General features: G+C 40.8%; 19 protein-coding genes across 19 annotated transcripts; 8 read left to right on the top strand and 11 right to left on the bottom strand.

Annotated features, from left to right (window-relative positions):
* Positions 1–13,240: 13,240 nt before the first annotated feature.
* Positions 13,241–14,881, top strand: PCOAH_00011330 (KIR protein; the record flags this gene model as incomplete). The annotated part of the gene is made up of 3 exons (XM_020057942.1): positions 13,241–13,258; positions 13,434–14,192; positions 14,600–14,881. 3 exons carry the CDS (start codon positions 13,241–13,243, stop codon positions 14,879–14,881), a joined length of 1,059 nt encoding a protein of 352 aa, XP_019913381.1.
* Positions 14,882–16,719: 1,838 nt separating this feature from the next.
* On the bottom strand, positions 16,720–19,865 carry PCOAH_00011320 (Uncharacterized protein; the record flags this gene model as incomplete). The annotated part of the gene is made up of 3 exons (XM_020057941.1): positions 16,720–18,433; positions 18,607–18,693; positions 19,837–19,865. The coding sequence occupies 3 exons, from the start codon at positions 19,863–19,865 to the stop codon at positions 16,720–16,722; spliced, it is 1,830 nt and encodes a 609-aa protein (XP_019913416.1).
* A 446-nt stretch (positions 19,866–20,311) lies between these two features.
* PCOAH_00011310 (Uncharacterized protein) lies at positions 20,312–21,813 on the bottom strand (the record flags this gene model as incomplete). The annotated part of the gene is made up of 2 exons (XM_020057940.1): positions 20,312–20,383; positions 20,497–21,813. 2 exons carry the CDS (start codon positions 21,811–21,813, stop codon positions 20,312–20,314), a joined length of 1,389 nt encoding a protein of 462 aa, XP_019913452.1.
* A 576-nt stretch (positions 21,814–22,389) lies between these two features.
* On the top strand, positions 22,390–23,693 carry PCOAH_00011300 (PK8_1820w PK8_1820w Protein kinase c inhibitor-like protein; the record flags this gene model as incomplete). Its single annotated transcript, XM_020057939.1, has 6 exons — positions 22,390–22,450; positions 22,618–22,723; positions 22,897–22,991; positions 23,142–23,194; positions 23,289–23,423; positions 23,556–23,693. The coding sequence occupies 6 exons, from the start codon at positions 22,390–22,392 to the stop codon at positions 23,691–23,693; spliced, it is 588 nt and encodes a 195-aa protein (XP_019913487.1).
* A 1,033-nt stretch (positions 23,694–24,726) lies between these two features.
* On the bottom strand, positions 24,727–28,866 carry PCOAH_00011290 (Uncharacterized protein; the record flags this gene model as incomplete). The annotated part of the gene is made up of 4 exons (XM_020057938.1): positions 24,727–25,311; positions 25,405–25,580; positions 26,087–26,407; positions 27,339–28,866. The coding sequence occupies 4 exons, from the start codon at positions 28,864–28,866 to the stop codon at positions 24,727–24,729; spliced, it is 2,610 nt and encodes an 869-aa protein (XP_019913568.1).
* A 2,077-nt stretch (positions 28,867–30,943) lies between these two features.
* PCOAH_00011280 (Uncharacterized protein) lies at positions 30,944–34,100 on the bottom strand (the record flags this gene model as incomplete). Its single annotated transcript, XM_020057937.1, has 2 exons — positions 30,944–33,855; positions 33,968–34,100. The coding sequence occupies 2 exons, from the start codon at positions 34,098–34,100 to the stop codon at positions 30,944–30,946; spliced, it is 3,045 nt and encodes a 1,014-aa protein (XP_019913357.1).
* Positions 34,101–35,549: 1,449 nt separating this feature from the next.
* Positions 35,550–43,102, bottom strand: PCOAH_00011270 (Uncharacterized protein; the record flags this gene model as incomplete). Its single annotated transcript, XM_020057936.1, has 31 exons — positions 35,550–35,662; positions 35,781–35,882; positions 35,980–36,042; positions 36,182–36,253; positions 36,367–36,441; positions 36,593–36,658; positions 36,838–36,882; positions 37,025–37,081; positions 37,175–37,210; positions 37,329–37,358; positions 37,485–37,517; positions 37,624–37,662; positions 37,756–37,830; positions 38,011–38,229; positions 38,348–38,725; positions 38,865–39,239; positions 39,377–39,758; positions 39,875–40,068; positions 40,202–40,324; positions 40,490–40,570; positions 40,715–40,837; positions 40,973–41,053; positions 41,217–41,282; positions 41,371–41,445; positions 41,602–41,661; positions 41,799–41,987; positions 42,105–42,131; positions 42,327–42,359; positions 42,534–42,647; positions 42,835–42,924; positions 43,042–43,102. 31 exons carry the CDS (start codon positions 43,100–43,102, stop codon positions 35,550–35,552), a joined length of 3,477 nt encoding a protein of 1,158 aa, XP_019913449.1.
* A 4,339-nt stretch (positions 43,103–47,441) lies between these two features.
* On the bottom strand, positions 47,442–47,741 carry PCOAH_00011260 (High mobility group protein (HMG protein); the record flags this gene model as incomplete). Its single annotated transcript, XM_020057935.1, has 1 exon — positions 47,442–47,741. One exon carries the CDS (start codon positions 47,739–47,741, stop codon positions 47,442–47,444), a length of 300 nt encoding a protein of 99 aa, XP_019913526.1.
* A 2,815-nt stretch (positions 47,742–50,556) lies between these two features.
* Positions 50,557–52,128, top strand: PCOAH_00011250 (Uncharacterized protein; the record flags this gene model as incomplete). Its single annotated transcript, XM_020057934.1, has 2 exons — positions 50,557–50,568; positions 50,986–52,128. The coding sequence occupies 2 exons, from the start codon at positions 50,557–50,559 to the stop codon at positions 52,126–52,128; spliced, it is 1,155 nt and encodes a 384-aa protein (XP_019913447.1).
* Positions 52,129–54,337: 2,209 nt separating this feature from the next.
* On the top strand, positions 54,338–56,034 carry PCOAH_00011240 (Uncharacterized protein; the record flags this gene model as incomplete). The annotated part of the gene is made up of 2 exons (XM_020057933.1): positions 54,338–55,846; positions 55,957–56,034. 2 exons carry the CDS (start codon positions 54,338–54,340, stop codon positions 56,032–56,034), a joined length of 1,587 nt encoding a protein of 528 aa, XP_019913412.1.
* A 2,895-nt stretch (positions 56,035–58,929) lies between these two features.
* Positions 58,930–60,353, top strand: PCOAH_00011230 (14-3-3 family protein; the record flags this gene model as incomplete). The annotated part of the gene is made up of 4 exons (XM_020057932.1): positions 58,930–59,014; positions 59,308–59,393; positions 59,586–60,174; positions 60,325–60,353. 4 exons carry the CDS (start codon positions 58,930–58,932, stop codon positions 60,351–60,353), a joined length of 789 nt encoding a protein of 262 aa, XP_019913377.1.
* Positions 60,354–62,356: 2,003 nt separating this feature from the next.
* Positions 62,357–64,781, top strand: PCOAH_00011220 (Uncharacterized protein; the record flags this gene model as incomplete). The annotated part of the gene is made up of 4 exons (XM_020057931.1): positions 62,357–63,179; positions 63,506–64,351; positions 64,488–64,624; positions 64,728–64,781. 4 exons carry the CDS (start codon positions 62,357–62,359, stop codon positions 64,779–64,781), a joined length of 1,860 nt encoding a protein of 619 aa, XP_019913630.1.
* A 773-nt stretch (positions 64,782–65,554) lies between these two features.
* On the bottom strand, positions 65,555–66,237 carry PCOAH_00011210 (Uncharacterized protein; the record flags this gene model as incomplete). The annotated part of the gene is made up of 2 exons (XM_020057930.1): positions 65,555–66,133; positions 66,235–66,237. 2 exons carry the CDS (start codon positions 66,235–66,237, stop codon positions 65,555–65,557), a joined length of 582 nt encoding a protein of 193 aa, XP_019913597.1.
* A 5,777-nt stretch (positions 66,238–72,014) lies between these two features.
* PCOAH_00011200 (Uncharacterized protein) lies at positions 72,015–72,956 on the top strand (the record flags this gene model as incomplete). The annotated part of the gene is made up of 2 exons (XM_020057929.1): positions 72,015–72,137; positions 72,336–72,956. 2 exons carry the CDS (start codon positions 72,111–72,113, stop codon positions 72,954–72,956), a joined length of 648 nt encoding a protein of 215 aa, XP_019913563.1.
* Positions 72,957–75,625: 2,669 nt separating this feature from the next.
* Positions 75,626–78,304, bottom strand: PCOAH_00011190 (Uncharacterized protein; the record flags this gene model as incomplete). The annotated part of the gene is made up of 11 exons (XM_020057928.1): positions 75,626–75,802; positions 75,961–76,002; positions 76,178–76,354; positions 76,610–76,661; positions 76,794–76,904; positions 77,130–77,208; positions 77,366–77,433; positions 77,525–77,579; positions 77,758–77,787; positions 77,966–78,010; positions 78,238–78,304. 11 exons carry the CDS (start codon positions 78,302–78,304, stop codon positions 75,626–75,628), a joined length of 903 nt encoding a protein of 300 aa, XP_019913541.1.
* A 1,547-nt stretch (positions 78,305–79,851) lies between these two features.
* Positions 79,852–83,972, bottom strand: PCOAH_00011180 (SNF2-family protein; the record flags this gene model as incomplete). Its single annotated transcript, XM_020057927.1, has 5 exons — positions 79,852–79,881; positions 80,414–80,488; positions 80,684–80,751; positions 80,884–80,935; positions 81,072–83,972. 5 exons carry the CDS (start codon positions 83,970–83,972, stop codon positions 79,852–79,854), a joined length of 3,126 nt encoding a protein of 1,041 aa, XP_019913579.1.
* Positions 83,973–86,635: 2,663 nt separating this feature from the next.
* PCOAH_00011170 (Uncharacterized protein) lies at positions 86,636–87,848 on the bottom strand (the record flags this gene model as incomplete). The annotated part of the gene is made up of 2 exons (XM_020057926.1): positions 86,636–87,655; positions 87,786–87,848. 2 exons carry the CDS (start codon positions 87,846–87,848, stop codon positions 86,636–86,638), a joined length of 1,083 nt encoding a protein of 360 aa, XP_019913502.1.
* A 2,627-nt stretch (positions 87,849–90,475) lies between these two features.
* PCOAH_00011160 (Uncharacterized protein) lies at positions 90,476–91,888 on the top strand (the record flags this gene model as incomplete). The annotated part of the gene is made up of 2 exons (XM_020057925.1): positions 90,476–90,565; positions 90,734–91,888. 2 exons carry the CDS (start codon positions 90,476–90,478, stop codon positions 91,886–91,888), a joined length of 1,245 nt encoding a protein of 414 aa, XP_019913539.1.
* Positions 91,889–111,711: 19,823 nt separating this feature from the next.
* PCOAH_00011150 (U3 small nucleolar ribonucleoprotein) lies at positions 111,712–112,758 on the bottom strand (the record flags this gene model as incomplete). The annotated part of the gene is made up of 1 exon (XM_020057924.1): positions 111,712–112,758. The coding sequence occupies one exon, from the start codon at positions 112,756–112,758 to the stop codon at positions 111,712–111,714; it is 1,047 nt and encodes a 348-aa protein (XP_019913430.1).
* Between the last annotated feature and the right edge of the window lie 3,554 nt (positions 112,759–116,312).

Here is a 116,312-nt window from a genome sequence, read left to right as displayed (position 1 = left end):
GAAATCCTACACGTACACCCATAAAATGCGAAATGCCACACACCCCACTTATTTATTCACCTTTTTTTTTTTTTTCTTTCTTTCCTTTCTTCTTTTCTTCTTTTCTTCTTTCCTTCTTTCCTTCACTCCTTAGACCCCTTCCTTTTTTCCTTCCTTTTTTCCTTCTTTTCTTTCTTTTTCTTTATTTTTGTTCTTTTGTTCTTACCTTCCAAAGGAGATAACTTATGACAGATGTACCAATGAAGACAGGGATGAAAGGAAGGTATGGGGTAAGGAGGTTGGAAGGGTTGACGCCTTTCTTGTTACTAAGTGCGACTGGAAAAGGAAGGGGGGTGGCTTCGGCACTCTTCCCTGAGCCGCTTCTTCCTGTTGTTACAGAGGGGGATGATCGCGCTGCTTTGTTTCCACCTTGTTGTGCTGGTCCTTGAGGTTTGCCTGGTGGAGGTGGTCCTTGAGGCTTGTGGCCACCACTTGCTTGTAGTTGTCCATCCGCCTGTTGTTGAGGTGGTGGAGGAGGGGGAGGTTGTTGTCCTGGACGAAGACCCGGACTAGGTCCACCACCACCTGCACTACCATCTTGACTATCATGAGAACTAGTTGCACCTGAAAATTAAGGTATGTAAGATTGTTACAATGTAATTAAAAAATTACTATATGCCGAAAACATTTATTTCTCCCCTTCCCTAAGGACGATAATGTTCCTTTCCTTCAGGAAGTTCCTTTCCTTCCTTTAGGAATGAATGATGTTCCTTCCCTATGGAAAGTTGTTGCCTTTTCTTCCATTCTTTCCTCCAGAAGGAATCCTTTTCCTCCCTTCCCCCTGGGAAGTTGTTTCTTTCCCTTTCCTTCCTTTAGGAAAGATTGTTCACTTTCCCTGGAGAAGTTGTTCCATTCCTTTCCTTCCTCTGGGAAATATGTTCCTTTCTTTTCCTTCCTCCTTAGGAAGGTTGTTCTTTCCTCTCTTCAAGGAAGGAATTGTTGTTCCCATTCCTTTCTTTCCTTCTTTAGGGAATGTTGTTCCCTTCCTTTCCTCCCTTTCCCTTAGGAAGGTAATGTTCCTTCCCTTGGGGGGAAGGTATTCTTCGTTACCTCCTCCTTCTGAAGGAATATTGTTCCTTTCCTTCCTTGGGAAGTGTTGTTCTTTTCCCCCTTAGGAGGGTTACTTCCTCCTTTCTCCTCAGTAGAGTGCCTTCCTTCCTTACTCTATGGAAGGTGATCTTCCTTTCCTTTCCCTTAGGAAGGTAATGTTCCCATTCCTTCCCTTCCCTTTCACGAAAGTCATTTCCTTTCCCTAAAGTGTTCACTTTCCATAAAGTGTCTACTTTCCCTAAAGTGATCACCTTTCCCCTAAAGTGTTTACTCTTACTTCCTCCTATTTATGCCCTAAGGTTCTTACCTGATGGTGTTTGGGTGTCTGTTCCTGTTCTTGGAGTTTGGGAATCTGCATGTGTAGGGGTAAGACCTGGACCTGAAATAACAGTAGGGGTAGATTTAATAACAGTGGTCGTCGCAGCATTGTCTGTTACAGTCCAAATACCTTTGCCGTATTTTTCATCATCATCGAAGCCTTTATCTGTAGAATTCATTGTGTCGTCACCATAAGGGAGTAGAACACCATTAATATAGACACCCTTACTTGTATCAATAATGTTACTCTTACCTGTTGATAGTGTACTTGGGTTACGTGGTGCTGGTGCAGGATGGTCCGTCTTGACTAATTTCCGTAATTCTTTTGATCGACCTGTTTTTAACAGATCTACAATTCTTGCATTAGGACAATTTCCCTGTTGTTGCTGTTCTTCTTTTTCCTTCTCTCCTGATTGACACCCCATCCACTGCATTAATTGTTCAACCCCATAAATACCATCCTCCTTACTCTTCGCTTTCTCTAACCATTCATGTACTTGTGTCCCAAATAAATCGTTCCCAAACTTTATATCCTCCTCTTTGACCCAGTCACATTCAATTCCGTTTTTCCCACTTGGAAATTTGTTTCCCTTTCCTTCCATAGCTCCAGAGATTATGCTCATAACTTGATCCATATTACACTTCTCTTTAAGAATTTCCAATATAATTGTATGTCCTATTATACACTTTAGGTACTGCTCCCAATCATCTTCCTTCTTTTTCTCTTTTTCGTTTTTCCACTTATTTGTCTTTTTGTCCCATCTTTCCATCCAGTATATTATTTTTACTATATTCTTGCATATATCTTTCATTTGCCTTGGCCAGTTTGGATTTTTATGTTTTATGCTGCCACATATGTGCGCAATATTCGTCGGTTTTCCGTCCCCCATTTTCATATATTCTCCCAGTTCGCCTAACAATTCTCCTACTTTTCCCTTTATTTCATCCTAAGAATAAAAGAAAGAATAGACCTACACATTTATTCTTGCTCTTAATCGTGTATTTTCCTTTAATTGATTCATTCCTTTTTTCATTATTTATTCTTTTTTTATAATTCTTTTCTTCTTTTCTTTCTTTTAATTTTTTTCTTCATGCACCCTTTCCAGGGTGCACCTGAAGGGTTGCCCCTTGTCCCGTTCCTTCCTCTTGTCCTGTTGTCCCCCCTATCCGGTTGCCCCGTGTACGGTTTGCCCCCTTTTCCGGTTCCTTCCCCCCTTGTCCGATTGGATCCCTTGCCAGGTTGGCCCCTTTGTCTGGTTCCCCCCCCTTGTCGGGTTTCTTCTCCCCTTGTCCGCTTCAACCGAAATTTCTGGTTCTTCCCCTTGTCTGATACCACAACCCTTGTCCAGTCTACCCCTTATTCGCCTCCTTCTTGTCCGGTTGGACACCTTGCCGCTAGAACCCCTTGACCGGATCACCCCTTTGTCAACTTCATCCAATTACAGGTTGGCCTGTCTGCAAGGTGTTGGTCCTCACAGGCAGGAGCCTCTTTTAATTTATCAGAGGTTTGTTTCTCTGCGACGACTTTTTCCCTCAAACTAAACACAAACTTTATTTCTTAAAACACCAGGCCATATTGTTGTTCCTAAAACCGAAATCCCAATTCCTATACCCATACACCCTAAATCCTAAACCTTGAACCTTGAAACCTAAAGCCTGAAACCTAAACCCTAGACCCTGAACCCTAAAAACTGAACCCTAAACCCTGAAACCAAAAGCCTAAACCCTAAAGCCTAAACCCTAAAACGTAAACCCTAAATCCTAAACAATAAACCCTAAACCATTAACCCTAAATCCTAAAACCTAAATCTTAAATCATAAATCCTAAACCGTGAAATCTAAACCGTGAATCCTGAACCCTGAACACTGAACCCTGACCCTAAAACCTGAACCATAAACCCTAGACCCTGAACCCTAAAAACTGAACCCTAAACCCTGAAACCTAAACACTGAACCCTAAACCCTGAAACCTAAACCCCGAACACTGAAACCCTGAAACCTAAACCCTGAACACTGAAACCCTAAACCCGAAATCCGAATACCTATACCCTAAAACCTGAACCCTCCTCGCTCTTTTTTTTTTTCATTCCTTTCTTTTAATTGATTCTTCTCTTTTTTTGTTTCAACTTTTTTATTTTTAAAATTATATTATTAGTATATATGGGTGCGTTCTTGGTCATAATTCTTTTTTCTTCTCCTTTGAATATATAGTCATATGTGTTCGGCGTTATTCTTTTTTTTTTTTTTTTGCCTTTTCTTTCCTTTCTTTTAGAAAAATATCATAATACTGGACATCAGATTTGCCTTCCTTACCTTGTCTAATGGCACACCCTTTGTCCACTCTTCCTTCTTTTTTCCCCATGTAGCTCTTAATTCTTCCCTTTTCTTTTCACTTTCTGCTTTTTGTTCAGGTGATTGGGTGGAGGAGAAGCATGGATCAGGTGCTGGTGCGGCGGCGGGAGGTGGTGGTTTCTTTGGGGAGGAGGATGAACTTAGGTGTGATTCTACCGTGTTTTTTACTTCGTCCAATTGGCCATTAGCTCTATTTTCAATGTCCTTCAATTTATTTACTAACTGTTTCCCTTTTGTGGGTTCTTCCCTAGATTTACCAGTGCGACCCACACCATCAGGTACGTTCACTTTATACTTCCTATATTTTTCTGTGCACCAATTACTATTGTGTATTCCTTTCATTCTTCCCTTTTCTGCTTCACACTTCATTTTTTCAATAATTATGTTCAAAATATCATTGTTATCCCTATAAAGATTACTAGTTTCTCCATATTTACAGAGATCATTGGCATCTTTACCATTCCAGTTAGTCTCTAACTGCTCCATAGCCTCATAGGCATATTTAATTAATTCCTCACTAACACAAAGACCTTTTACATAGGTCAGCCATATAGTCAGGAGATCACATTTTCCTACACACGGTTTCTTTTTTCCTTCTACTAACTGTGTACTCTGTTCCTCACATTTATACTTATGTTCATTTGCAATTATTAAATTCCTTACTAGGACTTCGCAAAACTCTCTCTCCTGTTGGTTCCAGATTTTACCTGTCATTACATTTTCTTCACATACATCCTTCATCCCTGCCCACTTATCATAAACACCATTCTTATCAGCATCACTTGGAACATTTGAAAACTGCGTGAACAGTTCATCCCAATTTTCTATAAAGGAATGTGAAACAAATATGCATAAGCGAATACGAGAAAGCAATGAATACATATATACTTATTCCTTTATAAATATTCCATTCCCTGGGTTCAAATATATATTTGTGAATATAATTATAGACACTTTGAAACAATAGGAGTGAGCAGAGAAGAAAAAGTTAACATACCTTGCTCCGCATCATCCAATCCACTGATTGAGCAAGTATTTGGGTTTACTTGTAGGGTGGTGAGGGATTTTTGTTTTTGTATGGTTTCCTTTATTTTTTGTTCGAGTACACTCCCTAAATCCCTCTTAATATCCTCCTCCTTCATTAATTCTTTACTGCTCACACTGTCTATTATATTGTCTGCATCTTCCTGCGATACAGTTTTTCCTTCTTTCATTATTTCCCGTATTTCCTTTACTCCTGTTTCACTAGACACTCCTGGTGCATTACTCTTACTTCCTGCTCCTTCACTTGTCGCATCCTGGGTACAAAATTTCCCCTGTGTCTCTATTGCTTTGTAATTCCGCACTTTCTTATCACTCTTCCATCCTCCTTTGTTTATCCATTCTTTTATTGTTGCACCAATTAATTGACCCCCCACTTTTACTTCTTCTAGATTTAGGTTATAACATATGTCCTCCGTCATTCTTAAATTCTTTTCCTTCACCTTCTCCTTTACTACGCGTGATACATGTGGAAGTACCCTTCCAAAACGGCAGTGTTCCCCATATAATTCTACTAATACAAGGGTCCCAACTAAACACCTTAGATATGTCGTTATTTCATCTTCACCTTCGACCTTATCCCTTACTCCTAATTTTTGTGTTAATCCATTAGTATATAACATCACTTTGATCATAGCTTTGCATAATTCTTTTTCTGGTTCCTTCCATGGTTCTATTTTTTCCCCGTTTTTATCCATTCCGTCCTTGCATAAATGTCTTATTTCGTCTTCCTCACCCTTAAGGGTACTCATAAGATTTTCAAACATTGTTCCTAGGTCAGTCCATATTCCTCCCTACAGTTTGATAAAAAAATAATGTGCATGGACATATATATTGGACTCTTACTTCTCATTTTTTATTGTTTTCCCATGTATTATATGAATTCTTTTCTGTATTATATATTATTTTTCATATATAATCATTCTACAACTCCCTAATTGTATATAATATATTATTACCCCAAAATTGTCCAACCCTGCCGTTCCCCTTGCCATTACCCATTGTGTTATTAATTTGGATAGAAAACCGAACTGTTCTGCGGTCATTATACTATTACTGTTTGAATGATGTACTGTGAATATAGCATTATTCGCCTGTTTTTGTGGTGGACATGGTTTTTGTGGTTTCGGTCCTCTATTATTTATTAGTTTCATAACGTACCCCTTACTTTTCACAATATTAAGAATATATCCTAACAGCGGCATTCCCCTTATTTTCATGAGCTCCAAATTTTTGAACTCACATTCTTTACACTCCACTCCTGGATTTAATGCGCCGAGACTCTTCATTGTATTAAATGCATTCTCTATAACATGCTGTGCTGCACAATGTACATCCCAATACTCATGTAACCACATATTGAGAACAGCACAGCGCACATAATCCTTCATTAGCTCATCAGCAGTTCCTTTTCCACATTTAGTCTTGCTCATTGATTTTATTTTCCATAAACTCCTTAAAATGAAAGCACACTCCTTTTTCTCTTCAGGAGTCATCCCTATTGCTCCTTCTTCATTCATTCCTTCGCACTCTATTCCATCAGTGTCCACATCATTCTCCTTACTCATTTCCCCCAGCATTTCTCTAACCCAGCGCACTATATTCCCACCTAATGTTGTCTGTAAGTTAGAGTAATATATTTAGATATGTTCTTTGTACATATTATATATTTATTATTAATAGAGAAAAGTAATATACTTCGGGACACTGGCATGTTTGTATTTCATATACACTCTATATTATATTGTTATACCTCCCTAACGCGCTTGTTAGTACCTATACTTTCATTTTCCTGTAACCACCTTTCCTTCAATTCATCAAATTCACTCTTCGGGGAAGCCATTTTTCGTCCTTTTACCACATTATTCAACAATGGAAAATCAAAATCGTTTCATTACGGATTGAAAATAGCATTCTACTAAGTTCTATGTGTATAACACATTTTCCCCACCTATAATATTATTCTTCCACTGACACTTCTGAAAATACAGAATTCATCATTCTTCATTTTTCACTTTCGCTTCTTTTTCCTTATTTTTTTCCTTCTTTCAATTCTTCCGTCCTTTCAATCTCTTACTATAATCGTCCAAATTTCACATTCGTCGTCCTTTTTCCCCTTTTATGGTTTTCTATATTCCCAGTTTTTCTTCTCCCTTTTTTCTTTGAAATTTTTACTTCTTTTCTTTTCTTTTTTTTTTTTTTTTTTTTTTTCCTTTTTTCTTCTTATTCCATTCATTATTCTCCTATTTCTTTTATTCTTTATTATTTCTTTCTTTTTTTTTAACAATTTTATTCTTTCCTTAACTTCTTTCCTCACTTCTTTCAAGGAAAAGAAAAACAGAAATATTAGTAAAGGAATTCCCGCATGCAACATTCCCCTTCCTTTCTTTATACATTGCATTCGTCTAAAAGAAGGAAGGAACCTTTCCTCTGTTCCCTTATGTACTGCATTCTTTCTGAGAAAAGTAAGGGAGATCTTCTTTATACATCTCTCATTTTTTAAAAAAAAGGAGAAAGAAAAAAAAAGTAAACGACCTACCCTCCTATACATTCTACCTATGCAACCTTTTTTATATTTCCATAAAGGAATAGGGAGATGAAGGAAGAGGAATTATCCACCTTTTTTTTTTCTGTTTTTTTTTATATTTGTCTTTCTCTTAATTTTTTTTTTTTCTAAATTTCCCTTCTTTTTCTTTCAAGAAGAAACAACCTTCTTCCTCTTCCCTTCCTTTCCTCACATACGGTACATTCTTTTATTAAAAAAAAAAGAAAAGCAACTTATTACCATTCTATTGTTCTTTCCTTCGTACTCTTCTAAGAAGGAAAAAAATAAAAATCGACTACCATTCTATTCTTCCTTTCTACCTTCCTTTCCTTCGTTGCTTTCTTCCTTAGTTCCTCTCTTTCTTCTTTCCCTTAAGAAATTATTTGTTCATTAGAAAAGAAAAGAACAAGAAACTTATTATCACTCTAACTCTCTCCACTCTATCCTCCTGGGATCTCTTTCCATTTTTAAGAAGAAGAAATGGAATCCTATCTGAACATTCTTTTCTTTCTTCCTTTTTTTTTTTTGCTTTTACTTTTTTTTCTTTTCAGCAGGGAAATTTCATTGTACATTTCTTAAAAATGTGTTTTAATTGTTACTTAGGAAGGGGTTACTAAATGTTTCAGCGTGAACTTTTAAATTCATATTCCATTGTTGTGTTCGGATGAAGGGAAAAAGTATGTACACATCCTTTATAATAATAATATTTTTCCCCTTAGGAGGAACTTACAATTCCTTCTTTCCTTCCTTCACCCCCTTCTTCCCTTCCATCCTTAGACTCTCCTTCTTTCTTTCCTTAGACCTTTCCTTCTAACCCTAAATGCGAAATCCAACATCCATCCCTCTCCTTCCTTCCTCCTAAGACCCCTTCCTTTCCTTTCCTTATTCCTCATTCGTCCTTCGCTCTTTCCTTCTTTCCTTCTTATTCCTTCTTTCCTTCCTTATTCCTTCTTTCCTTCTTATTCCTTCTTTCCTTCTTATTCCTTCTTATTCCTTCCTATTCCTTCTTATTCCTTCATTCCTTCCTTTCATTCATTCCTGCTCTTTCCTTCCCTTTCCTCTCCTTTCCTTAAAAGTGTAATTTCCTTTTCTTCTCCCCTCCTCACTCTAAAATGAAAAATTCCTCTTCCTTCCTCCTAAAATGAAAATCCTTCTTCTTCCCTTCTCACCCTAAAGTGAAAATTCATTTTCTTCCCCTATTTCCTTTCTCCTTAGTCTACCTTCCTTCCACCTACCACCATCCTAACAACCTTCCTTCCACCCTACTGCCTAACAATTTTCCTTCCATCTACCACCCATAACAACCCACCTACCACTTAACAACCCACCTACCACTTAACAACCCACCTACCACTTAACAACCCACCTACCACCCCTAACAACCTTCTTTCCACCCACCTAACAATCCACCTACCACAACCTTCCTTCCACCCTACCACCTAACAACACCTTCCTTCCATCAACCACACCTAACACAACCTTCCTTCCACCAACCACCCTAACAACCTTTCTTCCACCAACCACCCTAACAACCTTTCTTCCACCACCCCTAACACATCCTTCCTTCCACCACCCCTAACACATCCTTCCTTCCACCACCCCTAACACATCCTTCCTTCCACCACCCCTAACACATCCTTCCTTCCACCACCCCTAATACCACCTTCCTTCCACCCCTAACAAGCTGCCATCCTTCCATTCTACCACCCACAACAACATTTTATCCCCCCTGCACGGGCTAAATAGCAGGCCATATTGATGTTCCTATACCATAAAACAGCTAAATCACCAAGCCATATTGTTCTTCTTACACCCTGAAACAGCTAAGCACCAGGCCACATTATGGTTCTTATATTCTCAAACCTTAACCTTAAGTGTGAAACTTTACACCATAAGAGCAAAACCCTGCACATCCTAAATGCGAAATCCTATACACACTCCTAAAATGCGAAATCCTGTACCTTACGTGTGAAATTCTACAGCCCCCCTAAAATGCGAAATTCCATACCTCCCTCCACTGATTCATTCACCTTTATTCTTTTTTTCTTCTTCTCCTTTTTCTTTTTTTTCCTTCTTTTTTTCTTTTTTTCCTCCTTATGTCAATTTTATTCGTGCATCATTAATTTCCTCATGGGGGCGCGCACTATGACCCCGCGGAAGGAGGGAATAAGGACAAATTTTACGAATGTGTATTCCAACGAGTATGAGATGGACTTTTTCTTTTTTTTTTTTTTTAAGGAGCGCGCAGTGTGTACCAACGGAAAAAGTGAAAGGAAGAAGAAAAACAAAAAAGGGGAAAAAAATAATAAAAGCCAAGGAGGCAAAAATAACGAGAGCAAAAAATAGGCAAAGAGGTGGGCCAACCTCCGTGAACCTTTCGCGTACTTCCGCGCGAAAATTTTGGAGCACTTTTTCAAATGGTCCATAATTGGATCTCAGAAAGGGGGGGGGGGAAAAATGACTATGTTCAGGTTAAAAAAAATTATTAAGGTAAGAAAAGTTATGAAGGTAAAAATTTGTAACATATTTAATGAATATATTGGATCCTTAATAAAAAAGTTTACCAACCAATCAAAATGAAGTAAAAAATTTTTTTTTTCTGCACTTATATTGATTACACAAAAACTTTAACACTTTAGTGCAATGAAATGAAAAAAGTAAAAATAAGAAAAAATTTAAGTTAAAAGAAGACAGAAAGCCTATTTTGCTTTTTTCCTTACACTGTATATGAACTTCGTGCGGTGTTATTTATTATTCCTTCCTTCCGAAGGGTACTTCAGTGCTACATACTACCGTAACGTATATTCTGATGGTGATCTATATTTCTTTGGTGATGACCTGGTGTATTATTATTTCTTCCCTTTCTGGGAGATGGTACACCATAATCTGTTGCTGAATCATCTCCTGTTGTGGAGTCACCTCCTATTGTTGAGGTGTCTTCTGTGAGTGTATCGATGTCACGCCCGGCAGTTCTTCTTCTTCTGCTCCTTCTATTGTTTCTATCACTGTTGTTGCTTAATCCAAGAGTGTTTTTTATCAAAGAGGAAAATGGAGAATACTAAAAGGGAAGGAAAATAAGGAAGAAGGGTTAAAAGAAGAAAGGGTTTAAAAGGTAAGGTTTCATTGGAACATAAATTACGTATATAAATGTATATATAATGCACAATTTATTCTGTATTTATTCTTTCATAAGGATAGTGTATATATTAGTTATATTGTCTAAATAATTTCAATTTTAACTATACTTTATATAGGAGGAAAGGAAAAGCCGTCGCTGCCAATGTTCCGAGTATGGATGAGATAGAAGAGGTGGTGGTAGCAGAACGAACGGCTTGACTTACGGCTTCGTCTAATTTGGAAGCTGCTGCTTGTGTGTCACGCTGGTTTTTTTTTTCTAGTTCCTGTATCTGGCTGGTACATTCACTAAGTTGGTCTTCCTTATCTCGTGATTCACATTCTTCCTTTAGTCGCTCCGCTACATCACAGTATACTTGGTACTTTGCTTTGAATTCTTCACAATATGGAACATTGTCACCACTTCCTCCTGCTTTACAACCTGGCCTTACAATCTTACATGCGTCAATAACTTTTTGGCGGTAATCTTTCCACTTTTGTCCACAGTGGGCCGTACCCCCTAATAAATCCCCTTCTATGTAATTATAGTTGTAATAATATTCGAATATGGTTTTCCTTTTGCCGAAAATATCATGGCCAATACTACTAGTGCAAATAATTTTACATCCCTCACCTCCACCTTCACTTCCCATATTTGCGCAAAGCATAGTCATGAAAGGCGTGAATTCTGTGTCCCCCTTGGTACTCTTTACTTCCTCCCATACTGTATCACCAATCCAAAAATAGAGAAAATTATAACGTTCATTATGAGGATCATCTGTTGTTTTCATTCCTGATGCGACATACAGGGCATCTTCAATTTTCTTCTTAAAATTCGGTTTACTATTGAAAACATTAAGACTACCGTCTATATTTCTAGTGCAAGCATTTTCATTCTTCCCTGCGCCTACTTTGAATTTGTCGTAAAACTGGGTCTTCGAAGGTAATGTGCTCAAATCTAATTCCTATAAATATAATTTAAAGAAATATGTGCATCTACGTATTCCTATTATATGACGTATAGAATATTGTATGTGCACATATTTTTCAAATGGCCCTCTTTGAATAAGGAATTAGTCGTATTACTTTTGTCATGGTTTATATACACTTCTTTGTATGTATATTCTAATTTTAAAAAGTTGTGTTGTTCATACAGTTATGAGTAGGCAGAGGATGAAAAAGGTTATCTGTTTGTTCTATGATGATTATGAATATGAAACATGAATTTGGAACTTTTATTTTTCTCAGAGTATATATTGTTTAATTTTTAAAAGCAACAATAACACATAACTTACATGTGCATGTATATATCAAGATCATTATATATGTGCACATGCATATAATTTAAGGCATAAGAAAATGTATGGGAGGGAATATATACTGGAATAGAAGAATGGAATAGAAGGAACAGAAAGAAAAGGAGAAACTCCTGAGTTTTCTTCCACTCCCATTTTATCTATTTTAAAACAATTTTAATCCTCCATAAAACTTCCCCTCTCCTTCTAACAACCTCCTTTGAACTTTTTCAAACCATTTCAAACCTCTTTAACTTAAACAAAGGGAAAAAAAAAGGGGGATACATTATTATATGAAAAGATGTAATATATATGTCAAAAGAAATGTGAAAAAAACTCAAATAACATGGTGTACACACCCGTTCCACATTGGTGTATTATTTATAATATGCGCACATCAAGGGGAGAAAAAAAGAAAAAGAAGAAAATTACTAATAATAAGTAATCATGAATGAAGAAGGAGAGTATATCGAGCATTATACTGTTGTAAGGGTGCGTACACACAAAATTTCACTTTTTAACAAAATATGTGCATACATATATCTTTGCATTACACTCTTTTCTCTATTTGTATTGTGAATGCACGTATTGTGAATACATGTATTGTGAGTATACACATATCTCTTTTTACTGAAGGTGGATAAATGAATATATGCACATGTGGGGAAGAGAAATAAAATATATATATAGGAAATGTACTGTACATATGTGAACAACTTTTGACAATCTCTCTAGTAACAATTGAGCATAAATGAATAACACAAGTTGAAATTTTTTACCCCGAAAAGAAGAATATTACACTCCTGTATGAACGTAATAAATAAGTAAAATGAATAATAATGGTACCATGTTCATCGAATAATGTACTACTTCGAAGAACTATGAACAATAACACACCATACAAATAGAGTACAACACAATAGAGTAGTACAGTGAATACATAAATAAAGGAACGTTGTGTGTAAAAAAAAAAAAACAGGTGTATGTTTCATCCTCCCTCGTTCTCTCCTCTTCCTTTCCTTCCTCTTTTTTTCTTCTCTTTTTTTTTGACTTCTTTTTTGCCCCTACTTCTTTGTTATTCTGTTAATTTCAACATATATAGTTGTTTATATGTGTATGTGCATTATTCAAACACATATATATGTATATGTCCATATATAAATATATATATATGTATAGTTATATATATATGCATTTATACATATATACATATGTAATGATTTCGACGTATACGTATGTGTAGTGTGCCATACTACTACTACTTTTGGAAGAAAATAGAAGTGTAATATGTGTACGTATGGTTTTTCACACACACAGAATAAAAAGTGCAAAATTTTCAATATTAATCAACATTCACATATAATCATCAATATTCATAATTACTGTTGAACAAGTACAACCTTTGTATTTCCCCCTCCTTTTTGAATGTACTAATAGTTTCAGAATAAGTTTATTATACACACATATAGAAGCATATATATTAACCATGGCAAGACCAGCATGGGTTAGTCCTTTCTTCCCTTCCTTTCTTTCAATATAAATAATTACCCATTTAACATACACATAATATATATGCATAACATAGAATGAATTAAGGGAAGTGGAAATGCATAGGGGAATATATGTAAGCATATTATACCTTCCTTGAACTGCATTTATAGGTTCCTTTTCCAGGGAAGGTACCTTCTGAGTTCGATTTCTATGATAAATTCGAAGAAAGTGATCAGAACTCTATAGATACTTGTGGGCAATATATGGAGCAAACTAAGGGTACATTTGAAAAATATAGCATAGATCATGGTAAAATTATGAAAGCTGTGAACTATGTGTGCTCAATGTACAAAGGACGTAAGGATCCATCCAAAAGTGAACCTTATCATTTCCTATATTACTGGATAGGGCAAAAATTATCTAAGATTAATAGGAGTGATTTCCTTTTCAACGTTACTACAAATACTATTTGCGATTCCATATGTACTACTTATGGGACATATGGATGCATAGATATATGCGACACTGTTAACAGGGACCTCTTCCAAGATATGAAAATAATATTTGATTATTGGTATGACCATAATTCTATGCGAACACTGCTAGAGAATAGTGAGTCCGTGGATGTTGATAAATGTCAGAATTACATACGTTCCGTCAATTATGCTACCAGTACTGTGGAAACACACTGTATGACCCAAGGAACGTCAAATGAGTACTGTACCAAATTTTTTAATGTAAATAAGGATGACATTCATAAGAAACTAATAGAATTGCAACTTACGTTAACAGCTGCAAAGCAAAGAATAACATCCGAAGCAGAATTAGCATCCTTTAAAGCAAAAGCACACTTAAGTGAAGCCGTACGTAAAGCCACCACCACCACCGCCCTTTCTTCTATCTTTGGCACATTAGCAACGACGGTTTTTCCTTTCTTTTTATATAAGGTATTAAATACAATTACCACTACAATTAAAAGTGAAATAATATAAGTAATACTATTTAACCCTTCCTTTCCTCCTTAGACCCATCCCTTTCCTTCCTTCCTCTTTAGACCCCGCTTTCCTCCTCCTTAGACAATCCGTTCCTTCCTTAGGCCCTTTCCTTCCACCAACCACCCATAACAACCTTTCCTTCGACCAACTACACCTAACAACCTTTCCTTCGACCAACTACACCTAACAACCTTTACTTCGACCAACTACACCTAACAACCTTCCTTCCACCTACCACCCCTAAGACCCCTTCTTTCCTTAGAATTTAAACCCTAGACGCTTTCCTCCTTAGACCCTTCCTTTTTTTAACCCCCTAAACCTTTTTAAACCCTTTCCCTATAATCCTTCTTCTCTTTCAGTATAAACCATGGTCTTCTTGGTTTGGTAACCATTCTTCTGGAAATGGAAGGAGCGGAAGAAATAAAAGGTCCACAAGGAATGAATTTGATGTGTTCACAGAAGACAGCTCAACATATGATTCAGCAACTGAATCAATAGTGGGTGATTTAGCAGCCGAAAGTTCCACCGTACGTTCTTCTTCTGCATACACTACGCCGTCTACAAGACAGTCTACCAAAGAAGGGGAAAGAAGAAATAATAATGCGGGGAGTCGCGGGATGGTAGGTTATCAAAACATGTAAAACATTGTAATGTAAGATGGAATGTAATGTTTCCCTCCCCTGAAGGGAAGGGAAGCATAAATGACCGAAGCGCATAAATTTATACAGTGTACAGGAACAGAATGACTTTTCACTTTTTTTCACCTTTTTTTTCCTTATTTTATTTTATTTTATTTTATTTTTTCCTTCTCTTTTTTTTTTTTTTCCACCTTTTGTCAATTTTTCTCGCGCATCCTCAATTTCCTCATGGGGGGCACGCACATATGACCCCCCGGGAAGGAGGGAGTAAGAACAAAATTTATGAGGATGTGTTTTCCAACGCGTATGAGATGGACTTTTTCTTTTTTTTTTTTTTTTTAAAGGAAGCATGCAATGTATGGCAATGGGTAAAGTATGGAAAAAAAAAAAGGAAAGAAAAAAAAACACTACGGATTTAAAAAAAAAAAAGGAATGGCAAAAGCTTCTCCCCTGTGCAGAGAACATAATGGTGAAATGACAAAATAGGCGCCTTATGAGGGACATAAATCAGTAAGCCCTGCATAAGAACGAAATCGGTATCACGAAGGGGGGAGAAAAGCCACGTGACTGTGGGAAGCTGTGCAAAAGGCAGCCAGATCACAAACATCAGGCATGTTTAATTAGGATTTTACCCATAACACATTTACGGAAATGGAAAAAAAAAAAAAAAAAAAAAAACAACAGTACGTTACACTACTAAAAGCAAAGCAACTGTTGAATTATCGTAAACGTCGTTGAATGCACATGTAGTCATCACCATCGATTGCGCAGACGCAAGAGTAGCGAAGCATTACTCTTACAACTGGCAAGAAATCAGGGTTTTAATTCGGCTCATCAATCTATGTACTGTGAATGCAAGCTGGGGGAAATTCACGTCTGGTTGAAGCGAGGCCAAATCCCTCTCCACAGGTGAGCTCGCGGATGTGAATTGTAAAAAGGTTTTCGTGTAACAATCAGTTTACACGAATTGTCGGCATGTGTGTGATCTGTGTATTTTTTTCTCTTTTTTTTGTCCTGTTCAGGTGATTTTTTCATTTTTTATGACCTGTTCAGGTGATTTTTTTTTTTTTTTTTTTCTCTCCTTCACGGCAAAATAGCTAGCTGAGGCAAAGCAGCGATCTACTAATTCAGGACGTACGTTGCACACGGTTCATTCCCACCGGTTGCCACTGTCATTGGCGCGAAGAGGTTGTGTGATGTTAAGAATGCTCCCCCTTATTTATGATTGGCGAATGCTCCCTCATTGCGGAAATGACTGTCCGTGAAAAGCTATTCATGTGGGTGTCACCTCCAGTTCGATATACATTTGGGGGTTGGTCTTGCAATCCGCTGTTTCTCAGACTCATGGACTTTTTTACACTTAAAAACTGCATAAGTATGATAAATGAATTTTTTTCTTTTTCGTGTAAGCTGTTCACTTGGTCAGCTGCAGGGGGAGGGTAACCGAGCGGGTAGCTATTTCCCACATAACTGTCATTCATGCAGTTGGTACATTATGGAGAGGGGTGGATTTTCTGGCACGGGATTTTGACAAGAGGTGTCTATCATTCTCACGTAAGTGTTTTTTCTTCCATTGCAAGGATCCATGGGGAGGTAAATATGATCACCAAATATATGTGTAGCATTTATAGAAGGAAGGTCGGTATTCGCCAGTGCAGGTAGGGTGCCGTTACGTCTTATGTCGTGCGTGGGTAACAACTGCAAGGACTCCTTCCTCCTTAATCCATTCAATATGATTGGACAAGTATTTCTTCTATTCACAGTTTGTCGTCCCATGTGTGTACATATGATTTCCATTCTGGCTCTGCCGCGTGGGATCTACCAGGTGGAGGTTCTATCCGTTAAGTGTTAAGTGGTTTTAAGATGGCTCCTCTACCCCTTCTGCTCCTTCGGCTGGGGGGCTTCCCAGAGGTACAGTTCGCGGATCTCTCTTTGCTTACCCCCTGGTCTTCAATTATCGTTTTTTTTTTCTGTGCCCTTATTCTTGTGCTGCGCTGTTTCCCCCTGACGACGCCACTGCTTGCGCGTTTACGCCTGCTGGGGTTGACCTCTCTCTGTATATTGTTTCCACACATGGGGGGGTTTTCCTTTGACAGGGGCAACAACCTCGTCCCACCTACTGCAATGTCGGTTCTACGCATCCCCGTAGTGCCCCTTGTACCATGTTTCCTTACGGTTCCTTCTTCCCTTTGGAACTGTCCACTTTGGGGAAAAACATTTGCAGGTGCATTCCTTCCATTTAGAAGAGCTCCCCTATGAGAACGCGTGGCAAGGTATTGTCCAGGTAGGTGTAATGGTCTCACCTGATTGGGTGGGCCCCTTCCGTTGCGTGGATCCACTTCGTAGTAACCATTTGCAACCCTATCCCCTTGGCGATTCAGACTGGTAGGCACCAATATAACGTTCTTCTGTGTGGCAGCTCCCCTGTGACAAGCTCCACCAGCTCCACCAGGATGCTGAACGAGGACCATCGCATCGTTGTTGTTCCCCCAGTTGTACCTTGCATGTAAGTGGGACGCACTACTTCGTAAGTCTTGTTGGGGAAAGGTCTTCCCATTGGTAGGAATGACCGGACGGTTATAAAAGACCACCTGATTTTGTCTCATCATCTGAGAAGGTCTATCTATGCCTGTATCATGGGTGCTACTTTTTTCCGTACCATGACTGGTGAGGTTGTTTCCGTTGCCCCCAATTCTTCGTGTTGCATTATCCTCGGTTTCCCATTCCCAAGGTCTATAGAAGAGGCAATTCTTCTCATGGTAAGTGGAGTTAAACTCGATCCACGTGTTGTTTGTGCCTCTGCAATGTACTACCCTCAGTCGACTCATGCACCTCTTCTTCATGCTACAAACGAAGTTCCGGACATATCTCTTAGCACTTGTGCTGGAGTTCAAATACCTGTACCCCATGGCAATAGCTCTGTTTCTTCCAGAGCGTGCACTGTAGCAGTTATCGAAGAAAGTCCACTGGTAACGCTTGACCACGCTATTAACCTCTTCAAACACGGGTTCCTTCCTTGCTATGCAGAGGTGTCCCTTCGTCAGAATTTCACTGTATTGTGATTTGTCCGTTGTCAATACATATGCCTCCCCCAAACATTCAGCATGGCGCAAACATTTAAACGTATAAATCATGACCCCACTTACTACGTTCACGTGAGAAAACGTTAACCCTGCATCAAGTAGTTGACAGAACCCATTGTATTCTGAGGCACATGGGAACGTTCCTGTGAAGTCCTCCTCCCCCTTCGATCCCATTGTTTCCCTCAAATAATTCTTCGCTTGCTTTATCTGGTCCACATAACATTTTTCATTCTTCCTCTTCCGTAAATTGTGATCCGCTACTAGATCCTTCATCTTGAGTAGACTCAGCAACATGTCCTCCTCCCGACTCTCTGCAATGGTTCCTTGATTGGCACCTTCCTCTGGACTCCTACTCATGTGCTCCTTCCCACTGTCCCTTCCGTCGTTGTTGTCTTTACCGCCCTCGAAGAAGGTCGTATCCTTTGTTAACTGCATCATGGTGGAGGAGCTCTCCCCCTTTCGTCTATTCACGCTGCTTAGGTTGAGGGGTCAAGGAAGGCAACAACTCAACGTCCGGCGTGACAACTCTTTCGAGGGGATCACCTGAAGGTGAGTTTGCATGACGTTGTGTGCGGACGCCACGATATCATGCAGCTCCGCACTTCCAGTTAATTATTTTAATGGCCGCAGCGAAATCAGGCATACGACCAGTGGCAGTGGCTTTTTCTGGAGGCCATACCACTATGCTTCACGGGGTAACTTAATTTTTTTTTTTTTTCGAAGTTGATACATCTATGTGTGTAATGAAGTGGGTATAATTGATTAACCTGCTGGGCTGTCCTCCCCTGCTTACCACGCAACCAGCTTCGCAAGCAATCAGTCTTTGCGAAGGAGGCATTAAAGACCATCCCTGGTTGGCCCAGGCGCAGGGAGGGAACAGAACAGCAGGGGTGTACAGGTACACATGCACACATGCAAAATCAAACACATGCGATGTGCTCTTGAACGGAGAGTTGTCCACACGGACGTGGGTCGTTCAAAAATGCAAGTGGGTTGTAACTATGCAGGGGGGAGGGAAGCAGAATGGAAGGATGCTCAGTTGGTTAGTCGGTTGGTCGGTTGGTGTGTTGGTTGGCCCCCTGGTCGACTGGCTGACTAGCCAACCGATCGAGCAGAGAATGTATCCCTCCAAAGTGGTGCACATGGGAAGAGTGTATCAACTCGGGGAGTTCCAACAAGCATGAATCCATACGAAGTGGATAACAAAAGGAGGTCGACGAAGGGGCTGACAAGGGGGAGAGTGTACACCTCACGCGGCAGGGAATTTTGTTTTTCCCCCCCGCTGAGCGAGTACCAGATCGATCTACCCTGGCCACCTGGGGGCATACACACGGGGAAATCACCCACCTGGAAGCCCCACTTGCACAAGATCAACTTTACCTATTTTCGATTTGCACCGCGAGCGTTAATGCACTAAGACGGGGGGCATTCTGGGGGTGCATTCTCCGAGGTGCGTTTATTTATTTTATATTTATTTATTTTTTTGTTTGCCCCGTTAATGTAATGCACGCGGAGAAGAGCATAGCAAGGTGTGCAAAAAAAAAAAAAAAAAAAAAAAAAAAATATTTACATGTACGCATGCACAACTGGTATCGCTAGCGCATCATCCCCTTGTGATGCACCCGCACGTCGGCTACAATCATTTCCTCGTTTGTGCAAAGATCCACTCGGAGAATACACATGCGGGGTGGTTTGTTCATCGGTACATCCCCCCAACTCCAGCGTCGAAAATGAGAAATTTGCGCAAATTATTAGATACTCAAACAAGCATCTTTTTTTTTTTTTTTTTACAACGAAGGAGGAGAGTGCACTTGATATGCTTCTCCAACGAAATGGAACCAGTTGTAAGGTGGGTAACCCGTCGGAGTGACGAACCGGCTGAACAGAATGGAGCTTTCCCCCATTGTTTGCTTCCTTTAAGAAGTGCGAACCGACCTCTATATCTATCACATCGAAAAGATTGGGCCAATGTAATAGGATCGCAAAAGTGTTATTGACACCCTCATGTAGTTCTCCCAAGTAGGTACGTGTGTACGCATGCAGTTGGGCAGTTGGGCAGTCTTGCTGTCTGGCTACCTCGTTCCTTTGTGGGGCCTCTCCCGCAAGTTACTATTATATGCACGCAAATGTGCGATGCTCTGCTGGGCTTCATGCATCGACGATGCGGGAGAGTCGAAAAGTTCCTTCTCTCTACGGGTGGCGTTATCACTGATTCATCGTTGAACGTAAAAATGTATTTTTCACAAGGTCAATTTTAATTATTTACAAAAAAAAAAAAAAAAAAAATTAACAAATAAACAAACGGACGTTTTAGCGAACGCGCAAACAAATGGTGCGGGGCCCTTCTTCATTACTCCTTGGGGCCACCCAACTGGCGTATCTGTCCGTCGTCCAGGAGTCTCATCCCAGCCCGTGCGGCGAACTAACAAGGAAGAAAAGGACACGAAGGGGTGTAACCTATGCATGTGTATGTGTGGTTCTACGCACATTTGCACCCGTATGGACGCCCCCTTCTGTGGCGCAGTTAGGACCTACCTGCAAGTCCACGTCCGATTTGTCGAAGTCCCGACCGACGTTGTCCCCCGCGTAAAAACTATCCTTAAAATTGAAGAGCACACTGGAGAAGGTGGTGGTGAGGCGTTTCATTATTTCGTTTTTGCGGGCCAGGCAGCGGGTCAGGTGGGTCAGAAAAAGCTCATCACGGAGCAGCTCCGGTGGAGGGGGAGATCCAACACGCGCAACATTGCCACCCCAATCCGCGTCACTTAGAAAGAAATCCACGTGTGACGCATACCCCGGGTGATCCCTCCCAAAGTGGGTGTATAACTCCATTTTCTGCAACAGGGCATTTATATACACGTCCAGCATAAGTAGCCTGACCTTGTTCAGGTGGAATGGACGACCCTTCCGAAGCTTCTTCACCAGGGCACGTAAATAGGGGTTGCTTAACATATCGAGCACGAGTAGGAGGAATTCTCCCAAAGGTTTATCCTTCTGCTTGATTGCTTCCCTCTCGAGGAGAGTCCTGTGCGTTTTTGCAAAGTAACTCATTAGGAGGAGGACATATTTCATTCCCTCCAGGCAGATGAACAGGCAGTACTGTCCCTCGCTTGGCTTCGGGTAAATATCCAACGCTTCGATGTTCCCTTTCCCTACTGCAAAGAAGGCATTCACCGGGAAGTTGTTTTTGTGTGCAGCACCAATTGGGGTGTCAGGGGGGGTGGCTCTCCCACATCGGCGGTTGACCGAACGGTACGAACCTCCATTCAGTTGCACCGATAGATGATTCCCATGCAACGCGTGAAAGTATCGGAGTGCGTCTGTTAACTGTTCAATCTTTGTGAAGAGGATCGGGAGCTTGTTCTGCTCCACGTGGGCAGAGTCGTACAAGGGGGAAGAGACATTCGTCTGGTTAGAGAAAATCACGACCTTGTATTGGTGTATTTTTTTTAAGACAATAATGCTTTGTATGGCTTCCGTACTGACTAGGACACTGTTGGGGTGCTTCTCTCCTGTGGGGTTGATCAACGTACCGTCGAAATCGAAGGAGGCTATTTTTACTGGCTTGGAGAGTATATGCTTTAGCAGATTAGCGAGCAACACGTCCTTGTTTCGAGGCAACCTTCCCCCATGAGGCATCACAACCGTTCTCATTAACCCTTTTATGGATGTTATAGCTGGTCCTGCCGTCCGGAATAAGCAACCGTAGTACCTGTTCCACGGTCCCTTCAGGTTAATTTTTTTTGCGTAACTTAAAAACGTTACGTACTTTACACACAGGGCACGCTTCAGTCGTGGCGCCCGAATCCCCTGCAAGGTTACCGCGGCTGACGTGGCTACCCTTGCTGCCATTTGGTCAAAATGGTCAGGAAAAAAAAGAGGGGAAACCGTTCCACCATTAATATTGTCGTCCAAATGGGTACAGATTACGCCACACCCTCGCTCATCCCTCCTTCCGTGTAGCGTACACCATCCCCAACACAACGCATGCTTACCCCGTTGTCCTCCCAATCGCATCCGCAACGGGATGAAAAGCCCAATGAGCTGATACACATATGAACGAGATAACCATGCGTTGTGTTGCTTCCATAAAAGAGTGGCTTTTTTCCCTCTGTATTGCTAGCGTAGAAATTGCAAGCGCAACAAAGTGGAGAGTTCTTGGAGCGGCCCTGTCCCTGCGCGAGGTGCAAAATTCACTCGTGCGATACGCCCACGCAATATTCTACTGGGTGGATAAAAGCGGCACGGAAGAACAACAAAGAAGAGGAAGAAATAGCACAAAAAAAAAAAAAAAAAAAAAAATATACACAACAGTGTAACTGTGCAAAGGTAAGGAGAACCACCCAATGCAGTGACTCCCCAACAACTAACACAGGTAGTACACTCCAGCGCTAGTCATCCTATCAGTACGCCGGATCCCGCAGCTACATGAACGTCCCTCAACTTCTTTCATTCTTCCGTAAGGGAACCTATTTCGATTTGTTACGAGGTGGGGGAGGTCAGTCGGGAAAAACAAACCGACTGACCTCCTATCCGGAGTGACACCGTTCATGAGAGTGTAGTCCCTCGAGCACCCCCAACACACGTGTTTGCCCAGTTGTGCAAACCATGTTCATGCCATCCATATTAATTGTCCCCCCCATTCACCCTGTGCAGTTCTCTTATACTTTATGAATACCTCCGGCGGAACCATCGCATGCAGCATTCGAAATATCGCCTTTAATTGTTTCACCAAATTAGCCTACAGGAACAAGCACCTCACGTAAGTCTCCCACGGAGGGAGGACAAGATTTCTTTACATCCAAGTGGGGACTTACCATTGGATAAGGGGCTTCCCTCTTGTGGTAGCACACCATGAGGTGTATCACATGTGTGTAGCGTGTGAGGCAATTCGATCTTCACATCAGGTGCTCATCTTACGTGCCCCCCCTGCAGACGAGTTATAAACAGACGGCTAAGCAAAATGGCAGACGAGGAAGAGAGAGCCCTTGCAGCCGCCGGGAAGGACGAGAACGGCGACTCAATTTTTGGTAAGTCCCCAAGGGGGAAGGAAATCCCGAAACGACCAGTCAGCCAACTGAAATGACCAATCAGCCAACTGAGCGAGGGAACACACACCTCTCCAATACGCCACAGTTGTAACACTCCTTCACCGCTTAACCCCCCCACTTATACTGCAGGAAAAATCGCAAGAAAGGAAGTAAAGGTGGACCTCGTGTACGAAGACGACAAGGTACTCCCCCATGGCGTCGCAGCTGGCACAGCAGAAATAGATGCGATGCCCCCCTCATTATGGGCATTCCGTTCCTTCCTTGCTCCCCCTGCAGGTCCTCGCCTTTAACGACATAAACCCGCAGGCACCCGTGCACATCCTCGTGATCCCCAAAATGAGGGACGGACTCACCAGGCTCAGCAAGGCGGAGGAGAGGCACAAAGACATCCTGGGCCACATGATGTGGGCGGTAAGAAAGCACGCAACAATCTACCACTAGAGGGGACATAACCTAACCCCCAACCGGTGCGGTCTCACCGTGTGGTGTCTCCCCCTCTATTGCATGCAACTAACCACGCACCATTTTACCCCCCCCTGGAAGGTCTCCGAAATTGTGAGGAAGAACAACTTGGGTGACTTCCGCCTGGTCGTGAACAACGGGCCCGAGGCTTGCCAGTCCGTGTACTACCTGCATCTGCATATCCTGGCCAAGAGGCAAATGAGGTGGCCCCCCGGATGAGGAGGAAAAGGACAGGCGCACAGAAGAATGTCTATCCCCATTGGGGTAATGGGAAACCCTTCTATACACCTTGCAGTCGCATCACTTGTGCGAAGCTACACCTCCTCCCCCTCCACCCCGCCTAATTATAAATGGAGAAAAATGAGTTACCACCCCATTGCACACATTCAGGTGCTTCATTCCATTTTGCCGTTTTGAAAATTTGTCGATACTTTTTTGCTGCATGCAGAGTGACACTCCCCTGTATGGTCCAAGCGGGACAAACGTAAAAAAAAAAAAAAAAAAAAGAAAAAAAGAAAAAAAAAAGACAGTAGGAAAAAAATTGGCACAAAGGATGGTAGCAAAGTATGGCGGTGGAGGATGGACCCCTAAGTAGCTACAACAAATAGAACAAAACTTAATAAAGAGAGGAGCATCTCAATTTTTAAATGCACCAGTTAATAGCATAATTTTGGCTTTTTTTTTTTTTTTTTTTCACATTTTTAAATGTGTGCAAAAAAGCAAAAAATGTATGAACGTTCAGAAAGTTTTTCCAACAGGAATAGCTATATTGTTCCATTTTAAAGTGTGTTAAAAAAAAAAAAAAAAAAAAAAAAGGCTATTTTACGTATACACATGTGTACGTTTTAAAAAAAGTGCTGTGGATGACCTGGAAAAAAAAACAAAATAAAACAGAACAAAGCGCATGTTAAAACAAGATGAATTAAAGGTACCTATACAAGCGCAATTATCTTGAAAAATTCACATAATAGTGAAAAAATATTTGTACCCCATTTTTTTGTGTAATACAAAGTAGAAATAACATGCGAATGCACCAACAGGAACAAGCAAGATTGTTGCAGGTGCAATTGCAATTGCAGTTGCAATTGCAGTGTTGTAAAAAAGAAAAAAAAAGTAGCGACAAAATTGTGGCTACACAATGTGCGGTTACAAACTGCGCACATAAAATAAAAAGGAACTGCTGCAAAAGGGTTCCTTATTTATTTTCCCCTTTAACGACCGTATCACACAATGTAAAGCGCAACTATAATGGTTAAATTTGCATTCGCTGCTGATCAACAATGGGAATTTCTTCCACGGTGTCCTTAAAAAGAGAGTGGAAAACGTTATAAGAAGACGGATAGTTCTGATACATGTGGTTTACATTTACGGACTCTTCAATGGAAATATCCATAGAGACACATTTTCTAAGATCATATAAGATGCTGCATTTGCTTTGCATATTATCCACACATTTGATAGCCGAATTGTCTTCCGTAGGGTTGGTACTGTAATAGGTTTCTGACTTATGGTAGGTATCGTACATATCGTGCGATGAGGGCAAATTGAAAACGTCCAAAGGTAATAACAATGGGACGTTTTCATCAGAACCGTTTTTTAAAGTTCGATCAAGGTAATTCTTATGCTTAACGAGGAAGCTATTGTTTATTAGTTGTTCTATGGCGTCTGGGGGAGTTGCCCTCTTCACTTCCGGTTCCGTCTTTTTGTTTCTGGCATAATTTGCAAAGTGTAAATACGATATGCACCTTTCCCACTGGTAATTTTTTATGTAGTCCAGGGATTCTTTTAACTGTTTTTCCTTTTTCAGTTTTGCATTCTTGTCCCGGTGTTTTTGCTCCTACGGGGGGTTAGCAATAGAAAAGTGCAATAGACAGGTGCGTGCAAGTGGGTGGACATGGCGGTACATTAATTTTTCTCCTTTTTCACTTACATTTTCCATGAGGGGCATCAGGATGCACTGGAACTTATGCTGTGTGGAAATGAAGCAAATATCACTGAGCTCGTTATTTATAAATTCGGTCAACTTTGAGTATCCTATTTGGTCGATGTTTATGCTTTCCTTGTACACGTTTTTATATATGAGGGGTAATCTACTTAGGGAAAAGCCTTGGGGATAATAAAAAATAAAAAAAGAAAACACATGGTACATTTCCTTTTTTTCTTCCTCTCGCAGGTCGGAAGTGACTGTATTTGCCTAACTGCTCAAAAGTGTATGTTTGGGGTTGACTTGGAGAAGAGCCAATATCCTCATTCTCGGTACTTGTTTAACTGTTCTAATGAAGGTCGTCCGTATGCCCCTAATGGGTCCCTACTTTCTGCGTGTGTGCTACTACTATTACTGCTTCGGCTGCTGCTACTACTACTGTTGTTACTACTACTGGTACTACTCCTGCTGCTACTGTTGCTGCCTAGTTAACAGGAACATTTCGCGCTGTCACCCTTACGGGCTCCAAGTGCATGAGAAAGAAATCCGGCAAAGCCGGGAACGTTCTATACTCACATGAGGACACACATTTTTACTATCACACGTTTATACGCACGCATCATTCATATACATTCTATGGCATTTCTTCTTGTTTCTGTTTCTATTCCTGTTCTTATGCGTGCATTACCTTTTCCCTTTGTCTTATCCTCTGAGTAGCTATGCAGAAGGCGATAGATCCTATCCTTTATGATAGTTATGGAGTTTACCTTGTGGTTCTTCGAATCGGGCGTTTCATTTACCAGCATTTTAGAAACGTACGTTTTTGAAATAGCCATGGAGGTAAAAATGGGAATAATATTGTTGTTGTAGTAGGAGAGGATATTCAGGTCGATGCATTTTTGGAGTATGTGTATGATTCTTCCTAACTTCATCGTCCTGAAAATGTATGGGCCCGTGTGTTTCAGCGTTTCGGCCAGGATGTATCTGCCTCCCTTGTGATTATTGTCACCTGAGGGGAAAAATGGGGTAAGAGAAGTGTTAAAATGGGCCATAAAGGGTGTGTTAAAATGGGCCACATAGGGTGTGTTAAAATGGGCCACATAGGGTGTGTTAAAATGGGCGACAAAGGATGTGTTAAAATGGGTCACAAAGGATGTGTTAAAATGGGTCACAAAGGATGTGTTAAAATGGATCACAAAGGGTGTGTCAAAATGGGTCACAAAGGATGTGTTAAAATGGGCCACAAAGGATGTGTTAAAATGGGTCACAAAGGGTGTGTTAAAATGGGCCACAAAGGATGTGTTAAAATGGGTCACAAAGGGTGTGTTAAAATGGGCGGCAAAAGATGTGTGCACACAGTGACGTGTAGCAAGCTGCATAAAATACAAGAAAAAAGTAAGCAGCGCATGAAGGGTCATTGTTTCGTTACATTATGGCGCGCACACATTTACTTAGTTTAAATGTGTACGTCTGCTAACTAGCTAAAACTTCATACACACACACACACACAAAAAAAAAAAAATGTTCGAATAATTTATGAACAGGTCAGGCAAAATGGAGAAAAAAAAAAAAAAAAAGCTAGTTCAACGTTGTAGTGAGGTGCAATAAAGCAGCAGTCCTACAAAATTTAATTAGGCACGTCGACCAAACAATCAAATATATGCACACACAAATGTAGGTGTACGATGCATTAAGATGAAAATAGCTCAAGGGAAGGCAATCCAAATGGAAGGAACGACAGAGCAACACACGTTTGGGGATCTTCTCTCAACCCATTCGAAAGGATGGCTTCCCAGTTAAAACTCAGAAAATATGAAAACGGCACATGATGTGACTACGCATGCAACTCTGGCCTGTCTGTCCAAACTCCTACTTGCACATGGAACAAAGTAAATCAGAGGAAAAATGAAAATGGCACATTTTTCTCTTTTTGCACTTACTGGACTGTAATCTGAACCTGTCAATAATATGCATGAACAGGAGAGGGATGTATTGCAAAACGCTTTCCGTGTCGTCATTGGGGTTTATGAAGAAATCTCTTGATATATCTCTGAGGTATATGCAGATATTTTCGTTATTAAATGTTTTCCGAAAATACGCTCTTTCTCTTTTGTCCTCTTCCTCTTCGACGTCTTCTTCTTCGTGTGAATTGATCCTGCTTATTAGGAATCTCTGCTTGGTGTCCTCTCTGCAAATGTTTACAAAATTTGTATTGAGGACCGCACACTCGGGGAAGTACTTGCTTATTTTCCGCTTCACTTCATTTGCTTCCGGCAGAATTCGTTCATAGTACAAATACTTTACAATCAAATAAATAAAGTCGCTGTGTATTTGCTTTATATCGATGCACACATTTTCCTCTTTCCCTGTGTGCATACTTTTATGCAGTTCTGCACAATTACATGAGGTGTACTTATTTGCACTTTTAAAAAGAGGAACATCTCCTGTGCTTGATATGTATTCATTTTTTGCTTTATGATATTTTTCATTTATTGTGCCATTTTTCTTCACTCCTTTTTTTATTTGATTGTTGTATTTCAAGGGTTCGTATTTTTTGTTTGGCCGAAAAAATGTGTACACACCTGCAGGAGGGGTCTTCAGCAATCCCCTTTCGTGAATTGGCACATTTTTTACGCAGGGGCTGAAGCGGCTGCCATAGTTTGTGTTGCAATTCACGCTGTAGTTTGTCCCATACCTCGTTGCGTAGTTAGTAGCGTAGTTATTCGCATAGTTGTTAGTGGCGTAGTTTGATCCGTAGTTCGCTGCAGAGTTCATGCTGCAGTTCATGTTGTAATTAGTGCCGTAACTCACCCCGTAGTCCGCACAGTTCTCCATGTCCAGCGCTCCAGTAAGGGGAAAATTGTCGTTTCCTGCGTCCTCCCCGAAAGTCCTACCCAGTGTTGAAAAGATCGCCGTATTGTTCGATCCATCGGGTATGTGGTTAGGCGTTTTCCCAGGGGATGCCTGTTCGTGTGCTTCAAGACTACCCCCCACAGAATCTTCCGCATTAGTATCCGTGTTCGTATCATCATTTGTCTCTTCATTTGTATCGTCATTACTGTGCATGTAGTTCCTTTGCAGTGACTCCAGCGTGGTGTCTTCCACATATGTCCCTACATGGGTATGCTCATTCTCATTGTCAGTACTTTGCCCAGGCGTAGCACCCGCTTTGAAGTTAAATGGAGCGTTCACCTTCATGTCTTCAATGGTGTCTTTATTTGAGTTGGACGAGTAGTTATATTTCACGTCAGCACAATTCAGACTAATTCTGCTATCGCTAGTTGAGACGGATTTACAACTTTCATCTCCGAGAAATGTTCCTCTTTTTTCGTGATTCATTTGTATATGTCTTTCGCTTTGTTGGTTGTTTCTTTCCCACAGGTTGACGTCAGCATTTTCGCTAGTACAGGCAGGTGTGAAACCCAACTGAGAGGGGTTTTCCCCCATGGGAAACGGCGAATTGCTCATTTTGGAGGTCCCTATTTTATTACGCGCGTAGAGCCTTGCACACAGTTGGGTGCCCTCCTGATTACACAATCGAGGAAGGAAGAAATGTAGGCACAGGAAAACGTGTAGAATAGACTGAAGAAGCCTGTAGCACGGCTAATAAGATTGATAACGCATTAACTGCCCCTCAGGGGAAATAAAATACTTCTAAACGTAAACGTAACAGAAGCGCTATCCCAAAGTGAAAAGTATACGCAGCAAAGTGGAGAATTGACGATTTTATATGCTGATTTTACACTTTTTTTTTTAAAAAAAATATATATTCAGCGCTTTCCGCGTGAGTACTTACACGCTGTGTTGATTCTACAAGATGTGTAAATGCATAAGGCGAAGTACGTGAAATAGAAATGCAATTAACGTGAATGGAAAAAAAACATTTGGATTGAAAAGGGAAATAAAAGCAGGGGATACTATGTTAACTGCAAGGTAAGATGGGAATAAGTTGGAAAATATAAAAAGTTTTTTTTAATGATTGAGAAAATACCGCGTTTTAATAACCTACATAAGTTTTTCACACACGTGATAACATCACTAGCAGAGATAATAATCGTATATCCCGTACACAGCTCGCATGAGGTCCATGACAAGCTAACATGAGGTCCCTGACATGCTGACATGAGGTCTCCGGAGAGCTAATTTGATGGTCTTTGCAAAGCTAGCATGAGCTCCCTACACACAGGGGTGGTATGCGCTCTCTGCAGAGCTAATATGAGGCCTCTCCACAGCTGACATGAGATCCCTTTTCAAGCTAGCATGGTATCCCTACACAGGGGTGACATGCACTCTCCGCCAAGCTAGCATGCACTCTCCGGAGAGCTAATATGAAATCCCCGCGCCGGTGACATGAAATGGCTACACAGCTAACATGAGGTGTCCGTGCTTTAACACATCGCACAGTGAAGTATCATGCTGAAGTAGGTAGCTTTTATTTTTCAGGAAGAAAAGTACATAATTGGTAAAAAGCGTAAAAGCAGAAAATGCGGAATATGCCCAACAGGATCTATATATTTTTTTTCCCGCGAGAAGCAGTGCATTATTTCCCTACACGCGGTGCGTTTGCGCAAATGAATTTCCGAAAAAGAGAAAAAAAGTGGACCACATTATTATTATTGGTATTTTTTGTACTGACTTATAAGGTGTAATTTTAACCCTGCGTATGATGATACCGGCTGCTTGAGAATTCATATTACTTCCTGCAGTTTTTTTAATATGCTTGATGAAGGCATTTATTTTTTTAAAAAAATGGCGTACAGATGCATTCCGCGGGGTGCACAGAGGAGGGGCGAATTTTATGCGGGTGTGTTTGTATTTTTTTTCTCCACACGCCAGCATCCCTGACCCTATAAAATGTCGTTGGTTTTTCACGACATTTTTAGAAAGAGCAGGGATTGGCAGATCCACATGGATAGGCCACTCTTCTACTTATAAACTCAGTACAGATAAGTGTGTGTACCGTGCGAACTGGTAAGGTGTAAGGAGCCCCTTTTGAACGATACGCCATTTTGCTTACACGAGGAACATAACAAACGCGGGAATTATTTCCGCAATAATAATGTGAAGGAAAAAAGAACAGATGACGCAATGCCGCATACAGTGGATTCTGTCGAAATCGCTTACCAAAGGGGGGGAAGCGTACCGAAATTTGAAAAGAATTAATTGTTCATATAAACATAGCTGTGCATATGCATAGTAGGAACGCATCCGTTCCGCTGTTCAGTTGCAAAAGTGTGTAAAGTTGTATAACGAAATTATTCCTATATCGGCACCTTTTCGTCGGTCTGAATTGGATTATGCTGCAATAAAGCAAGCGAAAAAATGAAACGCGGGGGTGGAGTATCCACACAAACAAACATATACACACACAAACATATACACATACAAACGAACTGACGGGGGAGGACCAATTTCTTTTGCGCCCCCCTGAAGGTCCCCAAGTGGGAAGCATCCATGAACTAAAAAGGTATGCCTGCCGGAATGGCACCCCCCACAAGGTGGCTACATCGTAACGCTACAATTTCGCAACGGTGATATGATATGATCAGGCGCCCTTCTTCAGCAGTAGGGACACCTTCGGCTTCACCTTGGCCTTGGCAAACTTGGGCATGTACTTGCTGTTCGAGGGGCTCTCCACGGGTTGTGAGTATCCACCCGATGCGGGCACACCGGGCGTGGACACACCAGACGCATTCGGCACTGCCGCCACTGCCGATACGGAGGGCTTATCGAAGAAGGACTCCAAGTTCTTAGGAACCAAAGACACCTTCCCTTTAATAAAAAAAGGAGTGTTGTTAAGAGGCACCCCTTGGTTGTTTTCCTCATTCAGTATGCTTTCTTGGAGCACCTCAAAGTGACTGAAGTTGTTCCATGTGGGTGGTAACTTCAGTGATTCGTTCACCTCTTTTAAGTCATGGTCCAGCATATCCAACACGCAGTGTTGCTCTTCAATGAGCTTTTCCAACTGCCTGCACGAGAAGAGCATGCTAATTATGTCATCCTTGTCACTGTCTGAAATTTGGGAGAAATTTAGAGACAGGTCGAATATGCTTTCGTGTTTCTTGTTTTTTGGAAGGAACAGATGAGCAATATCGTCCAGGCGTTCTTTGTTCTTCTTCGTAGGGTGTTTCGAACCCGACTTGGCGTCCTTCTCACGAACGTGCTTCTCACGAACGTCCTTTTTGCCCCCCCTGTGCAGATACTCGTTCGCCCACTTCAGCCGATCCCGCAGGTACCCTATTTTGTAATTCTTATATATGTTGTCATAATCGAAGGAGTAGCTTTCCTCCAAGGAGTGATTCGCAGGATGGTTTTTCCATCGTGTGTTCCTGCAGCGTGTTCTCTTTGTGGGGTTATTCTTCCCGTGTCTGTTTGCGTCTACCCATTCGTCGTCTTCTTCCCCTTCGGTGTTCCCCTCGTAGTGGTACTCACTGCCCACCCCGTCGAAGTACTTCGTCTCTTCATCGCAGCTGTCCGTACCGTCTTCGTCGGTGCAATCTATGTAGTAGCCACGGTCTGCACCGTTTTCCTCTTCACTCCCCTGGATGACCCCACGGCAATTGTTCAGGCGACGCTCAATTTCGTACCACTTGGAATCCCCAATGGAGCTTCCAGTCTCCTTGTCCCTCCCCTTTCTGTTCTTCTTTGTCCTCTCTCTCCGTTCCTCCTCCATAGAAACACCTGCATTGAGGTATTTCTCATCCTCGCTGCTCCAATCGACTCCCTCCCTAAACTGCAGCGGTTTCAAATGCCCAGCAGCGACCAGCGTATCACTTTGCTTCCTTCCCCGCCCCCTTGCTGGTTTACCTCCTCCGTTGTCCCTCTTCTTCGACTTGTCATTTTTTCCCTCCATTTGTTCAGCGTGAAGTTGACTTGACGCTGCTACTGCTGAGGGGTCTACCCACCCAGACTCCCCATAACTACCCACAGGCACGTAGTACCACCCAGGAGGGAAAAACATGGAACACCCAGTTCCAACCCCACTTTGAAGCGTATCCCCGTTGTAATAACACAGAGGCATGAAGTTTGCACTGTAGTAGGGACCTTCCCCAGATGCGCCTAAGGGGGGAAACATACTACGTGGTGGTGTCTGTTCATTTTGTGTCATTTTATCTGAACCTTTTTGTCCTCCACTGTGTTGAGGTTTCTTATCGTAGTAATCAATTGGGGTTGGTGGTCCCGTAACTTTTCCCATGTAATTTCCATCCATCCTGGAGAAGGCATTTATGTAATGTGTGTCCCTCACAAGTGTGCTCGTTTTGGAAGTCGATAGAGGACCCACCATTTGTCTGCACGCTGCATCGGACACGCCAACCATTAGGTTATTACCATTTGAATGTGTCATTGTATTTGTGTGCGTCCCTTCGTGTGCATCTCCTGCTCTGTTTGGTTCCCCCTCATTGGGGGAGTTCACGTTGCTGCTGTGAGGTGGCCCTTCTGGCAGTGACCCTTCTGGCAGTGACCCTTTTGACAGTGACCCTTTCAGCGGTAACCCTTTCAGCGGTGACCCTTTCTGAGGTGATCCCTTCGGAGATAATTTATTCAGAGGTAATTTATTCAGAGGAATGCCCTTTTGGGGGACCTCCTTGAGAGCGCCTACTCCCCCCTTGGTTACTTCACTGGACATGTGCGAGCTGTACTTTCGCGTCACCTGGACGTTCTCTTCTTTGGCAAACGAATGGGATTCCTTTTCCGTACCTTTTGCAAAGGGAGGTGGGGGAAAATTCGCTTTCCCTTTCCCAATTGCCCCTTTTGTCTTCACTACGTGAGGTGATTTCACTCCTTGTCCCCGCAACTGGTTAACAACATTCCCAGTGTCAAGGTACTTACTCATATGCAGCGTCCTCTTGATTCTTCCTGTTTCGTCTTTTCCCTCGGGGGACCCATTATCCTTCGATTCGTTTCTTTTCAACTCTGTCTGTTCCCCTTCCTCCACCCTTCCTGTTGCTTCTACTCCCGGTTGGAAAGTCAATCCCACACTGCTGGACTTCCTTTGAATCTCCCCCCCTGTCGCATTACTCTTCTCTCCTCCTAATCCTTTGACCTTCAGATTTGGAATCTTCCATTTTGGCTTTGCTCCCTTGGGTGCCTTATCAAATTTCAGCATCCCCGATATGGTCGACTTGATTGACTTCATCGACTTGATTGACTTCATCGATTTGATTGACCTCATCGACTTGGCTGCCTCCAGGCTGGGGTCTGCTCCTTTTGGAGGCACTTCCTCCGATGAAGCGTCACCAAGTGCAGACGCTTTATCCCCAAACAAGGTAACCTTGGGAGGAAGCATTACCTTTGCCTTCCCATCCATTGACTTAAACTTCAACTGGGGGACTTTTATTTTCGGCTTTATTGCCTTAAATTTTGGTTCCAGTGTTTTCGCCTTCGGGAGGTCCTCACTGCTCTTTTCATTGTGTCCACTGTCGACTGTTTCTTCAGACTTTTCTTTCGCGATAACCGCTGAGGGGGGGGGGAATGAATTGGTGTGGAGGTGTTATGTGGGTAGGTTTAGGGTGGATGCGTTAATGTGTGTCCTCCATTCATATGCAGAGAAGTTTTACTTTGCGCGTACCTGGTGACTTTCCCTTTGGCTTTGGCTTCAGGAGGAACGTGTGTTTGACGAATGGTTTGCCAAAGGGCTTCACCGATTTGGGGAGAGGCGGCCCCCCCTTTTTGAGTAACGGTGGGGGCGGCTTCGCGCTCATCTGGGGCGGCGAAATCGGAGCTGCTGACAACGTAACCGATGAAAATGTAACCGGTGAAAATGCAACCGGTGAAAATGTAACAGGTGAAATTGTAGAAGACGTTACAATAGAATTACCAAATGGAGTGACAAGCGCAGACAGGGCAGTCAAGTGCACACCGGGGGGCGCGCTCCACAAAGTGTAGTTAAACGTGGTGGAAAAAAAAATGTTCTATTTCTACTTACACAACGGCTAGTACACACCTACGTGACGACAACGAAAAACGCGCATGCGGAAAAGGCGAGTTTGTTTCAACTTAAAAACTTTTCTATGATTCCCCTTTTCCTTCTCTTGTGTGCAAAACAACCGCGCAGAACAAGACAAAAAAAGAAAATGGAACGTCCGCACTGGACTCACCAGTGAAAAAAATGAAAGTGTTATTTCAAGTAAGGAAAAAAAAAAAAAAAAAAAAATATGAACAAAAAAATAGCTAGCTGCATGAACCGTTCAGGTGAAATATATTCCAAATGGCGCCAAAAAAAAAAAAAAAAAAAAAAAAATATATGAACAAAAAAAGAAAAAACGCATCACGGTATTGGCATAATAATAAGTGCGTAGAGTAAAGACGTTTGCGCGGAAGAAGAGACCACGCAGGTAGTCCGTGATAACACAGACAAGTAAGTACACAAATATGCGTGTAACGATCTACCTGCCAAGTGGCAACACGCACTTTTTGTTCACCTACGCTAGCCATCCACACGGGTGGCATGATCCAATTTATTCGTGCCTTCATTGAGGAGGCTACTTTCTCCTCTTCGCTAATTGGAACTCGCGAGACTTCACACTCGTCATTGTTTCGTCCCACAGCGGGGGGGGATGTGGAAATCACAAAAGACGCGGCGGGCGCGGATCCGGATGCGGACGCAGAGCAAATGAAAATGACTCCACGCCGTGGCAGTTTGTACAAAAAAAAAGTGCCAGTTGAGAGAAAGGGTGGACTTTAACGGGAACGCAATGTGCGCTAAAGCGGAAAAAAAAAAAAAAAAAAAGGAAAAGCGCAATAACAAACGCAATCGCAAAGGGATGCAGCGACGGGGGAAAAAAAATGAGGGATGGTTCCCCCCAAGGGGTCAAAAACTAAAAATTAAAAAATAAAAAAAAAAAACGAAAAAACGAGATAGCCAAATGGTGAAATGACGAAATGACGACACTCCCGCGGATAGACGCTGCCCACATTTACGTAGGCAGCATATGCACCCTCACGAACAGGTGCCTCTGTCCGGGGAAGAAACATTTATTCGAAGTTGAAACTGCGGTGGAGGGGGAAAACCCCTGAGTGGTTCACTGGAACTTCTTCTTTTCCGTCAGCCAGGGAGGTGAACCGTTTAATCCATAACATCGATCTTCATGTGTTCATCTCCTAGAATTTGTTATGTGTGTGTGTGTGTGTGTGGATGATCCTTCCGTCCCTTATGGTATCCTTGTGTATACGATAATTTCGTTCCCTTTTCCCTTTTCGGCCCGAATGACGAAGTTTAATATGCCGCTCAGGGTGAAGGTGGCGTGCTTAAGACTCACGACCGCTGCGAAGGGGTTACAGTCGTGTGAACGTAAAAACGTTTAGAAAAAATCACAACATCGTGCGTACTCATGAGCGGGTCTTAAACGGAGAGGCGCCCCTCCACTTGCACTTCCTCTTACGTGTGGTGTTCTTTAAGATCTGGCGTCCTTCCTTGTTCAGGATGATGAAATTGACGGTGCTTGCGAGGAGACTGCCCCGCACGTCCCTCGGTAAAAACTCGCCTGCGAATGGGAAGGACGTGGTTAATCGTTCAGTTGTAAATGTGGAATGGCCCCATAGGAACAGCCAAGGGAATGACCAAGTGCAGCCTCTCCTCACCTAAAATGCTCTTAACGCTTAATTTGTCCAGGAGCACCCACGCGTGGCCATCGAAAATGGGGACTGCGCAGAAGGGAAAAAAAAAAAAAAAAAAAAATTTGTTCCAAAGTGAACATCACCAAGTTGTTCCCTTCGAAGTTAGCTCTGTACACATATAGCTTGCCCACACAGTGGAAACATTTTCCCTTTTTGCGAAAGTTACGTGGATTTTCTGATATGGTTCCCAGGGCGAACTCTGCTACCCAGCCCACTGCGTGTCCGGCCCAGACGATTCCTGCGGAGGGGGTGAACAGGTCGTGTGTGGGATAGGAAGCCGAAACGAAATGCACCACCTCCACCAAGTGAACTGGTTCGCCACAACCTGAACTGGTTGTCCCAGTGCCCTACTTTCATATTCCAGGCCCATGTCCCGAATGGCGGAAGAAGAGACGTAGTTGTTTCCGTCAAAAATGATGATATCCGCTGTGAAAAAAAAGAAAGGGGGAAGCATAAGGCGGGGGAAAGTCCACAAGTGCATGCATGCATGTGTTAATACGTTTCGGATTGCGTATCCATCTGGGGTAGGGGAGCACAACACACATGTCGTCACCCCCTTTCACAGTTTTAATCTCACCGCTAGGGTAAAGGATCGCGTATTCGAACTCAGGAACCTTGGTGTTATCCTGCAAGACATAAATTCCTAAGGGGATAGAATGATAAAGGGGGGTGTTGTTGGTAGGGAACGCCATACAGACAGGCAGGCAGACAAACAGACAAACAGACAGACGGATGGATGGAAAAGGAATAAAACAAAAATGAGAAGCCATTAAAAGCATTGTGGGTGCAGGGTTCACGGTTTAGTTCAGTTGGCGTGGTTACTCTCGTTGTCCTCGTCGATTCCCTTCATTTCGATCCGCTTGACGCCTGTTGCGTGGGTAGGGAGAGAACGTTCGTGGAGGCAGGTGCACGTAGGTGAATGAAAATGTGGTCCACTCAAATGAGATCACAACGTGGGAAGTGGGCAAATCACCCCCTTGGACTGATTCTTTATGAAACCCTTCCATACCATCTGGCTTCAGGATTTCTAACTCGTCGACAAATTGTCGCCCATCGTAGACCTTCCCTGCGGAGGGGGAAAAGGATGCACACGTGAGTAGGTACATAAATGGGCAGGTGTACTTTCGCAGAGGTCTCCCACGGTAGACGCGAAACTTACTCGATTTTGACAGCCCAATGTGTAGTGTGTTTTCTTCTATCAAGGGGAGGGAAGCAGGGCAGATTTGAAAAAAAAAAAAAAATATGAACACGTGCAGGGGAATTCACACAAATGTTGCATGCCCGTGTAGGACATTCTTCCATTTTGTCCCTACGCTCAAAGCTGTCCACGTTTAGTTGGTATCCTGCGGAAGAGGGTGGAACGATGAAATGATAAAGCGGTAAAGCGGTCAAATGGTGAAGTGGTCATGTGATGCCTGTAGGGTCCCCCCACGGCACATGATCAACCAGTCTGTTTGCCCTGGCCTTACCTCCGGTGAAGAGAAAGCCATTGAATTTTCTCGCTAAAAAAGAAAAAAAAAAAATAGTAAAAAAATAAAAATGCTCTAGCCACGCAGAGACAGATAACCCCATGGGATGCGTTCCTTTTATCCTCTTTGGAGAGATTACTTCCAACTTTGATCGAAATGGGGCTGTCCGTTTTGATGCCTGCAGGGGGGAGGACAGGGCGGTGAAGAAGAATGTGCGCCTCAGGGGAGATAAGCACGTAGGTCCACATTTTGTATGCATGCGATGTCTTACCTTCGCGTATTTTTATCGACTTTTTAAAAACGTTGGCAACCTTCCCCTTGAGCAAGTTTAGTATTCCCACGTTCTCTGCGGGGGGGTAACCGGATAAGGGGTAAACCGGATAAGGGGTAAACCGGATAAGGGGTAAACCGGATAAGGGGTAAACCGGATAAGGGGTAAACCGGATAAGGGGTAGACCGGATAGTGGTGACCTATTATTGGTGACCGGTTGGTGCGCATAGGACAGCGCTTGTTCACTGCCCTTACTGTGAACGAAGATGGAAATTTGCTTCCGCTCCAAGTCCCGGATGTGCTTGTCGTTTGCTTCCATGAAGGGACAGAAAATGCTTGTGCTGCTTTCCTTGTCTCGGTAGTTTCTGATTTTCAGGTACTGCACGCTGTTGAGTGATTGGTCGATTACTTCCTGGGCTTCGCTCATGTTCTTCAATCGAGACACGTCCCTGATGATTTTCTTCACCACTTTTTCTGCGAACACAGTGGGGGGAAGCATATGATCGGAGTGGGGACAAGCATGTAAGTGAAGTCAGAGATGCATCTTATCACGTGGCTTGTTCCCCCCCCGGAAGTGTGCATTCCAACTTACTGGTCACGTCGGCGCAGATGTAACGGAAGGACAACTCGGACTTCACAAACAGATCATAGTTGATTTTATTTTTTTTTTTTTTTTTGTTATCCATGGAAGCACTGCGGCTGAAGTGATCACATCTTGTGGCAGTGTCCACAGCTATTTTCAGAATATCCACTGGATCGGTTAAGGAAGACATGAGGGTCTTAATGATCTTTCTAATGCTTCTCTTCCGGATGGGGATTCTCGTGGGTCTGCACTTTTTTTTTATAATGCCAAGGATCTTCTTTTGCTTCGCTCCTCCATAGTCGTGTATGCACCCTAGAACTATTTTGTCCGTTTTGCCTTTGCATCTGTCGTAGATAATTTCCACTGCCTTTTCGGCGGGGCCCGAGTCTGCAGGGGGGTAAGTGGGCAGCGCAGTAGACACGGTGGTAATGGCAGTAGTAATGATCGTAACGGCATGTATAAACTGCACGTTGGGCAGGCGTTTGGCACGTTGAAGACACCCTGTAGGCACTTCTTATACACTCACTGTGAACGAAGTAGGACAGGAAGAACAACTTCTTAAACCTAGTGACATTCGGGTTTTCCAGACTTATGCTTTTCTCATTTTCGAACACCCACAGAGATAGGAAGAGAGAGATGTACTGTGCCAGGAGAGTAGGGGTGTACGGAAGGGAGAGGAACTTCTTCTTGAGCATCCTCACTGTCTGTGTGATTATCCTCTGTGCTTTATCCGCTTTCGAATGTCTGAGAAGGTAATCCGTTTCGGAAAAGCTGACCAGGTCGCCATAATTCTTGGGGTGCGCTGAGCTGGCCCCTAGGGTGAATATCTTTTTCAGCGTCGAGGAGAAATTGCTTAGGAAGCTGGACTCGTACTGCTCGATCATCGTACTGATGAAGAAGGCTAAGGGGGGGTAACATCACACCAGGTGGAAGAAATTGTAGACGTGTCAGGTAGAAAGGAGGTCCACCCATTCGGGGCATCCACACGAATACACGCATACGTGCACACACGCATATGTAGCTCACTGTTCCACTTACCCAACTGGAGGCTCACAGAAATGAGAGGCGAAAAGTTATGCACCAGGAAGTTCACATGCGGACTGGGTTTCATATTATAGTTAAACCAGTTGAAGACGAAACCCACGTTTCTGATCCTCGAGGTGACGAAGCTTTTGGTCTTCAGCTTCTTAGAAGCAACGAACCCATAAGACGCAGAGTAGATATCCTGAATGCTGTTCCACACCTCTTTCGTGGTCTCGTATAGGGAGCTAAAATTCTGGGACTTCTTTGCCAACAGACACGTTTTAATTATATCGTCAATTGCAAAAATGGATTCATTTCCATACTTTTCGTCTGGCTCTTCTCGGAAGAAGTTGAACGGGGCGATCTTCAGGAAGCTGTTCCGCTTGTTCTTCTTCACCTGTGAGGGGGGTAGTATAACGGTGTAACTATGTGGCGGTGTAACTACGTTACGATGTAGATGGTGCAGACGCTGCAGGAAGAGCGCCATTTCTGCGATTCTACATCTGTGCACACCTTCTTCTTCTTATCAATGGTCGTGTTGAGCAGGTTAAACTTGTCTGTGGTGCTAATGGCGCTGACATCGATGAACCCCTTCTTCGTGTGCTCCGTGGCCGAATTCAGGTATAGCAACATGATCAGCAAAAAATCTGCCGTCGTTTCGATGTTGTTCAGTTTATCTCGGTAGTAGTACATTAGCATCTTCACCACTGCGGTACAGACAGTGAAAACGGGAAATGAAGACAAATGAGTGCTAACCGAATAAACAGCTAGCGTGCATTTAACAGGCGCAAACCCAATTGCGGGTATAGCGTGCGGGTCAAGGATGTTTTCCCTCCTTACTGTCAGCCCTCCTCTGAGACGTGTTAGTCGGTTTGAACTCGTTCTTGTATTCCTCCAAGTCGTAATTCGCGTTAACCGTTTCGGCAACACACTTGCTGGAGCACATGTCCACAAATCCGAACTCTGCGGTGGTGGCAAAAGGGGGTGGTAAACTCCATGGAGGGAACTCCACCAACTTGGTAATACGGTAACATGGTAACATGGTAACATCGTAACAGATGTATGAGCCAACCCGTATCAACTTATATGCACTGCCGCATGAGCACATTTCCCCCCCTGGTGCGTTACTTTTCTGCATGAGTTCCGCAACCTTGAGCTTGAAGGTGTGCAGAGCATCATCAAGGCCCTTCTCCAGCAGTATGAGCGTTCCTGTTGTGGGTGAGATGAAATAACAACACCATGTTGTGACGTCGATCGGGGCGTCCTTTCCTACGTCCTCTTCATGCGCCTGCTTCAGAGGGGCGTAATATAATGCGTAAGAAAATACGTAATAAAATGCGTTAAGAGTGTTACCCTTGTGGACCATATTATGAATCCTCTGCTTGAGACGAGGCAGGTACTGCTTGAAGTGGGGGATGTCGTGGCTCATTGCGCTTTTAAATAGTTTCTCGAACATGAAGCTCAGGAATGTGCTCCCTATGGAACGTGCATATGCATGTATGTATGCATGTGTGTATGCATGTGCGTATGTGTGGTAGAATTGGTGACACCACCTGGTTTTTGCAGTTGGTCGCTTCTTCCCCCCTTTGGGGAGTTCACAACGCAACTAACCCAATTGCCCACAGACATCCGAGTGCATGGGGGCAATATAATTTGGCGATTTCCCTTCGTGCTCCTTCAGCAGCTTGCTAACTGTAGAAGTGGGGAGAGACAAAGCACGGGATGCAGTGGGTTCAGTGGGTGAAGCAGCTTCTTCCACCAGTTTGTACAACCGTGTATACAGCCATTCCGGACGCGTTTTTTACATATATGAATGCAGGATGCGTAAGACACGTTGGGGCGCCCTCCCGCTTACCGTTCATATTTTCGCTCACGAATCGCTGCATAAGTAGGTCGTTCTCCAGCTGTTCGATGTTCTCATCTGGGGGGAGCGCAAAGACGAACGGATAACTGAGTTAGTGAATGGTTCAGATGATTTACCCGGCAGGTAACCACCATATCAGTAGTACCTATTTTCTTCTTCTGAACGTTTTTTTTCTTCTTGCTCGCCTTTATGAAAAGCTTATTCATGATCCTGTGGATGTCTGCAGGGGGAGCACATAGTGACGTTATTCACGGCACCGTTTCGCACCATGCGGTAGAACAATATGCTCCACTTGAAAATGCCATTTCGTGCCACTAATGCATTGCTTCATTTGCCTCCGTTGCGTGTTTTCCTTTTTCCCCCCTGATCGTCTTACACTTTTCAGTCTCGTACTTTTCCTTCAGGGATGCCTTGGAGTACCAGTCCAGGTTGTATTCTGCGAAACACAAAATAGATGCCAGCATATAAACCGGAAGTTCTAATGATTCACCCAACTCTGTCTACATTATACGTGTGTTAAACCGTTGGGTTGCTTAGCAACGGTGCACCCCCTCAGGGAAACACTATACTCACTACTGAAGTCCACTGTCTTATCATTTCTAATGACATCCAGAGAATGCATGGTCGCTAAACTCTCCTTCAGTAAAGCCGAAGCGCGCTTGAAGTTGCTTAGGGTCTTGTAATCCTGGCTGTCTAACTCTCGGGTAATCTTAGTGGAATACACGATCATTTCGCTGTTTATCTTTTCTAGAAACCGGAGGGCTGTCATGGGTGATAAGGTGGTAAGTGGGTTGTTATGTGGTAGGTGGTGCTGCACAGAGGAACTCATTGTGGCGTTCTCTCCCGCTCAGTTATTCTGTCCTTCCCACGTCGTGTTACCCTTCTCGTATTTGCTTCTTTCAACATCTGCGGTAGTTTGCATGGAGGGAGGATGAGTGAAGCGAAATTATGAATTGCAAAGAAAAAAGGTCCCTTTAAATGGAACGTGCATATGCATGTATGTATGCATGTATGTGTGGTAGATTTGCGTTGGCACCAGTTGGTGGCACCACTTCGTGACGGCACTTGTTTGCTCCCCGGTGGACTGCCCCTCCTGCGTACCTGACGGGTCGGACGTGTTCTGGCTGAAACCTCCTGCAAGGGGGAGTGCCCAAGGGAAAAAAAAAAAAAAAAAGGGTCAGGGAGAGTTAACGTGGCATGATTATGTCCTCATCGAGGTCTGCCCGGACAGATCGTTCGCTATTCTAGACACTATGCTGCACAGTACGCCACTCTCTGCGGCGTTGTCGATGCTCCCCTCTAACGAACCAACTATGTGTGCCTTCTTCGACTTGGACGGGACGAATTTCTTATCCTTGGGGTCGAACATTACGTTGATGGAGTCCACATTTTTCATAATATTCTTTTCGAGCTTGTCCAGGCCTGCACGTGTGTATGCACGCATGTATGTATTCACCGGTGGGGAGGAGTAAGCAATAGTAAGCATTACTAAGCAGTAGTAAGCAGTGCGTACTGAGTAGGCAACGCACCGACAGACACGATTAGGAGGGACCACTTTCGGGGCTTTCCCTATGTCTGCCCAGTTTGATTCCTCGTCGAAGCAACTTACTTATGTTTTTTTTTCCATTTTTTAAATTCTTCTTTATTGGGTGCCGGCCGAAGTGCAATTTCGGTTTAATAATATTTTCGAAGAATCTGCCTACAAGGGGGGAATTTCGCGGGGGGGACGGTTACAGTTGCACATGTAGACACGTACACAAGTGACCAATCACACGCACATAGGTATGCCGAATCGAGTGCCACCCTGCAGACTTACTTTCTATTCCCACGGGGACATACGCGAAGGTCGCGCAGAAGAACAACACATACTTCAGCATGATCGACGTGCGGGGTACAAAATGCGGCCAACGGGGAAACACTTACAAATGTAGGTGTGTTCTATTGAGTGGGTGAATGGATACGTGTGAGGACGTCCACACATGACAGCCTCTCTGCCGCTTAGCTTGTTTGCAAGATTCGTATGAGGCAGATTGGACGTTTATTGCGAAGGAACCTCTACCGGTCAGTCAAACTGAACCATTCGTGCGTCTGTTAAAGTGAACGCACATCCGTAGGTACTTATGTGCATTGAGGTGTTTACTTAGGTTAGTTTTCTGTTCTATCACTTCTGCACAAACGTGGTTGCCGCCTTTTCCTACACCACTTTGCACACAGACGTAGACAATTTTTTTTTTTTTTTTTTTTTCCTCCGCTTATTTAACCTATGCAGACTATCCCGTTTATTTCGTCTACCGCGCAAACTCCGTTCGTTTCTTTTTTTTTTTTTTTTTTTCCGTATTTCTGCTGCACCCCTCCTGGATTGAGCAGTTGTGCAATGGTGATGCGAGATCGGAGAATGCGTCTTCGCGTTGTACAACCTGTTTGCCCTTTTCGTGTTTCCTTTGCGTCTTTTTTTTTTTTTTTTTGACCAATTGGTGCACCCAACAATGACCCGCGTTAGCCGGATGGACGTAAAAAAATTTCACAACCACTGCACAGTGGAGGTGTCTGCACACTCGCACGCAGGGACAGCCACACCTTTATGGACGCACGTGCATACATACATACATGTGTATATGCATACGTCTGACATACTTCCCAGGGGGGGGATTCCCTGATCAGTTTTTTTTTTCTTTTAACACTTTAACATTAGTTTAACCAAACAAGGGGTAAATACCCCCCCAAAGAATTTTTTTTTTCCACAAAATGGTATGCACTTGGGGGCACCCCATCCCCAACGACCCTTCCTGTGAACAACTTTTCGAGTTACGTGTCTCCATAGACGGAGGGGATTTTTCCCCATCCAATGGGACAGAGCTGTCTGCTTTTTTCATCTTTCCTGCTGGGAGAGTGGCGCCCCAAAAACTTTTCGCATGTTTCCACACCGAGTGTTACAATGAGGGGGTAGTGGATTGAAGCACTCCTTCTGTTTGGCAACCAGCCAAGCAGGCAGTCCATTTTCTTCTCGGGGACATACTGCGCCAAACGGTTACCCTCCCCCTAGTTGATCCGCTTAGCAGTAACTGAGGGGGGAAAGGACCCTCTGCATTAGTTCCTGCTGGTTTGTTTAATTTTTTTTTCCCAAATTGGTGATGCATCATGCGGTCAAGACTCATTTCTGCAGTGCCCCTCTTTTTATCCTATTTGGGAGGCCCAATTATCCCCGTGGGAACCCTGTGCAGTTAAAAAAAAAAAAAAGGGGCACTACGGTTGAGCGGCAGGCGGAAAAATTGCGCCACGCGGGTGAAGAAAAAAAAAGAAATATAAATAAAAAAAAAAAAAAAAAAATTAAATTAAATTAAATTAGGTTATGTTAGGTTATGTTAAGTGAAAACTGCGCAAAGGGAAGAACACAACGAGTTAACATATCATCCCATTCGCGAGTCCCCCAAATGGCCAAATTTTCCTACCAACGCGGCAACAACTTTCGCACGCGCGCAACATAAAAGGAACGCCCCGTGATTAGGCGAATGAGCCAGAGAGGCCGCCTGCTTGACCATCCCCCAAATAACTCACTCATTCGAGGAACTCCACCCAACCGAGTTGTTCGTATGCTTCAAGTTACATACCCGTTGCTCTAAAGGAATTCAAATAAAAGGAAACAGAGCTACTCCAGTGCCACACACATATCTTCCACCCGTATAACAGGCGCTTATCCTTACCAAACGTGGAGGAAGTTTATACATCCTCATTAGGAAACACACCCGTCCCCCCAAACGGAACATTGCAAAAATGTCGTACGGCTGTGGAACGGTGTGCCTGCCTATTATCCGAAGAGCCCTGCTGACCTTCATGGCCGTGGAGGCCACGTACTCCTCCTACGAACTGTTTCTAAAACCGGGCGCCATCTTCATGTATTACCGCGTGAACGACATGGTAAGTTAACTTTTGGTGGCACCAAACACTGAGTGTTGGCGTATCTACATCCTCCTCCGATGCTCCCAGCTGCTACATGTCTTTTATATTGTACTTTTATATTGTACTTTTATTTTGTACTTTTATTTTGTACTTTTTTTTTGTACTTTTTTTTTTTTTTTTCCCAGCTGAATAAAGAGAAGAAGTAACCGACGTAGTGGTCATCCTTACCAACGAGTGTGGGACTTTGTTCTCGTCATGTATAACTCGGGCGGAGGAAAAATAATGTAAAATAAAAACGTGCGAGGAACGCCCTCATGGGGGAGCACCAGTGTGTGTGTATATGCGCTTTGATACCCACGCGTGAGAATACGTATGGATTATTTTGTCCCATGTCCGTACTGTAGACCACCACCCCCTCCATGGAAGAACACAGAGCGCAGTTTTTACCCAATCATGCGTAACACATAAAAATAATTTTTCTTTTTTTATGTAAACAACATCATTCCCGTGTGCACGTACAACTGCACTGTAACTTGTGTACAAACGGATTAGCCATGCTAAGGCAAATTTAATTAGCGAAACAGCGAACGATGTTATTTTTAAATGGACAGGGGAAGGGTCCCCCCCTACGTTCGCGTAAAAAGCAATGTGTACTGCTTCGAAACAAACAGCTTGTTCATAATGATCTACATGTACAGGAAAATTAAAAAAAGAAAAAGTAAAAATATAACTATTAGCATGAGATAGGAATCCCTATTCTGTTGTCCCACCCAGTGCAAATTACCCATCGTGTTTGCTCAGTTTAGTGAATGGACTGAGGTCACATTTTCGTGGCGGGGGATACGCACACTCCTGCCCGTTCCCTCTCTGGAAAAATCATCGCATGGATGCTTTCCGCGTTGATACCTCCCATCTTTTTTTTCATTCATGTGCATACGCACTTGGCAGAAAGGAGCGCGCTATGAACTGTTTTAACCGAAAACCCCTTTCGGTGAATTCCCCTTTTTTTGCCTTTTCTCCTTTGTAACGTTGTAGAAGGTTTCACATTGGGGGGACGGAAAAAAACTGGCATACCAACGTAAAGAATACATATGCCCACTATTCCGTTATGTGCACCCGTATGACTCAGGTGAGCGCACGTTACACATTTACTCACATGGTATGCCTTTTGCTAGTGCTGTAAGATGCAGTTCCTTTTAGTTTTGTTTTTTTGAAAATCGCCGAAATGGTGAGTGTTATTTTATTGACCTTCATTTGAAAAAATAAAATAAAAAATATGACTCGTTCATAATTTATTTTTTAGAAAAAGCTTGTTGGCTCGATAGATGGCCCACTTTCGCCTGTCCTGTTCAGGCGATTTTGTGTCAATTTTTTCTTTCACTTTTGTTTTTGTGTGTCAGTTTTCTGCGCGTTCCTTCTTTACTCTTCTATGTTGCCTCACCGTGCCCCTGGGTGAGCGACAAGCTGGGCACAGCAGCAAACTTTATATGCATATTATTGCACCACGTGGGAATACGTTCATGTGCCTACTACTCCCCCTTCGGCCTGCTTACCATGGCGAAACGGTCAACTGTGACCCATGAGCCATTGTGACGAGAGCACATCGAACAATTTATGGAAACAAATTCGAATATGTTTGTTTGTATGTGTGATAATGGAGCCTTTTTAAGAATTTTTTTTTGTGTGTACCATTTCTTAGTGACCAACCTTTCGTGGCCTATCTCCCCAGTGAGTAAGCCTTTTTTTTCTTTTCATTCTTCGTAAGAGAGAGAGAGAGAGAAAAAAAAAAGTTGCGAATATTTCTACAATAGTGAATTATGAAAAAAGTTGCTAAACGTAGTAGTCGACATATAGAGTATAGTCATGCATATGTATGAACACATACGTTCCATACGAACGTGAACATATGCAATGCGGCACGCATACAAGTGAACGTACGTGCGGGGGTTACAAGCATACCAGCCCATGAGCTGTTTGTGTGTGTCTATGTGTGTGTGTGCAATTGCCGGTTCGTGGGGTAGCTACTACATGCGCGCAGATATATAATACATATGCACATACATGTGTACATAGAGGCACACGCCAAAAGTACACTGCAGCGCTGCGTCCTTGCAACGTAACAGTAATGATAAGAAAGAGTTATCCCTGCACAAGCACGCGATGGCTGCAAAAAGAATTCCCCCTCGTGCAAGGGCATGCGTACGCGTTTTGCATACGTATGCGTGAGGGTAAAAACAGGTGCATATGCATGTGGGTGGGTACATGTGTGGATGAGTTTTCGTGTGGATGATTACGTGCGGCACCCCCGGCAGATGGCTTTTACTCCTTTTTTGTTTTCCTGTATTCTTCTATCTCTTTGGAGTACCTGACCTTGTCCAATTGGGCCTTTTTTTCGTACGGAGTCTTCTGTGCGGCGCTTAACTTCCCCCAGGCCTCCCCAACCAACTTGCCCACTTGCGCAACATTTTTGGCGAGCTCTGGTTTCTCTTTGATTAATTCGAGTCGCTTGTCCTTGACATAGAACATGTAGGCTGACAGGGCTCTCTTTGGAGCTAAGGGGTCCTTCTTCTTCCGTTTGTTTTGCTTTCTTAAAACTTTTTTCTGCGATTTGGCTGCCATTTTGTTACTCTGCGTTGGGGGGGAGCAAAAGAAGGAGCATCACATGAAGAAATGTCATAAGCAAAGGATGCAACACAGAAAAAAAAAAAAAAAAAAAAACAACCGTGAGCAAAAATATTTGGTCACTTTTGCCTGAACGTGCAGGTAAAAAAAAAAAAAAAACGGGGCAACAAACAGACACAGCAGTTAGCACATTACGCGATACGATGAAGTGAAAAAAGTTGCAACGGGTGAGAAGTACACAGTAAAGTGTGAAAAAACAGACGTGTCAGTTATGCATCGTAGAGGAAGCACAGTGTGAAGCGGAAAAAAAAAGAACAATCACGATTCTTATGCTTGTGTTGGGGGGAAAATGTTTCTTTGTCCTCCAGCCAAGTGGAATACATACGCATGTAGACAATGGCTAGCTGAAACGTATGAACGGCAAGGTGAAAAAAAAAAAAAAAAAAAAGAAGCAACGTAACACCGTAACAACGTAACAATGTGACAAGAATGCTAACATAACGTGACGCAAACGAGGGGGCATTTTTCAGAGCAACTACGACTCTATAGTAAAATGCAAAGCAACATTATCATGAGGAGGCCACTTTGACAAATCAGGTGGAGGCAACGGTTGCACATGTCTACATAAGGGTGCACGTTCCGTTGCGGGTGTTAACTCATACACACGTGGAATATGTATGGCGAGAAGACATATCTATGTGGCAAGCAAATGCAACGCAAGAAAAAAAAAACACCGTTTGGGTGAAAGCAGTGCTAAAAAAGCAAACTCGACGTGAAAAGAAAGGGGCCAGGTATATGTAGATGGAAAATTCATATGTGTACAATAAAACACCACGTTGGTGTAACAACGTAGGGGGGTGATACTCCTTACGCATAAGCAGCTAAGCCTACATATATAGGTGACGTCCATGAAGCAGGCCATGGAGCAGCTGGCTGCCTTTGTTCATATGGAAGCAAGCAACAGAGGATATGTAGGAAGGACATTGGCAGCCTTGCTGAAGCGTAAATGAAAATGCTTAACATTAGCGAAATGACTCACGTAAGGGGTTGTTTTTTTTTTTTTTTCGTTTTTTTACCATCTTCTCCATTACGGCTGTTTATTTCTCAGTTTGTTTTTTTCCCGTTCGGATGTCCCAGGTGAAGATTAAAAATGTGGAGTGGTGTGGAAAATGGAAAAAAAAAGGTGGAAAAAAGGGGAAAAGAGGGGAAAAAAAGGGGGAAACAAAATGACAGGGATGGGAAAGAAATTTTCTTTTAATATTCACACAAGCAGTCAGGTCATTAACTGTAATATGTAATTTAATTTTTAAAAAAGTTTGAAATGCTCGCGGGGGCAAGGAGTGTATGCATGCACAAGGTATAACCACATACCTGTACGGATTGGGGAAAAAAAAAAAAAAAAAAACACACAAGGGGGGTGAGGGAGGCCAATTAAACTTTAACATTAGCTTTAAGTCCAACTCGGTTCCAATACAACGCAACCCAGTTTGAATTGCGTTTAACAACCGGGAGAAGAAAGGCAACCGTAGCAGCTTCGAAAGGACGGCGGACATGCACAGACGTGGCAGATATGTGCCCTCTTTTGGGGGCATCCCGCTTTGCCATGACCATGTGCTCGTCGAAGGCACGCACGAAAGGGTCGTAAAACGTCTGCCTACATGTGCCTATTTATGCCTACAGATGTACCTACCGAGGTTGCGCTTTTTTTTTTTTTTTTTTTTCGTGTGCAAGCAAAATTGCCAAATCGCCTAGCGTACATACATGAGTGAGCCATCCTACAGGTATTATTGTGTGCCCCTTGATATTGCACAAAGTAGGTTCTCATGCAATACTTTTGGCCCTTTCTACATTATGCCATTCTTTTCTTTTTTGCCTTCTTCAACCACCGCGTGCGGAACGTTCTTACAGTTAGGAAACATTTGTCACATTTTTCCAGTTGTTCACTTGATCCACTTTTTTTTTTTTTTTAAAAAACACCCATCGGCAGTCATCACGTTCGGTGGGTAGGCAGCTCACTTTTGCTGTTGCACGAGCGGATAGAGGGAAGCAATCACGCTCACTACTACTCATGGGAAATGCAACTGGAAAATTATTGCAAACATGAGATGAGAAGGTACAAGTGTACCATTCCGTACATGCGGCGAAGAGTAACTACCCTCACCCCTACGTGGTCCCAACAGAGGAGTATCATATAAATATAAATACACATGTATATATTCCCATTATGTAAAGCTAACGGGTGATTTAATCTGCCAACGCCCACATGCGATTAACCGACGGAGCGGAGCTCGCATGGTTCTCCAATCTACTTCCACCTATCCTCCGTTAGACGTATGCAACTCTTGTCAACACGGGTTCGCCAGACAGACGTGCCACAACCAACTGGATTAACAGGGTATCCACAGTGACGGTTTAAAAGAAAAAATTGCCTTTTTAAAGAAAACCTGTTCGCATTACTGACATGCTCTCTGCATAGTATGAACGATTTAAAATTTTTACTATCACGTGCGTACAACTCTGTCCACTGGAGAGACGCAAAAAAAAAAAAAAAAAAAAAGGGGCATCCATATATATTGGTATTGCAAAAGAATGGATATATTCTTCCGCTCCATGGTGAACAACCCTTATAGGAGTTGTTAACTCCCCTGGATGGAATAATTTCTTTCCCATTTTTCGGCTGCCAGGGGAAGTTTTGTTCTCCTTTTCCGTTGGGGGGGAAGCTAAGATGGAGAAAAAAGTAAAAACTGTAAAAAGTTGAAAAAGTGCACAAACTGTAACAAATGCAGAAAATGCAAAAAGATTGAAACGTACGATGGCCGCGACGGTGAGACACTCACGCGTGGATGTAATTGTATCCCACGAGCGCGTTTATCCGTCCGTTCGACCTTCACGGGGCAGGTAGGAAAGAAGCGAAGCCCCTGAATATTATTCACTCTGCCCCGCCGGATGCAAAATGACACCTTTTTCTCTGCAAATAATGGAGGTTCTACTTTCGTTGGGGCAAATGGACGAGCGGGAGTGACACCAAATCTTTGGTTTGGAGAAATTTTCAAAAAAAAAAAAAAAAAAAAAATCATCTGTTTTGTGATACTTATCCGTAGCAGCGGAGAGGGAGAGAAAAAGCTGCGCCTCAGTTTTTTTTTTTTTTTCCATTTCTGCTGCCCTTTCTATTTCCCCTTTTATTTGTCACTTTTTTTTCATCTCGTGCCCCGCGCTAACCATGTTTAATTCGTTTTTTAAGAGAAAAGCGACTGAACCGGAACCGCCAAAGGGGGAAAATGAAAACACAGAGGAAGCAAATCCCAAGGGAATAAATCACCATGGTGATGCCGAAGAGGGTTATACGAAGCAGGACGATGGACCCTCTAATAACGACAGGAAAAGAAAAGAACAAAAGGGAAGAGAACATAAGGACGAGGGGGAATACATTCACGAGGAGCGAAATGATGCTTTACATAAAAAAAGGAAGGACGGGCAACGGAGTGCTTCCCTTGGGAGCATGAGCGATGTTATTAGTGCGGAAAGGAGTCGAGACGGGCACCGACGCAAGCGTAGGAGGAGTACCAGCAGCAGCGGGAGAAGCCGAAATAGAAGTAGAAGTAGAAGTCGAAGCAGGAGTCGACACAGGAAGAGGCACAGAAGCCGAGACAGACACAAGCACCGACACGGACATCGGCACAGAAGCAGGAGCGACCGAAGCAGTGATGGGGACAGGGAAAGAGACAGAGACAGAGATAGGCATAGACACAAGCACAGACATAGGGACCGACACAGAGATCGTGACAGAGAACGTGACAGGGACCGTGATCGGGATCGTCACCACGACAGGCACAGACACAGACACCGAAGCAGAAGTCGAAGTCACAGTAGGCACAGACGCAGGGACAGGGACGGGAGCACGAAGAGGCTCTCCAGCGGGAGGCACGAAAGAAGCAGCATAGGCAGTGCGGCAATCTCTGAAAATCAGGACAGGCGTGGCAGGAGGAACAACTCCCCCGACAGCCACAGCATCGACGACAGGTACAATGATGTAGAAAAACGTAGTGGCAGATATACACATAATAATGGTAGCCCTTCTAGGGAATACAATTTAAAGGACACGGTTAACCACCATGGAAACGTAAACGATAAAGTTGCTGGAGCACAGCAACACTTAAATGACAATAGGAAATATAGTGACTCCTCTGATGAGGATAAGGAGGAAGATTTGTCCGAAGGGGAATTGTTAAAAAAAGTTATGGGTATTAGTGAATTCAGTACGACAGACAACAAATGTCACAACGAGACAGACCTGTCTGGTATTAATCGAAGGACGAAAAGGAAATATCGCCAGTATATGAACAGGCGGGGTGGCTTTAACAGACCCCTTTCCCCCGCTTTTTAGTGACCTTCCCCCATTTGCCCGCTTGTATATTTTAATACATATTCACCAGTGCGTTAGCTCACGGAATTACGCCTACTGCGCAGAGCCGAAGGGGACTCCTTGAACGCCCCACGACACTCCAACGTTTATCTTATATGCTTTTTTTTTTTTTTTTTTTTTTTTTTATGTGTTAAATTACGCACGTGTAGCGATTTGTCAATTCGTCATTTGGCTGATTAGCCATTTGGCCGAACAGCCATTTGGTCGACTAGCCATTTGGGTAACACCTCCATGTTTGTAACATCATTATTGTATGTAGCCGCCATCGTGTGTGCACCAATTCTTTTGTACCTCCCGCGAGGCACATTTGAATTCCGACCAAAGGAAAAAAACGCAACAATTCCTTCAAAAGGGCATCCCTAGATTTAGGTGCCATGGAAGGGCACGCAAAGCAAAGCGGCACACGGGGGGGGTGCACAAAATTGGATCGCTCTTTCGTGGGGGCTGAAACGGCGGAAGCTCCAGGGGTTGTGATATTTTCCATCGCAGTGGAGAAAATAAAATAAAATGCCGCTTCGTTACGGTAGCTTTATCGCACATTTACGTACAACCCAACGAAAGCAAATCTGAACAAATTAAAATCGCTATTGTCGATGGGGGGAAGATAGGCACCTTTACTGGTCAACCTACATGAGCTCTTCCACTCCTCGTTGCAACGTTTCTTCTCCAGCTGACGAATAAGCAATAAGGTGTTGCATTTTTTTATGAACAAGTCAGTTTTTTTTTTTTTTTTTTTTTTTTTTTTTTAAAATAGCTAGCTCAGGAAAATTCCGTTACACACAGGAAATGCGACGTTTATTTCCCGCGCATAAGTCCCCCATTCGCAAAAATGCCAATTCTGTAAAAAAACGAATTTTCGTTTTTGCGCCTTTCCCATTTGTTGACACATGTGTGGGGTTGGCTGAAACTTTAATCCTCCGCAAAATTACTTCCGTTCAGCCAAGTTATGAGCGCAAACCGAGGAGTTCCCAACTTGGGGGAAGGGCCCCCTCCCCACGCTATGCTTACATTTACTCCCTTTTAACATCGTTCCATTTGGCTAAGGGGGAAATTGAATTTTCCTTTTATTTTACGTACAGAGCTTGCATGCATGGGCAGAAAGGGAGGTGAAAAATTAACCCCCTTCGTGGTGATGGTGGAGGGGCTAATGGTTTCGCAAAATGGTCATAAAAAAGGGAATTATTTTCTTCCTTCGCATATTGACAAACGTTGTGTAAATCGCAAAAAAAAGTTCAGAATGTTTTTTTTTTTAACAAAAAGTATTAACTTTTCTACTTTTGTTACTGTTGTAGTTTCTGTTCTGTTCTTACAACACTTGTGCCTGATCACGTGGGTGTATAGATCGGCGTTCTTTTTTTTTTTTTTTTTTTTGGTTCCTTTTTTACTTCCCCCGATGAGCCTCAATTTTCGAGGGGCATAAAAAAAAAAAAAAAGTCCCCAAGTTGAGCAACACCTGTAAGGAGTTGATCAGAACAAGCAAAGCGTCACGCAAGCAATTTTTTTACAACCCCGAAAACCGCGAACCAGAGCTGATTACAATTAAAGAAAAAAAAAAAACAAATAAAAACAAGTGTTAATTACGCAAAATGAACGAACAAGAGGAAAATATTCATCGGGGAAATTAACCCAAAAGCAGCTCACCATGCAAAATCGAATCTCTCACCCTGTTACACACCTTCAGTGGTGTAAAAATACCAAGGCAAGGTGCATGACAAGCTCGAGGTGAATCCCCTATCTGACATTCATAAATGGTGGGATTACCAATTTATCCGTTGCTTCATTATTTTAAGATTGTTTTTTCTTTTTCCTGACCATATGTATTTTACTCGTACACACCGTAAGTGACATAGCGGCAATTTTACTTCCCATTTGGTTGTGCTTCCTTTTGCGGCTATTTTTTTTTTTTCTTTTTTGTTGCATGCGAGTGAAGCTTATAAGGTTTGATGGCCTACAAGTGATTTTCTCTTAATTTTTTTTTTTTTTTTTTTTTTTTTACACACCCCGCTATCTTCCCGATTGTGGCATAATTTTTTCCCCCATCATCTTAGTGTGTCGCTTTTTTCTGTTTTCCCCGCCTCTTATGTTGGTTCCCGCCACGGGGAAGTGTATGCGATCGTCCCTACCACGTTAACTATTTCTACCCCCGCGTTGATTACGAGCGCTCCCCCCCATGGCGTGCACCCCCCTGCTGAGCGAAGAGGACCTATACCGGTTCCGCACAAAGCAGTGCCTGCGGTTGGCCAAGGGGGGATGTGAATTCGGGCTGGACCGATGTCAGTACAGTCATAGCGCAAAGTGGATCAGGAGGTGTCCGTATTACATCTCCCTGCCGTCCTACCTGAGGTACATCCCTGTGTCATGCCCCTTTTTTATGAAAAAGGGAAAACAGACTGACCAGGATGAAGAAGAGCGAAACACCATTTTCAGAAACTCCCTATTCCTCACAAACAAGGATGGAAGTGTGAACAATAATTTTTACAAATATATTGAGGAGAAAAATCAGAGCAAGTGTCCACTAGGGGTTGAATGTCCACTGGCACACAGTAAGGAAGAAATAGATTACCACCCTCTGCTTTATAAAACGAAAAGGTGTGAAGATTATATGCAGGCCAACTGTAATAGGTACTACTGTCCTAATTTACATGGCTTAGCAGAACAGAGAAAAATAAAGGAGTACTTCATCCCCTTCTGCAGCAAAATAGACATCCCCTCTTATCCTAACGTTACCGTAGTGAGTAAAATTCAATATGGTTCGTTTAAGGGACAGAATCAGGGGAGGAGTTCTGCCAAGGAGACTACCTCCGCACAGCAAGGGTGTAACTCCTCTTCGTTGTTTTTTAACTACCAACATGGGAAAAATAATAATTCCCATAGGGGTGGAAACAGAAGTGTCGACGTGAAGTATAACTCGGTTAGAATCCCCAACCGTGAGAAGAAACTACTCTCGTTGCAGGATGGCCCCACTCATGACAGAAGACGGAGCACCTACTGCTATGACCACCAGTTTAATACCTACGAGAATACCTTAACAGGAAAAAAAAAAAAAAATTCAATTTTCTCCTACCTCAATAATTATGACTATAAGTACACCTTATATTTAAACATTTTGAAAAAGTTTATGCACCTTTTCAACTTGGACATTTCGGACATGGACTCGGGGGTGCATCTGCCGGACCGTTTGGCTAGCCACGTGGAGGACTCTTTATGGGGGATCGACCCTGTCAAGAAAACACCCTCCGATGTGAGCCTCTCTGACCAGAACGCTACCCCCATTTGGAGCAGCACCTTAGGGATCCCTCCCAAAGAGGACAGTCAGACGCAGTTCCCAACGGAGAACATCTTCCTGAACAAAAAATATTCTCACATTCTAGATCATATAATTAACAAAAATTTGGAACTTACGAAAAATAAAATTAGAGAAAGGAACCACTCCGCCAAGAGTAGCTACACGGACATAGACGACAACCTGCAGAAGACCACCTCCAACGATAGCAGCAATGTTTGCGGATCCTTCACTGAACATTTGGACAGACAGATCATGACCCCCGCGGAAGACGACAACCAAACATATGAAAGCTTTTTAAATTTACTCACCCATGTCCTGTGTTTGCTTTACTTCACGACCGACTCCAGGGCGCACTCATCCTTCGATCTGTACACGCAAGAGCTAGCCAACCGGGTAACCATCCACGCGCGTTCGCCGCAAGGTGCCTCACGTCTGCTTAACTCTACTTAACCTCTGTGCTTTCCTTCCCTGTCCATTTCCCCACCACCACCTTCCCTTTGCAGATTCACTGTGAGAGTAAAAAAATGAGGGACATCAGCATGGAGAAATACCTGGCCAGTACCGTGAAGGAACTGATTTAGTGCACCAGGGGGTGGTCATCAGTGGAAGGATCAACCGAATGGGACACAGAACTACGCGAAAAATGTATGCGTTTACTTAGAGGTGACCAAATGGTGGTACTTTCCCCGTTGGTAACTTCCCTCACACTCGATCTGCTCCCAGAAAAAAGCTTACCCAAAGAGGGGTTCAGAAAATTTTTGTGTATTTTTTCGTGCCTCCATTTGTAGGGCAATTTGTCTACCCTCCCTTCTCGGTGTGTATGTATGTGTGTGTCTCCTCCGATTGCGCAATTCTTTTTGTAGACCAAGTCGGGCTGTACCTCTCACCCAGCGCTTTACTCGGCGCTAAGTGTGCGCAAAATTTTTTAATCTATGCATGTTAATTATGTCCTTATTTGTTTTTCCTTTTTTTGTCCAAATTGGTTAGTAACCAACTTCGCACTTTGCAATTTTTTTTAAAATGTGATCAGCTGTAAATATTATCTATATGCTTCTTCCCATTCTTTTTCCCACGGCGTTACATTTCTCCTTTTCGATGTGTTTACACATGTATGTTCGTTGTGTAGACGCACGCACTGCACACCGCCTGTGTAACCGAAGGAAGCGACGATGTGCAGCACTTTATGTTAATTTATTTTGCCCATCCCTTTGAGAGGGAAACTTTATTAACCATTTTCACCTGAACGGCAATATTTACAGCTAAAACGCTTTTTCGTATGAACAAAACAGCCAAATTGGAAAAAAAAAAAAAAAAAAAAAATGGACACCCTGATTGGGGAAGAAACAAGAAAAAAAAACACCCCCAGTGGCAACCCGCTGGAGATGTTTTTCCCCTGCAAATGGGACAGTAGTAGCGCATATCACAGAGATAGCATACCAAGTAACCGTACAGTTGTACAAAAATGTACCTTCAGCGAAGCGACCTTTTTCCCTGTGCCCAGCTAGCCAAACAGTGTGGAGGAAAAACGACGAGGGGCAACTAGCTATATGCATCACCCGTTGGGGGTGTAAAAAGTTTACGCCCAGGGATGGGAGAACGAACATGTATATACGGTTTGGAAAAAGGCGAACAAAGCGCAACATATAGAGGGCACCCCCCAGAGCATATGCGTGTGCCCGTGCATACCTGTACATGCGCAGTCATCCAGCGAACCCCAAAAAAATCATACAAATGGAAAGAAGCGGTGAAATAGGAACGAGTTCGCTTTTTATGGATGAATGAAAAAGAAAAACAGCGGGGGAAGCGTTACTGGAATGTAGAGGCAACCTTGATACATGTGTGTGTTTTTCCCCACACCGTTTTGTAAATTCCTCCTGGGGGACTACGTCGGATTGCAAATGCGTACATAAACAGTGCCGCAACGCAATGCGGCGTACACATGACTGCGCACGTAAATGCGCCCGAGTGAATAAACTGGTGTGCCCCTTTTTTTTTTTTTAACGCGACCTCCCAGCATATCGCTCGTGAAGTGTCGAAAAGAAAACATTCAAAGAGCCAAGAACGCTGCCTAATGAGCAAATTGGGGAAAGTAGCACATTTGCGAACTTTTTAAAAAAAACGTGATGAGGTGTACGAAAGGAAGCAGTAAAACTGTGAAAAGGCACGGCGATACAGCGGCATGCCGGTAAGGGAAAAAAAAAAAAAAAAAAGCGCTCCCGCTGCAGTGCAAAGTAAAGATCATTTCGCATGGCTTGGGGGGCAAGGCCCGCCGTTCCGCGTATGCTCATATGCACTAGGCGTTTGTGCGCATATTTTTGCGTACACCTTGCGCGTATGGGGTGCCCATTTTTTGGTACATTTTTGCGCCTACCCATGGTCGATCACATTTATAATTCACATGCCCGCCTCCCTTTTTTGCGTACTCGTTTTTGTGCTTCCCCTTAGGGGTACATGCCATGCTCCTCCTCCTACGCCATTTGGCAATAAGTCATCCCCATTACCATCCGCATAGTGTTATCACCATCACCGCTTTAGCCTTTTGCCTCACAGGTCGCGTAGCAAGCGCTGCGTGCACATACGTACATGTATATATATTATATATATATACGTGGCAAGCATATGATGCACATACATAAGGCATATATGTGCATTGGCACTTTTTTCTGTGAAGCCTCCCCCCATGTACATACCATCCACCGTACTTCCTTCCGTCATTACGTCATTACATCCTTCCACCATCCACCCATCGTCCGCACATGCATACTGCAAACACACCAAAGTACGCGTACACTGTGCTCACTTTTTTATTTTCACTAAGCCCCCTCTTGTGATAATTCATTATATTACATTATATTATATTATATTATATTGTATTATATTATATTTTTTTTTTTTTTTTTTTTTTCCCCCCTTTCCTTTTTTTCAAAAGTGTATACATGTACATATATATCACATATTACCTCAGCACATTTTTTTTTTTTTTTTTTTTAATTTTTACGCTTTTGTAATAAATTCACATTACGCCCATTTTATGTCATATGCTTTTTTTTTTTTTTTTTTTCATGCAGACTTGATTGAGAAATAAAATTAAAAACGAAAAAAAAAAAAAAACTACGTTCTCTGTTTATCTGCAATTTTTCACACTTTGCGAAGGGACTTAAAAAAAAAAAAAAAAAAAGAAACATTTCATGCACAAAAGAGGGAAACTCTCAAGAGAAGGCATAAATCAAAAACGCAAGCAAACGCTCGCTGCTATATATATATGCGCCTTTTCATACAATACATCGACGTGTAACATTCTTTGACGCGCTTTTCACCGTTCTCTGCTCATCTGCTTGCTTTGCCTCGTTATTCCACACTTGGCCAACTTGCATAATAAGGTGAACACGAACGCGTGTGCACGTATTTCACGTAAGCGAACGTAAGCTTTATCCCCGGTGAATAATCCTTCGCGGAACTCTTTTGTTAAGGAAACCATGGCAACATCTGAAGATTTAAAGCAGTTGAGGTCGGACTGTACCTACCGATCCAAGTTGGCCGAGCAGGCCGAGAGATATGACGGTAAGTGCGCACACTGACTGCCACGAGGACGATAGAGGAAAGTCCTTTCCTACACGTGCTGCATCACGACGGCGTATGCCGCAACGGAGGGATTGCATTCGTTCGACCATTCGTCTCCCCAAGTGTGTATGTCGAAATTGTGTAACGACAATTGTGTTAAGCATGTGTGGTTTAAGCGAAGGTGTAAACGGTGCAACTGCTCTGCGTGTATTTGCGCAGGTGTGACACGGAAGAGTAGTGTGTGTGGTGCAAAATTTATTTCATTCGCTCATTCCTACACCTGACCCCCGCAGAAATGGCCGACGCGATGAGAACCCTAGTTGAGCAGTGCGTGAACAACGACAAGGACGAATTAACCGTTGAAGAGAGGAACCTGCTGGTACGTCACAAGGAAGGCATTACGTTACGTGCGGTGGATTTTTTCACATCCTATTCGCCAAGACTTTTTTGTGTGTGCGTGATGATGCCACCAACGTGGGCAGGAGTGGTGCCCCGTGTATTGTGTATCCCCCCTAGTGTGTACCTTCTAACGGTAATGCTCATGCGCGACGCCTTTTCCCCCCCCCTACAGTCCGTTGCGTACAAAAACGCTGTCGGTGCAAGAAGAGCCTCATGGAGAATAATTTCCAGCGTTGAGCAAAAAGAAATGAGCAAGGCAAACGTGCACAACAAGAACATTGCGGCCACGTACAGGAAGAAAGTAGAAGAGGAGCTAAATAACATATGCCAGGACATCCTAAACCTGCTCACCAAGAAGCTAATACCAAACACGTCCGAAAGTGAAAGCAAGGTGTTTTACTACAAAATGAAGGGAGATTATTACAGATACATTAGCGAGTTTTCCTGCGATGAAGGAAAGAAGGAAGCATCGAACTTTGCACAGGAAGCTTACCAGAAGGCAACTGACATTGCAGAGAATGAACTTCCATCGACGCACCCCATACGTTTAGGCCTTGCATTGAATTATTCAGTTTTCTTTTATGAGATTTTAAACCAGCCTCACCAGGCATGTGAAATGGCCAAGCGTGCCTTCGACGATGCTATCACCGAGTTCGACAACGTAAGCGAAGACTCGTACAAGGACTCCACGTTGATTATGCAGCTGCTGCGGGATAACTTGACCTTATGGACCTCGGACTTGCAGGGAGACCAGACGGAAGGTACGCACGGAGCAGGCACCAGTTGGCTTGTTTGATCGTTTCGCCTATTTTGGCTAGTTGGGTTAATTTTTCCATTTTTCCACTTTGCCAATTTTGCTAATGTTGCTATATATATATATATATTTTTTTTTTTTTTTTTTTTTTCCGCAGAGAAATCGAAGGATGAGGGCCTCGAATAAATGGGTAACCATCCCCGTCTGAGGAGCGCGTGCGTGTGTGTGTGTGTGTGTACATGTAGGAAGTGCGCATGGAAATGCACCAGCCGAAGTGAATGCAAAATGAATACAAAAGTGAAGGCAAAATGAATACAAATGTGAATGCAAAAGTGAAGGCAAAAGTGAATACAAAATGAATACAAATGTGAATGCAAAAGTGAAGGCAAAATGAATGCGAAAGCGAATGCAAATGTGAAAACGCGATGTATGCTCATGTACATATATATATGCACACATACACACGCACTCACGCACGTACGTGCGCTAGCGTACACGTCCGTGTTCACACGCACATGCATATATATTTTCTCACCATCTGCGTGAAGAAGCACTCATTTTAAGGACGTAAATCTGCGTAGCAAGATGGTGTAGCATATATCATGTGCGCACGTGAGTATGCGTATAGATAAGTGTGAGCACCTGTGCATGTCCATGTGTACCTACACGTGTGCATATGTACTTGTGCGTACCTGTCCATATGTGTTCGCGCTTGTGCCCTGATTACCTGTGCATATGTGCGTGTGTTCATGCTTATGCTTATGTTTAAGTATATGTTTAAGTGTATGTTTTAAGTGTACGTGGATGTGTATGTGGGCACGCGCGGCGGCGGCGGAAGGTCGCCCTCATGCGGCTGCATATGCAGTTGTATGTGCTGAAGTATATGCTACTCATATGCAGACGTATGTTAAGACCGACGTCTACCTGCCGCGTACGCAACGTGCATACATATGACCACACATGCCAACGCACGTGCACAGTCGTATGTATATTTATGCACGCACACGCGCACATTGGTGTGTACACACCCCCTACACCCTTGTGCAACACATACCAGAGATAAAGAACAAAGTAATGAGAAGAGAAATTTTAAACCCAAAAAAATTTCCATCGCCTTTTTTTTACGCATTCCCCCTTTTTCACTTTCAATTATAATATTATTTTACTCACCCACATTTTTTTTTTTCCACCAAATTATATCCAGTATATTTTTACATATCCCATTTTACCCATTATATTTTTATTTATTCCACTTTTATTTCCCCTTTTTTTACATGCCAAGCACTTAACATATTCATGTAATGAAAAATATGTTTTTCTAAATTTTTTTTCTTTTTCATCCTATATATAACAATTTATTTTCATTACAAGGACGAATAAATAATTAAAAAGAAAAATTAGGAAAAAAAGAAAATAAGCAGAATAAGGAAAAGGCAGAACGTAAGACGCAATTTTGAGGGGAAAAAGTGTGTGTGCAGGACGGTTTAAAAATAGGTCTAAAAATGTATGACCCGTTCAGGTGAAAATAGCGGCACAACTTAAACAAAAAGAAAAAAGAATAAAATCCGCTAATTAGACGCAACGGGGGTTTTCACTTCCTAACCTCACAGATTGTGTAAAAATGTACATGCAATGCATACCAAAAGGCTTTCAACCATGGTTGCTAAGTTGCTAAATTGGCACCCACATTTTAACACTTCATATGTACTACATGAGGAAGGGTATATCTTAAACTGGTTATATGGAGGTAGCAATTTTCCCTTCGCGCGCTTGTTTCGTTTCCATCAATCCAAGGGTCTAACACGTGGGAAGGGAAGAAAGACCAATAAAAGAGTTGCACTTATCTTGAAAATGTTCCTACATATACGTGGCAGGAAGAAAAAACGTCCTAATGGAAACTTCCCCGTGTCTAAGTGTTCACCCACTACTGTACAATTAATTTTCACTCCTCCCTTCGGCTTAACCTATTTGTTTCTTCCGAATGTGGGTATGTGTGTGTAATTCCCCCGGAGTTCTTTTTTTTTTTTTTTTTTTTGTAATTGGTCAGGTTGGAAAATGAACATATTATTTGTCCTACTTTACCCGTTCAGCAAGTTATTTGCCTCTATTTTGCTACTACCCTGCAGTTGCTTCCCACTTTAGGCGGGTTTACCTTATTTTCACCATCCCTACGTTTAAGCATGCACACCATGAACAACGACAAATTGGTGAAGCTGTTTTCCCTAAACCTGGGTAACAGAGGAATGGGGAAAAAAGAAAGGCCTGCCCCCATGGGGGGATCAGCACACGCTTCTGACGTGTCTCACACGTCCAGCGGGGTGGAAAAGCAATCGAACAGCTTCCTAGGTTGGGGTTCAGCCAAAACGTCCACAAACGATTCGTGTACCTCCATAAAGAGTGAACAGCTAAATCCGTATAAGCGCGTAAAATCACTAAGTGAGTATGTATACAAATTTAAAAAGCTATCCCCTGAAGGGGGAACAGCGCAGGGGGGTAGCAACATATTTAGGAAATTTAACACGAACAGGCGTAAAATAAACTCATCGGATTTGTGGGATCGTTCCAGTGTCCAATCTGGGGAGCACTCCACGTCGAATTCTTGCGGTGCCAATTTGGCAACCACGTCACAGGTGACATCGTTCATGACACCGCCGGGCAACTCCTCACAGACCTCACGTGCAGACTCAAATTCTCACTTAGAGTTCAAGTCGATACCAAGCGGAACGAGTGCCAACAAGGAAGCAGATATTTTGCCTGATCAAGAAGAAGGGTATTCTAGACCTAACGATAATTCTCCATTTGCCGATGAAGAAGACGCCACCATTTCTTCTCGCCCTCATCTTCTACAGAACTACAAAACGTTCAAATCGCATATGAGCATAGATTCATCCCCCTTGTGTTCTTATTTAAATACCATTGGTCGGTTAGAAACGAAGGGGCACAACGCGGGGACAGCTCTCCAGAGCAGCGATCCCCCCTTATGCAAAACTGGTACAGAGATGACCAACCTGGGTAAGTTGACAAAACAAATCCGCAAGTGAACTAATTAAGTGTGTGAAAGCTTGCAAGAGGTGCTCCAGCATCAATACATACAATAACGTCACTTCTACTCACTTCCCAACATGTGAATTCGCATATATGTCTCATGTGAAAAACATGTGTGAACATATACACGCATGCATTTGGTGGCAGTTTCTCCTCAAAGCGGATAAACAACGGGGGAGTACAAAAAGTGTATCTCCCCTTTTTCCGTTTTTTTTTTTTTTCTTTCCCTTTCGTTTCACACCCTCATTGACAATTATCTATTTAAAGTCTCATTTCCCCACTGAACTGTTCAGAAAAGGACGTTGAGGGGGAGGAACCTGCCCGCGGACCGCCACCAACAGAATGTCGAATGGACGAAAACGAAGTAAACGACTTCTTCAAGATTGCCATTGTGCAAAACAGAGTGATAAGCAGACATAAGCAAAACACAGAAAAAAAAGTGAAAAAATTATTTTACAAAAATAGGAAAATGTGTATAACTATCAAAATGAATAAATATAAAAGTAAAAAATTATGGACAGAGTTAACATATAGTGAAAATAAAGCATTGATAAATTTACGACAAAATAAAAATTATATATATAGTAGAAAAATCAGAAAATGTCTTTTTAAGTTCTTCCTGGACTATATCATTTCTTTTTACTTCATGAAGGACACCAACTGGGTGGAAGCAAGAAGGGGGCCCTTCAACAGTCGTGTGAATAGGCACATTTTGCAGCTTTCGCTAATTAGTGGTTCTTACAGGGGTCCTACAAATGGGGTGTCATTTTCCCCAATTAAAAGTCCACACAAAAGGGACGCACCAAAAAAAACGAAAGAGAGAAACAACCACCATGCAAAAAATGAGGTAGTACAAGAAATCTTAGCAAAACCTTCCTACCTCTTAGCCACCCCAGGTAGTAACGTTAAAGTAGGCAGTGGCAACATTTTATTTCCAGGTTGCTACATCAGCTCAAACAAGGGGAACATCTACATCGGCGACAACAACTTATTTGAGGACAACATAACCATTATCAATTGTGCAAATGCTGATATGTACATTGGCAATTATAACATATTCCGATCCGGGACATTCATAGCAAATGTCCCCACCATAGGGGATCATAATTACTTTGACTATAAGTATAAGTGGGTCTTGAGTGTGTATGAGGCGGCGGCGTGGTACTAATCACGGTTTATACGTCAGTTCACACACATGTATGCTATGATGGGGGGCCAGGTTTATACTTTTACGCACATGGCGCCACATGGACACCATTTTCCCCCTACCCGCAGGTTTCATATCCAACAGCAGCGTTGGCTGTCGTTCATATATTCGGGCCAACCTGTTTGGGGAAAAAAATAGGGATGGAAACCTTCACCCCTTCAGGTATCACAACACTGTAACGGATATGTCCCCGGGATTCGTCGACGTAAGGGAGAGATTTGCTAAGTGAATGCAACAAAGCTGAAAAGATAAAAATATACGCCAAATATTGTAACTTCAAAAAAGAAACGAATTTTTTTTCTTCTCAGGAAAACGTGAAGGAAATAAAACTGAGATATGACCACATGAGTAGTTCGGCATAAGCTTTCCACAGGTCGCTTAATCCACCTTTCACGCGAACGATACAAAGGGTGGAGAGGTGGTTTGCAAGTCCGTGTGTGCAGTTGTTCCTATTGGTTAGCTAGCCATTAATCAATGAATTAGTCATTTTTTTTTTTTTTTTTTTTCCCACGTGCAAATGCCTTGTGAGGTACTTTTTTTGCCTGAACATTCATATTTTTTCTTTTTAGCTAGCTGTGATGGCCCATTTGACGTGACCCATTTGATGCGGCGCACTTCGCATGACACTAACTTGTGAGTTCCTCTATTTTTAAGCGCATCCACATCCATCGGTTATTTTTTTTCCCTCCCAAAAGGTACATACTATAATCCGATGTGGACACAAAAATAAAAATACAAATCGGGGAAATTCCCCCACCCACCACATGTGACTTTCCCAAACGGTGCAATACATTTTCCATAAAATGGCTGCGTCGCTGTGTTGCTACATGAAGCACAGATGGTAACTTCAAACGGTTTGACTGATTATGAGGCAAATTGGATTGTTTACGTAAAAAAAAGGGGGTGAAAGCAACGGGTTAAACGAATATTAAAAATTGTTTATGTGAACGAAAAAAGTGAGGCAGTTATACAAACGCATATGTTCTACCCATCCACACGTGCGTGTTACACACATAGCAGTGTGAATTGCCTGGGGACATCCCCATGCACAACGTTAATATGCACTTGGGAAAAGGGGGGAGGCGATCCGTGCTAATCGGAGTGGGAAAAAATTCCCAATGTTGGGCACCCCTCGTCATATCATAATGTTATCCGGCAACCTCTCAATTCTGTACTTAAAATTTTTGGCATATAAAATGGGAACGCCAGGAATTTTTCTTAACCTGATTTTTAAGTCCCTATCGTTGGTCGCAATGATATAGCAGCGACTTTCAGTGACCCGGTTGACAATGCAGTCATCTGCATAGGTTCCTTTATGGGTGCAGGTCAGTCGGATATATCTTGGATCCTTTAATATTTTTAAAGCCAGGGAAAATCGCTGGCCAAGTTTTTCCATTTCCGCCACAACGCAGTCTGTCACGTAGATATTGCATTTGGCTAGCAGCAATTCTGAGCAGCCTTTTATTATGTCCAACTTATATTGTATGCTGGAGTTTATAAAGTTCGTGTCAAGGATTATATTATATGGTGGACATAAATTTTCATTGTAATTAAAAAATAAGTTACTATCTATCTGGGTTACTTGTTTTACCTTCTCGTCATTTTTGTTAATATTTTTTTTTACTTCCTTTTGGCCATTCTGTTGAAGCCTGCTGTCCTTTGGGTTGATGATCCTCTTCAGCTTAAGTACCTTTTGTGTTTTCTTGAACTTCCCCTGCGAAAGGTGGGCGTTGGATGGCATGAGGGTGGGGCTGTTGGCCAACAAAGGGGAAACGGCGTAGAAGGAGCTCTACGCTGTCGGATTGCCGCGCTTACCATTTGTCCCTGTCGTTTTTCGTCCTGGATACAATGCAGTTAGCAACAAATCTTTACTGTCACCTGCTTGCAAAGGCGCTGCTAATCGGCTAGCAGAGTGAGCAAGCTACACTAATCCCCTTACGATATAACAGAAAAGGACGGCTTGGTGTTATGTAGCAAATTTGGTGAACCAGCGAACAAATCAGTGGAGAAGCACGACGTGGGAAAAAAACCCCAACAGGTGGATCCCCGCACTACATAATTCGAAGCTATTCTTTGGAAAAAAGGATGAACAAATTTTTTTCGTTTGTGAAAAATTTACGTTATTACGTAGAAAAAAGAAAAAAAAAAAAAAAAAAAAAAAGGATGCCAATAGGGGGAACACAAATTGCCCCGTATCTCTTGTATTTTTTTCTTTTTTTTTTTTCTTTTTTTTTTTCTACGCAATAATGCAAATTTTGAACGACCACCAAAATGGGTCAACCACGCCGGGACAGCTACGCTTCTGCATGTTGCGTTTGCATTTTTGTTACCCCACATTGTGATCCCCGTTTTTACGTTCGCTAGGTAGCGCGGCGATCGCTTTCAACGGAGCAATTTTTTTTGACAGCAGGTTGGGGGGAACTTCCCCTTATTTAGTCAAATTTCCCTTTGCCTGTAGAGACGCATTCTACAAAGGAGGTGACAGAATGGACCAATTTTGAATACAGCCACGGTTGGGGGAAATGAGTCAACTCACATACATATTTTTATGTCCTTACGCTCATTACGGTTCACATGAGGGCCTAATGGGACAAAATCCAAAAAAAAAAAAAAAAAAAAAAAAAAAGCACTTCCTCTGGATTGGACGATAATGAACTTCCTCCTTTTCCCCATTTTGAAGGTACACTCTTTTATTGTTTAGAATTGCTTACTTTGTTTAGTTCGCCCCCAGCAGAAGGGGTATTTTACTTCTCAACCTGTGTGACATAGAATAGAAGAGTTGCTTTTCGTCTCTACGTAGGATTCCAAAGTGTGATTATTCGTGCGGTCCCGTTTGTATAAAGACTTCCCCACGTGAGCAACTCATTTACGGCTTTAGCAAATGTGGGGAATCGTGTAAAGGCCGTGAGTGTGGACAAAAGGGGGTCACTAACCATTTGTGAAAATGATAATATGGGGAAGCTGCAGGGATGAGCTGCGTACGGATGAACTGCCTACGGATGAACCTCGTACAGACGTGGATACATATGGATGCATAAGGGAGATACGCAAAAGAGGGGGAGACCACTATCAATGTCAGCTTGTTTATTTCATTTTTTTTTCTTTTTTTTTCAATGAATTTGCCTTTCATCGAGGAGGAAGAGAATGAACAAGACTTATAACCTTATGTGCACTGCTTTCATTTTAATCGAACTTCCTTCCAGGGTGGAAGTTACTCCAACGTATGTATATGTCTCCTCACATGGGCATAACTTGGCCCGTAAAAGCAAAACCGTTAAGTTGGCATTCGCCTTAACTACGTATTGGTGTGCAAGTCACCTGAACGGTTCATACGGAAAAGCCGTTAAATGGCCGCGCTACAATTTTTTTTTTTTTTTTTTTTGCGCAACTGGTAAGGTAAAAGAAACATGATGAAATGTGTTTACATGAGCCTACTGTATTGACGCTTGGTTGGAGAAATCGCCATGCACAATATGCAACGTTCTTCTCTCCACTTACGGTATTGCCCCTTCGACGGATGACAGTTCAGGAACCCCTTTAAACGGATAGACAAACGGACTAGCACACACGTAAAACTAAGCGTACGCCTAATTGGAGATCTCCATTCAGCCTTTATCAATTTCGCCTTTGGCTAGGTACTTTCGATGGAGGCAAAACGTGGGAATGGGGTAACAGAGAGGATAGGGAATAGCTCCCATATACACACTTAGCGATGAACAAACCGAAGAGGGCACAAGCCAAATTGCGTTACTCGCCAGTGTATATAAAATATTTCCTAGCACTAAAAGTGTATCAATTAGTAAGGGCAGCAAAAAAAAATACATTTTAGCTTTGGTTTAGATCTGTTCATTTTTCCTCATCTGTGCAGCCCTCCGTGTGTGCCTTTTTAACATATGCGTGTTATACGCACGATATGAGTAATTTACGGTGGGTCGGAAATTGACGAAGGTGATTGGTTTGCCATTCCAGTGTACGGTGATTGGAGGCATATATGAGTTCGTTTATTTGATACCCTGTATCGGTGGCGTACGAGAGCAACCTTATACAGACGGCACGCGCTTACCTTTCCCCCTCACTTTGCTGGTTCCATTTCAACATGTTAACGAAGAGTATATGTAAAAGGAAAGGAATTTCCAAATCGCGTTAGAAGGCGGTACGGAGTAGAACCACAAAGGGTAATCGCCTAAATCTAAGGGTAATGAATACGATGGGTTGAGCAAAACCAAACGTTCGACACGCAAAGGTTGGCAACCCGTTCGTAAGAAGCTAGCACTCTCATGTTGTACTTTTCCGATGGGCAAGGGGGGGTACCTTTTCCATATGTTCGCCCACTTTTGTTCTTCAGTTCATTTTTCTCCCAATTGGCGTGGGGACAGAGGGAGGTAAAATCCAATACGACTTAAAATGCTTTGCATAATGGTGAGTGCTTATTTGGCCGGCGAACTACGCGAAAGGTATATGCGATGAAAGTACGTTGACGTAATAATCACGTGATCACCGAGTGACCCATTCACCTGTATACAAATGCTCATGAAGGAGACAACGCAACCAAAATGGTTTTGACAAAATTGCTGGTAAAGCGGGTGAGCAAAGAGAAACAAAGAAAAAAGAAAAATAATAAATAAGAAGGGAAAAGTGGATCGGAGGTGGTTGATGGAATTATGAAAGCACAGTAGCCGTAGTGCATGGTTCCCCTTGCAACCAAGGCAAATGCAATAATTTGGTTTAGCAAAAGTACTTGTACGCGCAAAGCTATATGTACATATAAGGGGGTTATATTATATGTACCACTTGCCACGCATCGCATTGTAACAAATAGCTAACCACTTTCGCATAACTCTGTAACCATGTTACTCTTCTTGTTGCACATAAAAAAAGGGATAATAACGCGGGGGGCGTTTATTTTCCGTTTCCCCCATGAACGAACATGCGTTAAACGTGAACCGCACTTGACGTATATAACAAATTGTAATAATACGCAAGGGCGGGTGAACAGCGAAACGGCTTGGGACGCGCCATCGTAACGGACGTATGTACATACGCACATGTATTGTACATATATATTATATATACAAATGTATAACCCGCGCGAAACCATATATGTAATTTTGAACATGTAAGGCAAACAACGAAGTAAACCAGTACACGGTTTGGTTTGCTCGCCACCCATCGGAACAACCAAAATTAAAAAAATTACTCAAAAAAAAAAAAAAAAAAAACGAAGGAAAAGGAACAAAAAAAAAAAAAAAGTAAACACAAAATGAAGCAAAAAAAAAAGGCGTCAAGCTTTACCAACTTTTCAACCCAAACTGAAATTTGCCTGTCATCCCATTGACATTGCAAAATTGCGCACGAGTATTTACCAATGTATATATATTATATATATAACAATTACGTGATGAAGGTCCTCTCTCCCCCCACTTTTGTATATATAAACGCGTGAACGGGATAGTACATATGTATTGATTATATATACATCGATAAAAATTCGTATAAGTAAAATACTGCATGTACTACTTTTGTACGTACGTTTACAGGTACAAAATAAATTCCCGCTGGTGCGGCGAAGCAGCCATGTACGCTCATTGTACGTACACCATCCCTGCGTGTACATAAAAACGTGTATATCCGTGCGAATGCCTACGTGCCTGCTCGCACTTAACGCTGACCCATGTGCACGCATACCGCTTTTTCGTTTTTTCGTACCACTTGCGCACGTACGAGTACGTTTTATGCATGTGTACGTTCTTCATGAGCACGTGTTTATGACATTCACGTACTACGCAAGTGCGCATAGTTTTTGTACCTGCGTCGTTTGGCAGCCTATCATTACCACAGAGAACTTTGATAAAACTCTGCCCGCCGCAAACGCTTTTTTTTTTTTTTTTTTTTTTTTTTTTTTATTGTGCACGCCGCACAGCTACTCGTAAGAAGCAAATTGCACTTTGCCAACGAATTTGAAGTAGCCCAAAATAGGTTTAACAGCACGCACGTACGTACGTACTCAGGCGTATTTGCATATATATTACGAGTTAATTCTCCCCCCGTTATATGAAGCAAATCTGTTTCGTCAGCGCGCCCCTGCAATTGTGGTAAATTTGAATTGATTGCTTCGTTGGCATTTGCGTCGTTTAGCACGTTTGTCACGTTCGCCATGTTTGCCACGTTGGCTTCGTTAGCCTCTGTCGTCGCCCCTCCGCCTAGCCGCACCCTCACGTCGGCGTTGCGCTTGACGATACATCTGGACGCCTGCCCCTTTTACAACTAGGTGACAGGAGCATATAAAGCCCAATGCACGTCCTCCCCCGGCGGACGGCTACATCGTTTGATTTTTCTTTAATAGCCTTTATGCTTTTTCGTGACTGCTTTGAGTTGTCCGTGCTAGCGCTAGTGTAGTGCCAGTAAAGGCGTTCCTAACGAGACTTACATGTGCCACTGCAACACTGCGACGGAACGAAGAGGGAGAACTGTCATCCCGGATTATATAGGGTAAAAATGAACAAACGAGAGAAGTACGCAATTCATTATGCCTATCTACGTGTGAGATAGCCAAAATTAAGAGAGAAAGAAAAAAAAAAAAAGTCAGAAAATTCCCTATTTTTGTATGAACAAAACAGCCAAATAGGGGGAAAAAAAAAAAAAAAAAAAAAATGCGAACGCTCACAAAATACGTGCACACGCACAAATGTATGCGTGTTCCATGCGCCTTCACGTGTTTACATACGCGCGAACACGCACACAAATTGTACGTACCACAATACACCTCTCCTGTGTACTTCTATTTATTTATGTATTTTTAGTTCTACAGAGGTATATGAGCACAAAAAAAACGCTTGCTTTATTACGCGAATTAAGAAGTTCGGACTGGATTTATAGCTCCTGGTATCATTGGACGAACGTGTACCCATCCCTTGACTGCGGTGACAATTGTGGGAGCAATTAGCATGTTTTGAAAATTGGGAAGATACGAATAAGAAGCAAGGAAGTCGGTTTTTTCCATCCTATTTAGCAGAAATTGTTAGCATTACATAAACCTCCGCACGTAATTCAGCACAGTACGTGTTTCCCCGCCGAGAACTTCCAACCGAGCCTCATACAGCATCGCACGGATGTGCAAGAATTCGTGAAGTGAATATCATTCACGAAGCTCAAATTGACGGAGTTCTCAACTTCTGGGGTTTTCATTTTATGAAGTACACAATTTATGAAGCTCACAATTTTTACACACATATATAAATTTCAAAACAGCCGAAAGGGAAGAAAAAAAAAGAAAAAAAAAAAATGAATGAACGAAATTGTTAAATCAAAACGAAAAAGCTAGCAGAGTAGTAGAACCCAATATATGCACAAAGCGAAGTTTATATATGTATACATAGCAATACACACATGCATAATTGTTCAGTTTGTGCAAAAATAGAAGAGTGAAATTCACAAATTGATAATTACACCGCATAGGAGTACAGCTTGTATGTCCATCACAGCGCGACGAAGTTATTGGGAAGGAAGTTATTCATTATTCACTTCGCGCCCCGTCATTTTGTTATTCCTATGAGGATGTAAAAAGGAGAATCGTGCAACTGCAGAGATTGTTTTTTCTTTTCTTTTTTTTTTTAACCATTTTTTTTATTATTCTACCTAGTCCCTTTTTACTTGTATAAAATATATTTCTTCATTAAGGAAGCCCAGGCAGAATGAGTTCCGAGAAAAACGCAACCACGGTAAGGAATCCACCAATCGGCGTGCCTGTACATGTTGTGCTTGCTGTGCATATTTTGCGCGTTTTACCTGTATCCCTTGGATGAGCATTCCGACGGATAATGCGCGATTGGAGGAGCGCCCCATCCGCAAGTTTGCCCATTACATACCTTTTGTCAATTCCCCCCTCCACACACTCACACCCTCATCCTCACCTGCAGCCAACCCCGGTGTTGTGCGAGAACAACTGCGGGTTTTATGGGAACCCCGCGAACAACAACTTGTGCTCAAAATGTTACCGAGAGTTCCAAGAAAAGAAAAAAAAAGAAATATCAGACATGGAGAAAATAAACGAAAAGAATATTACAGAAAATTTGCATAATTACAAAAAAATAAATAGTCTAATGGAGCCAAGTTATACAGGCAATAAAAAAATAGAAACGGAGAAACCCACTTTTGTGAAAAATGAAAACCCCCTACCTGAGGAGCAGCAACCCTCCTCCACTAACATAAATATAAGCAACGTCGAAAAGGATAACAAGGATAACAATGATAGTAAAGAAAACGCCAGCGGAACTAGCTCTAGCAACGCTGCTCCGAATGCGACAAACGATGAGAGCAGCAGTACCAACGTGAACGAAGACGAGGACAAGAAAAAATGTTTCTTCTGTTGCAAACGTATAGGACTTTTAGGAATTAAGTGCAGATGCAACCACTACTTCTGCTCTCTTCACAGATATGCCGATGCACATAACTGCACGTTCGATTATAAAAATTATCATAAGCAACAGTTAATAAAAAATAACGTCAAGGTTGTTGCAGACAAGGTCAAGAAAATATAAACGTGTCTCTCTCACGTTTTTGCCTCTGCGTGTATGTTTGCCCATGAGCATGGATGATCCTTCCGCAGGGTACAGCGAATCTACCTCACTATGCAACAAAATGGACGTACTGCATGTGCCGTATGAAGCATGTCTGTTTTGGGGGTCGCCCGCTTTGCTTATGGTTGGCTCTCTCCTGCTCGCTCGTGCGTATGCCCGGCACCCCCGTCTGCGCACCAACTGCGCGTGCCTCGCCGTTTTAAAATTAAATTTTTAAAAGTAAATCCCAATTATATGCGGTCATGTGTATATGCTCAGTATGTATACGCACGTGTATATGCTCAGAGTGTATACGCACCTGTTTACATTTTTACCCTTCTCCCTGCCCATTAGCGCGTTCATACGTACGCGCATGTGCATATGTGTGTACCCCCCACTACACTTCGCGCGTTCAACTTTCATGATTTATTTATTTTTCCCATCGGCACAGTGACATCATGTATACCCCAACGTGAGTTGCATCCAAACAACATTTTCCCTTCTTGCTTCTTTCGTTCAGGTTTTCCGCGCGATGTAGTTGCGTTTACATTTTATGAATTTTTTTTTCTTCATTCTCTTTTTTTTTTACATGTTACCCCTGCCCCGGCAACACAAATCGTCATACGTGTATGTGTTGCATATGTACGCGCGCGTGTGTAAGCCAAGTCTATATGCCCAGGTTGAGGCTCATCTTTTTATGTACTCCGTGTGTGTGCCCATACGTATCTTGTAACCCCCTGTGCACACACACATGTGCATATTTGCATACGTATGCAGGTGCACCATATTAGCGCGCAGCTGCACCGTATTACATATATACAGTTATACGTCCACACTTTAGTTACGTAATCTCCTCATGTCCCATTTAAGCGTTTTTGATAATTAATTTTTGAAGTAAAAAAAAAATAAATAAATAATAAAAAAATAAAAAAAACATATAACATACCATATAAAAACTGAATAATTAAAACAAATTATTACATCATATGCTTGTTTCCGTCCCTCCCCTCAAGAATAAAATGCCATTTTGGGAGGTGCCCCTTTATTGTTGCCACGTTGTAAAGTAGGTGAGTGGGTGCAAACTCTGCGTGTGCAAAGGGATTCGGTCGAAGAGGCATTTGGGGAGTAGGAAAAGTTTTGCGCTCGTGATGCAATACAAGCAAAGAAAAGGAAAACCGTACAATAAAATCGTGGTTACGCATAAAGAAATGTAACTACTTGGTTAACATTCCTCCCCCTGCGTCTTCACGATGGATAGGAACAGGAATGCGAAGCAGTAGGAATTGCATCGTTGCAAACAATTGCATCTTCATGTCTATCTTATTTTTTCTTTTATTTCCCCCGATTCGACTGCTCACACGCTCGAGATGTAGCAGCTCGATATGCCCACCCTGCCGTCGACGACCTCATCGAACGTTTCGAACCAAACAAAAAGACATGCTCCTCGCGGCACAGTACCGATTATGAAAAAAAATTAAGCCAAAGGCACAGATAGGCAAAGTTGGTTAGGAGATACATAAACAGAACAAATGAATTGGGCTAGCGAATTGACAAAAAAAAAAAAAAAAAAAAAAAAAAAAAACAATTAATAAGGCATCGATTATGTGACATAAATAAGTGAAATAATTAAGAGGTGTAAACAAATATATTAATAATTAAAAAATAAAAAGATTAATTTCGAAAAATATTTTCTTTTTTTTTAATAACCATAAAAGGGGTGTAAAAATTATGCACATTAGGAATGGAGTAATACTAATGTGTCAGATGACAGATGAGGGGCGATAAAACAACACGTACGAATAAAGCACGCGAAAAAAAAAGTCACATGTAAAATGGTGTAAAAAAAAAAAAGCAAGGACACAAAAAACAATTTTTTCTTTTCAAATTACAAACATAATGATTCGCTTTTTTTCTCATTTTTCGTCACTCGCTTGGGCGCGCCCCACGGTGTGTATAACACGTGAGTAACGAAGGTATACATTACACATGTACAAACAGACAACAGTGCATTTTGCACATGCCTCCGCAGGGACGCATGCTGAGCGTCTACTATGCAAAAGGCCTAACTTAGGTGTATGGCCCAAAATGTGCAAACAAAAAACTGGACTAATCTATGGAATAGACAAAGATGAATAAACGAAGCGATGCAAAAAGGTAAGCACAAAAAAAAAAACACTTCAACGAACAACTTTTACATTCGCGGGTTTAATCTGCGCTCCTTTTTTTTTTTTTTTTTTTTTTTTTTCCAAAGATTTAGCTATAAGGTGAGTAAAACGCGCCACTGTTACAAATTAGCAACGAAGGGGGGGATATCCGCACGAAAAAACAATCGCATGGACATAACTAGGGAATCTGCATCTTTGTACTTTCCCATTTGAAGTACCTCCCTTGGCGAGGGCGCGCAGATATGTGTGAAATGGAAGCTCGCCCAAAATAAACGAATAAAAAATATATGGAGAAACTTGGACATAATATGATAACTGGTTTGGTCAACAATTTTGCAGACAGTTTTGGTGACAGCTCTGAAGGAGAAGCGGACGAATCAGCTGTTCAGGTGATCCACCTCCTCCTTCCCTTCAATGCCTTCACTGTGAAAGCCGACCCGCACAAACGAGACAAGACAGATGTTTACCCAGTGGAAGGGAATAACTTTACGCCGCCGCTGGTGGTGGTGGTACCTGTGGTTCTGCAATTCCCTCGTGCACATTGATTGCTGTTTGGACGAATTTCTTCAACGATGCGTGATACGAACCGTCGTCGACCTTTATTATGTTGTTGTGCGTCCCTTTCTTCGAGAAGTACTTAAACTTGTGCTTGCTCGGGCAGAGCTGCGGGGGGGAAAACGGCGAAGTGGTAAACGGGTGAAGTGATAAATCCGTGAAGTGGTAACGTGACCACCGCTGCAATCTAAATTTTGCTGCAAAGCGTGGAAGGCCTCACAGCGAAAGCAAACAAACAGGCACGTCGGCGTGGATTTATGCAGTACCTCAAATAATATCTTCGAATGTTCAGGGGGCACTAATTCATCCTACGAAAAAGGTAAGAAAAAAAAAAATAAAATAAAAAAATAAATAAATTAGGAAGATATATATACATACGTTGCTATACCTATGGCATTACGCAAGTTAACACATATGACACACTGCCCCGTGTCGCTCATTTTTCGCATCCCGCAGTTGCGTCTCTCCCTCCGCAGAAGTTACCATTTCCGATATGTTAACCAACAGAGGGATGTGTATTTTTTTTATTTTCTCGATGTTGTCCATTTTGGTTCTAATCAACATATCAAAACTCAAGAGAAAGAAATTTAAGAATGGGTTGGTTTCCTCCGATATTTTCTTCAGGCTGAGAAATGGGTTTTCTAGGATCAGGCCGTGAATCTGCGGAAGGGGGGACAGAAATGGAAGAAAATTTAGAAAGAAATAATGACACGTGGAAGGGAAGAAAAAAAAAAAAAAAAAAAAAACACAACCTTCGGGGAAGTCATTTGTCTTGTGGACACATGTGACGGGGGCACACGAAAATGAATGTAACAATACATGCAAGGACAGAACGATACCCCACGCTACATGCATGCAGTTAGACCACTACAAATTTCGCTCTGCCAACGGCACTGGACAGAAAAGAACACTTACGTCCTCTTGGTGCTTGGATGCTGTTTCGAGGGCCACTGCTCCTCCCATGGAGCTGCGAAAGGGGGTGAGGAGAGCGGAAGTGAATTGTTATGAATCTTCATGCAGGGGCGCAACCACGTCGGTGCACACCACGTGACTACAACACATATGTAACCCCTCAGCGACCGTGCAAGTAAAATTTTACTTTCCGAAGATGAAGAGCTGCTTGGTATTTTTCTGCTTCAAGTAGTTGAAGGGCACCATGGCATCCTTGTACAATTGTTCCTCAGATGGATTTCCTTCGTTCGTTCCGCAGCTGGGGGTACACAAAGAGGAAAAGAAATAATTAGGTGAGAAAAAAAGAGGAAATAAAAAGGGGCATAACGCCTTGTCATTGCAAGATGGCGCGTGGAAGTTACGTGGGACGCGTTGCAAATGACACACACAGTTGTATAATTTAGAGGCCATTTTGAAGGCCATTTGAAGGCCATTTGGGGGGACCCGTTCGCACCACCTTTGTGCGTTCCCTGGTGTTACTTACCCCCTGTTGGAGCAGGAGAAGATGCTGACGTCCACCCTCTGCACAATCATGTCGAATAATTTGACATACTTTTCTATGTCTACGGGGAAGGGGAAGAAGGACGGATTTTACAAAAAAAATGTTATCGCGGAGGAACGAACGAGTGGCACAAAACGCGCAAGTGCTGCGGCCACGCGTGAGGAGGAGTGATTGGCTCCATCCGAAAAGGGAAAAATATGCCATTTGGAAACACTTACAGCCACCCTTTCCGAGGTAGTAAAGGAACACAGGTTTGTTCTCGTGGTCTTTCGCTTTTATAAACCAGCTGAAGGGAGGGAAGGGAATGTTAGCCGAGCGGTAAGGATAGACAATGAGTGCATGTTTGTTTGCACGTTTGCTCGATCTCACGCGCGTACCACTTAAAATTGCTTCCGTCGTCCATATCTAGGTATACATCCTCGAAGTGACTTCCTGGGAAGAGAAAAAAGAACAGGGTGAAGTGATGAATTGTTAAGAAGGGCAGTGAGGATGGAGGGATTATCTTCATGCAGAACATATTCCAAAGAAAGGGGAAGGTCTGCACCATCGAGGCGATTTGGATAGACCCGCTTCGCAACTCCGTGTGCAAAAATGGAGTAACAGATATTACCATAAGGACGGACTTTCTTGGGATTGATCTCTACGTTAGGGGTGTGGGGGGAGAAGGTAGAAAAACGGATGTGTAGACATACGGTGTGAAGGCGCTATTATATGTAGCATTTGGGTGTAGCATCTGGATGGATGCTGCCTGGTATATTTGTTCAAAGCGGAAAAACAGGGGGAGAAAATTTTCTTCTTTTTTTCCTCTTTCGCGTTACTTTCCTTTCCGAAGATAAGATTGTCTTGGTTGAAATAGATGTAGCCTACGATAATTGAAACGATGAAAGAGTGTGAAAAATGGAAAGATGTCGAATTTTACGGTCGATCATGTAGACAGATGGATCTACGTTAGCATCCACTTCTTCAGTGGGTAGTAGCGCAGCATGGAGGAGCACAATGATCATGTCCATTTGGTCGAACTACACATTTTTTCTTTTCTCTTTTTCCCTCTTTTGGTAGCTCCTCATTGAAGCGCCGGAATGATTCTTACCATTCAACACCAGCACGAGGATTATGACCGTAACCACGGGGATCCACAGAAACTTGAGTAGCTTCATTTTGTTATACAACAATTGGAGGGTGGTGGTTTGAAGAGTGTAAACAGGATATGTTGCGCCGTTAAATGTGGAAACACGGGGGCGGACAAGAGTGAGCCAGCGTAAGAGTGTAAGGGTGTTACGGTTGTATTAACGTAGGAATATATGAATTGATGTGGGCTCGCAGTACAAATTACAAATGCGCGCATGCAATGAAGGGCAGGTATAGGTGTAACTTTCCTGTTCGCCGTTTATTTTTTGTGCAATCGCGGTGGAGCTTAATGTTGCTTCGTGCCGAACGTGTGGTTCACGTCGAACGTGGTATAAATTGACAAACTCGCTACTGTGGTGCGTGTCCCACAGGTGAATATGCTCAGGGGCGAACTGCTCGAATGATATTAACATGCATGAAAAAAAAAGGGCAGCCTTTTAAGCATGCGTGGGCATTCGCAGGAAAATGCAAAAAAAAAAAAAAAGATAGTGTACAAAATGGGGTGTTTACACAAATGGGTTAATATAAATTGGGAAGAAGAGGGGTGGGGGTGCTCACAAAAGGCATAACAAATATAAACAATCTGCTTAAATGTATGTAATATATGAGCATATACAAGCGCATTCTTCCAACAGGTGAGAGTTTTTTTTCCCTTTTTTTTTTTTTTTTTTTTTTGGTAAACCGTACAAGCTGCTCCTTTTCGAGAGCACAGTCACACAAAAAAAAAAGAAAAAATAAACAACTGATGAGAATATTCCTAGGCACAAAAAAAAAAAAAAAAAAAAAACACAAGGGACGGGGGGGTGTTGAATTGCTAGTCCGTACATGCAAGGGGGGGGGAAAAAGATGGTGTGGACGCGTTAGTACGCACGCAAGGGGAAGGGCCTACGAGGGACGTATATATAAAGGTGTTACGTAACGGCAAAATACATATCCCTGCAAAAAGCTTCAATCTGCATTCACGCATGTACACGTGTAAAAGTACGAAGCTCCGCCGACACGCCCATATTTATGCGCGCGTTTATTTTTCCCCTGTTCCGCTACGGACGCCTTTACCGATGTGGCCAATTGAAGGAAAAAGCAATATCCTCAAAAAAAGTAGCTGCAGTGTCGAGCAGTCCGCAGTGGCAAAATCGAGAAGGAATGTAAAAATTAAAAAGGATGGGTGGAGCTAGTTTGTAAAGGCAAGTTAGTTTTTCATCGCGTAGGCAGCACGTCGGCATCGCCTCGCAGGTGTACTTAAAAACGCATTTCATATATATAAAAAAGTTGCATGCAATTTATAATTTTTTTTATACGCATAGATTTATGGATATATATACATATCCTTACTATTGCGTATGTAAGAGTAGTGACATAAGGCGTGCGCACATTACATGCAATGGTGTGAACTGTACTGTACGCGGCGTTATGCGGAAAGGTTGGAAAAATAAAAGTAAACAGAATGAACCAAAAAGTAAGCTAAAAAAAATGTAGTAGAAAAATTTAAAAGATTTATCGAACTTGAAAAAAAAAAAAAAAAAAGTACCCTTAAAAAAAAAAAAGTACCCTTAAAAAAAAAAAAGGCTCTTCGTTTTTACGGCATTTCAATTGCACTCAAGGCATCCTAAAAAGGGGGAGAGTGAAAAAAAAAAAAAAAATGAATAAATAAATAAGTAAAAAGCAGGATGTAGGAAGAAGGGATGGGTGTGGGGAGGTACTACTCGGACAGCGATTATCAAAATAGAGGCTGCACTGTTCTTCTGTGACTCGTTTTTCCCATTTTTTCGAGCCAGGGATTGCCCCATTTGTGAACATATAAATGGATAAGTAAAAAAAAAAAAAAAAAAAAAAAAAAGGAGACCTCACAATAATCTTGTTATAAACTTATGCGCACAGATGGAGGTTGCTGCGATTTGGGTAGCTGTCGCGGCTCGCGTTTTATTTTTTTTATTTTATTATTTTTTTTTTTTTTTGGCAAATCCCCTCGATGAACCACTCATATGTAATCGATAAGATTAACCCCCCATGTATATTATACCGATTTGCGAGTGTTTATATGTACACACAAATAAAATGTGCACGCGGATAGGAGAGGCCCTCCCCTCGATGTCAAAATAAAAAAAAAAAAAAACTTAGCTAAGATGTTCACACATTACCTTTATAAGGGCTGTTTGTAACATATCGCTGTTGCCGCCGAAGGCCTGGTCCAGGTGGAGTTTTGCTTTACAACACTGCGAATGAATACAGGGAGAGGAGAAGTGCGTATTTGTAAGTGAAAAATGCGTGCAATGGTGACTGAACAGAGGTAACGACGCCGTTTGCTAGATCGGACAAAGCAGAAAAGAATGAATGTAAAAGGGAGCCACGCAGTTGCAGCAGTGAGCGAACCCATTCAACCGCCGCAACGATGTAACTACATAACTAACCCTAAGTATGGTCTCCTCGATGGTGTTCTTGCAGCACAATCGGTAAATATACACTTCGTTCTTTTGTCCTAAATGGGTGGGAAAAAGGAAGTGCTTTAAAGGGGCAACTCCATTTGGGGGGTACACACACATATGGATACATACGCACATATGTACGCAAGATCATTTATATGCGCCTCTTCGCATCTCCATCGCTTTACCTAATCGGTGAACTCTATCCTCCGCCTGTCTGTCGTTGTGGGGGTTCCAGTCCTGCAGAGGGGGGTGTGCGTGGGAGATCAAACATGGGCATATGCATTCGCACCAGGGGTGGGGGCCTTCTGCACGCACAGGTGTGCAGTAGTATATTCACACTAACGTTTATACGCATCTTTTCGTGCTGCCGTACCTGGTCCATGAGTATAACATGGTTGGCGGCTATCAAGTTCAAGCCAACGCCGCCCGCCTTGGTCGTCAGGAGGAAGATAAAAACGTTCTCATTATTGGAGAAGCGCTTTATGATTTTCTGCCTCTCTATGGTGTTCGTGGACCCATCTAGGCGGACGTATATTTGGCTGTTCCCCTTCTGGTCGGACGCGAAGGAGGATGTGGACGAGGTGGAGGACGAAAGGTACAGATCCTTATCATTTTTGTTCAAATCGCTGTTGGGGTCGTCTTCTTTACCGGAGTTGTTTTGTCGCGTTTCATCTGCGTCCATCGCATCATCCGCTTCAACTGCGTTGTCCTTGTTCTGCGCGTTGTCCCGCCCCTTCGCGTCTACGTGGCCGGCTTGCCCTCCTCCAGTGACGCACTGCTGATGGTTGGAAAAGTCCTGCTCGTCGTAAACAAATTCATACAGAAGGGCCTCCTCAATGATATCCAGAAAGGTAGTGAACTGAGAAAAAATGAGGACCTTTTCCTTCTTCTTCCTAATATCCTTAATTAGGGAAATCATATGGTGTATTTTACTACTGTTTAGAATATGCTCCTTTGAAATTAGGTACTTGTTTAGGTTTTCATCTCCTTGTGAAATTAAATGCTTAATGGAGAGGTGAATATCAAAGTCTGATATTTTCATGAATTCATTTTCAACTGTTTTTAAGTCCAAGTCCAGGTACTGATCCGTGTTGGCGTAAAAATATTTGGCTATTTTTTTTATGTCCTCAACGGAATAGTAGTACTTGTGTAAAAGTGGGTGGTTACATATACGCCTTAAAATAAAAATGGATGCATTTATCATTCTTCCTCTAACTTCCTTACTGACGTTGTTAGCACTTTCGTTGTCCACCGGTTCGTCTTGCCTTTTGTTGATTATGATATTTCCGTCTTTGTTTTCTTCTGTCTTTTCTATGTTGATGGTTTTTTCGTCAATTTTGTCGTCCTCATCGTCGTAGTCGTTGGGCTCTTCCGCTGGGGCGGTCTCACTTGCGATTTCTCCGTTCTGATTTGCATTACTACCTACCTGCTCCGCACTGTCCTCATTGGGAGTTCCACCGCTACACGCTTCGGTGGCCGCTTCAGTGACTGACCCATCCGCAGGGTTCACCGGGTGGCCGATCCCACTAGGGGTGGCTTCGCTCTCTTTGTCACCCCCATTGCTACTAGCGCGGAAAATGCTGTCCAGCTTGATGTCCTTCTTCTCGAAAATAACTGCAAGTTTTTCGAGCTCCTTCTTATTAGAGTGCTTCTGCAAAAATTCCAAATGCTTATGCGTGTGTTGTATCTTAGACATTATTTCATCCTTATACAGATTCAGTTGCGTGGTATTCAGGGGCAGCTTAATAATTACGCTATGCTTCTTCGGCATGTCTATGAAGACGTGTTTTTTGGATCTCCTCAAAATGTACGGCTCAATAATGAGTTGTAGCAGAATGACCTCCTTGTTTTTCAACTGGGCATATTTCACATCGTTCTTAATCGTTTCGATGAGGTAATTCTTTATAACATTTCTGGTTTCCTCGGTGGTGATTGTGTTTCCATTTGTGGAATCACTCATCTCAGTAGGTTCCTTCTTTTCCACCGACTTGATGTCATAAATGTCCAACGGTCCAGCGTTGTTACGTGGGCTACCACAACAGTCCACGTTGCTATGATGCTCATTCTCCTTACTGTCGAGTATATCCTGGTACATTTTCACAAAAGCATTCAATGCATTGTTTATATTTTTTTCTGTGAAAATTTCTGGCATGAGAAAAAGCAAAAGATTCATCAGTTCTTGTGTTTTGTTCTGGATGGGTGACCCGGTCAACAAAATTTTATTATTAAAAGAGATTTTTTTTTGTAACTTTTTATATACTAATGAGTTTTTATTTTTTAAAAAATGGGCCTCGTCAAAGATGAGGTAGTCATACTTTTTAATCTGCCTAAAGTAGGACACATCATTTTTCCCGATGAGCATATTAACACTGGTGACTATTAAATGTATGTTACTCGTCTTGCTGCTAAAAATATCATATGCAAGATATTTTCTTTCATTCTGATTACCGTAGTAAATGATTTTATGATTCTTCAGATAGGGACACCACATGTTTATTTCATTGTCCCAATTTTTGAGTAAACTTGTAGGAGCCACAATGATGGTTTTATTTTTTAGTTCCTTTGTTCGATACATATAATCTAGGAATACACACGTCTGTGCTGTTTTTCCTAACCCCATTTCGTCTGCCAAAATTCCATTTTTCTTCTCTTTATACAATACGTATAACCAGAAGACCCCACATTTTTGATACTTCTTCAGCTTATGAAATGTGTCCACATCTTTTTCGAAGTTTGTAAAATTCGCATCGAAGTTACTTACTCGGAAGGACCCCTTTACAAATTCTTTTATTATTTCTTGTCTTTTTTCCTTCACGTTTGAAGTAAAGTATTCTATAATTTTGTTCTTTGTTTTTATGGAAGATAATATGCATTCGAATAGATCCTGCAAATTCTTTTCATACTCCTCCTGATTCGACAGGGAAGAATCGTTATCGTCACTTTGGTCGTTACTTTCGTTTTGATGATGTGGGGTGATATCCTTTTGTTCTTCGTCTTCGTATTCCTTCTTGGGGCTCTCATCGTGTCGTACGTTTCGCTTCTTCCCCGACTGGGAGGAAGTATCTTCGTTGGACTTCTTCTCATCCCCTTCGCTATTTGAACTATCCAGTACTCTTCTCAGTTTCTTTTTCTTCTTCTTCTTCCCGACATAGTGTTCGCTTTTCTTCTCCTCCGATTCGTCCAGCTTCTCCTTATACACGTACTGGTCGAAGTCGAAGAGGTTGTTCGTAATTTTTCGCTTCCTCAGGGGCTCCACAAACTCGAACACGTCCATTTTTCTCTCCCCTCAGCAGTGACAACACGTTTGGGGCAATTTGTCCGTCAGTCGATCGGCTATTCTAGCTGCATACCGCTACCCCCCAAAAGGGCGGTCACGATTGCAATGCAGCAACCCGCAAGCAGACTACGCAGCGACGACGTGTCCTCCCAAGCGAGTCTAATATGGAAAAGAAAGGAAGGTCAAAAAGGGACGTATGGAAACCGATTCTTCTCCGATAAATTACACGTAAAAAAAAAAAAAAAAAAAAAAAAAAAAAATTCATAAACTGGTTTGGAAAAATCTGACCATATACTTGTTATCCCAATTGCTCACTATCCCTAGCACGTTTGCCGTGCATTCATCAGGGAAAAACGGGGAGCAAAAAAAGTAGGAGAAAAGAAAAAATGACCAGTGAGCCCCGAACGAGCGACTAAAAAAAGAGGCAAGGAAGCACAATCTCCTTTTGCTATCTCAAGCGAAGAGTTGCAACGCGTAAAAAAAAATATATAATAAAATACGCGGAGGGGTAAAATAAAGAAAAGGAAATAAACGGAGGGTAGGGAAAAAAAAAAAAAATTAGGCATGTTTCCACTACACGAGCAAAATCAGCCATGTAAGGTTGTGCGGAAGGTGGACCAATCCATTAGGTACGTAAAAAAAACATATGGCAAAAAATGCGTGAGCGTGATGGTGAGCGTGTTGGTGAGCGTGAGCGCATTTCCGATTAGGTGAAATGCTTTGGTTACTGCATGCTGACCATCATATCACGCAAATGTTTCTGAGTAGCTAAGCGGCTCCTCAATCGGTCCAATGAATCAGCCCAGCCAATAAGCTCATGGGTTGATTAACTTATGCTCTTCTGTTAACCAGCGGGAATGTACCTAGCGCGTGGTTGCGATTCGGCAAACGAAAATTGCGAGAAAAAGGGCGATAAGCAAAATCGGGCGGGCAAAGAAGTAGTCTTTTTTTCTGTTCTAGTAGATTGTATGCCGACGCATGTGTGCATGTAAGCACATGAATGTTCATGCACATATATATGTATAATTTATTCGTACACATACACATTTGCATGCACATATATGGGTATATAAATATATATTTGTTTACCGTGTGCGTTGGGCGGATGCTCTGCCTGCTACATGGCTTGAACAGGCGCAAAGCAAAAGGCAAGAGAAAAAAAATCGAACGGAAAAGAAGTCATGAGCATATAAATCACATTGCATACTTTTCGTTATTGTGCACTATGGAGAATTTATTTTTTTTATTTTTTTTTTTTTGTTCCTTCTGAATATAGTAGTTGACCACAGGTATGCATAAGTCCCTCCCAATGAGGTAAAAGAAAAAACGTCAAAATGGGTACTTCCCCCGAAGCAACTGTAAGCGAAAGCATGGGCATACATTTACATCAGATTTCCGCTCACACTCTTGCGTACACATGTTAATTGGTGCCAGTGCTGCGATAACGCGGAAGGCAAGGAGGATCATCCCGCGGTGATTTTGAAATAATTTTTAAAATTCAAAAAGTGGCAACTTAAAAAAGAAGTCAGGCAAATGGTGTAAGACGTACTTTTGCAATTTTTCTCAAGTTCGCATAAAATACGAACCAAAGGGGGAAAAGAAAAGAAAAAAAAGACGCGTCTTCATCATATAAAATGCAGTTGAAAAAAAATCAAAGTGCACGCGTGCCCCGCATTGTGTATCTCTTTTCTTATATAATTAATTATTTTTTTTTTTTTTTTCTGCACGTTGGGAGAAAGGCGAACAGTTAAGCCCTTATGGTTGACGTCCGTAAAAAGACGCGGGCTCCATTTTAACAAATCGGGATGCTAATTTGCGCGCACCACACGTGATGTATGTGCACATGAGGGGGTAAGTAAACCATGGCAAGAGGGAGGATAAAGATGAATAACGGATTGACCATTTGGTTGGATCAAGGGTTGGTCAATTTTGTGTGTCGCTGGGGGGGGAAGAGCATTCCATGTGGGAGGAAGTTCCTCTTTCGCCGAAGTTGGGCATTTGGTGACATATCCACGGCAACGAGAACTTTACACGACATTTTTCCTCCCCCGTTGATGCGGTAGGGGACATATGTGTTGAGTTCATCCCACTATAATTACAATTGTAATGTGGGTAGAATAAAGTAAGCAAGTGCTAAGTGCCTAGACAGTGGGCATCACAAAAAGGGACAACTAAAAAGGATCATAAAAAGGGGCACCATGCACATACATATATAAATGTGCATATAGCACCCCTTGCAATAGCAATTTGATTTTTACCTTTTTTTTTTTCGGTGTGCTCAGTATGAGGTATTTTTACCCATTCTGCGGTATCATGCTTTGGGACCCATTTGTGAGGTAATAGCAGATTAAACCTGATGAGACGGGTATCAATTTTGAATTGGCTACTCGAAGCCAACATTTAAAAGTGCGCTTAGTAGGGAGTTCTCCCAATTTTATAGTCTTCCAAAAAAAAAAAAAAAAAAATATAAAGCAAAAGAAAAGAAAAAACGACCAAATTAGTACATACAAAAAAAAAAGAAGGAAAAAGGAGGAAGGCACAAAATTAGATGTGGTGAATGCTATGGCCATATTTTTTCCTCTTGAAAAAAAAATATCCATGTCGTGCGAAATGCACCTGCGGCGGGATATGCACCCTGGTTAGTTTTACAGCTCCGCAGTTTACCAGGAAATCAGATCACCAACGTCATCGCTGTTTCCCTGTGGTACTTGGGACTGTATCTCCGTGGTATATGATGCTGTCTCTGCGTGGTCGCTGACGCTATGGTGGTCGTATCTGCTCTCCCCAATTCTTCTGCGTTTTTGTTCCCTAAGCTTCATATCCGATCTATATTTCATGACCCACGATGACAATATACGGCTCCATTGTACTCTGTTATTTAATATAACCTTTTTCCACAATGTTCTACAGCGTGCCAAGAGCAACTCATAGTATATAAAGGACACCGTGTGGTACGATGTTACAAGTTTATCGAAATAATTTGTAGACATTTCTTCTATTACTCCCAGGTCCTTCATGAGATACTTTTGACACTCCTCCCAGTACGCCAGTCGAACGTTGTTGGGTATGTTATACGAATTTGCTAAATCCATGAACCACGTTCTCAATTTATGTACCATCCTATAGTAGCATCTGTTTAGGTAAACAATAAAGTAGTAGTAACCAATGAAGGCTTTACGCATACTTATATCTAACTTTATATAAGTTACCTTTTTTAAAAGTTGTTTGTTCGACAAAATTTGCGAAAGATCCCATTGGGTGCATCCAAAGGGGAGTCTACCATTTTTGCTGTATTTTCTTATAATTATTTGATTTTCTTTACACAATGAAAAATCAATTTCGTCTCCAAATCTCAATTTTTTTCCATTTCGATAAACATCTATGCGCTGCTTTTGACATGAATTGTATTGGCCCCAGAGACCGTTGTTATTCGCCGAGGCTAACTCGTACCCTTCCTTTCTATACACCTGGTCGTGGGATGTAGCTTCCCTGTCATATGCATTTCCACAGTTATAATTATTCCATCTGCTACAGTGGCGATTGTATTCCTGTACGGCATAATCGTGGGGTTGAAAATTACCTAATTGGTAGTTCTCTGCTTCTGCGAGATTCTCCAGATAGAGGGACAGCTCGGAAAGGCTCCTTCCGCGGGGTGCAGATTCGGGGTAAGACAATGCGTTCTAAAGGAGGAAGGGGAAAAAAAAGAAGAGGGGGTGTGGGTGATAAATTATAGGTCATTCGGTTTATTACTCACTCAGTTGCGTAATCGGGGAGGACGTTTGTCCCACTCCTTTTTTGAGGAAGACATACCAGAATTAGGAAGCCAAGGAGGGTACCCAAAAATGTGACGTTCCACCTGGCCAATCCAATCATTTTTGTGTTACCAAAAATTGAGGTTTAAACGAACATTTGTAGGTACACCTATACCTACGTAGGTATTCATTCTAAAATGGACGAAAGCTACTTAAACCGCGAGAATATGCTTTACAACTCAGATTCTCAATTTAGCATAACTGTGACTGAAGAAAAAAAGACTTGAAAGCAAATTGCTATTATCAGAAGTATATAACAACATGTGCTCTTTTTTTGGCGCAAAAAAAAAAAAAAAAAAAAAAAAAAATACCCTTTTGACGTGTTTTATCTAAGCGAACAAAAACCTTTAACTCAAAAAAAAAGTACAAACGCGCGAATTGTACAGGTACTACATACTACTGAAGTGGGTATAGAACAGAAAAAAAGATGTTGTATAATCGAACTTCAGGTAGCTGTGCTAATAATTCTATATGCACCGTAGTGAAGGAATCCCCCATTTATGAATTATAGAAATATTATTTTTTTGGAAGAATAACTAGGATTCACTACTTATGCCGTTAAAAAAAAGGTAAAAAGAGAAAAAAATAAATTACCGCGGGATGCTACATGCTGTATATGTGAGCTAACCGCTTAGGCATAATATGAGCAACCCCGTTTTGTGATTTAATAGTAATGAAAATAGATTAGCATAATAAGAAGGTACAACAGAAAAAAAAGAACAATATTTTTTCGTTAAAATAAATGTAAACCCTACCTGCTATTTCTTATTTTATTTATTTTATTTTTAAATACTAATTTGCTATAAACTCCACCAAGTAGAGAAGAATTAACTTTTTTTTTTTTTTTTTTTTCTTTTTTGCCATTAGTCAATCCATAGCACAAAATGGCGAACATCTGAATTAAAAGTTTATAGAAAGGGGAACATGTTTGGTTGGGGTGTTTTTTCATTTTGGGGTCATCGCTTCGTGCCCATATCATTTTTCCCCTTAGCAGTACGCCTGTCAACATTTCGGTAGCGTATGTATGCTTTGTCCTTTTTAAAGGAGGCTTGAATTTTAGCATTATCCATGCATCATCATGCATGATCACATTTATATATCAGTAAAAGTGACCCGTCGTTGGGGTTGACTTTATAAAGGTGCTTCCTCCAAAGTGACCATTCTTACAACACTCGGAAGCGCACAATTTGTTCTTTGTTATAGAAAAGGCAGTGGCTGGAAATATTCCTCTCTATCACTTTGCTTTAATTTCAAAATCCATTGCGGCCGTGGGGGGAAAAAGTGAAGACCATTGTGGTGATGTATAATTATAAAAATTGGACTGTATTCCACCTTACCCTTTGCGGTTTACCTCGCTGAACATGCAAAGAATGGACATACATTTTGCATCGGCGTGGTTATTATTTTATGTAAAAAATGCGCATCCATATTTTCATTTTCGGAGATGTGCATTTGTGTATCACGAGTTTGGTAGCTTATATGTTTTGGTTTGGCGTACATGCACAACATATGCCTTTTTGAAAGGAAAAAAAAAAATGCAACATCTTTTCTACATTTTTTTTTTTTTTTTTTGGCGCGTTTATTTGCGCGCTTCAATGTGCGTGTTTTTTCTCCTTATCATAATGGCTGTTGTGCGACAATTTAGAGAGTTTCTTTGAGCGTAAATGAAAATATACGGCGTGATGCTCAATTCGGCTCAAACGGCATATAGCAGGACTTGTTAGAAGGGGGCAAAATTTGAGAACGCTTAGCCTATGTGTAACGTTTTTTTTTTTTTTTTTTAATGCACAGAAGAAAATTGACTCTCTCACTGATATAGTGCTAATTCTGTATCCCCCTATGAGAACACATTATAAGGTAAATCCAAAGTAGAACAGCTCGCTTCTGCTTTTAAAAAATTATAAAGTGATATTTGGGAACGGAAGTTTACAAGAATAGTTACGGAGAAGAGCAAACAAACTTATGCACAGTATAGTCTACCGCGGAATTTATTAAGGGGAAAAAAGAATCAGTGAACTAAATTCTGAAATGACGAACAACGCCGTTATATGTATAGTTTTAGAGCTCGATGAATTTGAAAAAAAAAAGTAACCGACACGCGGGCACTATATTATTTTTTCTAAAGTGCTTAATAAGGCCACAAATTAGGAGGTATGCGAAATATATATATAACGCGTTGGAATTGAAAAAATAAGGGGGGAAAAAAAAAAAGTATACTGACACTTATAAAAGGGGCAGCTCTTCTACAAGGAACAGCCCCCCCCCCCTGATTAGGAGCAGCCGCGCCTATATTTATTTTTTAACTGGTGCTCTGAATCAATAAAAGGGTTCAAATTGTTTGCATACGGTTGATGAAAAAGGAACTTCTTGCCGCCGACGTTATGAGTTGAATGCCTCGTTATAGCATCTTTTTTTTTTTCTCTAATTTTTTTTTTTTTTTTTACCGTTTTGAAAAGTGAAAATTTTAAAAAAAGGTGTTCTTACAGAAGGAACATTTTTAAAGAAAAGCATTTATAAAAAAGGAGAATTTAATAAAAGGGGGGAGGATTCTTATAAGAACGAAATGCACTCACCGTTTAGCACAACTCAATAATTGTACCTGCCCTTTGTCCATAATGGAAGCATTTTTTTTTTTTTTTTAAATAACAAGGCGCCCTTTGTCTTACATTTTTCCAATAACTAGCCACAATGATAGACGTTGTAAGCGTAAGTACGTCCGCCTTTTCCAGGCGAAGCAGGAGCTCATTATTGATCCTTTTGCTCGTCTTTTTATATTCGGTAAGAAGCAAACCACCGTAGGCGCGTTGGTATAGTATTATATATTAGCAGCGCACTTTTTTCTCACTCCCATTAGGATAAGCTGTATTTTTCTACTAGCTAAGCAGACCGTAGCGAAGTGAACACTGTTATATATGGCTACCCCTTTTTTTATGTTAACCCTCACAGAACATAGTTCCTGGGATGGAACACAATTGCCCTCTTCTTCTACGCGGAAGGAGATTGCAGAGACGGTTAGCCAAGTGCTGCGCAAGTGAAGTTACTTGCCCCGTTAAAGTTGCAGATCGCCAAGGTAAAAGTGAAAATGAAGTTGTGGTGGAATCAAATAGAAAATTTCCCATAGGATGCACGGAGGAAGACTTGAACAAATATTTAAAAAAAAGAATAAAGCTGAATATGATGTATGTCTCCGGAATGTTACGACTGAATCTGAAAGATGCATACATAGGAAGTTACCGTTATTTTAAACATTTGAAAAAAGGTTACTATAAAATGATGGAGTCTTTAAGGAAGCGGTTTTATAAGCGTACCTTAAAATATGCAATACCTGAAGATATGCTGGACAATATTTGGGAGGAATGCGAGGCAGGGTTAATTGGAGATCTGAATGAAATGGAAGATTTTTGCATCGAGAGCATGTTCGATTTTGCAGGAAATGGAAGGGTAGGAATTATCTGCCGAGGCGAATATGATGAATTCACTAAGAACCTTAAGACGATATGCAAAAGTTTCACAAAATTTAGTGAAAGAAAATGGAAAGCCTTGAGTGTACGTAAAGTGAAGGTTCTTAGGAGATCGATGAAAAAACACAGAAAGGGAGAGGATGACGACGAGTATGATGATGATGATGATGATGACTACGACGAGGAACAAGTAAACGTAGAACAAGCTGTGAACCCAGTAGAGGTTAAACCGAAAGAAGAACAAACAGAAGAGAAAAAGAAAGATGAAGACGCCTTAAAGAAGAAGCAGGAAATGATGTTGCAGTATTTGAAAGAAATAGAGGAACTATTCGATGACGAAGCAGAGCAAATTGATGAGGAAGGGGAACAAATCAAAGAAGACTCGGAAGAAACAGAAATGGAGGATAAATCAGATGGAAAGGGGAAGAAATCAAAAGGAAAAGAGAAAAAGACAAACGTACAGGAAGAAGAGTCAAGCTTAGAAGAAAAGAAATCCGATGGTAAGGAAAAGGAGCAACATGAAAAAGGGAAGAAGAAGGATAGGAAAGAAAGGAAAAAAAATAGGAAGGAAAAGAAGAAAAATAGGAAGGAAAAGAAGCAAGATGGGAAGGAAACTAAGCAGGGTGGGAAGCAAATATAGGGCAAACCAAACCCAGAAGAAAGTAAAGCTAAGCAAGTCAAATCAACCGAAACTAAGACAACCAATGCAAAATAGAGTGATTAAACGAAACTGTGCAGTAAGGAAATTTCCTCCCACGTTTATGCCCATCTGGACTTAAAACTCAAGGCGCACAATTTTTCATTTTATCGTAAGCATGATTATGCTTAGAAAGCTTGTGGCCCCCTTTTTTTTTTGTATTCATTTTATTCATTGCTATTCTTAATTTTACGCGGATAGTAATATTTGTTTAGTAGTTTTTTGTCATTTATTTAATATCCCCTTGATTCATTTTTATTTATGGCAGTGTGCAAATAACTCTCTCAGGCACAACTCACCATTTGATTCTTGCAGTAATTGTGAAAGCAACTAAAAATGCTTTAAAGTGTAAACTCTTTAGGCACTTCCAAAAATTGTGTGCCCCCCTCCCCTGTGCATCATCTTCCCCCTTCCACTGCCGCTTCTACATCTACCAAGGGGTGTGTGGTGGTACCTCCAAATTTGCTTACACATGTGTGTACACACACGTAAAATAGTCCATGCGAAAACAAACACGCTATAGAGTAGCCTGAAGTTAATTGTTTTAGAATAATGATCCATATTAAGTTCTTTTTATATAGAATTAATCGTCCTGTGGGAAGTGCTCTTATAAATTTTTATATATGAACCTTCCCCCAAGGGGAACAACATTCCTCCTCCTTCTTGAGGAAGAATGAACAACATTCCCTCTCACAAATGTTGTACACATAATAATAAATGATTCAGTGTTTGCCACTGTACTGTATTCGGCGTCTACTGTACTGTATTTGAGCGCTTCCCTTCCCCCCTTCCCTTAAAGGAGAGAGCGAAGGAAGTGCATTCTCCACATAGAAGAGTCAAAAAAATGGCAGTGTTTTATAGAATAAGTACTGTCCATATTATACTAAATAATAGATTCCCATATAGACCTCCGTAGATGCGCCGGGATGGACTAATGTGGTGGGCCCACCTAAAATAATTATCCGTGCAAATGTCTGCCACTGTTGTAATTTATGATAGTGTCTGCGTGGGGAACGAACTCTGTATCATCATACGAGGAACAACCATAATAACATTAACAATTTTTGGCAAGGAACTTACATTTGCCTGCCCATGTGGGTCACTGAAAGGAGGGATGTGCACATATTATATTTCTTCCTCCCCCCCCATTCCAATTTTAATGGAAAAGTGATGTAGTTATATATATAATTTTACATACATATAGGATGTAGGAACTATAGGACACAATGAATACATTTTTTAGGGTGGATGTATAAAATACACATATATATATATGAAGGAAGCAATAAATAAGAAGTAATTAGCGCATAAGGGGGAAAAAGAATGAATGTAAAGAAGGGAGGGGGAGGGAACTTAATTAGGAGTAGAACCTAAGGTTGGCATACACAGTTCCTACTTCTTTGAAATTACTATGTAATGAATATTTCCCATATTCTGCTATATTATAAAACATTTTCGTGAACATATGTTTCTTCTTTTTTTTTTCCACGGAATGTATTATTCATTTAATTCTTTATGTGTTATATTCCTCCTTCCTTCTGCATTCTTTTTATAAATATGTACACTCTTCATTTACTATTATGGTAAACGGTGTGCACATATTAAGGGAAGAAGGAGGGTACGAGGTAAGGAAATGAAGAGGGCTGGAGGAAAGGAGAAAAGATGTGCTCTTTGCACATACAGAAGGTAAGGTGCTCTGCAGCACATATATATATTAACTGCATAAAATAGATGCGCATGTATGTTTGATCAATTTATAATAACACTTCCCTTAAACAAAAATAGTAAAGCATGTATAGAAAAAAGAGTACATGTATGTTCACCATGTTCACCATGTTCACAATGCTTACAAATTTTTATAATTAATTCCGTCCTATTAACAACATTAAAGAGCAAATGAAAAAAGTGCTCGCTCAATTTTTTAATTATAAAGGGAGGAAAAAGAGGGGGAAAAAAAAATAAAAACATCATTATTTTTTCCCCCATATTTATAATCATTATCAAACTAGCACAATCATTATACTCCCTCCCTTTTTTTTTTTGAATATATAGACCCTTTTAATATACATGTATTATATACACAAAAAAATATGTACATACATATGTAAACAATGACACCCATCACAGGAACCGGAAAAGGAGCAGGACGAACGGTTATTATTTCTTTCTTTTTTTTAATATGAATAAATAAATATCCGCACACACATATTTGTATACATGATCCATCATTCATCATCCATCTCATGTAGATGAAAACACACATGGAATGGAATGTCCATATATATATATATATTCTGTTCATTTGAACATACAGGCTAAACTCCTGGAAAAGTTACCTTCACGGGAACAATTTTACAACAAATTCGAAACGAGCACAGAGGAATGTAGCAACCCATGCAGAGAGGGTGTAAAGGAAGGTGTAGATGTTTTCCCTAAGAAGGAAGCATATGAGCATAAAATTCTGCGTGGCTCCTGTGCCGCATGTAACATGGACATAGGGGGTTCACCACCGAATAATGAACGTTATAATTTCTTATATTTTTGGATTGGTGATATATTGTGGAATGCTAATCCAGATGATGGTTCATTCGTAGGCATCATGTCTTTGCTCTGTGGGGAGATGACGAATAAGTGTAAAGCGGGGAATAAGGAGGTTCTTTGTGGAAGTGTTAATGGAAAAAGTTTCAATGAGAGGAAAACAGTATATGATTACTACAAGGATTATACAACACTGCAGAGTCATTTAACTAATAATGGAAAAAATTGTGACAGTGATTATAATGCCTACATGGAAAAAATTAAATCAGCGTGTGGAGCTATAAGTACGAATTGTAATATGGGAAGTACTAGGAGCGATCCATATTGTATTTGGTTTAATCAGAAAAACGAAGGAATTGAAAATTATTGTGAGGAGGACGAACTATCCCAATTAACATGCACTCCATTACCCACGCTTGGAAACAGCACCGCCACTGCTGCCATTTCGTCTATATTTTCTATAGGAGCACTTGGATTCGCTACTTTCTTTTCATATAAGGTACTAGTTGCAATAACAACTGAAAAAAATGTGTGTGTGTGTGTGTGGATAGAATAGAATGAATATATACGCACACTATCCATTCATTTTCTTTTCATATATAGAACAATAAATACATAGAAAATAAACTGTATACTGCACATTATATATACATATATATGTACGTATATATGAGGTATATATATAAATAATACACATTTCCACTTCCTTTCCTTAACAATTTTCAGTATAATCTTCTACCTTCTGGAATAAAAAACACCTTCTTCGGTGGGAATAGCAACAACAGCAGCAATAGAGGAGGAAGAAGAGCAGCAACTAGAAGTGCCTTCGATACGCTTACGGAAGACAGCTCAACATACGCTTCAACAGTAGGTTATTCCTCATCCAATTTAACAGAAGACAATTCTTCTTTATACACTACTGCAACGTCCAACAGAACGAATAATAATAGACGACGAACGCAGCAACAAAGACAACAATCAAAGCAAAGGAGAAATGTGCATTATCATAGTATGTAACATAAAATGGGTGAATGTGTCCTTACTTCCACCCCTTCCCAAAAGTGGGGTGAAGCGAGCATATATATATGACCTAACCGCATAAATTTATACAGTGTAGAAAAGAAGCAAAATGACACACACTTTTTTTTTTTTTCTTCTTTACTCCATTCTTTTTTAACTTTTTTTTCTTTTTTTTTTTAAATTTTTTTAAACGAACAAGAAAGAAGTGCTCACAAATTTTTAAATAATATATATATATGTGTATGTTATTTTAAAAATGCAGATGAAGAAGAAAAATATAAAGTGGAAGGAAAATGGAGTATATATAAATATAATTCCATGCACAGTTCCCCCCTTCCATTCCCTTCCTTCGTGTTTCATCCATAATTCCTTTGCCCTATATAATTGAGTTATTTCAATGAATATGAATAAATATTAATAAATATGCGTACGCACATCCCCCCCTTTAAAAGAAAAGAAAGGAAAGGAAGGTACGTTTCACACATATTAGTTATACTACACATATTTGTTATACTACACATATGTTAACAATTTTTTAATAATCCGTCCTTTTGAATTACAAGAAAATATGCAATAAATAGCAAGGAGCTCAAAATTTTTCTTGTGCTCAGTCGGGATAAAAAAAAAGGAATTTGCGTCCTACCCTATGAACATAGTTGAAGGAGTGCGCAAGAAACAATATAATGTTATGAATAATTATATGTAATTCAGTAATGTAGTAAATGCATAGGTAAGGTATGTGTTAAGGAAGTTTCATTTATTCTTTTTATACATTGTATATTTGCTATTTGAAGAATAAGTTTGTTTTATATTTTATTATTTTAATAACATATGCATAGAGTGACTCTGATATATATATATATATATATATATATGTATAATGTATACTGTAGTACAGTTGTTCACAAAAAATTTGAACAATGTGTAGTACTGTTAAGGAGAAATAAAGATTCAATATTTCTGCATAATTATTGTTGGAAGAGCTTGCAAAAATTTTCCTATACACTTACATACAAAATGACTCTTATTCTAAAAACATATGTACAACACAACCTTTAACACAACCTTTCTAACACAACCTTTTAACACAACACATTTTAACACAACCTTCCTAACACAACCTTTTAACACAACACATTTTAACACAACCTTCCTAACACAACGTTTCTAACACAACCTTTAACACAACACATTTTAACACAACCTTTTAACACAACCTTTTAACACAACCTTTTTAACACAACCCTTTTATAACATATAAATTTACTATATATGAAGAATACATACATAAACAATGTCAGAAACGGTAAGAACGAATATTTAAGAACAATATTGAGGGGAAAGGTTGCTCCTTCCTTCTTTCCTTCCCCCCAACCCTCCTTACACCCGTAACACAACCTTCCTTCCTGCTTCTTTTCTTTTCTTTACAACATGAACAGAAGTACATACAAGGGGTGCACTATATATATACATATTATATGAATTACATTTGTAGGAATTGAATCCGAATAATTTACGTTCAAAGGAAGAGTTTTATGATAAGTTCGAGGCGGATGATAAGAACGACTGTACTAAGGCTGGTGTCCAGCCTGATCTGTTAAGAACTGAATTAGAGAGCAAATTTCCAGGGTGCACGCAAATTATTGAAGATGCCCAGACAATTGCGCATGCTTACTGTTACGCATGTGGAATATACAACTCATCAAGCTCCGTGAACCATGATACACCTTGTTATTTTTTTTATTATTGGCTAGGAGATAAATATGGGGACAAATTAGGCACTAAGAAGTTGTCGGACGTGCTAAATACAATTTACCCAAAGCTAAACGGAATTACTTATAACAAGAAATGTAGAAAATATTACAACGATGTTAACGAAACACTTCTCCCCCAGATGAAAAAAGTATTCGACTATTCCTACGACTATAATAGCATAGAAAAGGACTTCCAGAATGGTGACCCTGATTGTAACGGAAAATGGTCAACTTACCGCCAAAACGTTATTGATGCATGTGAAAAATTACAACAATATTGCGCAACTGCAGACACTAATAATGATTACTGTGACGATTTTAAAGACAAGTACAAAGTATATTGTGAGGCAGCAAAACTTCCAAAACTGACATGTGACTTAAAATCTGCGAAGCAAACAAAAGAGTCTGAAGCTGCAGCAGCATCCTTAGCAAAAGAAGAAGCCGTTCGTTCTGCTACTACAACATCCTCCATCTCTTCCATCCTTGGCACCCTAGCAACAATCGGTGCCCCGTTTTTATTATACAAAGTAAGCATCCAAAATTTTTAAAAATAAAAAATTGAAATATTTAACAACCTTCCTTCCACCAACGACCCTAACAACCTTCCTCCTTAGACCTCCCCTTCCTTCCTTAGACCTCCCCTTCCTTCCTTAGACCCCCTATCCTTCCTCCTCCTTAGACCATCTTTCCTTCCCTTCCTCCTTAGACCGCCTTTCCTTAGACCCCGCTCCCTTAGATCCTTCCTTTCCTTCCCTAGAACCTCCTTTCCGTCCTTAGAACCTCTTTTCCTCCTTGGACCCCTTCTTTCCCCCCTTAGACTCCTTTCCTTCCTTGCTCTTCCTTCCTTAGACTCTTCCATCCTTAGACCCTTCCTTCCTTATATCCTCCTTAGACCTCTCCTTTCTTCCCTTCCTCCCTAATGACCTTCCTTCCCTCCTTAGACACCTTCCTTCCATTCTTAGACCCTACTTCCCTTTCTTTAGACTCCTTCCCTCTTTTAACCCCTATAACCATCTTAACCCCTGTGTTAACCCCTTTCCTTATAAACCCTTCCTTTCAGTATAAACCATGGTTTTCTTGGTTTGGTAACCACTCTTCTGGAAATAGTGCAGGAAGAAGAAGCAACAGAAGAAAGGGAAGATCCAGCATCAGGAATGAATTCGACACATTAACGGAAGCTTCCGCCACAACAGATTCAACAATCGCAGATTCCAGAGAAGATACTTCTAGCATATATGATAGATCACCCAAAAGAGGAACAAGAGCAGCAAGGGCCGGAGCAGGAACAAATGCAAATAATGATACACCAGGTCATCATCACCGGAACAATATAGGTTACGGTCAAATATAACGTTACATCTTATGTGGAACATGTGGATGGGAAAGGAAGGAAGGTGGTAGGTGAAAGGAAGGTTGTTAGGGGTGTTGGTGGAAGGAAGGTTGTTAGGATAATGGTTGGAGGAAGGAAGATTGTTAGGGGTGGTTGGTGGAAGGAAGTTTGTTAGGGGTGGTACGGTAGAAGGAAGGGTTGTTAGGGGTGATACGGTAGAAGGAAGGTTGTTAGGGATAGTGGGTGGAAGGAATGTTGTGAAGGGATGGTAGGTGGAAGGAAAGCTTGTGTTATGGTGGTGGTTGGTGGAAGGAAGGTTGCTAGGTGGTTCGAAGGTGGTGGATGGAGGAGTTAGGGAGATTAGACGTGGTAGATTCGTTGTTAGGAATGGTAGGTTTTTTGTTAGGCGTGGTAGGTTTGTTGTTAGGGTGGTGGTAGGGGTGAAGGAAGTGTGCAGATGGGTGCACCTGAAGTGGGGCGAAAAATAAAGGAATAACTAAGTGAAGGGAAAGATGTGGAAGGAATGAGAGTGAAGGAAGCAGTGTGGAAGAAGTGAGAGTGAAGGAGGGGGTGTGGAAGGTAATATGTTTGAAGGAATGAGAGTGTAAGGAATGAGAGTGAAGGAAGGAGTGTGGAAGCAAGGAAAGTGAAGGAAGGGGGTGTTAGAAGGAAGGGATTGTTAGAAGGAAAGGAGGAGTGAAGAAAAAAGTTGTGATGGAAAGGGAGTGTATGATTTAGGATTAGGGCTGTTAGTGTGGAAGGGGGTGAGTATTATTGTAGAGAGAAGTGTGGTAGGGTGTGGGGGGTGAGTGTAGAGGATTGAGTGTGGGGTTTAGGGGAGAAAGAAGGTTGTTAAAAGGAGGGGGGTGTAGGTGTTACATTTTTTCTCAGGAATAGGAACCACTTTTAACTTCACTTCTTTTAACCAACATATAATACACATGCTAAAAAATGAACTACTTCTTTTTTTGACTATTTTTTTAAATTATTATCATAGGACCTTCCACATATATGTATGTTATTATTTTAATTTTTAAAAAAAGTTTATATAAAAAAAAATTTAAGAGTAAAAAGTTTTAAAACTAAAAAGTTTAAAAATAAAAAGTTTAAAAGTAAAACGTTTACACTTTCATACACACACACCCCTACAATAAATCAGTGAATGAAATGCCGCGCACACAAACAATTTCACAAACGATTTCACAAACGACTTAAATTAAAACATTTTCCACATTAAAGAGAGAAAAAAAGAAAAAAATCCTACACTTTTATTTTATGAACTTCCTTCATTTTAACGGAATAAAATAAAAAATTAAAAAAAAAAGTAGCACAATGATGTTCTCGGCAAAATACCTCCTATTCATATTGATACTTTGCTGTTGGACGCAATATCCACGTCATGTAATATAATAACAACTGTTACACCATCTCAAAATTTGCATATATTTAGTATGATTTCCCTTTTTTTACTTTTTGCACTAAAAAATTGAAAAAAGAAAAATAGAAAATGAGAAAAAAAAAAAAATTTCCACCCCTGACAACCCACCTAACAACCCTTCTCTTTCTTTCATTTTTTTTTGTTTTAGGTGCGTGCTTTAAGCACATCATCATCACACTATGGTGGAACGGCCAGCGGTTTTGACTCATCAGATGGAAGTGATTCAAGCAGTAACGGATCAGTGACGAGCGAATCTAGCACAAAAACACACTTGCCAAATCAATTTCATAGTAGGAGTTATAAAGACCCCATTAAAATTACTTTACCATATGAAGGACCACTTAAAAATTCAAAATTAGGAAAAAATTCATGTGATTCACCACGTAGAAGGAAGAATAATATCACCTTGCGAGATAGATGTCGACGGCTGTATAAAAAATGTAAATATGGCAAATTTACACATAGAAGTTTATTACTCCTTACATTGGTAGTTGTGGCACTTTGTTTATTTGTTTTGTACTGTGCGAGCTTAAATATGAGTAGTTCAGATTGTAAACCCGAAGGAAGTTATTTAGGCGACTGGAGCAAATTTTATAATCACCTGTGGGATAAAGGAACGTACTCACTGGCTGGACCTGCAATTCTTGTATTCATAGTACTAGTTCTATTGTTCTCGTTCTTTGGACTACACTATTACCGAGCTCGAAAAAAATACATCGAACGTTCCAAATACAAAAGACACAAATTATAATTTATAACTTACAAATTATAATTTGCAGGTTATAAATCGAAGTTGTACAAGTTGTGTGTAATTGTTGTTGTTTTTGTTTATTGTTGTGTACAAGGATTGTTGTAGTAGATGTGTAATTGTTGTTGTTATACAAGTTGTAAATCCAACTTATAAATTGTAAGTGTGTATTGTTGTACGAGTTGTAAGTATGAAATTTTTTTCTTTTCCCTTCATTTTTTTTTTTTTTTTTTCTTAATAAGAAGAACTTTTACTTTAAATAATATATGTTATTTTAAAAATAAAGAAGAAGAATATAAAGTGGAAGGAAAGTGGAGTTTGCACACACGCTTTTTAAAGGCAGGGGGGGAGCACATTCCATGCTAAGCACTCTCATACTAAGTATTTATGCTATGCACTTTCCATGCTTAGCATGGAATGTGTAAATTTGTGAAAAGTGTGATTCATGAAAAATGCATTCATGGAAAATTGAAATTATACATTATAAAATAATTAAAATTTTTATATTTTTTTTCCTTCATTTGCATAATTATTGATGTTGATAATGAGTCTATGGCTGCAAGTCATTATAGTTACTCCGGGGGGGAAAGAACATTTTATCTCGGATGATAACCTACATTCCTGCGTTGTCTCTGCTGTTGTTGTTGCCTATTCCTACTATTCTTCTCTCTGACCGAAGGAGAAGCAGTATATAAAGAAGAATCATATGCTGTTAAATTGGATGACGAACCTATTGTTGAACGTCCAGTAGAGGTGTCGTCCGTTGATGTTAGAGTGTCAAATTCATTCCTGCTAGTGGATCTTCTTCCCCTATTTCTACTGTTACTTCTGTTACTGTTGATGTTATTTGTGCTGTTGCTACCATCCCCACGGAAGGAATTCTTTACCATATCGAATACAGAAGTATACTGAGGAAAGAAAAGTGAAAAGGAAGGAAAGGAAGGTGTTTAGAACATATTGTCACGTCCTTTATATTCATTTTAAATGAAGACACATATTAATAAATTTTATTATTTGCTCATTCATTTATAGTGGTAATTACTTTGTACAAAAAGAAAGTGGCGATCGCCGGTAGTCCCATTAGTCCAAGTATGGAAGAAACAATAGTGGGCACAGGGGCGGAAGCTGCTGCTGTGGGTGGTGGTGTACATACTAATCCTGTTGACTCCACTTTGCAATATTCCTTATATTTGTCTTTGAATTTGGTACAATATGAATCACTGGTGGTATTATTACCTTTACATTTACTGTTCACATTAGTAGGAACAGTTGGGGAAGTTACATAAGTCATACGATAATCATTATCACAGGAATTATAGTACTTCCGTAATTTATCATTCTTTGGGTTGTAGTCTTGAGTATATTCGAATTTATCCTTTTCTTTTTTGAATTTGTCCCAGCTACTGTGATGGGTTAGGGGGGTCACAGCTGTTCGCGATGGGGATTTTTTCCAATGCAGTGTATACATCATGCATGGCATTTGGGAATTTATTGTCCTTCTCAGCCATCCATACTTTTGTCCCTAACCAATAATAGAAGAATTCACAGATAGCATTATCGGATGAATTGTCATTCTTCACTCTATATACAAAGTACCAGGCACGTACAATTCCTGTTAACTATCCGTTAAGTTCAGAATATTCACTTAACTGGGTTCGTAGCGGTGCGGCCGGATCTCCAGAATCCTCATCTGCGTCCTCCTCCTCGAATCCATATCCATCCTTGATCATATCATAGATCCATTCAGAATATAATTTAGGTCCATCGTCCTTCTGTGAATGGAATTAATGAAATATATATATGTACCTATTTCGACTTCTTAATTTTATTACATCATAGACAATGTATTATATGCACAAACACATTATTGGAATTATTCCATCTTTTGAATAAAGGAAGGAGAATGGAATGTGTGTGTATTACTCCACCGTCGGGTGCCATGATTTATGTATGTGTATATTTTTATGTATAGGACCAATTTATGTTATAAATGTGTTACATCCATGTGTTCATGCAAAATAAGCATATGTGTGCGAGAGTTCTGTTTATTCTATAATAATTATGAACAATTATATGTAGGAATTTTATTTTCTTTCCTATTCCTTCAGTAGTATATGTATATGTTGTTTAAATTTTTCAGGAGGCAGCGGCAGTAACACACAGAAAAAAAATATGTATATATGTGTATCGAATTGTTTTATATATATGCCACATATATATATAATTAGAGACAAAAAAATGTAGTGAACAAATTTAAAGGGAGAAGTATGCAGAATATACACAGAGAACAGAGAGAAATATATTATATTCTCAGCGCCCCCTTTCCATACATCTATTATATGATGGTATTGTGCGTAATTTATTTATAACAGCATATTATTATGTACCCTATTTATTATGTATACATAAGGGATCGCATTACACGCTCCTCCTTCTTTTTGCGGAAAAAAATTTTAGTGCATGCACTCTTAAAATATATTTTACTCCTATTTAAGAATATTATTAAAGATTGTTGACACATACAGTACAGATTATATATAGAGAATATTCCTTCCCCTTCTCTGCAATGTGCATGTATTATGTACTATTTTTGAGCTGTTCCTTCACTCCTTCTCCTTCCCTTTTCTTTAATAGTGGTTAAAATTTTATGTACACTACCTTTTTTCCTTCTTCTTATTTTTCCTTCTTTCCTTCCTTTCCTTAACCCTGAACCCTGATCCCATATATTCACCTCCTTTTTCTTCACCCTAAAACCGGATCCCATACCTTCACTTCCTCCTCTTTCCTTCACTCCTTTTTTCCTTTTCATTCCTCTCTTTCCTTTCCTTCATTCATTCTTTTTCCTTCTTATTCTTTCTCTTCCTAATGAGTACATAACAGATTTCTCATTTATGTGAAAGATGGGAACATTATATTATGTTCTATTTGCGCTTTTCCCCCACTCTGCAGCACAGATTACTTTGCACGTATTAATTTTTCCTTATTTTCATTTATTTCCTTTATTTTATTTTTTCTATTTTTCTCTTCTTCCCTAAAACATATAAATACATTGTTTTGAAAAGGGGTCAATACTTCTTTTTCTCCTTTCTATTTTCTGCCTCCCTCCGTTCTGCAGTACTTTTTCCCTTCTATGCACAGTTATTCAAAAATGTAAATGTGGCAAAAACAAAAAAAAAAAAAAAGAAAAGAAAAGCAAGGAAGAAACGCATCACATGCGACCGTAATTTATATTTCTTCGCTGTGTCCTTCCAGATGGTGGTCGTCCTCGTTCACCGTATAAAGTAGATATATCATCCGTCGAAGTTGCTGTTAAATTCGATGACGAACCACCAAATGTTGAACCCATTGTGGTAGTTGCATATTCTGCTGTAGAAGAATCACCTCCTGAGAATTCGTTTAATTCCTGTCGGACGGACATTTTTCGTCTATTGTTGTTGCTCTTGCTCCTTCCTCCAAAGAGGAAGGAGGTGTTATGTAATCCAGAAAATAAATTGGTATACTACAAATAAGAAAAAAGAAGAAGGGAAGTTAAGGAAAGAAGAACTATTTATACATACATATATATATATATTACACACTTTATTCTATATTCATTTTTTTAAAAACGGGGAGGAAATATGTGAATAAAATACTGTTATTATTCATATTTTAATGTATGTACATTTTGGTAAGTTTACTCACTTTGTAAAGGAAGAAAGCGACAGCTGCTGGTAATCCAATTACTGTGCCTAGTACAGAAGAAACAATAGGAGCGGTTGGGGCATCACTACCTCCCTCCTGTTGTGATGATGATGAATGATGTAATGACGCTTCTTTCTGCTCTGATAATGATGCAACATATGCTGAAGACACTGCTGAAGACAGCTGTTTCAAACAAGGACTCAGATCATGTTCGTCCCCTTCGTCGTCGGATGGAGGTTCCTGGCCTGCCATAGCTTTAGACTTCAAGTCCCCTGGTTTTGGGATAGGGTTGTTACCACCATTATTAATTTTATTTACAATTTTAGTACAGAAATCATCCTGACTAACTGAACAATTTGCTTCAACTTGTCCAATGGCGCTTTTAGCTCCATTTATGTATGTGTCATATTTCACTGCACAGGAGTCGCCATTCTCCTGTAGCTGTTTCCATATTGTTTTATAATCGTAGTAATAATCGAATATGGTTTTTCTTTTTTTGAAGATGTTACCGCTAACAGTATGGTCCAAAGGTGCGCAGGTGCAATTACCACCGAAGTCCTTTAATTTTTGGCAGATTTGCTCCATAATGGTTCCAAATTGACCGGTCTTCTTCAAAATTTCAGATAATAGACTTCCTAGTAGGTAATAGAAATAATCACACATCCCTTTACACCTCCCCATCAATGTATCCACCTTAGATACAAGACACCAGGCCTCCGTAATTTTAGTTCCACAATCTACACATTCGTAAGCCATCTTCACTTTATCTTTTAGAATATTCCCCATTTCCTCTGGCCCGAAATTGCTATCTTTACATTCATGATTGTCATTGTTCTTTTGTAATGCTGCATATACTTTTCTGGAGGGTAAGTCATCCATACTGCACTGCTGGTCCATCTTCTATGGATGTAATAGGGCAGAGAAAATATATATGTATTCATGAATACACCTATTTTTTTATTGAAAATAAATGAACTTTGTATTATCTTTTACCATTGTTCCTTATATACATTTGTATATTTTTCCTGTGGGTATATAATGAATTCATGTTAGAAATTATTCATGCATTTATATTTTGAGGGTTTATATATGTGTGGGAACTTATTTTTAAAGGTTGTGTTTCTTCTCTTCCTCTTTATTTATTCATGAAGGGAATATAACTATACATGTAAGATCTCTTCACACTATAAAATTGTTATGCAGATACACATATTAAATTTTTTTCATTATTCCCTTATATTATATATATATTTTTCAGCTTTTACATAATGGTCATAATATACATACTACAAATCATCGTACATGCGTATATAATTAAGGGGGAAATATTAAGAGTAAGTAAGCAGAAAATAAGAAAATAATGAAGGAGGAGGTCGAAATTTTGTGTATGAATTCTTTCTATTCATGTATTCTTTTATTCTATACAGTATATTTTTTTTTTTTTTTTGCGTGCACACATTCTGTGTATATGTTTATTCGTTTAGGAATATGACATTATTACTATTATTATTTATTATTATTATTTATATCATTCCTCTCCTTCTACTACTATTATGTATTGTGCATATGAGCATAAAACTTCCTTCCCCCCCTCTCTTCTTTGCAATGTTTATAATTGTTTTCAATAGTTATAATAATTGTTCTTCTCCCTCCCCCTTTCCTTTTTTCTCCTTGCTTCTTTTTTTTTTTTTCCTTCCTTAGACCTCCTTTCTTCCTCCTTCCTCCTTTCCTTCCTTATTCCTTTTTTCGTTCTTATTCCTTCATTCCTTCTTATTCCTTCTTTTTTTTTCATGTACATTTATGATGGTGTAATAAAAATAACTTTTTCCTCCTTTATATTTTTTCCCTTTTTCCCATTATGAATATATATTATGAATACCTTATTCATATGGGAGATGTGCATATTAAACTTCTTCACTCCTCCTTCTATCCCCTTTCTTAATGTAGATTATACTTTATCAGTTTGTACACTTTTCTTGTTTCTTATTTCGTTTTTTTTCTGCATAAATTACATAACATAAAAAGGGTTGGAAGGACTTTGAAAGCAGATTGGGAGAAGTAGGGGTGTAAGGAAGGTTGTTATGGATGGTGTTAGGTGGAAGAAAACCAAAGGAAGTATATTCCGCCCCTTGGGCGGAAGTACACCCGGAGGGTGTAATAAAAAAAAGAAAAAACAGAAAAAAAGAAAAGAAAAAAAAAAGGGGGAAAAAAATATATTAAAAAAAGGGAAAAAGGAAAAAAAAGCACAGTCGGCCTTCCGCGAAGGGGTAGGACAGGAGCCCCGCCGAAGTTCAGGAATTAGAACACAGACCCCTCCCTCTCCGTGCGATCTCCGAGTTCGAGAGAATTGTTGGGTATCGAACCTTCATCGACCCACTTTGAAGTATCAGTGCATCACCACCGAGCTATTGCCGACTGCAAAATTATTACTGTTATCAAAAGAGTGTATATATGTATAAACATGGGGTGCATTGATATATATATAATACGGGGAATGTAAAAAAAAATAAAAAAATAAAATAAAATAAAATAAAATAAGTTCAAAAAAAAAACAAAAAAAAAAATTCCTCTATCTTCCCCCTTTTTTCAGCATGTTCCATCGCATTATGGATTTTCAACCTTTTCAACCATTTCAAAAAAAAAAAAATTGCACACATATTTGTATTGATAAAGAACCCATTGAGAATTGCAAGTTCCTGCTGTGCAAACTTGCTGATGACCCATCTTGCCTATAACCCAACGTCCCAACTTGCCATATCCTGAGCGCATATGATGAGAAAAGGCATGCGCACATCATGGAAAAAAAAAAAAAGTATATTCACCTCCCAAAATTTGCGGAAAAAATATAATATAATACTACTACAAACTGAAAGAAAAGTTCATATGTATATGATCCTTTCCTTAACATTTTATGCTTATCCTTATTGCAACAACATTATCATGTGCGCCTCATTCCTTCCTCTTCTTCTGTTTTGAAAAAAAAAAAAAAAAACTGCGTAAAGGTAGATATACATATATATATATATATATATATATGTATATATAGTGAACATATGTATATACATATATATATATGTATATGTTACATATGTATATATATATAATAAGTACACAATATATATATATAAATAAGTGGTGGTGGTGTGAACCTTTCCCCGAAGGGAGTGCCAGTGGGTCGGGTTTGGCGTGTTTCCTTTCTATCTATGAACTCCCAACTCCCCAAGATCCGTTTCCGAGGAATCGAACCGTTGAGTGTTCATATCAAGATCCACAGGCCTTGCCCGCTGAGCAGATATCACTAAAAATATATGTGCGCACACAGAAACCATAACAATCACATTTATACTCACATTTCCTTATGTAAAGGAATGAAAAAAAAAAAAAAAAAAAAAAAAAATTTAACGCAATGGCACGGTTATATGCTAAATAAATAATAAAAACAAAACACACACTTATTGACGCATGGAAAAAGGGTGAATGTTGCACGTAAAATATTTGTGCAAGAATGTTAAGTGCATTTTTTATGCGTTATTTACGCGTTATTTATGCGTTATTTATGCGTTATGATTTCCCCTTCCCACTACATGACATAAATGGATTTTCAAAAACACTTGCAATATTTGCCATGTGGAATATATATTTGGATATATGCGCAAAATGCAACAAAAAATGTCCATCATGCAAAATGTATATGAAAGAATGGGAAAACCAATTATGGTGCCGCACACAAACACAAAAAAAAGGTACCTTTGGTCTTCCCTAACTGTATCCATTCCCCCCGCCTGTCCCTTCTGCAGGACACGCACAAAAAGGGAATTCATCATAACCGTGCGTTAACTTACAATAGTGCCAAAAGTCGTAGAATGTGGATCACAAAAAAAAAATAAAATAAAATAAAAATGCCTACTTAAGGTGCATATATGGGGGAAAAGAAAGAACAAAAATACATATTCCCCTTTTTCGCTAACATACTATTCAATGTTCGCGCGGTTTCACTGTTACATTATAGAGAACGCATCTTTTTTCCCATTTGTGCAATTGGATAAATGTGTAGCAAGACTCCTTGCAGCAACATCAGCGAGATTATATTTTGGGGAGCTCCAAAAAAGATAGTGTTTGCATAAAAATATATAACTTCACGCAGTTTTATCTACTTCGCAAGAGAAAAATAAAATAAAATGAAAGCTCTTACCCGAGCATACACATGTGTGTACCAACGAGAATGCGCATTTATGGATGTATCTGTAATTCATCCCCCCCCGGCATGCTTACTTCGCATCAAACAGCATCAATTCTGTAACAAGCAATTTTCCCTATAAATAGAAATGGGCGGTGCACCCCTATCCATACTTCTACGTATGTGCTGTGGAAAACATCAATGTAGGCACTTGTCCACTTTACTCAAATGTAACTCTGTGAAAGGATACGTCGAAATTGAAATATGAAAAACGTTTTCCGTTACTTACACACTGTTGCGGGGTCAATTTTGGGAGGTAGAAAAATACCTCTTTGGGGATGGGTTCCTTTTCTTATTACATAAATGACGGAAATGATACTTGAACACACAGGGAAGGAATACACCTCAGTATCAGTTACGATGCAATTAAATTAGCAGCAATACATGTGTGCAGTAACACTTATGTACCTAGGTATATTATGTGAAATAAAATGACAGGGAAGAGAGGTAATCAACCTTTTGCGCACTAAAGGAGGTCTACACTTCTTCACCAAAGCATACTCTCATTTATCCTGCAAATAATCTTTATCGTAGAACCGTACATGGAAGACGTATTTTAATTTTTCCGTTCTGCTGCTAATGTAGGTGTGCATGCACAAGCGACATGTGCGTGCATCCCACACCAGTTGCGCCTACTCCAGATCGAAGCGGAGTTAACCGCCATTTGGGGTAGGTAAATACATGTATTACACACACACATATATATATATGTATATACACATATGCGAACATTTGAACGCGTGTCGATACTATGCAACCATTTTCCCTACAAATCGTAATCATTTCACGCATTGGTGCTTTTGCAACCGAGGTGGGACAGTTTCACATGCTTATAACAATAAAGGAGAAAGAATTTTAACCCCCTTCATGGTTCCTTTATATTTATCACCTTTGTCATGTGTAAATGCGTTTTTCTTTTTTTTTTCCTTCAATTTTGGGCATTTCGCCCTTACAGAATAAAATGTTTGTTTATTCTATATTTTTTTTTTTCTTTTAGAATTGAAAAGTTTTTTTCCATTTTGCTACTTGGACCAAATGGGTGTGAATAACTTTAACGTTTAATTTTTCCAAATGTGTGGTGCAGGGTTTTTTTTTTTATTTTTCCTTTCCGGCCAAGTTAAGATCCACCAGAGTGAGATCCACTAAATTAAGCCTCATTCTAGTAAGACCCGCATCTTGAAGATGCCTCTGCTCCATTACCTACCCCGCTATTCCCATGATGCACCACATGTAATGCACGCCTTAACTCCTAAGAGCTGGCGACCAATCACGGCATCAAACGGTTACAAGCATACAGTTTAATGGGAACATTAAAAAAAATATATACATAGCATAATAGGGTGCTACAAAACTTCCCCGACATTGCAGAACACGTATGAGGAAAAAATAAATGGCATGCAGTGGAAAAACTGTTCACTGAAATTGTCCCCACTAATTGTTCCCTCTCCCCCCCCTTTTATAGTGCACACCTCTTTGCCACTGAATTATCAATCGTGTAGGTGCTCTTCAAACCCTGAACTATTAGGCGAGAGCAAATCGGGACGCATTTGTGAGATATGAACTGGAAAAGGCCACATTTCCCTATGTTCCAATTACACCACACTTGTTTTTTTTTTCCTTTTTTTCTTTTTACGCAATCGATAAGCACCTCGCGCGGATGAAGTAAAGGGCCATTCGTTAGCCGCGCGAACTGCAAACAATGATTGGCGAACTGTGAATTGGCCCTGCTGATCAAATAAGTTACAGCGAAAGGCATAGTGCGCTTGAGCGAAGGGTGTCATTATAAGCAAATGGCAGACACGCATGCGAACTTTGGCCCTGCAAGCCCCGAGCGGATAAAACCTGCGCGAGCTGTGCAATGGTTGACAGTTAGAACATCGGCTAAGTTTTTCTTATTTTATTTTATTTTATTTATTTATTTTTTTTTTTTGTTCTGCTTCACAAAATACACTCATAAGAGATGTTTCTTATCCCCCTTTTTGATCGCTTTTTCCTAGAACGAAAAGAATGTAAAGAGACTAGCAAAGGAGAGGTGCACTCCTATCCATATCAATGAATGGGAACATAATAATTTCGAAGCACATGAATTGTTGGAGTGGAAAGCCCTTTTCCCTATGCGATGCGCAAAAGGGTGCATATTAATGGAGTATGTATCATGTCCGTAAGGAGAGTGAACTGTTCCGATGTTCTAGTAGGCATTCCCCCAAAAAAACATTTAACAGTGTTTTACTAATGCCGGGGATACACTTTAATTTTTACAAATGAACGCATTGCGAATGCTTCTCACATATAATACTTAAGGTGGAGACTTTAAAAGTACACACTTGAGGCGCTTCCTATTAAGGGGAACTTCTTACACAGAAGAAATGGCGTATGCTATGTGGGCTCCGTGACACTTTTCCCTTGATGTGCTTCACATTAACTTGGCTAATAAAACGTTCGAACAGAACGTAGAACTGTTAATAAGGTAAGCTAGGTTTTAAATCCTGGTGGGTTACCGCCAAGGAGAGGATAAAATGTGATCAACTTATTTTCCTTGAAAAAAATGTACTCACAATCATGTGAAAATTTAAGCGAGGTTTAAAAAAAATAATATGTTTAAGGGGGGGAATAATCCACACACAGATATGTGCACGTATGCACATATTCATGAGGATATGCAAAAGTATACAAATGGGCGTGCTGCCAAAATGGTCCAAATAAATATGAGTTTATTTAAAATATTCGTTGGCACCTTTTTGCTGATTAAAGGGAGAAAATAAAAGCTTCATTTGAGGTGCAAAAAGGATAACTACATATGTGCAACGCACGTAAGTACACGCATCTTTTTCCATGCAAAGATGTGTGAAGATATAGTATTCACATGTTAACAAATGTCGTGTTAACATGTATCCCCTTTTGAAGCATGGTGCATGGGAAATGTGAAAGATAAGATGGTACAACATAATGCGAAGTTCAATTTTACGATGCATAAAAATACACAAAAAAAAATAATGAAAAAAACTTCCTCAAATTTTACGCTATGCAAGCTGAGTCTTCTTCGAATTTAAAAAGGGACGGTACACATACTCATAGTCCTCATTCAGAGAATCGAGCGTTTCTTTGTTTATTTTGTAAACGATAAAACTGAATCGGGGTCCAACTTCATTTAAAATAATTTCGCCCTTCTCATTGGTTTCCCAATTGTAGTGCCGAAAGTAGATGACGTCATTTTTATTAAAAAAGGTGATAACTCTGTTGTTTTCAAATTTCTGTAGATCAAAATACTCATTATTTTTGAAGGTGATTTGCAATTCATCGTTCTCTTTGTCGTCTTGTTCATCGAGAGTGTGGTGGTGCACACTGTTGGTGACAAGCAAGTCTGCTTGTTCTTCCTTCGAATTTCCACCTTGTGCCTTTCTTCTCGAGATAGAAAGCTTCCTTTTATTCATCCTAATTTTAACTGGCGGAAAGAGGTACTTAAAAATGCACATAATTCGCTTCCCCAAATCTGTGTTAAAATTATGAAAGATTAAATGAGGGTTGCATGAAGACACGCTCCCCAGCTGATCTGTGAATTCATGTCTCATTTTGCAATCCTTTATGGTACAGAAGAGAGTGGGACCAAAAGGCAAGTGACAAATTATTAAATTTCGGGGGATCCCCTTATACTCGTGGATAATTATAACATCCGTGATGTTATTCTTCCTGGCAAAGTTTAAAATATCTTTAATGAAATAGCTTCCTCTATTTATCTTTTCGCTATTTGGAATGAGCAGTTTAAATTCCTTTGCAAAACATTCCAGCTGGGAGGAGGGGTTCCTCGACGTGGTAATTAAAACACGTGGGTTTTCAACTCCAGAAAAGAAATACTCATCATCGAATTTTTTATTAATCGCTTTTTCGTCATACAGATTCATCTGCTTCCTCAATTCGTTTTCTTCATTTTTTAAGTCCCCCTGTATCTTTTTATTTTCCTTGTAACTCTTCTTTACGCTTTTTATCTTCTCTGCGTATTTTTTTTTTTCTTCCTCCACCTTTTTTAAGTAAAGGTACTCCTTCCGCAATCTTATGTTTCGCCTCAACATGGTTGGTAAATCAGCTTATGAGATGGCAGCAGGTATATCTGTTGGGGGAAGAGGCACAACCAAATGTACAAATTCCTTCCCCCCTATGCGATGTTGTAAAATGCTAACAGGGAAAAATCCTCATGTCTCTCTTCGTGTTTTCATACTCTTTCGAAATCCTCCTCTGTGATAGTTTTTTCCCCTTAACAATTTTTGTACTTATTTTGCAAACATAACGTTTTGGCAATTTTTGTTGTGGGGTATTTAAAAAAGAGTTGGCTTCCTCTTCATCAATCTTTGAATTTAAATATTTCTGTCCTCCTTTTTTTTTATTTTCCGCGTTAAGCTGGACATTTCGGCAATAATTGGTCGCTATGCCGTTTACCGTTATGCTGCGCAATTTTTTTTTCAAAGTTGTATGCGACATTCAACGGATTTTTTCCTTCGGCACGTCGGCTCCATTTTTCCATTCTTTCATTTTTTTTTTTTTTTTTTTTAATAATTGTGATGCTTATTTATTTTTTTTTTGCCTTTGGCTGCGCCACGTTTTTATGTAAAAACCTGCTGATAAAATATACACAAGGGAAAGGGATCGCCTTGGCCGCTTTCCATGGCCAACCATGTGGACCATAAAAAAAAGGAAAAAAAAAATTGCGGTGGCCAATGCAACCCCGCTGAAGATTGGGGGGAGCGCCGTGTGTTATCCTCACCACTTTTGAGCGTCTACTCTAATTTTTTGATAATTCTCCGCCATGTGCTGCTTTTCTATTTTTGTCAATGTTTTGCAAAGGCGGCACGGCTTACTATATATTCGAACCATTTTGGACTTCCTGTGAGCAAATATACTGTATGAAAAGCAGATGGTTGAAATTGTGTATTTGTGTATGTACCAATCGCACAGAAGTGGCATTCGCCATTTGGAACGATTTATAAAAAGGTTTCTGCGCAAGTTGCGCCTTGGTATATACTAGCATGTATTAGCATGTACTATATATTATGAGCACATCGAAGGGGATACATGGCAAAGGAGGGATGATGGGGGGAGGGGGCGGCCCTATAAAACGTTCGATCATTTCTACCTCGTACCATTTTAAACCATTCGGTTTGTCCAAAACTTACGCAAATCATGCGGAGGCAGTGGCGCTTTACAGGGGAATATCCCCATTGAGGGTATAAAAATATAGGCTCAACACACAAGGGAAAGAAGCACGAGGTGATGATAATGTTATTGAACAGTCATATATATATTATTTGCAAGCAAGTACATTTCGTCTATTTTAAAAAATGTAAGGAAAAAAGCCCTATGCGTTATACAACACCTGTATAATAGCACACCACCGCACCATGATGACGAATAAACCAACTATAAATGGGTTTCCCTCCCCCCTTTGCTGTGCAAAACTGGAATGGGGCGAGACGAAGCGGGTAAACGATTTTTTCTTTATTAACCCCTTTTCGCAATTTTTGGTCTTTTTATACCCATTCCAAATTGTGTATGCTTAAAAGAAAAGCAGTTTTTCTTTTCTTTTCTTTTTTTTTTTTTTTAAAGTACTTTTTATTTTCCTCCCCCTTTAACTTACGGAAAAAGGGAGAAAAAAAAATTTGCAAGTGAAAAATGTTCTCAGAATTTACGGATGGGTTAATGAACACCATTTTGTATGCATTTCCACTGTGGGAATCTTCACCCTCAGGGCTATTCCCCGCCAGTCTGGTCCACGTTGGTTTTATAATTTGTCGACTTTGCTCTTTTTTTCACGTGAACAAAAGTAACACATACCTCCTTTTGATGTTTGATGAAAGGGGAAGTGTATGTACAAATTTGTTAATTCTTTAGAAGTGCTTTCCCGTTATGCGTTTACAAGCATATAAAGTGGACCGCTCATCAGCAGTAATGTCTTGCATTATATGGTTATGGCCTTCGCTGGATTGTTTTAATTTCGAAGAATTCGCATAAAAAAAGGGAACAAAAAAGGGGACAAAAAGGATGAAATTCTGTTAATACTAACTTAACACCTTAATATTGGACAATCCCCCAAAGGGTACAAACCGCTTCATTTCGGCATACATTGCGTCGGTTAAAAAGGCAATGGAAAGGAGAACATTACTATTTTTAACGCATAACAACTGGCGCTACAATAGGTGACCTTCATCATTACATATTTTTCGCGAAATTATAAACTTACAAGTAGAAAGGGCTTTTTTTTTTTTTTTTTTTTTGACTCTCATTTTTCCCTTCCGCGTACTTTCACCATTTGAAGTTCCAAATAGAGGAGAAAAATAACAGCTGTTCGAATATACATATAGTCACATACATATATATATATATAAATGGCCATGGGATGGGCATATTTTTTTTTGCCCGTTACTGTTATTCGCAGGAGTGCGCGCAGAGAGTAAATGCGCTTCTCCTTTGAAAGGCTTACTTCATACAGGATGAGGTTTATCCTTCGCAAGGGGGAAAAAAAATGGCCCCATCATGATCTCATTTTTTTTTTTTTTTTTTTTTTGCGACTCTGCACGATGGAACGCGTTCAACTTGGCTGTTCACCCGGGGGGAAATAATATGCAGGATATTTTCGGTAAATATATGCAAAGCTTACAGCGCCCCGTGGGGGACTGCCGTATAACATAACGCAAGAAGAACCTGCTGCTGTGAGAAGCAAATTAATAATTAATATGGGAGCATCATATAAATAATATCGCAGATATTGGGTGAATAGGGGGGATGACTATCCTTCTTTCTTTTATATATATGCCCTTTTATGGAGGGGTTTAAAACAATGTATAGCTTGGAGACCATTAAAAAAAAGGGGCATATATATATAAAAGAAAAGATCATTTTCGGCAACCTGTTTGATAAGTTTATGTACGCTATCACGTGATAAGCAAGAAGGAAAAAAAAAGAGAAACATGTTCACTTTGCAAAAACGCTCATATTCTGCAAAAGCTCGCGTAATCGGGTGAGCCTGCCACAGAATTTTGAGTAAAAAATTCTCTCTCTGTAATGTAAGCGTAGCTAAAAAAAAATAAACATGGACGGGCGGGGCGGGGCCATTTTTGTTCACGCATTAGCACCAAAAAAAGCATACATTAAATAAAATTTGCGCCTATGTTTTGCGTCGGCTCACGAAAAAATACACGCATGTAATTTTATATACATAATATTATGTATGCATATATATAACGCTGCATACGCCTGCGATGAGCAGTTGTGCCCGGGGAAAGGGGGCACAATCCGCAAGCATATATAAGAATATGCCGCATATAACAAATCCCATACTTCATGTAGCATACATATATAAACTTATAAAAAGCAGCGTATTTTTTTTTTATATATATGCGCATGTTACCAACGCACCAACGCAACGACGGGGCCAAATGGCCCCGTGGCCCCATCCCTTCTTTTCCCCTTACCGGCTTGCCCCAGGACCAATTTTCGAAAAGTAACGAAATTTAGTCCCCTAAATTTTGAACAAAAAATATGAAAAAAATGAAGCTGAAATAATTTTTTTTTTTTTTTTGTAAAACGGATTTACAAAACATTTTTATAAACATTTTTTTTTTATTTTTTTGCA

This window comes from Plasmodium coatneyi, chromosome 5 (genome assembly GCF_001680005.1).
Source record: "Plasmodium coatneyi strain Hackeri chromosome 5, complete sequence".
NCBI lineage: Eukaryota > Apicomplexa > Aconoidasida > Haemosporida > Plasmodiidae > Plasmodium > Plasmodium coatneyi.
Note: the sequence above shows the minus strand (reverse complement) of the source record. Positions and strands in the feature narration are given on the sequence as shown.